The following is a 119,320-nucleotide window of genomic DNA, read 5'->3' as shown; positions in this document are numbered from 1 at the left end:
ATTGTCTTGCTATTGCTGAAAATCCTAGAGAAATGCTTCGTCAGTTTAAGAAAAAGACTCGTAAGCGACTTCGTTCTTTGGCAATGTCTACTCCATGCCCCACTTATCAAGAATTCTTTGAGATTTTACTTCATGTTGAGGATTTCAAAAATGGCCCCGATGACAATGATGATGGAGACAAAAATAGTAACACTCAAAAGAATAACAAAAAGGGGCAGTCATCGTTTGGTTCCCAAAAGATTCAATATTTCAAGAAAAGCGGTAACAGTTCCGGATCATCTAGTGAAGGTTCAAATTCCAATACTCCTCGAAGGGGCGGCAAATTCACTGGCAATTCACGTTTTCAAAATCAAAGAAACTCCAACAATTCTGGTGATCAATTCTATCATAAGTGCAATAATCGTCACTACAGTGATTGTAAGAGGTGAAATAAAGGATGTCACACATGTGGCCAGGAGGGGCACCTATCTAATCAATGTCCTCAGAATAAAAAAATCAGCTTCCTACACTACCAACTGATGTCCCTCCACAATAGAAATTACTTATGGTACCTAGTGCCTAATAGCAAACAAGTTATGGTGGTGCTTTCCATTACTAGGGCAACATATCCCAGTATCCGGGAGGAGCATACCAGTACTCACTTGACGTTCCATATTACCAGGGCGGCTATCAACAGTACCAGGGAGGTTATACACCGTATCAGGGTGGCGAAGCATAATGTTATACTGGAGGACACTATTAAAATCTTGATGTAGCTTCTAGCAGTGGCGGCTCGGGCAGGCAGACAACCAAAATAACCAGGGTCGAGGTAATCAAGGACGTGGCAATTAGAATTAGGCAAACAGAGGTCGTAGAGGCAGACAACAAGTGCAAGGTTGCGTCAACAACATCACCATACAAGATGCTCAGAGTAATCCCAACTTAATCATAGGTATGTTGAATGTTCTAGGCCACTTTGTTAGAATTTTAATTGACTCGGGTGCTACTCACTCGATTATTTCTCAATGTTCTAATCCAATAAATTTTTCATTATAGCCATTTCATCTCATTACATTGTAATATAATGAGGGACTTTAAATCTAGGATTTATATGCCACATATATAGATACACACAATATGGGATTATAAATCTCATATATGTCAAACAATTAATCTCACATATATTAATATTAATATAATGAGGTGTACAAGGTCAAGGGACTTTGATAAAAAATAAATAAATAAATATCATTAAGGTTTTGGTTAATGAATTTTAGTGACTAGGGACCGAATGCAAAATTTGCCTTTCATAAATAAAAAGCAAATTTTACTCCAATAAGAGGCCTTTAAGGATAGAGCTAGAGAATTCCTTTTTGTCCAACCCCTATCTAAATTTTTTCAAACCCATCAAAAAATTCATTTAGAAACTTTTACAAAGATACAAATCTGAGAGTATGGCCCAAAAGATTTGTTATAACTGCGGGTGAGTATGGATTCTTGGTTGTCCTAGAAGATTCTTATAGAGGAGAAACAGATCAAAAGAAGCAATAGAGGATTGTGTGATTAGCAAAGAATAAATTCCCAGTTTCTTCAACTTGAGTTGCATAGTTAACTTGTTGCACTGCCTTGTTAAGATTGCAGTCTTTGGCAATGTGTCCAAATGTACTGCGCTTATGGGATTTTGGCTTCCCCTTGTTCCAACATTCACCAATGTAGTTTACCACATATCTTGCAAGGCTGTTAATGACATTGTTCCCTTGCCATTGCTTAATAGGAGTCGTGGTTCTATTAGGCCATTGTTTTCCCTTACTGTTGAGCCCCTTTTGAAACTTAGAACCACCAACTTGATTTGTACCTCTATTCACTTGTTTGGATGATAAATCAACACTAGCAAAAGCCTTCTCATTATTGCTTTTACTGTGCATGTTCAAACTTTGTTTATAGCCCTTTAAAATAGCTATAACATCCGGTGCATCAATGGTTTCCATTTCTTTGGTCTTTTCAATCATAGAAGCTATACTATCATTGGATTTAGGCAAGCTTTGTTGATTTTTGTATATTCCTATAATCTCGGGATTCTTAGTTTGGTATGATTTCATGTAAATTAGTTCTTTCCTTATTGATATGATTGTATCATCTTATAAATTCCTCCTTGAGACCAACTCCAATGGTTGGGCTAAAAGCCAAATTTTTTAGCCCAGAAACAGTTTTTCTGCTCCAACCGTTCTGGGCTAAAATTTTAGCCCGGAATTATTAAAGAATCAACTTAGGCTATTTTTTTTCTTAAATTAAATTAAAAAAAATAAATAAATATGTAGACTATCGTAAATTAATTTTATGAACATTTTAATCTAAAAAATATTTAAATTCTGATAAATATTGAAAAATCACTAAATTTTCCACAAAGCAAGCCTTCAACTTTCACCAATCTTTCAACCATGGGCTAACTTTCAATTCAACAACCATTCAACACCAAATTTTCTACATCAAAGTGTGGAATAATAAGTACATCAAAGTGTGGTGTGGAATAATAAGTACATCAAAGTGTGGAATAATATGTACAATAATTATTGAAGGCATCTAGATTAATAGAAACAATAATTAATAAGACATAAATTTAATAAAGTACATAAACCACATAAACTTAATACAACCGATAATTCATAAACCACATAATTAATAAACTACATAAACTTAATACAAACGACAATTAATAAACTTAATTAATAAAGCACATAATTCATACACTACATAAACTTAATAATCATATCCACCATCTTCACTTGGTGATGGACTTCTTACAGGACTTGGGATATAGGGTTCAGAGGAGTCATCATCTTGAAACATACTCCTTGAGGTAGACTTTTGCATAATTTCCTTTTGCTTAAGACATAAGAACTTCCTCCTCTCTGAAGTGTATTTGATGAGGTCCTCCATCATGAAATTAATTTCAAACCTAGCTTCCTCCATATCCGAGATTTCCTTCATTTGCAAATGCATTTGAGCCGATTCTTCTTCGCGAGCGCTATGGGTTTCGTTCAATTTTGCAATTCCGGTAGCGAAGTGTCCACTCATCGGATCTTGGGACTTACCTTTTCTCTTTGCTTCCTTTTGCTTATCTATTCCCGAGGGCCTTGCAAAAGAAGGATATGGTGTCATTTCATCGACACCTTCATCTCTGGCATTTGTCTGTGCGGCTTCACGTTGAAATAATCTTCCCCATTGTTGGTCTGCATCAGTTCCCCACCTCGGACAATCCTTGAGGACGTTCCAAGCATGTTGCAACTTAAAAACTTGATTTTTTGGTGTTACTCTTGTCTTTTAAATTTCCATTGCTTTGTCACCCTACGCAAAAAATTCATAACAATAATTAGTTGCAAAATAATATTATGTACATGACAAATAAAATATCAAGAACAAAACTCACAATTTCTATAGCACTCCTTCCACTAGCCATGCCAACCACGGCTCTCTCCAAGCTTCCCTTCCATAAAGTGCATGCTTTGTTAATAGTCTTCCATCGATCATAAACACCATTACTGTCCTGCCCACCACCATTGCAATTGTCTTGAAATTTTGCAATGATTTTATCCCACAAAACCTTCTTATTTTGATTTGTGCCAACTGCACCATCTTCGCTAACAAAAACCCATGCCAAGCATAAAGCAACATCTTCCTCACAGATCCAATTATGACCTCTAATATGCTCTCTTGCCATGTCGAACAATTTGGAAATGGAAAGAAATGGTAGAAAGATAAATTGGAAGAATTGTAGGAGAAAATTGAGTTTTGTGTGGATGTTTGAACAAATACATAGGTATTTATAGAGTTTTTGGGTGAATTTTGACTTAAATAATTTTTTTAATTATTTTAACCATTGGATTTAAATTTAGGCCGTTAGATCTTTTTTTTTTTTTACCGTTAGATTTGATTATATTCAATCTCAGTCGTTGGATTCAATGTATTTTAAAATAACATATTCTAAAAAAAATAAATTTGAATCTGGACCGTTAGATCAACCAACAGTCCTTAAACCCTAGCTATTAGATGTCAATTATAGCCGTTGGGATGATGATGATGGGCGACAACCAGCTGACTGCGGGGCCCACCCCTGTCGGGAAAGCATTGTAGGCCTAGTGTGTGGGGCGCATACGCGTATGGGCTGGCCAAGAGTGGCCCAAGTTCCAGCGAGTCCATTCGCATTGGGGGGGTGAATTTGGCCCAGCTTTGGCATTTGGCTTTTAGCCCAAAGATTTGGCTTGGGTTGGAGCAGGTTTGGGGGGGAAATAGGGGGAAATTTGGCATTTAGCCCATTGTTGGAGATGTTTTGAGAGATGAATAGAAATATAATACACAATTCCAAAAGCATTCTCTTCTTGGCACCAGTGTTAGGTCGTAAAAATAGGAAAAAACCTAGCTGTGCGCGATAGCACTGTCGCAGCTCAATCGTGTTTGGTGCACCGATCTTTGATCAGCGAGCGACTATTGTCGTTGCTAATTATTGATTAGCAAGTGACTATTGTCGTTGCTACTACTCTCTGAATTCAAAATGAACAATAAACGATGTGTGCCATTGCTGCCTATATTTCTTTGAAATCAATTTCAATCAGAAACCCATAACCTAATCATTAGTTTGTTGTTGAGTTAACTGCCAACCACCGCACTGATGCATACGCACTGACGTATACGCACCAGACTTGAACCACTGCCACCGACCCTCTGTTAACATCGTCATTGTTATCACACGACTGCCAGGAACAACCACATGCATCCTACCGACCCAGATCGTCTTTGACCCCGACACGACTGCATCCAACTACTGCAACCCAACCAACCAGACCTATTGCCTCGCATCGTTGCAGTCTGACCCGACGTTGCAATAGACCATGAACGCATCGTACCATCCAGTTTTCTGCAATCACCTGTCACCGTATCTCAACCATGGACTCTAGAATCACGCTCGCACTAGACTTGTTGCACACCACTAGAAACCAGCAAACCCCATAATCACCGTCTTCATGCATTGATCCATTCTTGTACGTGTTCTCACAAAAAAAGAAAGAAGAAAGAAAAAGGAAAAAATGTGTCACACCCCGGCCCGCGAATAATGACTATTCATAAGCTATGGTGTGAGCCATATCTTAGCTATAGAAATAAATTCTACAACCAAGATATGGTGGAAAATAAAATAAAATTATAATGATTACACCGTACAACATATAACAAATCTTACATACAAATTTATCAAATACGCAGCGGAATAAAATAGTGTACAAATTAATTCACAAAAAAAAACTACCAATTAGATGATAATTAAATTGTAACAATTCTTTCAAATGCATGAAATATATGCAAATGAGATGGATGAATGTATTTACTCTCTTCTAATCCCGCTAACACATACCTAATGCACCCAAGCATGCACGTTCCACCCATGCTTATACCACTTGGCTCCGAGTACGTTAGAATATGAGTTAACTCCCGTTCATCACTTAAACCCAATTTTTGTAATTAAACTCTCAGTTTCCACTTTATTAAACAGGAACATGCCCCAATGCCCAATTGTATATTCAAGCCCTTCCCCCGACGCCTGACATATACAAGATTTCATCATTCAATTTGTATACTCAAGCCCTGCACCCTATGCCTGACATATACAAGGTTCATTATTTTATATTCAAGGCAAACTTCAGCTATTGAATATCCTCACAACTCAAACACTTTACAAGACTCAACACAACTTTTTTTCTTGCTTTGCAATGCATATGTATATATCATGTTCACATAGATATCAATACTCACTTTTTTTTTTTAACAAGCCTGTAAGCTTCAACCTAAATCAAATTGATTAGTAACAAGAGTAATATAAGCATAATATTGACAAAATAATAATCTTTAATGCAAATGATAAGCAATATGTTACCATTTCCTCCCTCTTGTTCTCTTCACCACTTCCCTTTCCTCTTCTTTAATATATCTGAAATTCTACATATGTAGTAGGGGTCAGATTGCTGAAAAAACTTCCATGGAAGGGAGAGAAAGAAACTGGAGATGTTGGCCATGCAAAGAGGTTCACAGAGAAGGTTAGCTTAACCGAACATCAGCTGTTCAAACTGGGGTACAAGTCAGCACATAGATTGGATTGTCGTGGTCTTTGGATATGTTATAGAGGAAATGATAAGGAACAACTTTTGTGAAGGAAGTGTTTTGATCGGAGTTATGAAAAATGGGGTTTTGGTACTCATAACATAGCTGTCCAGTTTTCTACAGGATTAGAGACTGAGTTGGTATTTCAAACATATTGGACGATCGCACTGTTGGATTTTCCTGAAATTTGGATATATCATGTTACAGAGATCGACGAACAACTCTCATGAAGAAAGTACTATGATATAATCTATGGATGTTGGTTTTTTGATCTGTTAAATAGGCTGGACGAATTTCTAGTTTTTGGATATCTTTCTTTTGATAGATGAAAATGACGGTGAGTTTTGTGGAGATTTATTGGGTAAGGTCTCATGTATTTTTTCTGGGATTTGTCTCACACTTTTTGTACATCATTCTCAAGGAAAATAAATGGAGATTTTCGATAGTTTGGTGGAAGTGCTTCTCATGGGAATGATCTCCAAAATATAAATGCATAAACAACATATGATTTAAGTGGTTCGCCAAATCAACTACATTCACTGGGGTTTGCTTTCATTGTATTTCACTATATATACAAGGGACTTACAAATACAACGAAAGATGGCTTAAAGCCTCAAGAACATTTAAAAAAAAATATAAGAAGGTAATATGAAAGGGAGAATAGCTTTCTTGTTGGAGTGGTTCTTTCTTCTTTTTTCTTCTTCTTCCTCTCTTTTTTTCTCCATGTCTTCCATTTGGTGAGTGCACCTTCCTTTATAGAGATTGCATGACATCTTCCTCTCCAAAGAATCTCCACAAGTGTGCCAATAGAAAGAAAGCAAGTGTTGTGCCAATCATTAGACATAAAATGTGTTCCAATAGAAACACACCAAATGTTAACCTAACACCATGAAATGTGTTCCAATAATAAGGCAACAAATGTTGTCCTAATCCTTAGCAATGAAATGTGGTCCAATAGAAAAACAACAAATGTGAAGCTAATCAATATCATGCAAGGTGAACAAACACTCAAAAGCCACGTCCAAAGTCGAAGGGATATGAATCCCACCTCTTCAAATTTTGGAGGGATGAATCATCACCAAACATTTAACTCTTAGATTCCTAATGAATACAAACTTGCCAACTCACTCTTAAGTCGACTTCCACCTCCACATTTAGAGTGGTGAGTAATCACCAAATCATTAACTCCTAATGTTACAAACTCTCCACCTCATCTTTGAGAGAAAATAACAAAACAAAACTACTCATTTAGTCCAACCTCGAACTCTCGGCCCTTTGTAAGGAAAATCAAACCAAACTCATATAGTCACCCTTTTCCACTTCAAACTAAAAATATCTCTAATTACATATGAACATGAAATACTATTAACTAGTTTTTTTTTTTTTTTTGAAATAATTTGTAGCAAAAAAGAGTTTACATTGAAACTATTTTACATATCGAAAGTAGGTTCTTGCATAAAATAAATCTAATAAAATCATTACGTAAAAATAATTACCCACATACCCACACATATATATATATATATATAACCTTTTTTTTTTAAATACAGGGTATTACAAAATGAGAAAAGAAAAAAAAGGAAAAAAAAAAAGAAGAAAAGAAAAAGAAAAGAAAAAAAGAGAAAAAGAAAATATTTGATTTTTTATTTTTTATTTTTTTGGCCCGCGTAGGCTTACTTGTCTGGGCTTGATTTGATTACAAATTTAGGCTCCATCATTCTTTCCCGTTCCGCTTAACTCACTTAGCGCAATGACATCAGTGGCTTGTGTCCATCAAAATCAATCTAACCGAACAAGACAGGAAAGTATGACCAATTGTAAGGCTTTCCAAGTTTATACATTACAGATAAGGCATAGAACTGATTATGATGATACTGAACATATGACTTGTGATCCTAAACAGGTACAAGCCTTAAAACCGTCCAACAAAACTTTCGTGAGGGTTGCCAACAATAATGCTGCCCCCATTATTGGGGGAGGTGCTCTTCATTTTTGATACCCTTAATCTTGATACCGTACTTGTTGTTCCTTCCCTTGATTATAGTTTGTCATTTGTTACTCAAATAACTATCGCCCTACATTGTCTTGTAATTTTTTTGCCTTCTTTTTGTATTTTTAAGGACATTCAAACTTGCAAGACGATTGGTTATGGTGTTAGAAAGGGGAGGCTCTACTAGTTGGAGCTAACATCGAACAGTATCTGAATGTTTACTCAAGCATTTGTCATGGAATGATCTCAAAAGGAGAGGAAAAAAGTTTTGGAGGTTTGCTTGTGGCATCGTCGCCTTGGTGTTTGTGAACTATCTAAAAGTCATTGTACTTCGTTTTTGTCAAGTTTGAATAAAAGTCCAGTTCCATTTATGATCATTCATTCTGATGTTTTGGGATCTTGTAAAACTACTACATTTGGTGGGGCTCATTGGTTTGTTACTTTTATTGATGATTGCAACTTAGGTTTGTTTGATGAAGTCCAAAAGTGAAGTTCCTTATTTGTTTCAACGTTTCCACAAAATGGTGCAAGTACAGTATAAGTCATAAATATAGGTCCTCAAAAGTGATAATAGTAGCTAGTATGTGAACTCTGAACTTTATGCCTTCCTTGATCATCATGGTATTGTTCATCAAACCACATGTCCATTTACTTCACAATAAAATAGGGTTGTAAAACGAAATAACCATCAGCTTCTGGAGGTTGTTCATGCTATCTTGCTTAAGGAACGTCTTCCCTTATCTTATTGGAGATAAGTTCTTACCTCAATCGCGTATCTCATTAATCGTGTTCCATCTCGATCAATTGATTTTCAAACACCACTTCAAGCTCTATCCTCACATTTTGAAGCTCTTACAGTCCCTAATCTTTCACCTCATGTGTTTGGCTATGGAACATTCATTCATCTCCATAAACAATAAAGAAATAAGCTTGAACTTTGGGCCACATAGTGTTTGTAGGATATGCCTTAAATAAAAAAGGATATCAATGTTATCACCATCCGTCGAAAAGTTGTTTGTCACTATAGATGTTGCATTTCATGAGACTGATATGTACTTTGCCAATCCCGGGTTTTCACTTTAGGGGGGAGAATTAGACAGAAGTTCAAACTCTTGATTATACTATTTTGGATATAGATATTGTGAATGATTTAGATTTAACTGGTGATGTCTTAGAAACCAATGGTGATCATTCACAAGAAAATATTGTTGTGAATGACTTGGAATTAAGTGGTAATACCTTGGAGACAAGTGGTGATCTTTCACATGAAAACAATGTTGAAAACCTTAAAAGGGATGAGCCGATGCAAGAAACCTCACTGCCATCCTCATCGCCAGACAACTCAGTGCCACCAGCCATCTCACAGTCAGTCTCACCACCCTTGAGCCCCATACCTATAAGCAATCATCTTCGATCCCAGATGCACCACCTCCACATCGTTTCCCTGACTATGTCAACCAAGGTATTCCTAAAATTATTTACGAAACTAATCACAGACTTGCATAGATGAATGCATAGTAACTAGAAGATCACAGACTTGCCAGCTAGATGTAAATAAGTTTATACTATGAAGTACAAAGCTGATGAGACGGTGGATCGCTTTAAGGAAAGATTGGTGGCGAAATGGTACACTAAAAAAAATATGGAATCGACTATACATATACATTTGCCCCTATGGCCAAGATCAACACAGTTCGTGTTTTATAAAGGTATGTCCCTTACAACCGTTCAACGTGAAGAATGTCTTCTTGCATGGAGATTTGACAAAAGAGATTTATATGGATCTTCCATCAGGATGTAACGCTCCAGATAAGTACAAAAGAAAGGTGTGCAAGTTGAAGAAATCTTTGTATGGTTTGAAGCAGTCCCCTCGAGCATAGTTTGAAAGATTCACAAAGTCTTTGAGAACCTTTGGCTACAGACAAAGTAACTCGGATCATACTTTGTTTCTGAAAAACGAAATGGAAGCTAACTACACTCATTGTGTATGTAGATGACATGGTGGTAACAAGGAATGATTTGGAAGAGCGTGCGACCTTGCGAAGATACCTGTTTATAGAATTTAAGATGAATGACCTTGGATCCCTAAAATATTTTCTAGGAATTGAGGTATCGAGAAGCAGTTCTGGAATTTTCTTGTATTAAAGGAAGTACATATTATTGATTTACTGCATGAAACTGGCACGTCAGCTTGTCAGCCAGTAGCTACACCATTGGAGGAAGGGTTGAAGCTTAGTGTTGATCCTAATCTAGTACTAGTTGATGAAGAGAGATACCAAAGGTTAATAGGTCATTTAATGTACTTAGCACACACAAGACCAGACCTTGCTTATGCCTTGAGTGTTGTAAGTCAATACATGCACGACCTTGGAAAACAACATATGAATACAGTAATGAGGATTTTGCGATATCTGAAGGGAAGTCCGGGCAAAGGAATTTTGTTTAAAAGGAATAACCATTTTAGAATTGAAAGTTATACTGATGTAGGTTCGGTGGATGATAGGCACTTAACATCAGGTTACTTGACATTTGTTGGAGGTAACTTGGTTACTTAGAGAAGTAAGCAACAGAATGTGGTTGCCCATTGTTGTGCAGAAGCTGAATACAAAGGTATGACCTTGTGGATTTGTGATATTTTGTGGCTTAAACTTTTGTCAAGCGATTAGGTATAAAGCATGATCATCCCATGCAACTATTTTGTGATAATAAAGCTGCTAATGACATTGCACATAATTCGGTACAACATGATAGGATAAAATATGTTAGACTTGATCGATTCTTCATTTAAGAAAAATTAGAAGGGAAAATAAATGAAGTACCAACATAAGAACGGAAGATCAGTTAGCAGATATCCTTAAAAAGGCTATTTCAAGTCATAAGTTTTCAAGTTTTTTGCACGAGTTGGGCATGTGCGACATATATGCACTAACTTGAGAGTGTTAATTTTTTTATATTCCTATAATCTCAAGATTCTTAGTTAAGGATGATTTCATGTAAATTAGTTCTTTCCTTACTGATATGATTGTATCATCTTATATTTTTATTTGTTGAAGAACAATTTTTGCTCAATTCGTTGATTACTAATTCCTTGCCATTAGTTTTCATCTGATTAATGAGATCAAACACTTTAACCAAATAAACAGAAAGAGAATCATCATCACTCATTCGTGGATATTCAAATTCATGCCAGAATCATCATCACTCATTCGTGGATATTCAAATTCATGCTTGAGTCCTTGAAGCTTGACTAACTTCACTTTTTATCACCATTGAACTCTTGCTTGAGGATGTCCCAAGCAGCCTTAGCAGTTTCTTTATTGGCATCCGAAGAAAATTTTGATCGGATACAGCACCGTGGATGATTCCAAGTGCTCAAGCATCTTTGACTATGTTCTCTCTCAATAGCTTCTTTTCATCAGCGGAGAGGTCTTCATCTTTCTTTTCTGGCGATGTAAACCCATTCTTAACCAAGTCCTAGAGCTCATGAGATCGGAAGATGGTTTTCATTTTGATTTGTTAGAAATCGAAGTTATCCCTATTGAATATTGATGCCTCCAGTTCAATCCCTCTAGATACAGCCATGTTAGACTCAAATCACTAGCTCAAGATTTTTGTTCTTGAACCAACGTCCAGATTTCAAATCAAAACAGGCTCTGAGGCCATCTTAAAATTCAAACTCTGATTACCATAAATGTAATTCAAAATGTAAGCTATAATTCTCGTATGATGTGAAAAATAAAGAAGAAAGAATGGATACACAGAGGGTTTGTCGCAGAGAGAATATAACTTTTGCAGCTAGGATTCTCATTCATCACACTGAACATATAAGCTCAACATCAGTACAAAAAGAACCGTTGGAGGGGAGAGAGAGAACTAACAAACTCAATCAACCTCAGCCTTCCATTGTATCTAGCCTATGAGCTAATGGCAAGTGTACCATTACATAGCTTACGAGTTAATAAAAGAACTCTCCGATAACATAATTACATGTGTAAAATCTGAATGCGGGATTGATATTCTCAACACTAACTTCTCCTAGTCCAAGCCAACTTCTTTGTATATGGTGACATGGTGATCGGGATTGCTATTTTGCATAAGGTAGCTAATGCGTTTATAACCAGCAGATTCTTTAAAAGTTGGGCTGCAATTGCCCTTGGCTCCAATACTACTAGTGATATAGTGCCTGTATCAGAATTTGATGCTCTAGCATCACTTTTTCTACCACTGGATTTCCTCAACTCATTGGACAAACCTTCCATGCAAGTTGTCCAAGAAAGCTATGTGACTCAGAAAACGTTTGTGTTAAATTAATGCTCCAAAGATTGTTGCTCTCAAGACCAAAACTGCAAGTTCCACCGTGCCAAATCCTACCCGCATCGAAGTTGTGTCCGTTCTCATTTAGAAATCCGCGATGGAAGCATCAAGATCAAACTTGAGTTTTGTAAGGCCATCCATCTGGTGTCAAATTGTGAACATAAGGAATATATATATTGGTTCAGCCTTCGATAGAAGATGTATTGGGAAATGTTGTTGGTTATTTTGTAGTAAAGACAGAAGAAGTGATGAAGATCACGATGATATTCAAAACTTGGTTGCTAAGTAGAGGAAAGGCTTTGAGGAATTTAAGGTGCGTTATGCTAATGGAATAAGGGGAATGATGTATTTCAATTCTCTATGGAATTTGTTAAGTGCATCCAAAATGAGGATATGGATAGTTATTGTAACTCAAGTTGGTGCAGGTTTCCTATCCACTCAGCCAAGTTTGGAGGGGAAGACCATCCTGGATGGACATCCCTAGTAACCGAGAAATGAAAAACACGATGACGTTGGTGGATGTAAGTGATTGCATCACCATAGAATTGCGCGCGACTTTGAAAGAACAGAATATGGCCTCTTTCGAAACCAACCAGGAATTGCTTGCATATGCTTCTTGGAATACGAGTATCATCCTGTAACAATTAATACCAAGCAGAAGTTGTGTACGTACATTCCTCGACTATGAACATGCGTACAACTAAATGACGGACAGTCATAATAAGGTTTACAAGTTCACCAATTCAAACCAGGTAACGAGCCAATGAATCTCATTTTCTTTGGCACTGTAACCCTCTATTGTGTTATTCAATAAAAACTGATGTTTTTCAATTATATATCTGAAATATGTTTCACCTATGTATATCTCAATATTTATATCTCTTTCTTCTTCCTTTTTCAAATGAGGTTTCTCTAGCAATTGTACACTTATTATTCTCTGATAACGTTTTTAAAACTTGTTAAACAGTACAATTCGAGTAACACATTTTCCCTTTCTAGAAACCCAGATCCAGAGCCTCATCTCCAGCTTCAACTTTTAGCCACCGCCCCTTACGCTTGCTCGGGGTAGGCAACAACCTGCTACTTCCTCCTCTTTCCAGTCTTCTTCTTCCCTCATTTACCGTTTTCTTCTTTTTCCTCCCCTCTCATTTCCTCTGCATCCATATCTTCCTCTCCTCTTTCCAGTCTCATTCTTTTGTTTTATTCATGATTCTCCCCGAGTTTATCTCAGTTCTTCCTGAGTCAAGTCTCAACTATCCCTTGAGCTTGTCTTAAGTTTGGGCTCCATGCCCCTTATCCAGCGTCTTTTGCCCACTTTTACTGCTTTCTGTCTTTTAATTTTCCGTCTTCTCTCCTCCTTAGTTGTGATACTCCATCCCACCGTATACTCAGATAGGCGGGCTCCGATCAAGAATTGGATACCAAATCTACTACCCTCCTTCACTTTCCTTTTCCCAACCGGCATGCCTATGCCGAATCCCCATCGAGGCCAAGTATTGGGTATTTTACATACCTTCTTAGCCTCACTCTCTACCCGTATGATACTTTGTTTGTATATATTTGCAGGGGTTCATGAAGGGGACTTGGATCTGGTGTCTACTTTCTCGGTTCGGAGTTTGGCTTCCTCCGAAGATGTGACACCGGCGGCAATCTAGTTTATGCAGGTTGAGGTAAGGGTTCTTTTGTTTTTGCAACCTTTGGGCCTATGTTTGTGATGGCCTCCCATTGTATCTTAGGTTACTGCTCTCATTTTACTTGGGCCATTAGTTACATAAGGAAAGAAAGTAAAAAATTGTAAAGTAAAACATTATTGTTTCCTAGTTACGGAAGGGTAAAAGTGTCCCAGAAGCCAATTAGGCTTCGTACGAACTCTTGGCTAAAATCCAATCCACAACAGGAGACTTTTTTCTTCCTCCATCTATGCTTAAAAAGGGTAATGTTATGAAAGTCAATTACTTGGCCAGCAAGGAAAAATTTCCTGATTTAAAACATATTTCTTGAAAATCTGTATAAATACTGATAAAAGGGTATTACAAACACATCATCGACCGAAAAAAAACCATAAGTTATCTCTCTCTCAACAATGGAAGCAGCTCCTCCATGCCCAGAAGAGGAAGCTTCAACAGAGTTGACTTTCTAGACGATAAACAAGAAGAGAAAACCAGAGGCAGAGTGCCCTAATCCGAAACGCGAGAAACTAGCCTTGGATGATCATAACACCAACAAGAAGGGTGATCTAAGAAAAAAAAAACTGCAATGTTTTCCCGCCTGAGCCCGCGTGACGCTTGGGAAACCAAGAAAACCCTCCAAGCCAGTGATCTCGGAAACTTGCTGATCTTGGAAACAAATTTTGTCAAGAACCTCATTTTTTCTTGCTTGGGCGACAAGACTGCCCAAAGGGTCAAGACCAAAGCGGGTGCACAAGTCGTACGGTTCATGGCTGCAACACGTTTTCCAAGCATCGAATGGAATCGCCGGCCAAGAGTTACGTTTTCGATGAAGATTGGAACCAAGAGTTTGTGAAGAGGAGGGAATTGAAAGAAGGTGATGAAATTAGACTTGGTTTGTACACACCTACACCCAGTGGCAAAGCTACATAGGGGGGAGGGGGGGCCGTCGCCCTTCCGCTCGCCGGAAAACAAGCCCAGGAACGTCCTTTTGTTTCGCCCAGAAACTGGAAAGTACGGTGGTTTCTGACCTTTGTTGCTGTGCAGCACCCCCTGCGCGCAGCAGGGTTTGATTCATAAAAGAAAAAATATTTATTTAAGCAAAGCGACACCGTTTTACTGCTTTATTAAAACAAAAAGGACACCCAACCCAACCTGTTTTACTGCAGCAGGGTTTGGTTTCTGGCCTTTGCTGCTGTGCAGCGTTCCCATTAGCCATTACCCCATTTTCCATCAGAGCCCCAATTCCCAGCAATCACCAAAAGCCACGGTAGTAGTCTGAACACCCAACCCAACCCGTTCCGTCGGCCCTTCCATTCCAACCGCCATGCCAACTTCCATTTCAGTCGTCATCCAGCCGCCACGCCATCCTTCCCAATTTTAGGTAAATTTTTTATTTTTCAAATCCTAATTAACTATTTAATTCGATTTTTTGTTTAATTAGTATTGAATCATAGGGTAATAAATTAATATGGTTATTGATTATTGATTGATTAATTGAATTATTGAATAAGTTATATTATTATTCATATTGATTAGTCGAATTGAGTTTTTATTTATTAAATATTTGTAGTGATTATTGGTATTGATTAATTGAATTGTTGGTTTGATTAGTTGTTAGTCATATTAGTATGGTCTGAGAGTCAAAGAGTTTTTTTTCCACCATCCTGTTACGTGATAAAACGATACTACAAGAAAAAACAATGCTAAATCCTTGCATGCTTTTGTTTGTTTTAATAAGTTATGGAAGACATGACTATATAAAAGGATTTGAATGTGCCATTTTTTTGAACTTGGACATTTGAAGTTCGCCCCTCCCCTGACATATTCTGACTTCGCCACTTCCCACACCTTCCAAATTCATGTTTACTTTCTCTGTACTTAAAGGGGCATGTCTGGTTCATGATCAAGAATAATTTTACCTTGCAACTAATTTCGGAATTAACTAGTTGTAACTAGTTAGTTAATTTCCCTTCTCCATTCGTCGTGACGTCGAGTTTATATAGCGACAGTGCTGTAATCAATTAGGTTAAATAGTTCCAAGTAATGAAATTATGTTGAAATAGTATTTGTTGTTTAGATTTGGCAGATCTGTACGTATTCAAGTACTCTATATTCCTCCTGTAGCTCTACGCCTATTGTGATGTTTTAATCTTCCAAGTCTGCTTCGATTTCCTTTCTTTGTCCTTTTGATTTTATTTTATGATATAACGATATGCTTTGGTTGAAGTGAGCACTTCACTATATATAGTACTAGTGGTCCTGTGGTCCATAGAATTATTTAAACACTGTTAACTTTGTTTTATATTAATAACCTTTGTCAAACTCTTTTGTGAATACCCTTTTTTGCTACTTCATGACTTTGTAAAAACTTTCTAGAGAGCACAATCGAGGAGCTTCTGTCTAAACCATCGCGTTAATATGTCATACCAGATCAATTTTAAGCACATAATAAATTAAAATTTCCAAGAATATTTTGCCTCTTAAATGTAAATGACACTTTTTTTTTTTTTTTGGACAAACAAAGTATAATTCATTAAAGAGAAAGCTAATACAAAGTAAGGACAACTCCAAAAAAGAGTCCAGAAAAGCCAAGCAAAAGCCCAACACCATAAACGAAAATTACAATGAGAAGGGCCCAAAGTGAGCAACCCATAGCAACAACCAAATCGAAAACCATAGACAGCCACCTCCACCAACACAGCCGCATCGCTACCGCAGATCCATCACCACCACCCGGAAAAAGGGCCAAAGAACCAAAAGGATGAACGGAAAATGGGGGTAGGCAAGTTACCCACATTGGAAGCGCTCCCATAATCCTACCAAATAATGCAAAAAGCACTTTAAATTTTGCGAAGCAGCAAGGGTAGATGGTAAGAGATTCACGGTGAGAAGCGATGATTGGAGAGGAACAAGGCAAAGAAAATAGATTTGAGATAAACTCAAGGAATACTGAGACCAAGCTTAAAGCAACCTGAGACACAAAATGCTCAGACAGAAAGCAAACGAAAGCTAAAAGCATAAATAGATAAACTAAATCTCCAACCTTGGTGGCTTGGAAAGGGAAAAACTGTGGTGGAGCTGGAGGAGAAAGAGGAGATGGGGAAATCGGGAGGATAGACAACGAAAGAAGGGGAGAAAAAAAGGAAACAAGGGTGGAGAAAAAGGAAGAGGAAGAAGGGCGAAAAAACAGGAAGAGATAGACGAAAGGGATGAAAATATAGGGTGGACGAACGAGGAAGATAGAGGAGGACGAGGAAGGGAGGGCTAGGCTGCCACCGACCTCAAGCCTGAGCAAAGTGGCCGATGGCAAAGGAGGTTTCAGAGGTTAGGCGCTTTACCTTGGGGGAAGGAGATGGCACAGAGTCATAGGTGAAAAGCTTCTGCAAACCCCACTACTTTGAAGTCCTAAAGGGGTGTTTGTTTGACCGGATTAGGAGGGATTGGACTAGACTAGACTAATTGCTAGTGTAGTTTCATGTTTGGTTTGCACAAGGATTAGGTTTAATGGGATTAGATGGGACTCGCTGGGATTAAAGACTTCATTAGGAGTTCTTGTCCAAGAACCCCAATTTCGGCGGGACTTGTAAGACCACCTGCAAGAGAAAACCTTGCTCTTCCTGCGAGAGAGAGTCGTCGCCATCACTCCCTGCATTCCCTACTCCCTCCTTGCCCTACTTCCTCATCCTCATCTCTACGTCCTGCTTGCCCTCATCAGCATCCTGGTCACCCTCCACCTAAATCGCCCCTCCTCTTCCCTCGTTCGATCCCCATCGAAGTAACCCTCTCTCTTTAAGTCTCTCACTCTCTTTGGTTCTTTTGAAATTTTTCCATCTGTTTTTTTATTTGTTATTTATTTATGGAATCTAGGTTTATTGAAGGGTGTTGAATTTCAGAATTTAAGTTGAGTTTTTGCAGGTTGTATAATGTGATTTAGTTAAGGTTTATGTGTTAGAGTTTGTCAATCTGTTAAATTTTATGGACTGATTGGATTCTACCCGTTGCGTTGACTATTTGATGGGTTACAAGTAGATTGTTATGTGTGTGTGTGTGTAGTGTGCAATGTGCAATGTGCTCCAGGGCTCCAGGGACAATGACATGGAGAAAGAGTCCCTGCTTGTAATTTCCGAAAAAGAAGAAAGAGTCCCTGTTTGGACCCAATTTGAGTTGTTTGTGCTAATTTGGTGTCGGATTTGTGAATTGCATGTTGAAAATTTTATTATCCTACTTTTTAGTCCGACACTGCACCAAACGCATCACTAAGTTAATCCAACTTAATCTAGTCTAAGCCAATCCAGCTTAATCCCTGCAGCTAGTCCAGTCCGAGACAGTCTGGTGCAACAAACGCACCCTAAATGTAAATGATACATAAAAGGTTAGAATATATCACAATTTGGTCACGGGTGACATTACACCACGATTCGGTCACGGGTGGCATTAAAATCACGATTCGTGTACGGTACATATACTTGGTGGATTAAACCACACTCATCTAATTAATGACACATTTAATAATGCAAGGGTAATATACAAACTGAGCTTCATTTCTCTTATTTCTTATTAAATATGACATGTAGATACATAGACCAAAAGTCCACTACAAACATACATAATTATGTTTCAAGTCTCCCACCAATCAATGTCTTGCTTACCGTAATAATATAGAATCACTCAAAATATAAGGTCCATAATAAACTCCATAATTTCTCCATTTTTTTTCTCATATATATATATATATATATATATATATATATATATATATATTACTAATATTATAAGATATAGAGAACTGTTATTGACATTCTAAAAATTTCATTTGGCACTCCTCACAAGTGTATTTTTCTTTCTAAATACAGAAAGTTTGGAGTGCAAAATGAGAATTTTAGGAGTGTTAATTCTAAGATATAATATTAGAACTATAAGAGCCATATGTGACATTGACCTTAATTAAGTACTGCTCACCATATTCACATGCCAGCCCTCTCAAACCACAATATCGACATCTTCTTTTCCGCATTGGCCACCCTTGCCTATATTTGCCAAAATAGGCGTCAAATCTCTAGGGTGCACGTTAACCCTGAGGCCATACTTCATGAACAATGTCAATGACATCTTCTGCTCAACCCGGTGGCCTGGCACCACCGCGAGCCTGTGCCTCAGCAGCACCGCCGCCGCGATTGACTTCATTTGCAAGTAAGCTAAATCCTTGCCTAAGCAAATTCTGGGACCGGCATTGAAAGATACAAATTTGTAAGAATCTTGTGCCTCCATTTTTTTGCCATCAGAAGACAACCACCTCTCCGGCTTAAACTCTAGGCAATCTTCACCCCAAATGAACTTCATGCGACTGATTGCGTAGATTGAATATGTGATTGAAGATCCGGCCGGTACAAAAGTCCCGCTCGGCAAAATGTCGTCGTTGATTGTCTGCTTGGAGTCTTGTGGAACGGAAGGGTAAAGCCTTAGGGTCTCGGACAATGCGGCCTTAAGGTATGTCAGTCGATCAACTTCTTCAAAGAACAAGGGCTCTTTCACCCACTTGGAAGTATCACTGCCACGTGTCTCCATCAGAACGGTGCAAATTTCAGAAAGGATTTTCTCCTCAACTTGTGGGTTTTGAATCACCAACCAAAAGAACCAACTCAGCGCGACCGATGACGTGTCACGTCCAGCTAGGATGAAGTTGAGCGCCACCTGTTGGAGGAATTTGTCGGAGTAGGAATTTTTCTTCATGAACCGAGACAACAAGTCATCATGTGGGGTCCCATTGCAAAGACCTTGTTGCTGGCTTTCCAACTCGAGCTTACGCGCGTTGATGATGGCGGATAGGTATTTATCGATGCGATGGAGGCTATGGTTCAAGCTGACTTCCATTCCGAGCCCAAGCCACTTTTTGAACTTCCAAATGATTTCCGGCAAGATAAAGCGTTGCAACGTGGCTTCCGTGGCTCCGTCGAAAGCATTTGCGAATTCATTTTCGGGAAGGCCCGGAGCTAGCGTCTGTGGGTCTTTCCCGAAGGCCAACCCGCATATGTTATCGAAAGTGAGCCGGAGCAAGAGATCTTGAAGATCTACAGGCTTAGCTTCGTTCTGAGCCGTCTCAAGAACCGGGCAAAACCTAAGTTCGATGGCTCGGCTCACCCAACGGGCCATGGCTTGGCGGAGCGTTCGGGTGGTGAATTCCAGTGCCGCCGTCTTGCGCTGGAACAGCCACGTGTCACCATCACTGTTGAAGATCCCATCACCAAGCAGATCATGGAACACAGCTTGCCAGGTAGGACCCTTGGGGTAATTATCAAACCGAAGCTTCAGAATGTGCTCCAAGTTCTTGGGGTCGCATGTGACAGTCACAAGCCCTTGCTTGCGTGCCAGGAAGGGAATGGCACAGGTGCACGTCTGGTACGTGCCACCGCACGCGCGGAGATTATCGGCGATCCAGTCGTGCATCCGGTTCATGTTCTGGATGAGACCCGGGAGGCTGCCGACTACCGGCCAGACACGTGGACCGTACATTGACCGTGAGATCATCTTGAACCAAAATAAATACGCCGCTATGGCTGATAAGATCATTAAAGCCATTGATGCCTCCATCTAATAACTGATTAGCAAGCCCCCGCTTGAAAATATTTAAACCACTTCACTTCCCAGTAATACGAAAGTTAACCCCTGACCCAAGTAATTAAACTGATCCAAGAAAAAATGGACGGACAAGCAAGAACATGAAAAATTAAGTAACAAAATGAAAAACCCGAATCGAAACTGAAAGACGAAAGAAATCCCAGATAAATTGTGAAGAAAAATGAATATCTGGCAGGCTAGGGTTTGGAATGTGAGATCTGGATTAGGGTTCTGCGACAATGTGCATGATGAAGGAGAACAAGAAGAAGAAGAAGAAGATGGAGAGTGAGGCAATGAATGAAAGGAAAGGAAAAGAAAAAATGTCACTTATAACACTACAGAGGAGGGGAGAAGAGGGGCCGGGAAATAATTAGGAAGGCTGAAAAAGCGGTTCGTTTCTGTTTTTCTTTCTTTTCAGTCCATTAATTTCCTTTCACTTTCTCTCAATTTCTGTCTAATCATTCATATACATATGTATACATACATACACACATACACACATACACACACACATATACAAGAGAAATTATCTAGAAACTGTCAAAATTTATAATTAATACTAGCGGAGATAGTTGGCCACCCTTCCTATGTAAAACTTTTATAAATTAATTATAAGCGTGTATGGATATAATATCCCATATATTTCAATAGTAATGGAGATGAACAAAACCCTATATTATCACCTTTCTGTCAATCTCTCTGTCTAGAAACGATGGAGCTTTAGAGGAAAATCCCATGAATTTCTCACCTAACTTGGAGGAAAGTGCACCTTCATCTTAAATTTTCGCATTCAATGAAGCAGTGTGGGAGTTATTGAGATTAGTTGAGCAAGCCGTATACATGTCTACTATTGTGTGCATTTGTATGCATGGGAGACATGGAATGGTGAATGAATAACGACTCTATGTACTTATGTAGCTTCCATATATATAGCTTATCCCTGATGAAATTTACGTGGTTTTGGGTCGAGATTTCGTAAGAAACACTCTTAGGCATTTGAGTTACAAGAATCTTATCGATCTAGAAAATTACAGTTACTAAAGTGTACTAGATTCACAGTTTAGTAATTATAATGAGAAATAAATAAGTAGAGAATTTAGAGTTACAAGAGTATGTTTATAAAAGTATAAAACTACATAGTTTTTCAATATAAATACAATATTATCATGGAAAATAAATGAGCAAAATTCAGGATACAATAAGCCCTCGAGTTTAGCTCATATCTGAAAATGGGTTAGGCTTAGGCATACAAATGATTTGATTCCTTCCATTGTAATTTAAAAGAATTCGGGTACAATACTGATGTTATCGTCGAGTATGAAAACTTTCATTTGTTGCCATTTCTTTTTCTTTATTTATTGCGACAACAATATTTGAGTAGAGTGGAAATTTCAGTTGTCACTTAGTCAATCATATATTGTCAGCAAACTCATTACATATGAACATAACTTCTACCAGAAATGAAAGCGAGTACCAAGCTGTGATACTCTGACAATTTGATTTTATGCAATTATAAATTTAGAGCAGATTGTTGACATGGGAGTGCTTGTTTGGTTGGGTCAGCTAACCACCAACATTTATTTTGAGCATACCAGCTTATACGGCGTTGCTTTTATCTCGAGGACAGTCGTTGCAATCCGTCCATAACGTTTGGCAAGAAAAGTCGTCCAATATATATTTTGTTGTTCACTTTCGGAGTAATACTGTACCTCTCAGTGGCTCTTTCCTCATGTTATGGGTCGTATTATAAGACCCGAATATTTTAGAAAGTTTAATGTAATATCAATGAGGTTTTAGTGACCTAACTAGAAACAACATTGAATATAATGACAGGAATAGTTCATGAAAGTATAACTCGAGTTGTATTTCCGATATGACGGGTTTGAGGAAGAAGAAACAAGAAGAACTTGAGGGCTTTGGAGAAAAATATGTGAGAAAAGGGAGAGTAAATATGTAATTTTATACCTGTGGGACCTTTGCACGACGAAGACTTCGTCACACAAAGCTCGTGGTAATTACTTGGCCTTAAATGGCTCACCTACCATTACACAGCACCTTGGGCGATGAACACTTCATCGCTCAAAGTTTTCACGGAAAAATGGTCGTTGCGCAAGATGTAGGCGCCAAATCTCCCTCTATCTGCGTTTTTTTTCAACCTTTGTGCGACAAACATATGGTGTCGTCCAACAAATGGTTTTTTATACTAGTGATCCCTAAACCCATATTTGAAGGTTCTTGTCTTTCAATTATATAACTTTGTTCAATTTTCTACAAAATTTATTAAATATAACCAGATTTTCATTTTTGCCCTTAAACTCAAATGACAGATGCTCTTGTCAGATTTTATCTTGTGTTGCTCTGTTGGTCATTTTTACTAACTTTGTTTATTTTTCTTAAATTATGAAATATAGTGCAGCACAAAATAGAATTAGACAATAACAATTATTAGACATGGCATTCATGTCGTGTTTCCCTTGTTCGTGTCATTTTCGTAACACATCCGATATCTTAACAGATCGTGTCGTGTAACATCTATTAAGGTAAACGGGGTAATATAACCCGACTCGAAATCGACCCATTAATATTATCAAGTAATATGAACCACCCGTTACTCGTTAAAAAAAATATTTTAAATCAATAAATAATGAAAATGAAAAATATAATTTGACCCAAAAAAAATAGAAAACATAATACCAAATTAGTATATGCATATTGACACACCCCGAGCTAAGGAGGGCATGCTGGTCGTCACGTGAGAGTGACGTAACCATGTGCACAGTACGGAAGCTAAGAAGATAAATAGAATTACGAATAAATAAAAACCGAATCACTAGCAATACGCTAAAAGAATTCCATACTTCTTACCATACACTACTCAACGAAAGCCAAAAACCCTTTACCTCTAGGATGTTTTCGTAAAATCACGCTTTTAAAATTTGTAAAATCATAAAAGTTTGGGATGGGCTGTGACATATATCACATTGTCACATAAATATTACTTCAAAACATATAAAAAAAAAACATTTCTCTTTCAAGTATTACATACCCCAAAATAAGAGCTTAGTAAAAAAAACATTAGTACATTACTACAAAATACCAAATGTTCAAGGATATACAAAATGAAGGGAGTTGCGTTTCAAGGTTGAGAATACAATCACAAACGTTTATATATGCTTTCACACGGTGATGTACCTATCCTAAACCTTAGAGGATACAATCACGAGAGTTTGCCTATTTTTTAACATTTTTTACACTTATAAATAAATTATTAATTTTTTAATATGTTTGGTATTTTTAAATTACTTGATATTTTTTTATACTAAAAATAAATAAATAAATAAAACTTGAATTAAGAATACCTAATACATATTTCATATTTCATATAATACATACACGCACACTATGGCTATTGTATTTTATAGTAAGTTTATTTTATTAGTTTAAAAAAGGGTAAATTACACTTTCATACCTCAGATTTAGGATCTATTTTAATTCCTTACAACATCTTTAAAACATTTCACTTTCATAGCTTAAGTACTATTTTATTTCAAAATAATATATCCGTTACATTTTTCATTCATTGATCCATTAAATGCTGACGTGACTGCCAAATATGTGACACGTGGCAAAAATTTTCTTTTTTTTTAAAAACCTTAATCTTCTAAATAATAATAAAATAAAATAAAAAAGTTAGAAAATCTACTGGTACGCCTCCCTCCCTCTTCAATTCCAATTCAATCTCTCTCTCTCTCTCTCTCTCTCTCTCTCTCTCTCTCTCTCTCTCTCTCTAAAAGCACCATGATTTTGATTTGATCGGCGTGATTGAATTTGAGGAGTTTTACTTTTTGATGCTTCAAAAGTTGAAATTTTTGGGCGTAAGCCGGATCCCCCTAAACCATCCCCCGCCCGCCAGCCCACACCTCTTCCTAGCCTGTACACAATCCCCAGATCAAACAAAAAGGAAGGGAAAGAAAGAAAATTTAACGCATGGGTCTAATCCATTTTTTGGGTCAGCTAACCACCAACATTTATTTTGAGCATACCAGCTTATACGGCGTTGCTTTTATCTCGAGGACCGTCGTTGCAATCAGTCCATAACGTTTGGCAAGAAAAGTCGTCCAATATATATTTTGTTGTTCACTTTCGGAGTAATACTGTACCTCTCAGTGGCTCTTTCCTCATGTTATGGGTCGTATTATAAGACCCGAATATTTTAGAAAGTTTAATGTAATATCAATGAGGTTTTAGTGACCTAACTAGAAACAACATTGAATATAATGACAGGAATAGTTCATGAAAGTATAACTCGAGTTGTATCTCCGATATGAGGGGTTTGAGGAAGAAGAAAACAAGAAGAACTTGAGGGCTTTGGAGAAAAATATGTGAGAAAAGGGAGAGTAAATATGTAATTTTATACCTGTGGGACCTTTGCACGACGAAGACTTCGTCGCACAAAGCTCATGGTAATTACTTCTTTGTCGCGCAAAGCTTGTGGTAATTACTTGGCCTTAAATGGCTCACCTACCATTTCACAGCACCTTGGGCGATGAACACTTCATCGCACAAAGTTTTCGCGGAAAAATGGTCGTTGTGCAAGATGTTGGCACCAAATCTCCCTCTATCTGCGTTTTTTTTCAACCTTTGCGTGACAAATATATGGTGTCGTCCAGCAAATGGTTTTTTATACTAGTGATCCCTAAACCCATATTTGAAGGTTCTTGTCTTTCAATTATATAACTTCGTTCAATTTTCTACAAAATTTATTAAATATAACCAAATTTTCATTTTTGCCCTTAAACTCAAATGACAAATGCTCTTGTCAGATTTTATCTTGTGTTGTTCTGTTGGTCATTTTTACTAACTTCGTTTATTTTTCTTAAATTATGAAATATAGTGCAGCACAAAATAGAATTAGACAACAACAATTATTAGACATGGCATTAGTGTCGTGTTTCCCTTGTTCGTGTCATTTTCGTAACACATCCGATATCTTAACAGATCGTGTCGTGTAACATCTATTAAGGTAAACGGGGTAATATAACCCGACTCGAAATCGACCCATTAATATTATCAAGTAATATGAACCACCCGTTACTCATTAAAAAAAATATTTTAAATCAATAAATAATGAAAATGAAAAATATAATTTGACCCAAAAAAAATAGAAAACATAATACCAAATTAGTATATGCATATTGACACACCCCGAGCTAAGGAGGGCATGCTGGTCGTCACGTGAGAGTGACGTAACCATATGCACAGTACGGAAGCTAAGAAGATAAATAGAATTACGAATAAATAAAAACCGAATCACTAGCAATACACTAAAAGAATTTCATACTTCTTACTATACACTGATCAACGAAAGCCAAAAACCCTTTACCTCTAGGATGTTTTCGTAAAATCACACTTTTAAAATTTGTAAAATCATAAAAGTTTGGGACAGGCTGTGACATATATCACATTGTCACATAAATATTACTTCAAAACATATAAAAAAAAACATTTCTCTTTCAAGTATTACATACCCCAAAATAAGAGCTTAGTAAAAAAACATTAGTACATTACTACAAAATACCAAATGTTCAAGGATATACAAAATGAAGGGAGTTGCGTTTCAAGGTTGAGAATACAATCACAAACGTTTATATATGCTTTCACACGGTGATGTAACTATCCTAAACCTTAGAGGATACAATCACGAAAGTTTGCCTATTTTGTAACATTTTTCACACTTATAAATAAATTATTAATTTTTTAATATGTTTGGTATTTTAAAATTACTTAATATTTTTTTATACTAAAAATAAATAAATAAATAAATAAAACTTGAATTAAGAATACCTAATACATATTTCATATTTCATATAATACATATACACACACTATGGCTATTGTATTTTATAGTAAGTTTATTTTATTAGTTTAAAAAATGGTAAATTACACTTTCATACCTCAGATTTAGGATCTATTTTAATTCCTTACAACATCTTTAAAACATTTCACTTTCATAGCTTAAGTACTATTTTATTTCAAAATAATACATCCGTTACATCTTTCATTCATTGATCTATTAAATGCTGACGTGACTGACAAAGTGTGCCACGTGCCAAATTTTTTTTTTTTTTTTTTAAACCTTAATCTTCTAAATAATAATAAAATAAAATAAAAAAGTTAGAAAATCTACTGGTACGCCTTCCTCCCTCTTCAATTCCAATTCAATCTCTCTCTCTCTCTCTCTCTCTCTAAAAGCACCATGATTTTGATTTGATCGGCATGATTGAATTCGAGGAGTTTTACTTTTTGATGCTTCAAAAGTTGAAATTTTTGGGCGTAAGCCGGATCCCCCTAAACCATCCCCCGCCCGCTAGCCCACACCTCTTCCTAGCCTATACACAATCCCCAGATCAAACAAAAAGGAAGGGAAAGAAAGAAAATTTAACGCGTGGGTCTAATCCATTTTTTTGCAACATCAAATGGGTGCAGACTGCAGAGAGAGAAGAGAAAGAGAACGAACCGACCGACCACGTAGATGGAGGCGAAGGTGGCGAACATGGAGACCAAGAGCGTCGGGATCTGAGACCGGAAAACGATGCCGGAGAGACGAGCACTGGATCCCCTGCTCTGCATCTTCTCTCCCATTGTTGGTTCTAAAATCCCAACCAATCCGTTTCGTAATCCGATAGAATCATGGCGTGTATGGATTGTGGGGGGTTTGGGGAAGACGGAAGGGGGAAGAATTGGGTGGGTTGCAAGGAAGGGATGGGTTTTTTTTGTTTTTTTTCCTCATCCTCTTCTTCAGGTTGGGTGGGTTGGGGTTGCGGGTTCAGCCTCTATTTATTTTTTTATTTTTTTTATTTATTTTTTTTTAAGAAGATTCAGGTATCTTTTTTAAAACAAAAAAAAAATTTGATGTGTGACACACATTTGGCAACCACGTAAGTACTTAACGTATCAATGGATAAAAATATAATAGAGGTATTATTTTGAAATAAAATAGTACTTAAGATATGAAAGGGAAATGTTTTAAAAATGTTGTAAGGAATTGAAATAGACCACAAATCTGAGGTATAAAAGGAATTGAAATAGACCCTAAACCTGAGGTATGAAAGTGTAATTTACCCTTTAAAAAATTAAAATTATCAAAATAAAATTTTTCTTAACATATTGAAACGGGTTACCCATGTATCACCCACGTGTAAACCTATTAAGGACTCGTTATTAACGGGTTTTTATAGTATGACCCGATAACAACTTGATTAGTTATCATATCAACTCGAAACCTGTTGTTTCATGTTATTTACGTGTTGTGTAAGGGGTCATATAAGAAATTGCCAAAGTCTAACAATTATTATGAGTTTAGGGGTCAAAAGGAAAACTAAGCTTTACACTAACTAAGATCTTTACTTACTCTTTAGGATGACTCAAACAAGAATATAGGCTAAACAAAGGAAGCTTATATAAACAAGTAATCTTTATAGATATCTCAACCAAGTATGAGTAATACAAAGGATATGTACACATATTTATAGGCCTGGGAAGAACTCTCTGGAATCTTTCTTAGAACTATTAGGAAACAAGAGACATCTTCCTCTTTTGATCTTCCTAACATTATCCATAAAAATATAATGGGTCTTGTACTTAGCCACATGCAATATTCAATGTCTAGTAGCTAGTTGTGGAGCCAATGTCATCTAGCCATTATCGACATGGATGGGACAGGACTTGGACGCTATTTGTCAATAAACTCGTTTCATGTAAGTTACTCTCTTAAAACAGAGAGTTTGTAAACTCCAATAATAGAGCTTTCTCTCCATGTTCAAGACTAGAATACTTTGAATTCGAAAGTGTTACTCATCTCAAATTACTGACTAAGATATCGTTTCTATGAGTTCGAAAATGCTGTTATTTTGTATTATCTCAATTGACCACCAAGTGTCTCACCTTCCTCATAGCGGGAGATATACAGAATGAGAGCAAGGCAATCAGCATTCTTTTTCTTTGTCTTGTGAAAAAAATAACGAGAAAGAATTTGAATAGCTCAAATAAATAACCAAAAAATATATATCATTGGGAGTCAAAGTCATAATCAGGGATGGAACCAGAAATTTGCCTTCGGGGTATATTTTGAACAAACAAAATAAAACAATATAGACTCTCAATATATTGGCATGTGTGGGTTGTAGTTTGTAGTTGCTGAGTACCTCATCATGTTCGAGTTGATAAAAACCTAGTTTGCAGATGAGCAAATTGAGCAAATTGTTAACCAAGTGAAGTAACCATCGTTACTGCTACATCAAAAGAGAATGCAGAACCGCATAATAATGATGGTGAAAGTCCGTTTCAGCAGAGCCGGAATATTAAATTTCACCGAATCAGGTGGGCAAAGAGCAGGAAGAAGACCACAATTTAAGTTATGCATACAAGAAACAAGGTGTTTGCTCCCTAAATTCACCATGGGCCTCGCGGGCATGCCAGAAATTTACTCAAACATGAAATTGGTGGGTGCAGACGCGCCACTACTAGATGCCACTAGTAGACGAGATTTGAATGATTGAGGTTGCGCCTGAATTCGACTTCCAACCAAGAGATTGTGCCATTAAGTGGGAGTGGCTCAAATCAAGGTTCTTTATTTGCCTTAAAGATAAGGACTTTTCTTATATGAAGAGATGGAACAATATGTAAATGGCAAGGTTGCTGGAAGTGCAACTGATAGAGGAAAGTAAATGATTGGTATTGTGGATTGCTTGTAATTTAAATGACTGAAAATGAGTTGTACATGAACTACAAAGGAAATCGATACTACTAGTGAGTAGCAGAGCTAATAAACAAGGAAAGTAATGGATGCTTGGCTAAAGCTAAATGTCTACAAGGAAGCTAACGAGTTGATTTGAGTAGAGTTGATTGATTGGTTATTTGAGTGTCCATAATCCTTCTGCCTCTGCTCCTTTATATAGAGATTTGAAAAAGCCTCATTGCTGACAACACCAATCCAACCCGAATGCATTTCATTTGCTAGCTTGCATGTGGAATAATATCTAAAAAGGGCAACTTGTATTTCCACATGTTTCTAGCACATGTCTCCACCACTTGCAATAAACTAATAATTAAAAGAAGCAAGCTGGCTTCTTTCACATGTCTTCTGCAGGAATGTCTATGTGCTTTCCAATCCACTTGAAAGCATGCAATTGTTTTGTTTAAACAAAACTCTTGGCAAACCTCCACCACCCAAACGAAAGGGAAAAGCAATATTATAATGTTTAAACTATCCCACTCGAAGCCAAATATCTCTCCAAGTTCAATGTTTTGCCCCCATCATCCTCCAAATGCCATATTTGCCATATTTAGCCTGAATGACACATTTTAGGTGTAGACAGAAGCCCCCCAAGTTTTATAAATTTGAGCAAAGTTTGCGAAACTTACAACTCTCACAAGCTCTTCCAGAAGATTGAGTATGAAGAACACATGGAAAAAGCCTCGCCACCAAGCCATATTTTCTTTTGTAGCAATTGGGAATAATGCTTGGTTTGGAAAGCCATTGAGAAACTTGTATGAACTTGTAGCATCAAAAAGTCATCATTCCTTTGCATGGCCTTCCACGTACTGATCAGAAAGGGCAACTTTGTTTGCTATGATTTTCCAACGGCCTTGGTGGCTCCAATGCTGTTAGGAATGATGTTGAAGGAAGAGGCACGTCTACCTCTTCAGCCCTTCTGTCGTTGATAAACTTGGCAAGGAAAGCAAGGCAATTGGTAGTGCAACTAGCATTAGAAAGAATGTTGTTGCCTGGCTTGTATTCCTTCTCGTTGATACCAAAAAAACATAGGAGTATCCTTGTCCGTTTCAAAGATAATAAACTGGAAAAGTGCCCCAAGTCGGGGTAAATTGGAAAACACAGAAAAAGAGGGAGAAGAGAGAAACTTGGGCAACTATTCTTTTTATTCTTCTTTTTCTTTTTGCCTCTTTTTATATAATATAATACAATATAAAGCTCAATCAGGCCAAGTGCTCAGATTATCTTTTTATTTCTTTTCATATAATATCATGCAATATAAGCATATATATATATATATATATATATATATATATATATATATATATATGTAGCCCCTTCGGCCAAAGTGAAAGACAAGATAGGGAGAAATAGAAAGGAAGAAAAAGAAAGAAAAAGAAAAGGAAAGAGGGAGAGACCCTCTTTCGGGCAAAAGGGACGGGAAAGATAAAGAAAAGGAAAAGATGGAGAGAGAGAAAGAAATAATAAAAAAAACAAGAAAAGAAAGAGAGAGACACCCTTCCGGGCAAAAAAGGGACAAAAGAGAGAAATAATAGAAAAAGAAAATAAAGCAGAACCTCTCTTAAAATATCAGCCGATGCAATGGCAAGGATTATTTACTTTTATAATCTCTCTATTATTTGATGTTCTTTTATTTAAACGATTATAGTTAAATCAGATCAATATTTTATATTAATTTTTTAATAAAAACAATAAAATAAAAAATAATATGTGAGAGAAAAGAATAAAAAAAAAATAGAAATAGAAAGATAGAGAATCCCCTTCCGTGGCAGGGTACATAAGTTCAAAGAGATCAAACTTCTGCGGTGTCAGTTTGTTCAGAATCCTCAGAGTCTTCCACACGCGGTCCTTATCAGATAGAGTACCCCTTCCAGCTGACCATGGTACCTCAGCTTTGATTAAAGTAGAAGCGGGCCCTCCCCCTTAGTGTTGTCCTCGCAAATTAAGCCTGATTTGCATCTTGCTGTCTGCAATCAAACCGATTATTGATAGGAGCATATTTAGGCGACTTAGTTGGCTTGTTCTTGTGCATTTACGTTGTTATTTCTTAGTTCTTTAAGTCTTTTAAGCCATTTTCGTATGTTTTCAGGTTCTAAGGGCTAAAGGAGCAAAGAAGTGCATTTTGGAGTCTTTTGGACGAAATTGAAGACCAAGTGAGCCTAGAATCGAAGGAAGAAGGAGGAATCAAGAATTGGAAACCAGTTTCCATTATTGGGAGTTTCCATTTGTGAAGGTGTCCATTTTTGAAGTTTCCAAATAATGTTGGTTGCCTAAATCACATGTTCTAGAAGCCCTAGACATGTCCTAAATTGTGCCGCACCTTACCTTCATTTTCTCTCCCAAAATCTGCAAGATTATGTCACAATCCCTTTCTTAAAAGTCTTAGCCGCACATATACATTCCCTTTCACTCAAAATCTGCAAGTTTAATTGCACTTTCCCTTTCTTTTCCTCCCTTTGCCGCAAGACTTAGCCCTTTTCCTTAAATTCCTGATTCCAATTACCTATTCTAAAGGGATTTAACTTAATTCCTGATTCTTAGAATGGATTTGGGGAATTAAACACTCACTTATTTCCTATGCAAGCCTTGCCGTGCACCATGTCAAACCTTCCCTTTAGCATCATCCCTTGCCGTGCAAGGGAACCTTGTTTCCTTTAGTTTTAGGACATTTAAACCTTTCCTATATCACAGCCGCACCTCCCTTGACCTTTCCTCTTCCTTGCCGTGCAAGGGAGATGGTTCTTTCCTATTTCATTGCATTAAAACACATTCCTTTTGTGTTTTATGCCATTGCCGCAACTTTTAGGTAGTTTCCTTTAAATTTCTGATTTGATTTCCTATTTCAAAAAGCTTTTGACTTAAATTCTGATTACCTAAATAACCTAGGGTTTTAATTCCTGAAATCCTATAATAAAACCTCCTTGTTGCAGCCACAAAGTGATTCATTCATTCATCATTCACGCCAGAAAATCATCCCATCCCTCTACACACATCCATACTTCACTATTCTCCATATTTTCTGCCCAAAACCAACCCTTGCCGTCCCCTACATCCATCCCAAACCTAAATCCATCATTCTACATCATCCATAACCCCCAAAACTCACAATAACCCCTTGTGCCGCAGCAATTAGGAGAGGAATGAGGCCTTGAACGTTTCATGCTTGCAAATTGGGGCGTTCTTAGGTGTACTTCGTTCTTGTTTTCAATGTTTACTTTGTTATTACTTTCTGAGTTTGCTGTAATCATGAGTGGCTAAACCCCTAATTAGTTAGGGGAAAGTTTGAAGCCATGAACATGTTTGAGATATGAATTGATTTCTTCCAATTGTGATTTGTTAAGTTGTGATTGCAATTCAATTATCTGTTTTATTCAAAACTTGTTCTTGTATGTTGATTAAGGATGCATACTTAGTTTTCATGCATGAACTCGATGCTAGTTTATGAATGAGTTTCACCTAATCGTCACAAGTTTATAAACATGAGTAGTGAAGGTTGCTAGTCACAACCGCGTTAATTGAATTCTTGGCAAGAGTATCATGCATTCATAGTTACAATTGCCTCGTCAACACTTATGATTTTCATAGAGCATAATGATCTCTCACTGTATCTCTTCTATGCATTCATGTTGAGGACCGTTGGAGAATAATTTGAATTGTTGCATGCATCATCCAATTCAATGACATAAGGAAATCTGAGGGTTAATTAGTGCATCACGGTTAACTTGGGGTGTTGAGCATCATAGTTAATGAAAAGCAATTGGAAAATCGATTCATAAACAAACGTGTCATGTGTGGAGAATGGACCTCTAACTAATCCATCCATCATCTTGTTTCCAAAATTTCGTTTTACAATCTGCCTAGTTTTATAACTTGTTTTGTTATTTCAATTTTCGTCAAATCAAAACCCCCCTTTACTTTCTTGCTCTATAGTGTTTAGAATCTGTTTAGTTTTTGTTTTAAAGTGTTTTGAATCAACCTATAATCTTAAATTCGTCCAAAATTGTGTTTAGAGTCAGAAACTGCCTAGTTAGTGTTTTTAGGCAGTTTTGAGTCTTTTGAACTTGTTTCGAGTCCTTTGAGTCTTTGTGAACGTTTTTAACTTTGTTTTTATGTTTTTGAGTCAGTTTAGAGGTTTTAGCAAGCCCTCCTAATCCCCGGTCCAGAACGATCCCTACTTGCATCCTTACTACAATTTGACAACAAGAGGGTTAATTTGTGTGCTTAACTATTTTCGCATCAATTATCCCACGACCGTTCTTCTTTAAGAGCAACTCCACCCCTAAAGACTTTGCGCCAGCACCCAACCCATTTATCCACTTCAGGGAACAGTAATATACCCTAATGAACAGTAATAGGCCAAAGCATCTCCACCTCAAAAAAAATGTGCTGGCACCCAGTCCATTTAAACTATTAAATAAATTTTTTATAAAATAATAAATAAATAAAATAGTTTTAATTTCGGATAGGATTTTTAACCAATCTCGTCACGCCACGTGTCATTATCCGAACGTACTATTTTGTGAATAGATTTCCGCTAAGATTTTCAACCAATCCCGACAACCCACGTGTCACTTCCTGTTTACAATAATTTAGGCAAGATTTCGATAAGATTTTTAACCAATCTTGTCACGCCACGTGTCATTATCTGAACGTACTATTTTGTAGATAGATTTTTGATAAGATTTTCAACCAATCCCGACACGCCACGTGTCACTTCCTGTTTACAATAATTTAGCCAAGATTTCGATAAGATTTTCAACCAATCACGTAGTGCCACGTGGCATTGTCCAGAACCTCATCTTTTTTTTTTTTTGTCCATATAAACCCTACATCCCTACATCCATCCTCACACTAAACTCAATCTTTTTTTTTTAGCTCAGAATTCTTCTTTATCGTTTTCAAATCTTGAGTTCTTACAATATCTTCTTCAAGGAGAGCGTATAAACAGTTGCAAGAGCAGCAGAAAAGGTTGTTGGCACAACAGGAAGAATTGGTCAATCTTGACCAAGGTGGAGGTGGAGATGAGGCCTTTGCAATGGAGGAGGATGAGGATGAGGATGATCACCATAGAAGGCGGAGGGCCTCACATTCCCGCCGTATCATGGAAGCTATGGGTCAGATAGCCAAACCCAGACGTGCGGCAAACATCGATAGAAGAAGGGAAAGACGAGGTAAAGATCTCTTGGAAGATTATTTTATTCCCAACAGTGTTTTCCCTTATCATGTTTTTAGACGTCGTTTTAGAATGCAACGAAGTTTGTTCGATAAAATCATGAGTGATGTTTGCAACCATGATCCATATTTTGTGCAAAAGATGATGTTTTTCATGTTTTAGGTCTTCTTCCTGAGCAAAAAATTACGGCTGCCTTGCGAATGCTTGCATATGGAGCATCTGCAGATCAAGTGGATGAGATTGCAAGGATGGGAAAAATAACAGTTCTGGAGTCCCTAATGCGGTTTTGCTCTGCAATTGAAGCCCTCTACACCAATGAGTACCTTCGGCAACCCACGCCAAGGGACATGCGAAGGCTTCTGAGGAAGGGTGAGATGCAAGGCTTCCCTGGCATGATTGGAAGCATCGACTGCATGCACTGGACATGGAAAAACTGTCCAAGTGCGTGGCAAGGAGCTTATGGCGACAGAAAATGAGCCAAAAGCATCATTTTGGAAGCGGTGGCTTCTTTTGATACATGGATTTGGCATGCTTTTTTTGGTGTTCCAGGAGCTCAGAATGACCTAAATGTCCTTGCCCAATCTCCAGTGTTTAACGAACTGCTACAAGGAAATGGACCGAGATGCACATATTGGGTTAATGGTAATAAATACGAGGGACCATACTACCTTGCAGATGGTATTTACCCAAGGTGGTCAATATTTGTCAAAACAGTGCCACATCCGCAGAGTGAAAAAGAGAAACACTTCGCAAAGTGTCAAGAAGGGTGTAGGAAGGATGTCGAGCGTTGTTTTGGTATCCTGCAAGCTCATTGGGCCATTGTCAGGGCTGCAGCTAGAATGTTTGATGTCGAGGCTCTTCGATCCATCATGATGACGTGTATTATTCTCCACAATATGATTGTTGAAGACGAGTATGATTATGATGCCGTCGATGAATACGAGCCGGATCCGATGAACAACTCAATAACACAAATCTACTATGCTCATGACCAGACCGAAGATCCCGTGCAACACGAGCCGTTGGAACGGGATAGACGTTACAATGAATTAATCGTTCAGCGGTACACTTCATTGCAAGAGCCATACTGGCACATAACCCGCCAGAATGACTTGATTGACCATCAGTGGGGATTGCACGAAGGCAAAGATAATTAAAATAAGGCTTGTGGTTGAAGAATAAAGTGTACTGTTTTTTAAGTAATCTTATTTAGTGTGTTTTTTTTTTTTAAGTTTAAATGGTGAGGTTATGTAATTTTATTTGGTATTTTTTTTTTAAACGTTTATTTGGTGAGTTTATGTAATCTTATTCAAATATTTAAATAAAGTACAAAAATTACATAAGAAATTAAATAAAGTTCTAAAAATAAATAAGAAATTACATAAGAAATTAAATAAAGTTCTAAAAATAAATAAGAAATTAAATAAAGTTCTAAAAATAAATAAGAAATTACATAAGAAATTAAATAAAGTTCTAAAAATAAATAAGAAATTACATAAGAAATTAAATAAAGTTCTAAAAATGTTAAGAAATTACATAACAAATTAAATAAAGTAGTACGAATAAATGCGAAATTATACAAAGTCTGTGGAGTTAGGATATGTGGTGCTAGGATCTTGGTTGCTAGGATTTTTGTAGCTGGAACCCCCTTGACTTGTTTCGGCATCTCTTGCACGCCTCATTCGCATGACATCTCTTTTTTCTAATGTCCAAAAATATTTTGAATTCGGAGACAGTCATACTAGAGACTTGTTCATAGTGTCACGATCTGTTTGAGCCATCCTTTCTTCTCTAAGCATCTCATTCTCTCGATGAAGTGCTTCTCTAATCATCTCATTCTCTCAATTAACTATTTCTCTTTGTCTCTCAGTCGCCGCATCATGAGCCTCAGTAGCTGCTATTATTGCTGCCATAGCAGTAGCTTTTTCCTCATCTCTAGCCTTTTCCCATGCCATGTTCAGTTCATCTTGACGAGCAAGTTCCTCCATATATTTAGTGTAGTCATTTTTGGAAGAACTACCTTTTTTCTTTGATGCCTTTTTACCTTGAGGCCTGAGGGACTGACGAGTCGGTTGGGTCTCTAGCACTTCTTCAGGCGTCCCTTCCGTGTCTTCAAATGTGTTGGCTTCTTGTTCGGCTGTGTCTGCTTCTGGCGAACTGTGTAGATCCATACCGTGCATGACAACTTCTGGACCGGTTGCCACAATTTTGTATCTAGGGCAATCTTTGACAATTTGCCAACATTCCCATTTGTTGAATGATTTGTTACGGTTCTTTGCATTGTAGAATGCTTGTGCTTGTAGTGTCTATAAAAATGTGGGATAAGATAGTATTAAAAAATACGGGTGTAACACAAATAAATAAATTAAAATATTAATGGGCGTGGAATGCATATTACATAGAAATTACATAAGAAATTAAATAAATTAAAATATTGATGTGGGTGGAATGCATATAAATAAATAAAAATATTGTTACCTCATCCGCTAAACTTGTCCCACTACGCAGATTACCAGAAGCATGAGAGATCGCGTTTTTCCAACAAGTAAAGGATGTGTTGAGTTTTTTCCAACGACCTTGAAGACCTTGACTAGATCTGGCATCTTTTCCATGTACATCGCAAAACGATTTCGTAATTTTACTCTACATTTCTCGCTTATCCATCTCATTACCCGTAATCGAGTCATGAGTAGTGCGAACCCAACATTCACACAACGTAACATCTTCAATGAGCTTCCACGAAGCCCTTTTTTTCTCTCAAAGTGTACAAAATATTCAAATGTAGAAAGTGTAGAAAATATTGAAATGTGGTGTAAGGTGAAAGATGAGGGTTAGGTATTTATAGGAAAAAAAAATTAATTTTTTACAATTTTTCTGTATTTTTTTTTTTAAATTTCACAATTTTTAATAAATTTTAATGTTGTAATTAATCTGGACCGTTGGATTTGAAAAATAATCAAATCCAACAGCCAATCAGCTGCCATGCGGCCAACGGTCAAAATTCTGACCGTTGGGCCTTTTTTTTTTTTAATTTTATTTTTGGTGAAAAAAACGTGGACCGTTGATCTATGATCGGACGGTCCATTTTAAAAATCAAATTTAAATTTTTTTTACCGTTGGAAATCCAAAGACTCTGAGGAGGGCCACGTAGCCCTCAGCTGTTTGAAGCCAAGTTGGGCTGAGACGCAGGGCCCGCCGCCTGCAACGCTGTCTCCTACTCGCGCCCAGTAGCGAGTGTTGTGCACACGCCAGCGTTTTGGACCGGCTTCTGGGTCTGTCCGAAATGGGCTAGCCTGCTGCCTGACATGGGCTGGGTGCCAGGCTGTTTCACGGGCTGGAGCTTTTGGACAAGGTGCCGGGCTGTTAATTGGACAGGGTGCTGGGCAAAAAACCCTCCGGTGGATCTGCTCTAAAGGCAGGAACTGGTGCAGAAATGTCATGCCAATCTGGGATGCGGGCTCCGAATAATCGATTTTGGGCTGGAGATGGAGTTGGAGATTAAGACCTCAGTTCTGGCCTTCACCACTGAAAATTCAGCTTCAATTTCTTCCTTTTACTTTTAGAATTTCATCAGGGCCCATTACGTTTCACCATGTTGACGCAAACATAATTTACATTATCATAACTAGTATCACATCCCATCACCAAGCCAAGTTACGCCGCATCAGTCCGTATCACACGTAAGAGAGCGAGGCAGGCTGGCAATTCGGTCACTTTAATTTCAGATAGGGGAACTACTGAAGCTTCAAAATGCAGATTTCTGCTTCTTTGTTCCTGCAATGGCCATAAAAGTACAAGCAACAACAGCGAAGAAGACTAAGAGAGATCATGACAAGAATTTGAAAAGACATGACAGCATATAATTGCTTCTGCAATAACTAATTTCTTTTTACGTCACCTAAACAAGATGCACAATATCATTAGTGTTTATCATGTGAAACAGCTACATCACACAGAACAAGGCCATTCTCTACTTAAAATTATATGAATTTTAACCATATTTGATTTGGGAAATCTTAAAACCAAATATTACAGACAAGGAACCATCTCACATGCTAAGCAAAAAAGAATCAGATAATATCACAACCTCCAGGCTCCAGACACAAAAAATATATAGAAAAATATAGAGAGAAACGGAAACTTGTCAACGAAGGTTCAGTGCAAAGAAAATATGAAAGGGGGTAAACATCAATGATATAACTAGAACTCATTAAATTCCTCCAATAAATCATTTATATTCAATTGGCAAACTTGTAAAAGTATCACACAAAAGAATGATATACTTCACAAGCTACAAGATCATTTACAAACAAATTAAGCTAGGAAATAATGTTACAACAAAATGTGACTGATTCTGGATGATATCATCACTATCTACCAATTCCCAACCAATTCTATTGGATCAAAAACCTCGAGCTGAATTCTGCCAGACCTCAACAGTTTGCTGATCCTTCCTGGTCATGAACATCTTGTTCCCTCCGAAAGCCATGTTTGTTATCCTGGAACCGCCCATATCCTTCATTCTCCCCATTAAATTCTTCCTAAAGAGCCTTTCCACCTCCGTCCCGTTTTTACCGCTCTTCTGAGAGCCCACCACAACCTCTGACCATAGATCTACATTTCCTCCCTTGCTACAGAAGACTTGGCTTCCATGACTTTCAATCTTGCACCCGGAACCTTCCTTCTTCCCATTTACTACTTTCTTCGTTTCACCAAGAGAAACCCATGGATTCTCCGAACCCATGTTTCTCAAATCCGCAAAGAACATCCCGCCTGTATTCACACCAATCTTGAATATTGATGACAAGTTATCTGAAACCGTGACATCGGAAAAGCAATCAACTTTCTCTTGTATCTCCCAAACTACATTGCCAGACCTTGTATCCCAAAATCTAATGTTGCCCAAAACTCCTGAAGGTCCACTGTGAGACCCAGACGCCATCAACAGACCATAACCCGAAACCCATTTCAGTTTCGTGGCCGGTATTGCTGAGTTAATCTCGGCACCATAAATTTCGTAATGACCAATCTCATTAACAGGGCTCAAGCTATTCAAATCATATATCATAATCGAATTCGAGTTCCTCCGAACTGATTCGAAACTAGCAAAGAGAAACTCAGGCGATGATCCAATTGCTTGTACTGTTGACCCGGACCGAGTCACATTCTCCCAATTCAGAGTATCCTTCACAAACCCATTTTCAAGGTCAAGAATTTGGAGCCCCGAGAAGTCCGTGGCTCCCACCGCGGCCGTCCTCGGCGATATCGCCAGCATCGAATCGACGGCGGTGAATTGGGTCAAAATCGTTGACTTTTTCTTCAGCGACCAATCAAAAGACGTGATTTTGCTGCCGTGAGCAACATGGACCGAACCAAACGGCGTCGTGGCAATCGACGACGGCGAGTCTCGGCCGTTCAAGGGCAAAATCAAAGACTTTTCGAGGTTAAAAGCATCGAAATGCGATGGGTTCGACAGCGAATTTATCAGAAACGTTTCGATGCCATAAAATTGGGATTCGAAAATTAGGTCCTGGATGTCAAGGGATTTTGCCTTTGAGGGCAAATTACCTGTTCGGAGAAGCGAGAGGAGGATCGAGAAGAGCTCTGGGTCTCGATCAATGAAAGGCGGAGCGAGTTGAGCTGAGGCCAACTCGGAAATCCGGGAGAAGAGCGAGTCCGGCCCGGCAAGGTTCAGGGTTTGCTTGGTGGTCTGGAAGAGCTGGCCGCCAACGTCTATGGTGGCGATGTTGGACTCGGACTTGGTATGCTTAAACCCGTTTCTGGGAAGCCCCGAATTAGCGGCAGGCGGCATGAACTTGAGCATGTTTTGTTCCCGAATTGCCCCGAAGAACCTAGTTTCTTAACGACCCAGAAGCGAAAATTGGCAGAGGAATAAGGGGTAGGATCAGAAATGTGGAAAAGAGCGGCGGCGGTTGTCGCTTTGGAGGAGGTGGAGTTTGGTGGTGGAGAAATTGTGGGCGTTTGGTCTTTAAGGGGCTGAGCTTCTTTTTCTTTTGACTTCTAGAAGGTATGACCTCAGGCGTGTTTTGTGTTTTGCGGTCAACCAAAGGTGGCGATAAATTTAAAAAATAAAAAATAAAAATTCTAAAAGCATTTTTTATTAGCACCCCCAGCATGTTGAATACATCATTCATTAAAATCTCGGATATTAAAAAGTCAGGAAGGCAGTTTGGTGTCTCGAAACTTCACAAAAAATAATTAGACTATAAAGCCCCTCAAACAAAAAAATTCACAACTAGCTGAAAATAATAGAAACAAAATAACAGGGGTATTTTTGTCAAAAACAAAAAAGAAAAATATGTTAAACAAAAAGAGAATTAAAAATTAGAAAAAAGAAAAAGAAAAGAGAAGATAAACGTGGGGAACCGTTTCGTGGAAGGGGAGATAAACGCGAACGTGCAGTGGTGTTCAGGAGGAAAAGAAATGCCCTAATCGTGCAAAAAGAAGCAGTTTGCGGGATGAGAGATATATAGAAGGAAGGACACAAAAGTGTTGGATAATTCCATGCAGAGGAATTTCCTCCTGCAAAACTGTAAGGTTCGTTGCCTTAGAAACTCGACAAGAGTAGAGGAATTTCCAACACAAGAAGGAAGGGAGCGGTTGGGTTTTTCGCATGTTTTGCTTCTCCCAACTAGAGCAATTCACTTTTGATATTAGTGGCTGCTTTCAATCACCACACTATTTTCATTGTTTCTAGCACATAGTTATGTTTTTTTATCTTGCAAATTTATGAACTAGGATTGGGTATCTCTCTGGTGATTGTGTTGGTGAAGCCATATAATTGTTTTGGGAGTTTATATATCGACTGATTCTTATCGCAGGTAACTTTCAATCTCGGATTCTCCATTTCCTTTGCATTCCTTCTCCATCCAGTGTTTGTCTACTATTCACCAAATTCATTTTCATTTCTGTTTTCGATTATTTAGTTTTCAGTGAAAACTTGGTGCTTCTCCGGAGGAAGAACAACCAACATACCAAAATCGGGAGAAGAATTGAGCGACCAAATCAGTGACAAAAGTTCGAAATTCTTCCTCAACATCGACTGATTCTTTCGCCATCCAACTTTTGTCTACCATTCATCAAATTCATTTTTCCTTCTCATGTTTCTCTCTGCTTTCGTTTCATTCTATGAGCAAGATTGTTGCTTCGGGCCAAAAAGAATCTTAAAGTTGGATTTTTTATTTTGTTTTTTTCTTGCGTGATTTGATTATAGCAAGATAAAAAGGCCTTTCTCACGCGCATCAGCGCGTGCAGAAAGGCTAGTTTAATATTAAATGACTTGCATACCTAATATGTAATGATAATTTCGACCTTACAAGGTTTTAAAAATAAAAATCCAAATTACTTTTCATATGTATATCCCAAGTTTATTTATCTCTTCAACTCTCAAAACCACTTTCATCCTCCGTTGTAGAGTTAATGAAACTACAAACACATTAATTGAAAAAAATTATTCTTGACGAATGAAACGTGAAATCAACATTTTGAAAACTTTACATGAGGTAAGGCTTCGTATTTTCATTGTTTTTATGATTTCAACTATATCGAGCTATGTTATGAATGATATCCATTAAAAAAAAAATATGATTGATGAAGAGAATCACACACATAATAAACCTTAGCCACATTAGATCACAAAGATCCCTTGATTTTAAAAGCAGCGTAACAACCTAATCTCTTCCTCTAATTCAATGATTCAATTACTAAATCCATTCCCATGATTTGATCAAAGGAAAAGAAGAGGAATCATCATCATCAACCCTAATATTTATTTAATCCCCAGTGCCACTACTCCTACTCTATATAAAGCTCTACACTTATGTAGCTGCCATATTTTTTTTAGATTTTTATCCTCCTCATCTTCCTCATCCATTGTTGTGAAAATCATCTTATTTATCTACTGGTACGAAATACCCACAGCCTTCCACCTCTTTCCATGGAAGGGATAGAGAAACATGAAGGGATAACACACATGCAAATAATCAAACAATTGTTGGCACCACTCCAATAGAAAAATTAAAAAAAAATCGAAATCACACCAGCTTCAACTTTTACACCGAAGGTATTTTTGGATGGCCTTATGTATTTGCATTTAAGATTTGAAGAGTGTAGGGTGTATATAGAAAATATAAAGTATACGGTGAGAGTGTGGGGTGTGAGAGTATTATAGAAAAGTAAATGAGATGTATTAAAATAGGTTTTAATTAAAAAAGCAAATGTGGGGTATGTGGAGTGTATTCAACTATATATGGGGTTTCAATATAATAAGCCTATCCTAAATCCAATTTTTTATTTTTTTTTACTTCTTATTTTCTAATTTTTAATAAAAAAAAATATACCTCATTTGTACTATTTTTTAAAATTGGTGTGACTTACACGTGTGCTAGATCTATTTTTATTAAAAAAATTGTACAAATATAATATTAAAAAGAATAATTAGTGTAGCATTACTTACTTCTCACGATATTTGTGTCATTTTAAAGAAATGTTCTGATGAGAGCAGAGCATCGAAAATTTAAAGTGTCCATTGAAAATGGAATCTTTCTCTCGGCCGTTGAGGACAATAAGGCGGGGTTTCATGCAAGTTGCACGGTCGAGGAGAGAATCTTTGCGGCCCGCTTCCTTTTTTGGGTAAATTGGTAATTTAAACTTGCTAGTTTTGTAACAAAGGAAAATGAGTGTTGAAGCCGTCCAACTTGGACCATGTAGTAATTCTAATATGTAACTTGTTTTGGTTGAAAGTTTGGAATATTATTATAATAATAAATTAATAATATAACCTGTATTTCATTAATATATATATATACACACACACACACACAAACACGGTGTAATGAGCTAGATTCTCGTTTAGAGTAATGGATTTTTGGGATTTTGTATGAGGTGTAAAGTACTAGCTTTGCTCTGGAAAGGGGAAAAGGCATACTCTTCTCTCTAACTTGGTTTCTAGAATTTAGGATATGCGATAGTTTTTTAAAAGGAAATTTTAACAAAAAACTTTTGATATTATTTATTTTAACAAAAATTTGTATTTTTACACTAAAAAATCAATCATAGTACTATTCACTTTACCTTTTATTATGTCATTATTTTTAAAACTCAAAGTTTTCAAGTCATTTTCATTAGTTTTCCTCTTTTAAAATTCTTAGAATTTCGGATATATTCAATTAGGATTTCAAAAAAGTTTATAACATTCTAGGTGTATTCAATTAGGAATTTATTTTAAAGAATTTTAAAAAGTTGAGGAATTTGTCACTCAATATCACGGTCTGATAGTATTCCTCTTCGCTTAGAAGTGAGAGGTCTTAGGTTCGAACCTCATGGATGGCGAATCCGATACCGAATTAGGCTGCCCATTGTGTGGCTTAGCCAAACTCCCCCTCACCCTAGTGTAAAAATACCGATGTACTCGGAAAAAAAAATTGAGGAATTTGAGAGACTTAGAGAGATTTTGTAATGCAATTTAAACATTCACAAATTCCACCTTTCTCGCTAAGATTTTGAGGAAATTGAATTAAAAAAGTCATGGAATCTCTACAAATCAATTAATTCTCCTTAAAACTCCATGAATTTATAAATCCATTAAAATCTCTCAAAATCTCAATTGAATACACCATCTAAAACTTTTCAATCTTTTGATGTGATTCCAGATTAGTTTCAACTTTTTTAAATATTCCGAAAGAGTAACCAATGTGTATAAAATATCACTTTCGTTACGTCTCAAGTTAAAAAAAAAAAAAAAAAAAAAAAAAAAACCGTTAGATGTCTACGTAACATTTATGGTCATTTTTTTTTTTAATGAAACGTGGACAAGTCTCATAATTTTCAAACCAACGTGGATTCCCACTCATTAAATAGGTCCCGATGGAGGCCAAACATGAAAATACTTCTTCGAAATCCTAACCTCTTTTTCGTCTAAACTGCACTTAGGTTTACAAACTTAAGAAAACAACAATTATGGTGACATGGCTCGGAGATTTGCACTTGGATATCGATGGATTTCTATCGATAGTTCCCTTAAATACTAGAGTGCTCCCAAATCTTATATGATTTGAGATCACACAAATTCATGATTGTCATGATAAGAACTGATTAATAAAAAAATCCTAATTAAATAAACAAAAATGAGAAAAAATGGTGAAAATTTTAGCACAAGAAAACGTGTCACACACCGATCTCGACATATGTCTAGGATTGACGCACAACACTCGATTGTAGGGGTGCGAGGAAATACAAACAAGAAATAATGAACTGAAATTCACAATAAAATAAGTTGGTGAATTCTGTCACAAATAATTAAAACAGATGTACAATAGAAGCAACTAACCCATAAAAGAAAGTCCAAAAATATAACATAAGGAAAATATAGGGGTGACCAAATTACTCCAATCTTTGTACTCTGAACTCTAAACTACTTCCCCAAAAGCTCCTCGTATCTACTACCTTTCACCTGCACAATCGCCTCCTACACTGAGCAGATGATGCATCAGGCAAAGCAACAACTGAGATAAGCTGTGAAGCTCGTGTGAGTGAAAATAATCTGGCATATGTGATAATTATAAAACAAGTCCATCGACCACAGTTTATAAACAACGTTCATCAAATCATATTTTATAAAAGCTTTGCAAAATCGTCGAAGGTGAAGAAGTTGTACGACAATAATGACTTGAAATACACAATCTTGGATGTAATCAACATACGGACAAATGGAAAAATACATGGTTTATAAACACACTGAAAATCCCGAATGAGTCACCCAGGCATCCTTTGGCCTTTCTAAATCAACTACAAAGGTTATCAAATCAACATAGTTTGGTTGAAGCCTACAGCCTCTATGATTCTAAAATCGAGACTAAATCCAAGGAATCAACGAATCAAAGGAACCGAATAAGCAACGGAACCAAATAGGAGAAGGATTTCGGACTACTCAACAAAGTTTCGGAACGCTCAACAGAACCAAACAGAATACAATTTTGGACCACTCAATGGAATCCAGACAGAGCAGGGAACTAGACCACTCAACAAAAGCGAGTAGAATTCAAGGAACGTAGTTTACAATGGCTCAACAAAGTGGGACATGACACAAATTCAAAGCAACAACTCCCTATAACCATGGGTTAACGATTCCCTACTAACCCTCACGTTTCTTAAACATTTCAAATATGTATATCAAATCACGTTTTATAAAATAGATCGATGTTTCATAAACATTTCAAATATACATTTTAAATCACGTTGCATAAATAGATCAATGGCATAATTTAAAAAACAACAATTTAGTAGAAACACATTTATAAATCCATGCCGTATCCACCAAGGATACTAACAGAGGAATTTTTAGGGTAATAATAGATACCACATATTTTAAAGTCACTCACCTAGAATCTGTCCTAATGCACCCTCGAACAATGATCAAGGCACACACGTACAAAATCGTCGCATAGAACAAAAAATCAAGTCGTGTCTCAGAATGTTAGCGATAAAACATATAACTTTACATTGTGCACATCCTCTAGGACATCCTACATGGATTTGGCACACGTTGACCAAAATCATAACTTGACGTTGTACACGTCCTCTAGGACATTCTAGATGGATTCGATTTACGTTGACCAAAAGTCAACAATCGGTTAACCACCAACGGTAGGGTCGAGAACCCTATGTAACTCTACGGAAGATTTGCACATTGAATTTCCTATCCATAACTTCCTAAGGGTCTCCTTGTGCTTCTAGAACAATATACTAAAATTTCATGTCGATTCGACAGTCAGATTTCCGTGAATCGCAAATTTAAGTGGCGGTCAACTACGAAACTAGGTTAAAACGGTTGAATTTCGCTAAATGGATGCCAAAAATAGATTCAGGGCACTGAAAATAGCTAAGAAAGACATTTTGGGTTTTTGGCCATGCACCACCACGTGCTCCCATGCCCGAGCTAAGATCAAATGGAAAACTTTATCAAAACTAACAGAATATTCAAGGTATATACCTGACAGCGTTAGGGAATATTCCAAGGTTAACGAAATCTTTCATGTCTTCTTACTCTCTTCTCTGGTCGTCAACACTGTCGCTATTTGCTATCCGCCGTGGTGAATGTCGTCGAATTCCGCAAAAAAAATGGCAAAAAATGTAGATAATTTTCAAAGCCCTATAAGCTCTTCATTTCTCCACCAAATTGGACAATCTTTATGTCAACATGAAGCTAGAGATGAGTAGAATAAGATTATACCTGTTTGAAGACTAAGAAATTGTCGGAAAAAAGCTTGAAATTGATTGGAAAAGTACGGCTCAAACCAAAGTTCTTACAACCTGTCTGTGAACTGATTTTCAGGAAACAAATGATGGTTTCACGTTTCTAGGGTCCAGAAGAGTAATTTGATGGTGGTTTGGGTGATTAATTCAACAAGTCTAGAGGTGGTGGTGGATGTGGCTCACAGTGAGGGAAGAAACGGGAAGAGAGAGTTTGAGAAGTGATAGAAACTACGAAAGAAAAAGAAAATAGAAGAAAGATCCGGAAAAATGCATTTTTGATTTGGAAACCCTGTGACTACTCAACATAAACTTCTTCTTCTAGCACTTCATTGAGAAATGCTGTTTTGACATTCAATTGGAACAGTTTCCAATGTTTTTGAGCTGCCAAGGCTATTATAGTTCTAATAGTGTCCAACCTAGGCATTGGGGCAAAGGTTTCACTGAAATCAACTCCAGGTTGTTATGAGTACCCTTTGGCAATAAGTCTTGCCTTGTTCTTTTGCACTGACCCATCCAAGTTAAATTTTGTCTTGTACACCCATTTAACACCAAAAACAGGCTTGTCCCTTGGTTTATTGACCAATTCCCAAGTTGAATTCTTCTCTATAGTTGAGATTTCATCCTCCATTGATTTCTTCCATTTTACATCATATTTGGTTTCTTCAATGTCTTCTGTTTCTACAACACAGTAGGAGCTAAACTTGGGGTTGAATCGTGTAAACATGTGGGTAGTTTGAGGTGTTGACATCTGATAAGATTAAGGAGATTGAACAAGTGATTGAATCGTAGCACTCATCCAGTGTTTTAAAAGACGCACCTCAGGGCGTGCCTAGGCGGCCTTGGAGGCAGGGCTTCGGCAATTTCGCCTCTGTTTTTTTGGATTGGGAGGAAACTCGCCTAGGCTTCGTCGGGGTGTGCCTAGGCACCTAAGGCGTTGACTGGGTGTTCCATGATCCAAAATCTTGCTTGAAATTTGAAATTTTCTGGAAAACTCTGCTCTGTAACTTTGTTGTAGTGGCATCTTCACGAAGAAGCCAACCGCGCAAGGAAGCAAAAAGGTTTATATATATATAAAGCCTTGGCCTAAAATGATGTCGTTTTGGCCAAGTCTAACTTTTTATTATTTTTTTTTATAATAACTACAGTCCTTCTTCTCTACCAATTCTCTACTATTTTCACCACCCAATATCTCATTTTCTCTATATATTTCACCAACCAATACCCGATTCTCTTTGCTATATTTCACCCCATCCTCAATTCCACAATTCCCCCAATTCCTCAAACCCTATATTCTCAATCCCAATCATATATTTCAAGTTTTTTAGTATTCTAATCTCAATATATAATTATATATACAATATATATTAAATTATTTAGGCCCGTGAGGCTTCGCCTCATGCCTCACTCCTCACGCTTAGGTGAGGCTATCCATGGAATGCCTCGCCTACGCCTCCTCCTTTTAATACATTGCGCTCATCTCAGGTTCCACTGAGTGTCAGGCTGTACATTGTCGGAAGAATCATCAACCAAGGGTACAGACATTTGCACTTCAGTGTTGTTCTCCCATATCCATTTTGCCTTTTTACCAAGGGTACAATCTGTATCCCTTCTCACAACCTCCACACCCAACAAACACACATTTTTTGCTAGTTATGTGGGCATAGCACACAGAACTAAATACATTCAAGTGTTTCACAAAAGGCTTTCTCCCACTCAAATCTTCAAGGGGTGTCAACTTGTCCGCTGCCTTGGACATCAATTCAGCAGGTAAACAGCTGTGTTAACAGCTTCTCTCAAAAGTGATATGGCATTTCTTTCTCATGCAACATTGATCTTGCCATTTCACTATGGTCCTATTTTTCTCTCAATCACTCCATTCTGTTGAGGGCTATAAGCTATTGTCAATTGCCTGTCTAGGCCTCCATCATCACATAACCTATCAAATTCCAGTGAAGTGTATTTGCCACCTCTATCACTTCTTAGTTTTTTTTTTTATATCAAAACCACTTTCTTGAACACATCAGACTTGTGTCTCAGCAAGTAAGCCCATCACATTCTGCTCCTGTCATCAATGAAGGTCAAAAAATACCTATTCCCTCCAAGTGTTGAAGTCCTTAATAGACCACACACATCACTGTGAATCAATTCCAGTCAGTTGCTCTTAAGTGTTTAAGAAATAAAGGGAAGCTCATGTTCTCCTTCATCAGTACCCTAGTCACCAAGTTCCCTTCTACCTCTAAGGAGGAGGTAGCAAAACGACTCTACCTCTTATAGAGTGTAAGGAGGAGTCAGCAAAACAGCTCTACCTCTTCTAGAGTGTTGATGTTTCTACCTCTAAGTCGATCATCAAAATTAGGCCGGAATGCCAAGACAACAGATGGGTGGATTTTTGGTGCAGTTACAAGTATGCAGACTTGTCTTCAACTCATGGTGAAATATTAGGACAGAACAGTGTATGTCGTTTCAGATTTGGTTGCGTTGTGATCGAAGGAATGAAACGCTGGATCAGTTTTCGCGTGACAAGAAGATAGGAAACTGCAAACAAGAACACAAGACGATAGAAAAGTAAGCTAATAACTTATGCAGTTTTTTGTGGTTTGAAGAAGTAATCCTTGTAGTATCTTGTTCTTGATGCCGGTCCTGTAATCGTAGTAATCCTTTTCGTATTCAGCTGGTATTTGCATTTGATTAGTTTCATCATTTCAGGCTTTGGAATTAATGAGTGTAATTAGAATATATCTACACATAAGACGGAAGAGAAGACTCAATCGCTTGTGCGTTTGCACCGCAGTGTCGAAAGCTCTTAAGACCAATGCATAACAGAACATTCTTAGAGAAGGTCAGTAATTCGCGAAACCTGCAAATGAAGTAAAACCCTAACACGAGCATGAAACATAGCTGCCACTAAATTCCGCTTAAATTAATTCCAAAAGAATGTACAGCAAGTGTCACCAAGGATTAGGGGTGCAAGTTGGAACGATGTTTCCAATTCCGCCAGTAAAATTTATAAATCTTAACTCAGAAATCCTGAATCCCAATGTTTTCCGACAAAATTGAAACGAAATTTGAAATGCATTTTGCGAAGTACTCCGAACTTATTGCGGTACAAGAACTAAATATTTTGAATTTTAACAACCAATTACTCAAACTTACATACTTTGTAATCAATTTTTCCATCTTATTGTTAGTTTTGGATACATTTTGATCATTGTTTGTATTTATTGAAAAGGATAAACATGCCAGTATACCACAAAATTAATTGAATTTTGTACATAAGCAATATTAAGAAATAACAATAAATTACATGTACAAAAAGTTAGAAAAAAAAAAAAATATATATATATATATATATATGAATTTTCAAATTATGTTTCCAAATTTCAGAAATTTCTCTGATTCTGAAATTTCTGAATATATTGAAAATTTTGAATTTAAAAAATGATGTTCTGATCCGATTTTAAAATTTTAAAACGGAAATTGAAAACGTTGTTTCTAATTGGATCCTTCGGAAAAACACCCCTATCAGAGATTTATCTCCATGTTAGTATCTCACTCACCATCAGCAACAGTGAACTGACGATGAAAAGCGTCACATTCGTAAGAAATGTCACAAGGCAAATGATGTCACAAGGCAAATGAGTCAAAGATAAAGGCAACAACTTTAATCAATTAGCATTCTACCATCATTTATTTAATAACATCATCCTTATCTGCTTCTATTGTAATTTATAATACATAAAACACATTTAACATATCCGAAAACTGACACTAATCTGTGGTTTTATAGTATCCATACCTGTCTTTCGAGCTCGAATTCCAGGTCACCATGTACAAAAAAACAGCCTTAGACCTGGCTCAGTCATCATCTAGTAGATTTCCCAATCTATAACCCAAAATTTCTCAGTAATTTGCGGCCATTGTGGCACTGTATATGTGTTGACCGGTTTCAATAACCAAAGGCCTGTCGTACCTCTGATGCTCCACGGATAGGGAGGCAACGAGCGAGATGCATACTAGTTAGCTAACACCCGGCTGCACCATAGGGAAGAAAGACCAATTCTTTGGTGTCCCGTTTTCCTTCGGACTAACTTTCTCATTTGCCCACCAGTCGGAGCCAATAGTATTCGAGTTACCTGAATCTCCTCCATCAGCATTGTCAAAATTGAATTCCTTACTAGAACCAAGCGTGATGGATCGGTGCTTCTGGTGCAGCTGTGCATCCTCCTCGTCAGCCACAGCTTTCTCTGGTGCATCACTGAGTGTCTCACAGGCAGGACACTCGGCACTGCTCACTGCTTTGGAAGGATCCTCTTCGCTCTGGCCCTTTTCTGTTTCTTGTATAGAAGTTGATGCAGCTTCCGCTAATGCCACCGTCTTTTTTTCTACACTTCTTACAATTGCTTCAGAACTTAACTCAAAGGAAACTCTATGGTTGATCACAATTCCATTATTTCTACCTCTAGTGTTGGATCGTGGATTTAATACAACCTCAGGGGTTTGAGGCTTTTGAAGGAAACCATCAGAAACTGTTGACCTTCCACCATCAGGGGTCACAGAACCAGAAGCTAGTCTTGAACCCCAATCACGGGTGGAAAGAATGTCAAGGTTCAAGAGCTTAGGAGGATCAACTGTTCGGAATTCCAGGAAGTGAGGACCACCAACAGCAAAGTCGCGGTCGGGAAAAGGAGACGAAGTACCAGAACCTGAGATTCCTGAGCTTGGCGATATAAGCTGACCAACCGGGCTTCCAGGGTAAAGTTGGTAAGACGGAAACTCGTAGTGAGATAATGGGAATCTCTGACCAACTTCACCATTCCGGAAGTGGGGATCGAGAAGCTGAGCAAATGGAACCTCGGGCGAGGAAGGGGTAGTCAAATGAACAGACTCAGGAGGAGGAGTAAAGGGAGCAGTTGATGGTTCGGTAGTGAGGGTTGAGAAAACAGGCGGTGAGACCAACTGGGTGTCATGAGCATAAGGACCGATAGCAAAAATTGAGGCAGGCCCAGGGGAGTACATGCTTGCTGAAAGAGAGAAAAAACCAGTAGCTGGTGATTGTGTGACCGAAGGTGGTTCTGATTGAAGAAACGATGCAGGAGAGGATGGAGGTGCAACAAAGGGAAATACAATTGAAGGTGCCTGGATTGAACTTTCCGCTCTTGAAGCATCACCTCCAGGGTCCGTCGGTTCTGGAGCAATATGCCCAATGCTCTTTCTGTGTCTTTGAAATCCAAAACACCAATATGTGCTCAAGAAACTACCCCACCTTCTCTTCTGCATTAAACCAAAAATCACGATTAAAACAGACCTCTAATACAATAAAAACAGCAGTAGTTATCTTTCCACATTGTGGATAGTTAACAATTTGAGTCTATTACATCATATCAGTTCCAGATGCCAAATCCAAACGGATGTTACGTTTTAGTTTAACCCCTGGTACACTGCTTTTATTAACAAGAGAAGATGCACATCTGTTTCGCCTTTAACTCGTTTATTCATCATTCATTCTCTCTCTCTCTTTCTCTCTCTCTTTCCGTATACTTCTTGTATAAATTGCAATAACCTTTTCCCCCCTCGCCTTAAGTCAATGTTGAATCGCTTCCGCTGCCGAAGCTCGATACTAATCAATTAAAGCTGAGACTCCTAATGTTAACCAAAAAGGCGGAACCGTTTATATCGATCCTGCCTCCTTTACAATGACAAATTATAATTCACAAGGAATCTTTTTTCTTCTTTTCTTGTTTGTTTCTTTGTTTGTTTCTTCATTTGGCCGAAAGCGAGACCAAACCAAAATCATTCCAATAGAAAATTTCTTATCATTTTTAAAATCTAGTAACCAAAGCTCCATGCTTTTGCAAAAAGCAGGTCAACTCCTAAGAAACTCTTGTGGAAATTTCCACTTCCAAAAGCACTTTCCAGACCAGAAATTTCCAAAAAGGCAGCTCAATGAATTTAAGAAAATACGCAATTCATACAAACCAAATCAAATCTACAAAACCAACAAGAACAAAGATTAACATAACACAATTGGATCTTAAAAATCTCTCACAAAAACATGGGATTAAGATAATAATATAAATTTTACCAGGACCAAAGATTAACACTTCAAGAATCCTCCAAACAAGGTCAAATCAACATATTCAGAATCAACAGCAACAAAAGATATAACATTTTGTGACAAATTTACCTGAACGGTGGCGTGAGGCGCACGGTTCTCCGCGGCTGCGATCGCGGAAGCAGCTGCGTTTATAGTCTCAAAAGCGGTGTTACCAGTTCTCGAGTCTCCATTAATACCACTCATCTCCGCTTCTCTATTTCACCGGAAATCGCCGTTTTTCATCGTACTTTCGACTCCGGCCGAGAAAATAGTCGGATTTTCTCGAGAAAATCGAACAAGCCAAACAACCCAGAACAGGAACCGGAAAGATCAAACGAAAATTTGGAGACTTGGGTTTTGAAGATTGAATCGGGAAATGGAAAAAACGAATGAAAAATCCAACTTTTGAGTCCCCGAGATTTGAGTTGATTTGATTTTTCTCTATACTGTGTTTGCGCGTGTGTTATGTAGAAATGAAAAAAATGATATTTAGTGATAATATTTAGGCATTTGTTTATATTTTTTTTCAATTTAATATTTTTAGGTGACAACTTTTAAGGTCAAACACGGCAATGACTTTGTTTTGTGTCGTGATTTTTTAACACCTCTCAACTTTAGATTAGTGTTTATAAATTTGATTATATTATGATTGGGAATCCTCAAGTTTACTTAAATACCCTTGTTTCTATCTTAGGTAATAATTAGACACAAGTATAACTTGTAGTCACCAAGGGAGGAGCCATGAGGGGATCATAATGGTCCCGAGTCTACTTGATATTTTTTTTCACCCACAAAAATTTAAAGTTATCTCTTTGATTTTCAAAAACCTTTTAGGGTATTTGGACCCCAATTAAAATCTTTTCCTTATTTCATTTACCAGGTTCGATTTGAGATTGGTAGCTCTTATGTTATCAACCGAATCACTGTAAGTTTTGAGTGACTCAAGTGATCGAGAGAGTTGATTTTATTTTTATTTTTGCTTTAGTTTTATTCTATTTCTTGAAATCTTTAAATACATAACTTTTGCTTTTTCTTTTTCCTGTTTCCTCATTCCTTCATTCTTTTGCTTGAAAGGGACTTTTATTTTCAATCTTAGTCATGGTACTAGGCAAGGGATTTGAGTTGAGGAAGAGAATAACAAAAACGACATCATACCAAAACCAAATGATGAGGATCAGTAGCTTAGGACAAACATATCAAATTAGAAGAGTGTTTTATGGTAATTCTGACTTGTCCATTAGTAATCACTTATAATATTTATTTATACAGCATTATTGAGTGAGTATTTGAGCATAATTATATAATTAGTTAGTTAGTCATAATTAGATATCCAACAAACGGAATTAACCCGAATGCATAAGAGGAAGAAAGTTATCATTTCTCACAAAACTGGTACTATTTCATAGTAAACGGTGGGGTAAGAGGGCAGTTTTGTCAAATGCTGTACTGCAAGGATAATTAGTGATAGCGTTAGTTGGAGATTAATTAACATTTGTTATTTTTAATTTATTATAATTTAAAAAGGGACAAAAAGGTTGGCGGGGCATTTGTCAAACAAGTATGCACGTGTGGGCAGCCAGCTATTGATGGCTTTCGTGCGCAATCGCAACACCAACCAGCCCCCCACTGGCCTCTGCCTAATCACATGTGGGGCCCTCAAATTCCGCCCCCCTTCTACCCGCCACTTTAAACTAACTTGCACGGTTGGTGCATCTCTCACTTATCCCTCCCCATCCTTTTCTCTTTTTCTTTTTGAAATGCTGGACTTTTTTTTTTCTCTTTTTTTCCCCACATCTCCACTCGTTTGCCATTTAGTAGTACGGTTTAGTGGTATTCCTCTGTAGTTGTAAGTAAAAGGTCTTAAATTCAATTTATCTCCCACTCTGGACTTCCAATCGGGCTACGAGCATGAGTAGGTAGGCGGCTAGGGGGTTTGGGGACAAGAAAAGGATGGTCAACCAGGCCGAAAGAAGCCTTGTTCGGTCTTTTGTTGACAGAACCGTCTCTGAGATTTTAGAGGCTCTATACGAAATTTATAAAAGGACCCTTCCTTAAAATAGTTTTAAAAAATGTAGGACAAGGTATTGATACTAGAAAATAATCACTTAAATCAAAATAAAGTTTAGCACTCACTAATTGCAAGTTTAAAAATGTCATTAATAATAAATAAAAAGAGCTACAAATATAATGTTGACTAAATAATCAAAAGCAGTTCAATCTTAAACAACCAAACAAGAAAAAAAAAACTTAAAATTTCTAACTTCAAAGTTTCACTTGAATATATAACATTATTATATAATAAAATTGAAAAAAGAATACCATTTTTAAGGTGTTAGAAAGGAAAAAATACGCTTATAAGGAGTGCACAATGAAATTTAAAGTGTTAACAAAAACATTTTTTAAATATAAAACGTTATTACATAACAAAAGCAATTTTTAAATAGAGAACATTATTACATATAAATATTAGATTAGATGACAAAAATTTTGGGGGCCCCTTCAAATTCAGGGCCATGTGCAACTGCACCTTTTGCTCCCCCTCAGCGCCCCCTCTGTTTGTTTAAGTGGTGACTCACCTGCAAGTAAATAAGCAACATGTTCCGTTCCATATGGCCAGCTGCTTTCTTTATCTAAGCTTGCCTTGAGGCTTTACTTGCTTCTGAAGTAACCCCGCTACTTGATCTATTAAAGGCACATGTAACAGATGATAGCCTCAAAGTGGAATCCATGAAGCTTGAGCCTACGCCCCCTTATCTGTGAAACCTGTCTGGCTTGAAGGTTTAGCCTATTCGTACAATCTCAACAACTCCCTTGGCTTACTTATTCCTTCCTCTCGCCAAGGGCGAATTTGAACCACATTATTGCTAGCCCATTGTGAGGCTAAGCCTACCTCTTCCCTTAGTGTACATAATATCGTTTGTTTTGAAAATAAAAATAAATAAAAAATAAAAAATAAAGGAACCAATTGATAGCTTCATCACAGTAGTTCATTTTTTTGGAAACCAAAAAAACTTACAGAGGCATTTCAGTCTCCCCTGCCCACCATTATGTGATTCACCAGTGCCAAGAATCTAACCAGGACGTCCCGTATAAAATATGGTCTGGAATTCGTCCCCAACCACTAAGGGAGCTCTTTCTGTCACTTCATGTTTTTAACATAATATTTTATAATGTTAGCACGAAAATTGACGTTAAACTGTGAGGGACAAAGAGTTTATGGAGAGTCTCTCCTTACATGTCTCTTCTTTTTTCACTTAAAAAAAACAAAAAATACTTACATCTTACTTAGGACTACGGTTTAACAATATTTTTCTTTACTTGTAAGTGAAAGGTCTTATGTTTAAATCTCGAGAATGACAAGTTCGCAACTAATTTATCCATACCCCTTAGTATAAATATAGGAGTAAGATTCTCTCCCGTCCTATTCTCATCCCCTTCTCTTCCCTTCTCTCACATGTAGTTTTTTGTCCTATTGTTTTTATAAAAAAGAGAAAAACAAATGTAAGATGTTGATGTGGCTTAATCATAACCATTCAAGTGAGAGGAAATGGAAGGAAAGAGAGATTAGGAGGGAAGACAATCCTCCTCGATAAATATATTGTTGTATTAAAAAGAATAATAATACTTGCCTCATTTTCAAAAGGTAGGAAAATCCTTATCTAATCAATATCATCATTTTACAGTGCAAAATCATAATTATAACCATACATTTTTCTATCATCCATTAACAATCTTCAATAAAAATAATTTCTTTTTATATAGAAATTGTTTAATTACCTATTGAATCAAATAATAGTTCATCATAAAAATATTACTTGTTATCATGACTGATAGTAAATGAATGAACTATTTTAATTATTCTTACTACCACGTTAGTAAAGAAATAAGACTTTTCACATTCCCATAATGAGTAGAAGTATTCTCCTTTTATAATATGCACTTTCTATGAATCTTTTGAGAATTTGATGCCCCAAGAGCCAAAAGCCACCTCCCCATCCCCTTTCCTCACATTGCAAGGAAAGAGATTCTCTCCAGATCTCTTCCACCAAGGCCACCGAATCAAGTGATATGGACCCTTGAAATTTGATCCAACGGCTAAAAACATGGGCCCCTTTAAAAGTTATAATAACTTTAGCCGTTGGATCAAATTTCAAGGATTCATATCACTTAATCCGGTGGCCTTTGTAGAAGAGATCCGGAGATGATCTCTTTCCGCATTGCAATAGGTTAAGGACCCTTCTCTTTTCTCTCTCTTCTCCTTTTTCTTATTACATTTTGAGTTTTGACCACTTTGCATTTTGTTTTCATACATATATAAGTGCAATCTCTCAAACTACAAGTTTGGTAAGCGTCAGTTGTTACATTTAGGGCTTTTGTTTAAAACGTTTAAGTATACAATCATGTTTGTCTGTTAACTATTTAGCTGTACATATGAATTTCTTTAGAACGAATGGACTTCCGAACTAGGTTTCCGTAATTGTAGTTTTTGTTCAACCCCCATGTGTGGTTGTGTTAAAAGCATACTCATCATCCCTACCTTAGACTTGGACACAAATCCACCTTTTTAGTACACATTGTTCACAACCACATGTTTTGGGGTAAGAAAAATAACCAAGTGTTATCTAAAAGTGAAAACATATGCTTTTGGAATATGTCATTCACTCATTAATATGTTCTATTTCTCTTTATATGAGTTAAAAAGCAAATCACCAACCTATTTCAAAGTGGAAATGCAGTTAAACATGTAAAAAAGTTTAGTCAAAAAGCTTGATTTAATGAGTTACCAAAGTTTGGTACAAGGGAAAAGGCTTTGGGGTTGGGATAAATCAATGACCTAACTAAAAATTGGATTTGGATTCCATCCAGATCCTCTTTGTCACATCCAATCTATTTATTGTACATCGTGCGACTAGAAATTAGTTTGAATTATTTTATTTAAAATTAAACATAAACAGTACCTAACGAAAGTTAGCTGCAGGATGTAGGATCCTTTGGAGAAAATCCTCATCCCTAAAAATTAACTTTTAAAAGTTAAAAAGGATAGAGATACTTTTGACTCTTAAGAAGAACACTAATTATGCAAATTTGATTGAGATTTCATAAATTATCGCATTTGATGAGTGAAGGATTAGGACTCCCTTTGGGGACTTTTGGTCAAAACAAAGTAGATTCCTCTTTGGAAAGTTTGGAACTCGGTTTTTCTCACATGATATCGACCTTTCTTGGACCTTTGAAAAAGAGGCAAAACCCAAATTCCACATGAAGTGCTTTGCATTTGGATGTCTTATTTAGGTCAAGTTTTTCTTTTGGGTTCTTTTTAGTCAACATCTCACGTGCTGCGGCCGTGACCATTTCAACTCTCCATTTTCAGATATTGCCAAGAAAAGAGTTTGTCGTACCCCACATTTCAAACTTACACGAAATAGGACCGCTAAAATTGCGGTATCTTAAACCAATTATAAAAAGTTACTTTTGAAAAACGCTATTATTGATCTAAGATGCCACAGTAACATGACGTCAGTCGCCAATAAAATCCTAGATGAGTTCAATTTCACCATGAGAAAATTTAAAGATATTTAAAATGCAAAGGACAGCTTTGTTATCATCATTGAATTCCTTATACTGTTAGTGAGAGACCTTTTTGCGGTCCGTTTCTAGTTCAAAGCTGATATTGACACTATAAAAGTAGTACTCCTCCCATCCTCCGTAACGAAAATAAATAAATAAATAAAGAACTCGTCAAGTGCAAGATGACGTTTTTGGAGTACTACAACAACTCATAAAAGCAACCCCAATAACCATCAACATAATTTGAACTTCACAAGGGCAACGCATAACAGTAAACAAGCAATTCTAAAATAGACTTGTCCTCCTGCATAACAAGCCAACTGATGATTATTTCTCTATATTACAAGAGTGATACAAATGCATATGCAGTTTCTCTTCCAAATTACCCAAAAACTAAGCGGCCAAACTCTTGGACGCGATCTCAAACACGTTTTCTGACAGTCCATTGGCAGACAATATCTTCTCCAGTTGTGCCTGCAAACACCATACCATGGAATCTATTACTGTGCTGGCTCCGGAATTGAAACAAATACAAACACTGCATCTAAACATCGATTTTTCTGTTCGAACTTTATAAGAACATTGTGCTTTGTAGTCCAAGAAATTAAGCAATGCCCAAAGAATGTACTGTGGGAAAAATAACAAAAATGCGAGCGATAAGAATGAAATACTTACTTTGGCAAGGTTTTGCCGGGTTTCATCATAGCGCCTCCACCTGGAGAAGGCTGACACCATGCGGGAGGCCACCTGCAATCCATGACCAAGGATGTTATTAGGGAAGAAATAACATGTAATGACAACCAAGCAATTCACAGCAAGAAAAATGTTAATCAAGAGGATTCGATCAAAAAACCTGAGGGTTTATTTGATCTAATTGCATCACAATTTCTCCCAAAAACTTGTAGCCTGACCCATCCTTTGCATGGAAATTAACAGGAGAGCCACAGAAACCTCCAATGAGTGAGTACACCTTGTTTGGATTGCGCAAGTCAAATGCAGGGTGGCTTAAGAGGTTCCGCACATTCTCAACATTGCCAGGAATGTTTGACATGGCTTGAAGTTGAAACCATTTATTCACAACCTGAGGAGAGGAATACAAAAATACGAAGAAAAAAAAAAAAAAAAACAAACAAACAAAACAAAAAAGAAGTGAAGAAGCTTTTAGTTGAATAAATGAGAGAAGAAATCATCAGAAAGGTACATACTAAACAACTGTAGGCCGGGTTAGCACTCAGCCCTTTGTTTTTCGAGGTCCAAAAGCACCAAGTTACTTAGTATGCAAAGGTGGAAAGGTGAGAAGCAAGCCGATGAAACAGAACATCTGATATATGATAAACTAATGTTCATTTAAGGAATTTCAAAAGCTGAAACTTGTAATAAGAAATTGACAAGGAGCTCGGTGAAGACAACGGAAGTCAGAGCAAAATAGATTATGAGTCACTATCATAAAGCATCCTGGGTTCAATCTTGCCTTCCAATTGACGTGGGAAATGAAAACAAAAAATTTGGTGTGTAGCTCCATTAAAGTCCTTAATAGTGCAACTTAACGACAAGGAAATGTAGGTTTAGTGAACATCATACAGGATAACATTAGTTACATGTAATGAACCTCAGAAAAACATGCAGACAGGGAAGGAAGGAAGGAGGGAGGGAGGAAGGGAGGGAGGGAGAGGAAAACACACACCAAAGAACTAATAAATATAACTCATTCTAGCAATTTAGGGACTATTAAGTTGGAAATAGAGCTTTACCAAATAGTCCTCCTTCCATTTGCTATAGAAGTCGGCCAGAATATCATCACGAGTTTTACCAGGGTTTTGTGCTAAGGCTGCCAAAGCTGCAAACTGCTCAGTCATGTTTGTGGCAGTCTTGTACTCATTTAGCACAAGCTCAGTACACTTTGAATCCTCGAGCGATGCAAGATATGCTATAGACGAAACAAAAAAATATAAGCACAATGAGTTCATGCAAGGCTAACTTCACCAATATAGAAAACATTACGTCTCAGAAGAACAAAACAGACCAAGAGCAATATTCTTAAGAGCACGCCTGGACAAATTGGGGTGGTCAAACACATACTCTTCTGAGCTCCTGTTGTTTTCAACCTGTGAAACATGTAAAGTTCAAGTCTGTTCTTGGTAGAATAGAACAAGTAAAGAAAGCACACGACGAATTTCTCAATAAAACTCTAGGTAAATCAAAATTATCATACTGTGCTCAGAAGCTCTGCTTTCAGTTCATGGGCTAGCTGCTTCCTGATAAAAGAACGAACAGCATGAACACCATCAGGATCTGCAACTTCCATCATGTCCATTATTTCTCCTTCACCGGGGAGACTTATTGCCTTTGCCACAAATTCCTAATCAACCAAAGGCACATACAGTTCACTTATGAATTAATTCTTCCCACATCAGAAAATTATTTTTGAAAAAAATAAAAGGCTTCATCATACTTTATCCAAGCTTAAGTCAGACAGTATGCTTCTGAGCCCAAGCACAAACTTCGGATTCAAAACCAAAGGTTTGTTTTGTTGGAAATCAGCAACCAAATTAAGCATCAGCTTACGTGCCAGCACTTGTCCAGCCTCCCAGCTGCAACACAAATATAAATAAGTAAATAAGCAAACTTCAAACGGGGGCTCATTTAATGAAACGAGATATTTTCTGTTTGCACAAGACAAACCGGTTGAATTTGTCGGAATCATAAGCAAGGAGTAAAAAGAGATCACTATCTGTGAGATCGGTTTCCAGACGAATAGGTGCACTATAGCCCCGGAGCAGAGATGGAATCGGTCGTTCGGATACATCAGAGAAGATGAACTCTTCTTCTTTCTGCATAGGATAGTAAAAGCAAAATTATTAATACAAGCACCTGGTGTCCATTTAAAAGACCCAGTTTTACACGCCAACACCTCTATATTTTGCCAATATACATCACTGTGTAATGTGGTAAAAAGATAACTCAAAGAAAACAAATTAGAGGCTTTGCATTTAACAAGTTTGAAAAAAGATTTCAGTTTTACATCTATTTAGTAAGTATATCTTCACAGTTCACACAAAAGTTCTGCTGGTTATAATCCAAGCTACCATGCATTCTTAATTGCATGTCAGTGACACTATTGTTTGACATATAGCCTCTAAGTTGGAGGATAGAGAAATCAAAACTGCAAATATGAGACAGAGAAGAATAGCTAAAAATGGAAAATCTGAGCCAACCTTTGTTACTCTAAGAACTGTGGTGTAGACTGGCTGACCATTGTTAGCAATAGACTGCACTATCCCATCATGATGCACAGAGGACAGAGGCACCTCCTTGCCAGTTGAGTCAAGTAAACCTACTGCCACGGGAATGAACATGGGTTCTTTAATGGGTTGCCCTGGAGTTGGTGGCACCTCTTGACTGATCATGTCCATCATCAAACAGAGCTGGTTAGTAGTGCCACCAAACAAAAAGACAGATAAAGACAAGACAAAACTACATCCTGTTGAGTCGAGTATACCTAAACTTCAAAGAAAAAGTACGGGCCTCAGCATTATAAGAGGATGCAACTTTAACAATTGGGGTCCCAGCTTGGGAGTACCTACAGTTTAGTTACACTCTAATATGTAAGAACTAAGCATGAATACCACCAGTACAAAAATTAGGAAACAAGAAGTGAGGGACAGACAAGCACCATAATAAGAAATTAGCAAAATCTGCATTATTAGCATCTCGCATGGCAGCATAAAAGTCTTCACAGGTTACAGCTTGTCCATCATGTCTCTTGAAGTAAAGATCCATGCCCTGAAATCGGGAAAACTCAGATAAGTTGACTTTGAAAAATGGTCCGCCTGAAAATATTAAGTAAACTTGTAATCATTCAAGCATTAGTTTTAGAAATAGGTTTTCAGTCTTACATTTCGGAAACCTTGACTTCCAAGTAAGGTTTTGTACATTCTGACTACTTCAGCTCCCTGATAAAGTTGGAACGTAAGATTGTGCCATTGACTTTGTAGACGCGCATATAGATAGATATATATATATATATATACATATATATATATATACATATATATATATATACACACACATATATATATCTATGTATGTGTGTATGTATGTATGTATGTATGTATATGTATGTATATGTATGTATATATGTATGTATGTATATATGTATGTATGTATGTGTGTGTGTGTATGTGTGTGTGTGTATAGAGAGAGAGAGAGAGGAGAAACCTTTTCATACACCTGTCAAAAGAAAATGGAATAACAGAGGATAATTAGATGTCTTCTCCACAAATTATAGAAAAGGAAAACGAGATAGGAAGAACAGTTGCTAATCCCTACCGTCACTGCAAGTAGATGTTGATGGCAGCCCAAAATTACAATCAGATACAATGTGATTGCACAAGACACCCAAAACATGTCAAAATTGAGAGCACAAATTCCTATGACAAACAAAAGAGGCCTTCACCCAAATTACTGAAGATAGAAAACTCGCCTGTATAGAAGTTATCCATCTGCATGAAAGAAAGAAAACATGAATATGATCTAAAGGCAATAATTAGAAATGGATTAGAAAAAGCCAACTCTGTATGAGCTACCAAATAAAAGGTGACATCTGACCTTGATGTAAGAATGTGGCCGCACGGGATGAGCCATGGGGCCAGCATCCTAAAAGACCGGAAAAAATATATCAGTACTTAAAAAGGTGGCACCGTACAACATATCATTCGAACATCAAATACAGTCATACAATGGACTCATAACTCAACTAATAAGCTCCATAAAATAGTATAAAATAAGATGAAAAGGCAAACCTGTGGAAACTGATAATTTCTAAGTTTGGAAACATCAGAAATCCGCTTTACAGGGCGACTCCCCATATCAGATGAAAATTCCTACACATAATAAATGTCATAAATGAGCAAAACTCTCCATGTCATAAGATCAAATCTACAAGTATCTCCATGGGACTATAAATGGCCTGGATAAAAAGTAATACCTGATCACGGAAAACAGTTAGACCCTCCTTCAGGCTAAGTTGAAACCAATCACGACATGTCACTCTGGATGTATATTAGCGAAACAATTAGCTCAAGATTAAACATATTCTTGCATTAAAAAGGTTGTAGACACATAAATCCTAATGCCTTGGTGTAATTACTGAACCCTCTCATGGGATAGGATGCATATAATCTTTGTCAACCAACCTGTTGCCAGTCCAGTTATGGAAATACTGCAAAAATAAAAAATAAAAATAAAAAAAATCAGCACCAATTTGCTCCTGCCACAAATCAAAATTGGCATAGGATGAAGGTTTGTGTCCCGATCTTATAGATGTGAAAAACAAACCTCATGGCCAATAACACCCAAGATGGCTGCATAGTCTGCATCGGAAGCAGTTTCTGGAGATGCCAAGACAAGTTTGGAATTGAATATCTGCAAAAATTAAAAATTAATCAACATTGTACATATATAAAGAAAATATGGAACTCTTTATCAACAAAACTAGATTATGAGAGGAATACATACATTCAAACTCTTGTTTTCCATAGCTCCCCTGGTAATCAAATAAGAACAAAAAGTATCGTTAAACTATAGAATAAATTAAGATTAGTAAAATGAAACCATCAGTCACATTCCACCAAATAAAGTTCAAATTTGGAATGTTGCATAATTATTTTTTAAACTTCTACCTAGAAAGGAAAAAAAAAAAAAATACATACATGTTAAAATCTGGAACAGCCACAATGTTGAAGAGATCCAGATCATACTCGAGACCAAAAACCTATTAGAATAGTCAAATGTTAGCACTTAGCACAGCACAACAAACTCTACAATCAATTCAATTACAGAACTTTGATATCAAAACCAATAATCTTCTTAAACGAAAAGAAACCCACATCCTCATCCCATTTCATAGCAGCCTTAAGTGAATACATGGCATGTGCTGTTTTTGCTACATCTTGAGCAGGGGTCCAAATCCTCAAAGCCACTTTTCGACCTGAACGAGTAATAAATGTGTCATCTCTGCTCTCGAGCTGTCCAGCAACCAAAGCAAACAAGTAGCAGGGTTTCTTGAAGGGATCCTCCCAAAGAGCATAATGTCTATTACCCTGAACCACAAGCACAAGATTAGAACATATAAAAGTACAGTAAATCTCCAAATATTGCTTCGTTTAGTAAGTGATGATCACCTCTAGGTCTCCCTGCTCTCTGAGATTTCCATTGGACAACAACACTGGGTATAACGATTTATCAGCTTCAATGCGGCATGTATACTTTGCCATTATATCAGGACGGTCCTGTTCCAAGTGAAATGTAATCAGTACAGCAGAAGTTGATAAAAATTATAACTGGAGGACCAGAATAAATAATCAATTAAATTTACAAAACCTGATAGAATGTAATTTTACGAAAACCCTCAGCTTCACACTGGGTGCAGAAATTCCCGGATGACTTGTAAAGTCCCTGCAGTAAAATTAATCTACGGTCAAGGCCAAAAAGAAACACATACCAGACCAAAAAAAAAGAATAATTGTAGATATGACGACATGCACCTCTAATGATGTGTTCTTCTGGGGATACATCTCTGTTAAAATTTCCAAAGTAAATGCCCCGCTAGGTAGTGATTTTAGTGTCAAATGGCGTGAATCCAAGTTGTAATCCTCCTCCTATCAAGGGAGAAAAAACAATGAGAATAAATCATAGGATTCCCAGAAAGGGGAGGAAGAACTTTTGAAAATAGAAATCAGTACATAATATATTTCTAATAGAAAAGGTATGTTCATGATATCAAGGTTCAGGTATGATGTCAACGAAAGAGGCAACTTAAACTGCTAATTTTACAAAGTACAAAAAAAAAATAAAAAATAAAAACCTTTCTATGCATTACATTAAGGAATAAGCTTGAGTCGATGCTTATGTTCTGCAGAAAGCAATCATGAAACTAACCAAAAACCAGAATGGCACAAACACAATAGAAATTACATGCCTTTAAATCCTTGCCGTTGATCCGAACTGAGAGTAATTTAAGATCTGTTCCATCCAGAACCAATGGGGAAGAAGATCCTGTCATACAAACAAAAATTTATGAATAAAAACATTACTAGGAATTCTTCCACAAAATAATATGTAGCATAATAGAAAAGACAAGCAAAGCTAGATTTAGAACACTGCGCCAGACAAATGACAATATTTTCTGACAAGCATAATCAATTCGTTAAAATAACCAGGAAGTTACCAGGATAACAAAGACAGAGATATTTTCTACCAATGAAATACTAAATGCGAAGAGTGGTCATAGGACTACCTTCAACCCGGGGGAAGACACATATTTTTGAACCAACAATTGTTTTCTCCTCACCCAGCGAAAAGTCCAAATCCACCTGAAGTAGTAGCTCCATAAGTACAGAAAAATTGAGGGTACAAAAGATCAGAAACCTAAAGAATATACAGTAATTTGATTTATTAAAGTGTAGTATACCGAGTCAAAGTAGTAGTCAGGCATTTTGTAATCCTTCAAAAATATTTCTTTTGGTGCAGCCATTTTGGATTCGTCAACTTGATCTGGCAAGCTTTCTGTGGCAACTGAACAGATTAGCCTCCTGCTCCCTTGTTTGTCCCTCTGGAATGATTCAAGATTTTCACATGATTAACAAAAGCATAAGACGAAACAACTACAAGATTGGTGTGGAGCATGAATAATTTGTTGAGTACAGAACAAGAACCGAGGACACAACTCATACAAATATGTGTGTGTGCAAAGAAATATCAGAACACACAAAACAGTTTCTGGTAAAAGCATTGCAACTCACAGGTAATGCAGTATATGGAAAGCGATAATTCCTTGAACACGTGGCCTGAAAACATCAGTTCATTACAAGAGTTTAGGTTTCAGAAACTTCTGTTCGAATTTCAAAGTTGATATAACAAAGTCGTCAACGAAACACAATACTATAAAAAAGAAAAGAACATGTATTTAAAACAATTCACCTATGAAAAAGTTGAGAAATATGCACGAACCTCCAAAGTAAGAAAGCGCTTGTATCTGGAAAGCCTTTTGGCTGAATTCCCCAACAATCTAACACAACTGGTACACTGAAGCTCAAAAGAAAGAGAAAATATTCAGCAAGTGGACGAAGTTTTAAAAACACAAACCAAATACAAAATTGTATCCACACAATTGCAACACGCTGTCGCTCCGTAATTCTTCTTTGCAAAACCATACAGCACATAGATATGACATTCTATATCCTAAAGAGAATATATAAATAGCTGGCCAGAGACGAAAAGATAGCTAAAGTGAAGAAATTTGAAGGAAAACAAAAAACAAAGAACCATAGCTATTAACCACGAAAAAGCGACACGACTTACAACCCTTTAGTAGATTCCTAGTCTAGATTTCAAATATGCTTCTGTGTTTTACTATAAAATTCGACAGACCATCTCTTACAATCACACACACCAGTAAAACTGCTTGCAAGTCACAATCTTTCAATACACACAATTACAAACAAACACACCAATCAAATATACAAACTAATCACTATCCACTAATCAAAGATATGGGTTAAGAGCAATCACAGGAGCAGATGAGATCAAACCCAAAAGACTGGTCCTCACAAAAGCAGAGCTCTTGCATGGCAGAACCAACCGAGCCATTCCAAACCCCAAACAAACCTACTTTAAGCACTAATCTCTTGAATCCCAATAAGTAATCAAAGTTTTAACGAAAACCCAGATGCCCAAAACCCCAACAAAATCCCCAAGAGGCCCTAAAACCCTAGATCAAAAATGACCCAGATGAAAAATGAACAGAGCCCATTGATACTGATACACTCCTTATAAAAGGATATATGGATAATGCAAATTATGGACACCAAAATTCAATAAAATGATAAACAAAAACCCCTAAAACAAATTAATCATGGTTTCCATTGATTCAGATAATATTGTGAAAAAAAAATAAATTGAGATTGGAATTGGATGGTTTCTTGTGCAATTACCTTGTGTGATTTGATGATCAAAATGCAAGGAAAATCCAGGGACTTTAAAACAACCTGAGATAGTGAGATGGAACCAATTTTAGGTGCCTCACTGAAGCCATTATTATATTCTAAATTACGTTTGACTTTTTATTTTATTTTTAAATTTGATGATAATCTTTTTCCTCATTTTTGATGTTCCATTGGCCGATGTTTTGGGTTGTCTGTCTGTATTTGTGGTTTTTTAATATTATCTGTTATTTCCTGGGCCTGGACAGCAAAGTTGGGCCTTAACTTGGCCCAATATGGATGGCTGAAATAATCTGAGGTTTGTTTAGGTCGTGAGATCATTGGCGGTGGGTGGTTATGTTAATTCACCGTCAAACTTATTATGTGGTTCATCTACCTTAAATATTGCAATTTAGTGATATTTTTACTTACTTATAAGTAAGACGTCTTAAATTCGAATCTTGAGAATGACGAGTCACTTCATTCAATTTAGTATAAATATATCGATGTATAAGAAAAATAAGTATGTGATTCATTCTTATTTTTGTTTAAATGTTGGTAAGCAAGGTATCATTTTACTTTTGAAGTTGGGTGTAGTAGTTTAAACTTTGGATGCAATTAGATTCTGTTTATGTCGTGGTTTGTTGAGTCGGAGTTTTTGCTTTTGGGGAAGAAGTTGGAACATTTTAACAAACGATAATATTTATACTAAGACTATCTCCAACCCTTCGAGATAAAGATTTAAGCCATAAAATTTTATGACACACCCCAATCGAGATCAGGGCATGCTGGTCGTCACGTGAAAGTGACGTAACCATGTGCGCAGTGCGGAAGCTAATAGAATAATAATAAAAATAGTACGAATAATTAAAAACCAGCTTTACACAGAGTAATAACAAACAAGTGCAAGCGTAGGTGTGAACACAAGGTTCAGAGCACGAATACCTAATGCAGTCCGGGAGAAAACGACACGACAAAAGCACACCCGAAGGTGGTCCTACACTGGTAATAATTTGTCAGATATGCCGGGGAAATCCTCAGGGAAGCCACCAAACGTGCTAGCCAACTAGAACCTGGAGGGGCGCAAAACAAAGAGTGTGAGTGGGCAAAAACAAAGCTTTTCAAAAACCATTTCATAAACAAGATTATAACCCTCGCCGTAAAACCTGTATACTTCCCAGAAAATAGAATATACATATATATAAGTCATGCTCAGAAATATGTCATGTCAAATGTCTCGAATAAATGCAAGTGCTCAGGAAAATGTCAAAATCAATGCCATGAATCTGTCAGTCGGAGTCACCTAACGTGACCTGTACGGCTGAATCTAGAGCTCAAATCTCCATCTCACTAACTATACCTGCACGCGAGTCAGAACCACCTAAAGTGGTCTGTACGACAGGACTGGGTGTAATATAAGTACGCTCAAGTGCTACGATCACGTGAAGGCTTGGCGAATAATCGCGGGTCACCTACGAGTCGGAACCACCTAAAGTGGTCTGTACGACAGGACTGTGCACCTAACTTAGATCCAAGATGAGCGTGTGGTGCGGGAGGTGAACATCACGTGAAGGACTGTGCCCAACTCTGGACGGGAGCACTAACACCGGGGGTGCAGGTTATGAGCTCTCTATGCATCTCAAATCACTACTAAATGTAAACATAAATCACAACTCACCTGGCACTTACCTGTGCATCCGCAGCACCAAACATATATAAACATATGCGACTCATAATGTGTAAATAAAAGGCAAACAATAAGCATGGCATATAAACGTATAAACGTTTCAAATCAATTTCTGGGAAAAACATAAGTATATAGGTATATACGGAAAACCAAAAGCCTACTCACTGGTATGTAAAAGGGTCGTAACCCCCTTGCCTCGAGTGACCGCGCTCGTCCTCGGGATAGGTCTCACCTATATGCGAAACAACTACAAAAACATTAATTTTAAAACACATAACCAACCTTAAGAAATAAAGTCTCATACAATGCTCAAATGGGGTGTATGCCACGTGCCGGCCAAGGCACGGCCACACACGCCGGCCACGCGCAGGCACGTGCCTGGCACACTGACGGCGTCAGTTAACGCCGTCAGGAATATTCTGTTAACTTTAACGGATTCTGTTAACGCCGTTAGGAATATTTTGTCCAAACTGACGGAATATTCCGTCGTCTTCTCCGGCGAGGCTCCGGCGCCGTCGCCGGCATCGGAAAATCGTAAAAATTTCAAACCTTTGTAACTTCTTCGTTTTTCAACCAAATTTCACAAAATTGGTACCAAAATGAAGCTTACAACGAGAGGAACAAATCATACCACTTTCAAGTGCTAAAATCCACGGAATCTTGTCGGGAAAACACCACCAACTCCGGCCAACCTCGAAACTCACGATCCCGACTTCCAAAACCTTCAAACCAACCACCCCGAGCTTCCTAAGGACCTCACCAAGCTTCCTACAAGCTTAAAATTCCCAAAAACACAAGAATTAATGTGTGCATGAACAGTGACAAAAATCAGGGTATCCCGAGTTCGACATGAAAACGAAGGTATCCTTACCTGAAATGGGTATGGATGAACTTCTACGGACCTCACGAGCAAGAATATATACTTTGTTTCCTCGATCTGTGAAGATTTGGAGGGTTTCTAGGTATGTTCATACAAATGGGATAGGAAATGGGAGAGAAAGAGCTCGGGACAGGGGGGTGCAGGGAAGGGAAAGGGTGAAGGAAGTGTGTGGGGAAATGTGTGTGGTCCACAACCAGCCCAAACCAAGCACAAAAACAACCATACAACGAAAATTCACACTAGGGGCAAAATCATCATTTCACACTTATGGTTTGAAAATTCCGGAACGGCCTATCACATTTTAAGTCATAACCCAAAAACTAATGTTCTCCTCCAATTGTTATGGTTAAAATTTTAGCCTGAGTTTATTAAATAATAATTTTAGCCTATTTTTTTTCAGTAACTTTTTTAAAAGTAAAATTTATGTAGATATTTATAATTAAAAAGCCTATTTAAATTCCGATAAGTAATTAAAAAGCCTACAAATAAATAGGTATTTATAAAGTTTTATGTGAAATTTGATTTAAATAATTTTCTTAAATTATGTAGACATTAGATTTAATTTTTGGCCGTCAAATCTTTTTTTTTACCGTTATATTGATATCATTTGATCAAAACCGTTTGTGTGACATCCCACATCACCCAGGGGTGTGATCCTTAAATGCATATTCTCATCCCTACCTATCATGAGGCCTTTTGGGAGCTCACTGGCTTCGGGTTCCGTAGGAACTTCGAAGTTAAGCGAGAGGGGGGCTAGAGCAATCCCATGATGGGTGACCCACTGGGAAGTTACTCGTGAGTTCCCAAAAACAAAACCGTGAGGGAATGGTAAGCCCAAAGCAGACAATATCGTGCTACGGTGGTGGAGCGGGCCTGGGATGTGATCCGCACCGGGCCGGGATGTGACATTTGGTATCAGAGCCTAACCCTGGTCGTGGTGTGTCGACGAGGACGTCGGGCCCCTAAGGGGGGTGGATTGTGACATCCCACATCACCTAGGGGTGTGATCCTTAAATGTATATTCCCATCTCTACCTAGCACAAGGCCTTTTGGGAGCTCACTAGCTTCGGGTTCCGTAGGAACTCCGAAGTTAAGCGAGTAGCACGCGAGAGCATTCCCAGGATGGGTGACCCATCGAGAAGTTCTCGTGTGAGTTCCCAAAAACAAAACCGTGAGGGCGTGGTCAGGGCCCAAAGCGGACAATATCGTGCTACGGTGGTGGAGCGAGCCCGGGAAGTGATTCGCCCCGGGCCGGGATGTGACAATTTGGTATCAGAGCCTAACCCTGGTCGTGGTGTGCCGATGAGGACGTCGGGCCCCTAAGGGGGTGGATTGTGACATCCCACATCACCCAAGGGTGTGATCCTTTAATGTATATTCCCATCCTTACCTAGCACGAGGCATTTTGGGAGCTCACTGGCTTCGGGTTCCGTAGGAACTTCGAAGTTAAGCGAGAGGGGGGCTAGAGCAATCCCATGATGGGTGACCCACTGGGAAGTTGCTCATGAGTTCCCAAAAACAAAACCGTGAGGGAATGGTAAGCCCAAAGCGGACAATATCGTGCTACGGTGGTGGAGCGGGCCTGGGATGTGATTCGTCCCGGGCCGGGATGTGACAGTTTGATTATAAGTTTAAAAAAAAAAAGGCTTGAAATATGACAGTTTGGTGGGTTCAAAATAATTTAAGCCAGACTTAAATCATGTGGAGAATATAATCCAAAGATATATTTTCCTCCCAAGGCTTATTTTAACCCAATGATTGGAGATGAGGTTGGGGGGGGGGGTGTGGTTTGAAGTTTATATTTTAAGCTTTATCTTATGTGTTGAAGATGGTCTAAGGGGTTGGGGTAATGGGCTAAACATCACACTAGACTAGCCATAATAATGTGGTTCAAATTCACATTTGGTAAGAATTAAACCTAAAACTTCTCACTTATAAGTGAAGATAAATACCACTAGATCGTAATACTAAATAACGGGAAAAAAGTTAGAACTTAAATCCAATTCAAATTCGAGTTAGAAGGTATAATTGCTTCATATGACGGGATGTCTACTTTAAATTTTGGGCTTTGAAAATGAGCTTATGCCCAAAGCCCAAAGATCATGGTAATTAATTCTACAATTATTCTGTTTATTTAGCGATGAGCAATTCAATGTATTGAATCTAAGATTTCATATAAGTGAACAGAAATATTACTAAATCACACTGTTAGTTTTTATAACACCTGCCATGTGGTGATATTAAGTTAATAAGGAGAAGTCTTATAGTGTAGTACTTACAGTGTCGCATGCTTTTGCTAATCCATGTGGCATTTGCAATTCAATGCTAGCCAAATCTATGCAGAAAATTATCGATGTATGTGATTCCTTATTGAAAAAATACAGAAAACACACTCCATAATACTTGTCAATATTTGCTACAATAATTTGTAGCCATCAACAAGCATTTAATCTTGTATCTCGAATATGATACATATGAGTGTAATTACTATTTGGATTTATAGTGAATTTTGATACTTTCATCATATATTAGCTTCACTCTATTCTGAATAGACTATCACATTAATAAAACAACTTGTATACAGGGCATGTTTGAAATATTTTTAAAACAAACAATAGTGTTTTCAGATCACTAAAAATGTTTATGACAATGTGCAGTATAAATAAAATTAAAAGTGCTTCTACTTCAAAAAAAATAAAAATAAAAAATAAAAAACAAAAACACTTGAAGTGCTTTTTATAAGTAAGACATGTTGTGTGCTTCTTTCAAGAAGCACTTGCATTTGTCTAAAAAAAATCAATGTACTCCAAATAAGCGTTTTTTAGTAGAAATGCTTTTTAAAAGAGTATTTTCAAACAAGTTCATGATCCGTCGTTTGTCTTCACAGGTCAAAGGAAGAATTTCACATGCTTTAAAATGTAGACCACTATTCCATACCTAGTTGGCTGCATGCTTTATAATATGCTACACTCATTGGATCCCACTTAGTCAAAAAAACTCGATGTGAATAATGTGACCCTCAAAAAACACCTAGGTGTTCCTTTTGAGGGATCCTTTTGTTCCCACTTCTTGCATAAAGCTTGAACCTATGTACAAATATATGTGTATGTGTGTGTGTGTATGTATGTATTCATAGTGAACCACCTTCCTCATAGGTGTGCTGAATTAACTAATGTTGAAAGAGATACGACCATTTCTGTTTGTAATTGCTTCAAAATTATAAAACACAACTGCATAATAATTTCAAAATAATAATAAATAAATAAAAACTTATATATTAATAGACGTTAAGGGATCGTTTGATGCCTAAGATCGGAACAAATTTGATAACTCATGAAATTCCTGGTATTTTAAAAGTATAGTTGAATGATTTTTCATTTTTTGGAGTACATCTAAAAGTTAATTACTCATTGACAAACAACTTAACATATAAAATGGAATAACATTTGGTTGCTGAAAATTCAACGCCCACCCCTTATTTTTATCTAATAAGATTTGAACACGTGTTCTATAAAACGGAGTAAAGCCATACTTCCAAGTATATGATTATATAATAAAGGTTTTGTCAATCTAGCTACCAACTATTGGAATAGTATTATATCCCTCTTTCAGAAAACTTGTAATGTGTTCACAAGCTGTCTATAAGTGTGGGCAAATGTGATTGGACTCATGGGGTACTTCAGTTGTGGATTTGTGTTCAACCCCATTTCAAAGTTTAAATTTGTAATATTATTATTATTTTTTTCTGAGGGAGAGTGATGCAATCCAAGCCATTGATTGCATAGAGAATAATGAGTTGGAACAGATCATAGCTCTCCATTCGTGTGTGGTCGTAATGGTATCACATGGAAGCATGTGCTCTCAAGAAGAGCAGCAAAAGAGTGTTTTGGACTGAAGTTGAAAGAGCCAAATCCACTGATTTTAAGTCAACTGACAAGTCTTTTAATGGGTGGTTAAACATGTTTATATTAATACATTATTAACGATTTCATGGGAAATTTGGTGTAAATTAATAGGTTTTTTTTTTCTTTTTTTTTTTAAAAAGAAGAAGATTAGTTGGTGATTTTGATATGACAGTCTACTCTTCTGGGGTCAGAAGATTCATAAATGCATTCTAGCCTACCTTTGACCATTACCGTGTAATTCACCAATGCTAGAAATCAAACTCAAAACATGCACATATTTTAGCTTGAAAATTATTACCAAAAGATTTGTAGTGTGTATTGTAAATGGAATTAAAAGACGTGAATGCTATCTATAAAAAAGAAGCACTTCAATTTTCATATGCAATTACCTCCCAACTTCAATTTTCAGGGATTGTGAGCGCAGAGTAAATGAATCAATTACCTTCAATTTTGACAAACCAAGCAAATTGATATATGTGTTTTCACTCAACACTTACTAAATCAAAGTCAATCTTAGACACCAACAAAACTTTTATTGTAACAGTTTCAAACTTTTTTCACTCCTTAAATAATAATAATTAGATACCAACAGGAATCAAGACTATAATTAATCAAAGGAAAGTAGTTCTTTGGCCTCCCCTTTCCCCCGTGACCCAAACAACAAACTCTAACTAAAACTCCTCCAAACATCGGCCTCTTTCAGATTGGGGTTGGTGATAGCCTTTTTTTCTCACTACTATTTAGTATGGTGTATGCTCACTATCATATTTATCATCGTTAGATGAATTTGAATTTTGAGATTTATGCTTATCAACTACACAAATCTCGAAATTCAAACTGATTTAACGATGATAAATAGGATGGTGATCATACACCACACTAAATGATCCCTTTACTCTTTCTCTTCACCGCCTACTCGTGCATGCCCCTTCCCCATCTATCTATCCACTATTTTGTGAGCAACCTTCCATTCTTTAATGGAGTGTCATTCCCAAATTCATTTATACACTCTACTCTCATTTTAGGATAGATTTGTGGGTTTGAGTCGGGCTTGTTGATGTGGTGGATCGAAATCCCTTTCTACCCATTTTAGTGGTTAAGCCGTCTTTCTTGCTTCATATTCGAGTCAAAGCCATCCCCCCCAAGGGGCACAGTTGCATATCTAGCTTAATTCAGTGATGGTTGCAGATCCATTGACAGATCTGTTATCGAATCGCCTTTCATGGCCAAATACTTGACGGAGACACTTTAATTGGATCATGGCTGGCGCAAATCCGGTTGCAGAGAGTCGGGGTTTGTGCACCCTGCTTTGTAGTTATGGAGATGAGTCGATGATGATTTCCTTCTCTGCTTAGTTGTATTTTGTGTTCGTGTTTGTGTATGTCTGTGCCGCCTAGCGGTTTGTGTGGCCTCGCATATTTGTCATAGCTTTGTGTGTTCCTAAGTTTTGGGTGTGCCACCACTGATCTATTGTGGCAAATCCAAACCGATGATTCTTGTGTTGCTTTGCTCATTTTGGTTGCCATATAGGGGTTAATTAAGTTCCTTGTGCATGCATTCTCTCCAGACTGAGGATTTGGTCACTAAAGAAGATGTCCTCAGTTGGCACCCTTCTTGTAATTGTATTGTAATCGTATTTTTCGTATCAACAAAAATTATCATTATCGCTTCTCCAACAGTTTAGGAAAAAAAGGCAAGTAAACGTTTTTCTTCGTATTTGATCTTCAACCGTTTGGGGAAAAAAAAACCACAGTACATTACAAATCAAACAAAAATAGCACCCTTTTTCTCTTCTCTTGAACAGAAACAATAATCAAGATTTACCATTTGAATCAAAACCCAAGATTTGGTCCATCCTTGTACTATAAAGTTGGCCATATGACATACTTATTCCAAATCAGACAATCTAGCACACACCACAAATCAAAGGAAGGACATCCTTTGGAACTATGTGCATGTGCTTGCAGTTGTGCAATTGCACCCGACATTGATAACGATAATGATATAGATCTTTATCAAATTAGCAATAAAATCAAACCGCTTTCTTTCTTTTTGGTAAAAAAAACCTAACCCTAATCTTCTTTTGTTCAAATGAAGGCTCATATGCATATATTGCTACATTTACTGGTTGTAAAAATATAAATTTGCCCAAGCTATTAGGGTTAGCCCAGTATTGAGGGCTTGAGCCTAATTTTATAGACAGGTAGTTAATTACTGTTACTCTGGTTAAGTAGACTGACCGGTTGAATTAGATTAGAGTTTCGTGATTCAAACTCTCTAACAGAAAGTAAGATAAATTTTTTCCCTATTTAGCTATTGGTATCGGTATTTTGAACAAAAATTCGAAATAACCACTCATATATATCAAACATAAGTTTTTCCTCTTCTCTTTTTGGACAAACATTAACTCTCTATCCCAACGTCATTTCTCTTACACTTTTCTTTTTCCTCTTCTTCTTGAATTTCCTTAGTTTTGATTGCATATATGTAGGTCTTAAAATTAGTTATAGAGTTGGCTTGGATTCACAAATAATCATAAATCAGGCTAAACAAGTGGCATTTTTAAGGCTCACAATGTGCTAGTAATAATGTGATTCAAATTTGCCTTTGATGAGAATCGAACCTAAGACCTCTCACTTACAAGTGAATAGAAATATCACTAGACCGTAACAGGTGACCTTTCATTATTTCAAAATATAATCGGGAATTGTTATTAGCATTCCAAAATTCTCATTTAGCATTCCAAAATTCTCATTTAGCACTCCAAACTTTGTATATTTAGAAAGAAAAATACACTTGTGAAAAGTGCCAAATGAGATTTTTGGAGTGCCAATAATAGTTATCATATCATCCATATTAAATTCTTTTAAGTGACTCTAAAGTACATTATTTCAAAATATCATCCACATCGAAAGTATTGCTTTACTTATTACATTTTATTTCTTTTAGAATCATATAGTATTGTTCTACATTTTCTTATTATTTTCTTTTTCCACACATCACTTTTTGGTTATGATAAATCTTCTTGATACATTCAATTACTTCATCATAACAACTATTGTATAATTAGTTTGAGTTAATTATGTTTTTATGAGCTTACTATTTGGTCAGTTGACTGGATTTACAATAGTGAAAAAATTATACGTACTTAACAGAACAAGTGTTAACAACCTAATTTATAAAAGCCTCATTCGAGTTTGATCAACGCTAAAAAAATTAGGGTTTAGGTTGTAAAATTAAGAGAGAGTGTCTCTTAACCCATGAATTTCACAACTAAAATATCTTCGAATCAAATCAACTTCAGCCAAATGTCCAAGACTCGTAGTGCCATCTGAAACCTTAAACATAAAAACATATAAACAGTATTTTAATCTTGTTGCAAAAGCATGTAAATAGCCTAAAATTAGCTTGTTCTTGTTCAAATGACCTGATTTTATAATAGTGGCAAGATCAAAACTAACGGAACAAGTTAATTGTTAACGAACAAATATAACCAAATCTTACCCACTTTCACACTAATTAAAGCTTTTTCAATTTGGTGTGCAAAATACTGAGATTTTAAACTGTAAACTAAAACCTTTATAGTATCTCAGAAACTCACCGAGTGTAATTTTACAACTAAAATATCTTTGAATTAAATTGACTTGAGTCAAGCATCCAAACACTAGATCCCATATCAAAACCTTAAAAAAAAAAAAAAAAAATCCTATACAATTTTAAGCATCTAAATAGAGAAATTTATACAAAGGTTGTCTAAAAATAAAAAAACCTTTTAAAACAAAAAGCTACAAATGTGAATCCGAAACCCCAAAACAGAGTGGATTTCTCTGATAAAATTTTCACAGCAAGAAAACGGGGGAACATGGAGCCCACCAGGCATATCTCGTCAGATCTCTTCTTCTGGGCCCCATATATTTTCCTCACTCCAACGGTGTTCCATTCCCTTCTGACCACTTCCTCAGTACCTCAGACACCCAGTGACTTTTAGAGAGAGAGAGAGAGAGAGAGAGAGAGAGAGAGAGAGATAAAGTTTAGTTAGGCATTGAAAGGAGCGAGTCGAACAGTTGCAGAGTCAGAAGAAAGAAAGAAAGGCTCTCAGATTTTTCAATTTTTTTTTAAATCTTCGAAGAGGTAAAACCAAACCCAATACTCAGCTTTCATTTTTCTTATGAAAATTTTTCACTTTGTTCTTAACTTCAATTTTTTGGGATGAAAAATTGAAAAAAATGGTGTGTCCGGAAATGGTATATATCTTAAATGTCAATTATTTCAATCCCACGGTCACAGTGATTGCATTTGTCAAAACTTTCTCTTCCGAGTGAAAAGTCTTGACCTATGGCCTAAAGATACTTTCCCTTTCCCTGTTTTGGCCTTTTGGGCAATTATATGTTTCCATGTTTCAGTCTTCCTTTCTCTCTCTACACCTCTGCTTCCTCTCTCTACACCACTGGTTTAAACTTCATTGTGTATATTTTTCAGAGATTTGGGTTGCTCAAATTTGGACTTTTTTGGGGTCCTCATTCATTTCAGCCAACTGGGTTCTTCGATTTGAGGACAAAAGATGGATTCTTTGCCTCCTTGTTCTAGATTTGAGTCATGGTAAGTGTTCGTATCTGAATTTTTAAGTTTTATCATTTTCTACTGATTTCTGTGTTATTATTTTTTGCATTTAAGTGTTGCATTGGATCTGTATTGCTTCAAAATGTCATCTTCTTTCAGTGTTGTTAAAATTTCGTTTCTTCGATTTCAGTAAGTGGGTTTGTTTCAAATTTCAAATGGGTTATTTGGAAGCATAAATTTAAAATTTGTCCAAGTTTTTGGCTGCCATTATTTTTCTTGTGCGCCTATATATTTTTGGAATCCATTGAAGCTGTATATCCTCTACTGTATCGCTTGAATGTGTTTCTTGTGTTTTTCTCTCTTGGTTCCGAACACGAACAACGTTGTTTTGCTGTGTTAAGGCATATATACTGCTATCCTAGTCCTTTCCCTAGTTGTTTGAAGAGTGAACTTTTGTAGTTCCATTTGTCTGTTGCTGTCGAATATCGGAATACGTATACTGTTCTTACAGTGTTCTAGAATGCTTTTCTTAGTTTCTCGATTGCTAAACCCGATTAATTTGGAAAGATGGATTTGGAATTCTACAACTGATTGAAGATGTGCCTTCCATTTCAGAGTGGTGTTTTACATCTTATGCGACTGCGCTGAATGTGAGTCATTGGGAAAGTGGGAAAGTTTGTAGATATGGATATGGGAGATGATAGCTCCAGGTTCTGTTCCTTACCGGCTACCACTTCGAGGAATATGTCAACCTCATCTTCGGCATTCTTTTCAGCAGATCAGTCGCCTTTCTTTTCCCCAAGATCGCCATCTTGTCAACTATCCGAATCAACGAGGTCCGATGCTCCATGTGATAGCATGGTTTTAAGTACAGATCCCCTTAGTTCCAGCTCTGGAATTCCAGACCTTGAATCTCTAGCAAACATCAGATATAAATTGGCAAACTTATCACCGGCCCCAGCTGCGTCAGTTTCAGGCGATTTTGAGAAGTTTGATCGTGTTTCTTCCTCAACAGCCATTTCTAACAGTATTCTATCTAGTCAGAGCCATGCCCGGGCATATGATTATTCTGGGCAAAAAGAGAGGCAGAGAAAGCATGGGAGAAACTATGGAGCCTCATATACAACAGGTCCAGCTTCAATGACATCTAATAGACTGAGGAGCTGTGATATTTTCATAGGTTTGCATGGCCGTAAATCTTCTTTGCTGAGGTTTGCTAATTGGCTCCGAGTTGAGTTGGAAGTTCAGGGGATGAGTTGCTTTGTATCTGATAGAGCTCGATGTAGGAACTCCCGCAAACATGGAATTGTTGAGAGGGCCATGGATGTTTCTTCTTTTGGGATTGTCATCTTAACAAGGAAGTCATTCCGAAATCCATACACCATCGAGGAACTGCGATTTTTCGCTAGCAAGAAGAACTTGGTCCCAATATTCTTTGATTTGAGTCCAGGTGATTGCCTTGTCAGGGATATCGTTGAGAAGAGAGGAGAGCTGTGGGAAAAACATGGGGGAGAATTATGGATTTTGTATGGAGGGCTTGAGAAGGAGTGGAAAGAAGCTCTTCATAGCCTCTCTCGGGTGGATGAGTGGAAATTGGAGGCTCAGGATGGTAACTGGAGAGATTGTATATTAAGGGCTGTCACATTATTAGCAATTAGATTAGGGAGGAGAAGTGTTGTAGATCGGTTAAACAAGTGGAGAGAGGTGGTGGATAAAGAGGAGTTCCCTTTCCCTCGAAATGAGAACTTCGTTGGCAGGAAAAAGGAACTGTCTGAGCTGGAATTCATACTTTTTGGCGATGTCAGTGGAGATGCAGAAAGAGATTATTTTGAGCTTAAGGCTAGGCCTAGACGAAAGAACTTGACAATTGGGTGGGGTAGGAGCAGTTCATTTGATGAAAGGCGAAGGGAACGAAAACTGGAGAGTGGAAGCAGAAAGGGAAAAGAACCAGTTGTGTGGAAGGAATCAGAGAAAGAGATTGAGTTGCAAAGCACAGAAAATCCTCAAAGACAATCAAAGCCAAAAAGTGGTGTAAGATATTCAAGGAGGAAAAGATCAATGAAGGTTGTGTATGGAAAGGGGATTGCTTGTGTGTCTGGGGACTCGGGAATTGGCAAGACGGAACTTCTTCTTGAATTTGCTTACAGACATCACCAGAGGTACAAGATGGTTTTATGGATAGGAGGGGAGAGTAGGTATATTAGGCAAAACTATTTGAATCTCTGGTCGTTTCTAGAAGTTGATGTAGGGGTTGAAAATTGCTTTGACAAAAACAGAATCAAAAGCTTTGAAGAACAGGAAGATGCAGCCATAGCTAGAGTACGCAGAGAACTCATGAGAAACATGCCATTTTTGGTAGTGATTGATAACTTAGAAAGTGAAAAGGATTGGTGGGACCATAAACTTGTAATGGATCTTCTTCCCCGTTTTGGCGGTGATACACACATAATAATATCCACATGCCTTCCTTCTTTGATGAATTTGGAGCCTTTGAAACTCTCATTCTTATCCGGGGCTGAGGCAATGTCGCTTATGCGGGGTAGTGTAAAAGAATACACAGAAAATGAAGAATTGGATGCTTTACGCGCTATTGAGGAGAAAGTGGGACGCTCAACCTTGGGACTTTCTATTGTAGGTGCAATATTGTCCGAGCTGCCCATACTTCCAAGTAAGCTGTTGGAGACAACTAGTAGAATGCCCTTAAAAGAATTTTCATGGAGTTGCAGGGAGACTAATTTGTTGAGGCGGCATACTTTCCTTCTGCAACTCTTCGAGGTGTGTTTCTCAATTTTTGATCATGCAGATGGACCAAGGAGCTTGGCAACGAGAATGGTCCAGGCAAGTACTTGGTTTGCACCGGCCTCAATTCCAGTTTCTTTGTTGGCCCAAGCTGCTCACAAAATACCAGAAAAGCATCAAGGGACGTGGTTATGGAGAAAGCTGATGAATTCTCTAACTTGTGGCTTTACTTCATCATACACCAAAAAATCAGAAGCAGAAGCGACTTCCCTGTTGTTAAGGTTTAACATTGCTAGAAGCAGCACCAAGCAAGACCATATTCATTTCCATGAACTCATCAAGCTTTATGCTCGCATGAGAGTAGTGACCGGAGTTGCACAAGCGATGGTTCAAGCTGTCATCACTCGTGGATCGATATCTCAACACTCGGAACATATCTGGGCAGCCTGTTTCTTGATATTTGGATTCGGGCATGACCCTGCAGTCGTTGAACTTAAGGTGTCAGACCTGCTGTACCTTGTCAAGGAAGTGGTGTTGCCTCATGCAATCCGGACCTTCATAACATTCTCTCGTTGCAATGCTGCCCTAGAACTCCTCCGCCTATGCACCAACGCCCTGGAAGCAGCAGACCAAGCGTTCGTAACCCCAGTCGAGAAGTGGCTCGATAAATCTCTTTGTTGGAGGCCGATCCAGACTAATGCTCAGCTGAATCCTTACCTTTGGCAGCAGCTCGCGCTATCAAGAGCCACAGTGCTAGAAACTAGGGCAAAGCTGATGCTAAGAGGGGGACAATTCGACATAGCAGATGATCTAATTAGGAAGGCGCTTTTTATCAGAACTTCAATTTGTGGCGAAGATCACCAAGACACCGTAGCTGCTCGTGAAACTCTTGGCAAAATCACCAGGCTTCTTGCAAATGTTCGTATTCATACTTCACCATAGATCTCATAGTTTTTGGAAGCAGATTTTATTGTAGCATTTATACAGAGTCTGAAATAAAACAGTTGTATACCCCATTCCCATAGAATTTCCATACCAATTTTTAGTCTGAAAGAGATTCCATATTGTAAGTAAAACTGTAACGCGCCTTCGGAGTTTTTGACGGATTGTTGGATGATGGCTTGCTGGAAACAGTCATCTCCATTCGTTTATGGTGTTGCTATACGGAATTTGTGAGCAACTCCAGTTAGGTAAGGCAGTGTTCTCGTTCCTTTGCACTGAGTTCGACGCTCCACTAATTAGAGTAATTTAGAAGAGACAGGTTTTAGATTATGGAAGGATGCAACATTGTTGTATATGATCATACTTGTCTTTCGTTGGTCTTATGATGAAGATCGTTTACATTTACGTTCGAAGTTTCGTACACCTGGTTTGTTACTGAGGTGATTCTGAAAAAAATTGGTATAAAAAAAAGCTGGGAGCTATTTTTGTGTTTGGTAAATATTCAGCTTCAGCTTTTTTTCACAGTTTTGGGTGAAAAAAAGCCAAAAACAAGAAGCTGCAAAATCCAACTTTAAAAAATCGGTTTTTTTTTCACATTTGTTTTACATAAAAGTTTACTAAACACTATAATACTGTTTTTTTTTTCAAAAGCACTTTTACAAAAAAGTTTACCAAACACTCTGCTGCTTTATTTCACAGCCGTTTATTCTCGCAGCACAGCAAAATCAGTTTTTTTTCAAAGCACAATAATACCAAAACAGCCCGTAATCGAATCTCTCTCCCATGTGTGGCTTGTATCTAACTTGCAACTTTTTTTTCCGCTTTAAGTTTCCGACTTTAACAAAATAATGAATTTTATTTCCGCTCTAAAAACAGTTATGAAAAATTGGACAAGAGTTTAGTTCATATATTTGTCGGTGAACAATTAGTTTATTTTTTGTCGAAACACAAATAAATGGTCTGACAATATGTAAGAAACGAACAATTTTTGTCAAAGGCTGAGACGAGTAATGCGTAGTTGTCAGCAATCCATCAGTCCATCACATCCATCTTCTCTGTTGGAGTGTATGATTGACTGATACAAGTGGGACGCGGTTCGAAAGTGTACTTTTTACTTAAATGTTTTGACGTGACACCTTCTGCACTTTCATCCAAAACATTATATTATAATCTGGATAATTTAAAGAGAAAATAAGAATGGCAATAACAATGTTTTTGATAAGGTTAATATCAGTTTAGTATCTTTAATTTTCGTGGTTTTCAACATTTAGTATATGAAATTTTTTCGTTTCAGAATCATAGCTAAAGTATTAATTTTAGGATAGTCTCATACATCCGTTAGTCCGGCAGTTAAGTCTTCTGTTAACTGGTGATATGGTGCCCACGTGGATACTGACTAGGCGCCACGTGTCAATAAGGCTCTCATGTGGATATTAAAAAGTTATAAATTAAACATTAAAAAATTTAAAAATTACAAAAGAAAAAGTTTGTCTTCATGCTCAACAGAACTCGCCCGATCCCCAGCACCCACCCAAGTCGTCGCCGTCGCCGCCGCCGCCCCATCCCTGGTCGACCCGCCCCACCTCCTCCAGGTGTGCACCATTCTCTACCAGAAACAGAACTCGCCCGAGTCACGTCTCCACTCAAACCTCCACTCCTCCGCCTACCAACTCACCCACGAGTTCTTCCTTCAGGTCTGCAACTCCTTCCCCCTTTCATGGCGGCCCGTCTACCTCTTCTTCTGATACACTCAGTCCCACCATCCCGATTTCACCCACACCGCCGTCTCCTAGCAATATATATTTATGGGTAATCAAAACCTAATAACTTCACAAACCAAGTTTGGAATAAAAAAAATTTCTAAGGAAAAGAAATTAAAAATGGAAAACTTTGAATATTATTAAAAAAAAAACCCAACAATTTTGTTCAAGAAAAATAGAAAGATAGGAAAAAATCTTTACCTTCCAGAACATTGAAGTGTGTTTTGGATCAGATGAGAGAATCAAGTTGTTAAATCCATATTTCTAAGCAGATATGTGTGAATTTTGTAAGTTATTTACAAGTTGAGGTCGGTGTTGTTTCTTATTGTTGGCGAAGTGAAATTTGTAAAGGGAGGAGTCGCAGAAGGTGGGATAGAGATGAAGGACAGGGACCCGGGTTCTTTGTGGAGGGAGGTGCTGTTGGTGGAGCCGTTGCTAATCTTGGTCTTCTTGGATTCGGGTTTGTTGGGGAGTTTGGGTGTGGTGTGTGGGTGAAAATGGCGGTTTGGGGAGTTTGGGAGTGGGTTGTCGGGAGGAGAAGTGGGTGTGGAATATAGTTGGCTAGAGAAGATAGCGGCGACAAGGTGGGTACTTCGGAGAAGATGGAGGTGGGTGGGACGCGGAGGAGAGAAAGAGGGAGATCGAACTCTTCCTCTTGGAGGAAGACGATTGGGCCTAGATTTTTAAAATTTTAATTTTTTTTTAAAATATCCACGTGGCCATATTGACAAGTGACTTCATGTCATTGTCCATGTAGGTGCCACGTCACTAGTTAACGGTTGATTTAACATCAGTCCTAACAGATATATGAAATTGTTCCAAAATTATGACTTCATGTACCATAATTATAACTTCATGTACCACTCTGGGATGAAAAAAACTTGATGTATTAAACCCTATTTAATGAAAATAAAATAAAATTTTAAATTAAAAATAAAGAAGGAAAGTGATGAAAAAGTGCCCTCACGCAGGATCGAACTACGGACCTTCAGTTTACAAGACTGACGCTCTACCACTGAGCTATAAGGGCTAATTGGTGATGTAAAGGTCATTTTTTATATTTAAATGTTAAATTTGAGCTAATGTATTGTTGAGTTTTTCTCTTCAACCTCCCCCTTATGTTGAGTTTTTTAATTGATAGACTTTCACATATTCATAAAATTCTAGACTTTTAATGATATATGTTTGTGGAAAAGAAATGAGTTAAATAATAGACTTTTGCACAATTCTAGAGAGTTCAATGCTATCATGTGGATTGTCATAAACTTTTTAATTACCAATTTATTATTAAGTATTATTTTTTAATTTGCATTATTGAAATTGTGAATTGGTGATCATGACCATGGCAAAGTGGTCTTATGAGGTGGTGGTGGCAACGATGGTGGTGATTGTGGTGACGGGGTGATGCTCGGGTGGTAGAGGAGTAGGGATGGGGGAAATGGTGATGGTGGTGGTTGAGGTGGCGGTCATGGTGATGATGTTTTAGTTGGGGGTCATAGTAGGGGTGTCAATGATGCTCATGGAAATGATTATGGTGGAAGTGGTGGCTGTGGGGGTGGAGGAGATGGTCATATGGTAAGGTGGTGGTGGAAGTCATGATAATGATAATCATTGCATTATGGTAGGTGGTGGAGTATATCAACACAGAATTGGAAAAAAATGAATCCAGAAAAATCCCAAGGGAAAAGTTGGATTTGCTATGACACAAAAAAACTTACTATAAAAACACTCAAAGTCCATCAAAATCCATTGCTTTTTAAAATCCTTTAAAGCAAGTGAATTTTGAAAACACCTGAATTTTTGTAGACTAATAAAAAGTCATAAATAAATACCACAAGATTTCTATAGACTTTTTAGAAGTCATAAAAGTCTTTGTTCAATACATGGTGACTTTTGTGGACTCCTTAAAAGTCTATGTTGAATACACTTGGATTTGAAAGTCAAGCAAAATCCGTCAAACTCTATATACAATACACCCTTTTAGTCTCGATTAGAGGAGTTCACTCAGTCTACTTTTATTTCATGGAAATTAAAATGGAATTAACTTGGCTCCTCAATAGATGAGAAGGAGTTCCTCATCACAATACTTTGTGACCGAGTCAATGTTTATGATCGGAATTATTCATATTATAAATTACTCTATAAAAATCATCTCTGCAACAAATAAATAAAATATGAGATTATTTATTCATCTTGTATAAAAACAAATGGTCGGATTTGGCAGACACATTGAACCGTCTATTTGCTATAGCTAATTTAACTTAACGACCTTTATTTTCAATTGATTTTTTCACATATGATCTTTACAAAGTAATTTATAATATGAACAATTTCAATCATAAGCACAATATTTTGTAAATCGACCACAAAGTGTTTTGAAGAGGAACTCCTCAACCTTAAAGGAGCCAAGCATTCCTCAACCTAAGTTTCTAATGCATCGTTCGAATCTATGTTCACAGTTCACCGTTCGCATCCAACCAACTCTTCATCTAGTGATATTTTTCTTCCGAATATTGGATGAGCTCCAAGTTCAAATACTCACCCGATTGATCTAGCGGTACTTTCTTTCTATTATTGGTGTTTATGCAGAGAATTCAAGCATAAGAGACCAGAACGTACTGGTCGCATATGCATAATGATGCACATGGAGTAGAATATAAGCTCTTCCACTCCCAACACTAAATGAATATCCAAAACAATAAATCATAGTCGATTAATTTACACAACCTCCACGAACAGCAATGAAACAAGGGCAGGGTTTTTTTCCACGAGCCCCTAGTTTTTTTGGGTTTAATTTCCATTTAAGCAGAACATGATGATGTACAACAGATGATAAATTTGGCCAGCGTTATATACCTATGGATCGGCTTGGCCTGCGACTGCATCATCCCCGGAGTCATACTCATCTTCGCTCAGCTCCTCATCACTTGATTGCTCCTCTGGGGCACCCCCTACGTCTTCCGCCTTTGCAAATTTCTCACAATACTCTGTAAATTTCAAAGAATAATCAGCAAAACATCCACAAACAATGATCCTAAACAGAATGATGCGGTGAAATAGGGTCAGGCCATTGGTCCAGTTTATGTAGAGATGTTGAAAGCAGTGATACTATGAATTATATTTGGTTCTGCGAGCTCATCACCCTCTGAACCGACAGAATTGAATTACAATTTTCCCAAAATCTTTCCAATGCATTTTCCTATTAGGCGTAGTTATGGATTGTACCCTTAATCCTTTGGGGAAAGTCCTCTAATCCATTTAACTGTAACTATAGAATGGACAGTAATGTCTGATTTCCAAAGTAGAAAATATATGTGAGGCATAGAAGTTTCAAAAGCCTACACTTAATATAGCTAAACTTTACTAGTTGCACATGACTTAATATTCAAAGGAATTGAAAGCTTCGGACAAAGTACTAGCGGTGTCATTTGACATCTGGAGTTGTTAAAAAGCTAGATTAAAAGGCCACCCACCCCCCAAGTCTTGAACTACACATTGATTTGGAACTCAAGTAGACCTTGAAGCCTCAAATCTTTTCCACCTAATTCGACAACCGAGAGTTAAATTTCATAACACTTTAAACCAATTTAAATGTTCAACTAAACCAACAACAAAAACTATATATTTAAACATCACAGGTTGAGGACCTTCGAACACTTTCTCAAATACTGTCGGGTTAAGATTTCAAAATTCTATGGCTCCTACAGCAAAGGCAGTATATGTGAACAAGGAAAAGAAGAAACTAAAAGGAAGTTCAAGTATGTCGGGAAACACATATAAGAGACAACCAATATATACTCAATTTACAAAAGCTGCATTACTACCTTTTACTCTTTGATCATAAGCAGTGCGATCGCGCATCATCAAAGCAGCAGCCTCTCCATTCAATGGATCCGATGGGTTGGGATATAAAAGAAGTTGAGGCAGAAACACTTCAAATACATTAACCAGGTCTGAACATAGTTAAGAAAGAAAAGAGGTAAATCCTCGTCTCATCAAGGTAGCAAAACTAGTTATAAAAGTATAACTACATGGTACAAATAAAAGTAAAATGTCTTGGTCTCCAGATAAACCGTATCAATTTTACAGGTACAAGAAAACATGTATAGGCCTACCAAACATGGGGCTCCAAGTTTGGTTGATAACATCTAAACAAACTGATCCTGACCTGGAACTCAAAAAAGCACCATTAGCCAGAGTTAAGTACAAGCTTTGCACTATGTTCAAGTTTTACAAACAATTCCATAATTTATTAGAAGGTAAAATACAACTAAAACAAAGCTAAAGTACTGAATTTTCAGCATCTTTCCACTCACATTTCATCAACATTTGGGTGGTAAATTTTGTTGACAAAGCCGATAGATGGAGATTTGTAAGGATAAGCATCCGGTAACTCCACCCTTATCCTCCAGACACCTTCTTGATACGGACCTGCCACATTCCGTTCAACAAAAAAAAAAAAAAAATCCCACTTCATTCAATATCCATATTACCCTAAAGAAAAAGTACCTATAAACTTCCTCCTGTTGAAGAAAAACACTAAACAAAAACTTGCAGCCCCACTTATGCACAAGCAGTAAATCGAAATCTATGTCGAAATTCTGAAATCACACCCTAATCTAAATTGATACAATTTTAAAATCACTTTAATCCATGGCCAAATCAGTAAATTCGGATAACTTTAAGTAAGTTCCCACTACTATAATAATTCAGAGAGAACATAAAAAAAAGAAGAAAAACAGATAAATCCAAAAACCCAAAACAACTTGCACATGATCAACACAAAAGAACACATCTTTGCATAAAATGGATAAAACCCACCAAAAATAGCTGAAATTTAAATAAGAACACACAAAGATTAAAAAAAATGAAAAAAAAAAACCATGTTATGGGTTCGAATGATTTACTCTCTTTGGGGCCTTTGAAATCCACATAAAACTCTTGCATGCCGTCATTGATCATCTCCACCTTGTAATCACTCATCATCCTGGTTCATACCAACCAAAACAAAATAGAACAAACGAGAAATTAAATAATCATAATTAGAAAAAAAATAAAAAAGTAACAATATTTATACAAATAAGAGAAATTATACAGTTTCATCAAATCCATCTCACGGCGTTTGCTTGGGGAAGACATTTTTTGTGGTTCGGTCGGGTTTTTTGGGGTGAGAGAGAGAGAGAGAGAGAGAGGCTGAGAGAGATTTTGAGAGCTTTCTGCAACAAAAATAATAAATTGAGACAAAAATTGAGAGAGATACGGCTGAAATATATATACGTGTTCAGAAAAGTCGGCTACTTTGCAATGATGGTCCAGTAAATTTCTTGAGTTACCGCTAGATTTCCAAAGGCCCACGGTAGGTTCCAGAACTAAAGTAAAAAAGAAAAGGAAAAGAAAAGAGGACAGAGAGAGTAATTACATGAGTATAGGGTAAATTCCTCTTTTGACAAAGTGGTCAAATAGTAAGTACAATTTCTCTTTTCTTTTTGCTTATATAGTAATTTCAAGATTCATTGCATTTTTCTTAGATTTTTGTTTCCTTTTAATTTTTGGAGTTGTGCTAGGGATAACTGGCCCGCGAATATAGGTAATTTGTGGACGGTTTTTCTGTCACTCATGTGCGTGTCACCGTTTATTAATAGTATGCGTTTAACTTTGTTAATTCATTCATTTGTTTTAACTGAGTGCGTATCACCTATAATGCTATGAGATTTTCTATTCTATTACAATAACAAAGCGAATTTCAATAATTTCAATAATTACTATAAACTTGCAGATGCAAAATTTAATAGGGGTTTGTTGTTTTTGAATTCATTGGAGACGTGGAGTGTTGACAACTTTAGTTCTTTTCAAAAATAATTTATGCTATAATTTCGAATTTTTCAAGGTTTGCTTGTGGAACTGATTTTCAATTAATCTCAATGTAAACTACCTCAAAAACTTTTTTTGAGAAAAAAATTGTCAAGGACCATTTAAATTGTTAGAGATGGGCGCAAACACCACAAAAATTAAAATCTTGCTATTTCGCCGTTTATATTACTACATTTCTTGTTATACATCACATCACTTATTGCCTCACTTTAAATCTAGGCCGTTGAGGTAAAAGGTTGAAATTTTTTTAGGCGTGCACGTGTACAAGATGGTAGTGGTACTCATCCAAGTTTAGGCTTTAAATCTTGATGCATAAAAATTTAACTAGACAAATAACCATTATCTAGTCTATACCAGATTACATGCATAAGGTGGGAGTGGCATATAATCCAAGCCACCCATTTGGGTGCACAGTAGTAGATACCCAACTTGTGACAACCCGTTCCTAGTTCTACGATTTTATAAATTTTAAATGAATGAATTTACGAAAATTCTCTAGAGGCAAGGACTTTGACTTCCGTTGACCATCAATTAGAGAGACGTATGACTTATTCTTTTAGCATATCCTTGTAGTACGCGTTGGCACGAATGCATAGGCGAAAACCGTTTGCGAGTCCGGATTATATCGGTATAGTTATAGACATTTGAAATTGGTTATTTAAAGTTTAGTTATAAATTAATTCAAACTCCCACCATGTGGGAGTGGTAACCAATCAATTTTAAGAGAAAAAGAAAGGGAAAAAAAGAAGGGAGAAGGAGGGGCTGCCTGATGGCAGCAAAAGAGAGGGGAGGAAGAGAGCACATGAGGGACCGGGAGAGAGGATGGCCCAGTGAGGGAAGAGAGAAAGGAGGAAAAAGGAGGGAGGAGAAGAAGAGGGGAACCAAATCTGTTCCCCTTGACCCGCGAAACCCACAGACCCGACCCCGTATTCCGGCGATTTCCGTCACCTTTCTACCATTTTTCCGACAATTTGGACCGATTTACTACTCCCAGTCATCATCTAGCCTTCCCCTCTTCCATATCCACCTAAAATTTGTAGGAATTTGGGTGTAAATTCATCAAAGGGCCGACGGCAGGGCTAAAGGATTCGTGGTGGCCATTCCTTAAATTCTGAAACAAAACCCTTAAATTACCACCACCAAAATACTCATCTTAAGCTTAGGAACAAAGCCCAAACAAGTTTAGGGGTTTTGGAGTTGCTACATAGCCGAATTGAGGACATCCAAATTATAGGGTTCGGCGGGTTAGTGTTAAATTGGGGTTTTTCCCGGCCAAATTGGCCTTGGTAGTAGGTGACATTGGTTCGTGATGTCTTGATATGCGTACTAGGGAGTCGTAGCGCGGACCTCAGGTGAGTGAATCCTTTCATTTCTATCGTATATATACATATGATTGATAATTCCACAAACGTGTTTAAGTTGATTTATGCATGTTACCTACAAATAATTGATGTAAACTACGATTGGCTTGATCCCTGCTTAGGGTACGTAGGCAATCTAACGAGACGTTAGATGTAACCATACAATAAATGAGATTAAATAATCAAGACAAAAGCCTTGTTTGGGAATTGAGCAATGTGAAGGAAGTTGGTGAAAATGTGAAATTTAACCTTATGATTTTGGTGGTTAAATGTTGGCCATAAATCAATGTGTGAGGAATTGAGAGATTGAAGTAAAGAATGGTAAATAATGATGGTTAATTAAACTAATATTTAGTTGGACTTGTTCTCTATAATTATTCCCGACATAAATAGTTCGAGAGTGGGTTGTTACAGATTATGCATATTTCGCCATGTTATATATATATATATATATGTATGTATATATGTATATACTGGTAAATGTTATGACATGGTTGAGTATTAGATTGCATCATGACATATCCATATGTATACTACCTGTAAGGAATTACTGTGAATGCTTTGAAGTGCAAAGAGGAACACAGGACGCATAGGTAAGTTCAGGTAAGTTTATGGTGTTACTTGAAATGATCGAGTTATGGCATGACTATATTTATACTTTAGGCAACTCCGACCTTGTCGTACAGGTTGCAATAATAGGCAACTCCAACACTATCGTACAGGTTGCCCATGAGTCGTACATGTTATAATAGATGCAGTTAGAGCTTATAAACCTGCACCCTGGTGTTAGTGGTATCTGTGCTCCTGGTAGCTGAACAAAACAATGAGCTCCTAATGAAAAATCATCAGTCCCGACCTACTAGATTTGCACCATTCCCATAAGTGAATGTTGTTTCCTTCGAGTGAACGCCACATCTTTTAGTGGCAATAATCATAAACGAGGACGTGGCCACAAGCGAGGTCAATGGAACGAGAAAGGCAAAAATCATGGTGTTCAGTTTCACAACCAGGTTCCAAAACATAATTCAGGCCCAAGCTTCAAAAATGTAAATCGCCACAAAGGCAAAGCTCATATGAACAATGCTCCTAGAAACTCTGAAGGAGCCTACCATATGTGTGATGGCAATGGGCACTGGGCGCGTACCTATCGTACCTCAAAACATCTGGTGGATCTATATCAAGCCATATAGCCTCCCTTAATGAGAAGGGTGTCGAGACCAATTTCCTCAACCAGGCTAGACCAATGGATATACCTGATTCAGTGTGCGACTTATTAGGACAATTGAACACAACCTACCTAGATGTCTCGGACTTCATTGTGGAAAGAGGGAATAAAGTGTATCGGTCCAATTAATTGGGGGGTTTTGATACAGATGCCTAGGTTTTAAAATTTTGAGATTAAACATTTATGCCTTTTAGAGTTTTGATTAAACATTTTCCTACAATTTAGGTGCCATTATATTTAATATACCTTTTGGTATGTTTGTTTTCTTTTTTGTATGCATTTGGTACATTTATATTTATTTAAAAAAAAAAATATTTGGTACATATATTTCCTATTGATCAAACAATATATTTCTCCTTAGTACATATTGGTACGTTATTTTATATATCTTCTTGGTATGTATTTGGTACGTTCATATTTCTTTTTTGTATGTATTTGGTACATTTATATATTATTTTGGTACGTTTATATTTATTTAAAAATATATATTTGGTAAGTTACTTTATATATCTTCTTGGTACGTATTTGGTACGTTTAAATATATTATATGAACGTACCAGCCTCAAGCCTCTGAAAATAGAGAATACGTCTAATTATCTCACATGATATCAATATAAAATAGTGAAAACAACCACTAATTGAAATGGATAAGTCCATTCAAAATTTAAAAATGAAGATCACATAATTCTAACGTGGGAGAAGAAACCATATAGCTCAAACGTGGGAGAAGAAATTGGCTTCCTAAAAAAAAGGCCACATACAAAAATATATCAACCTTAAAGGATAATAATTAACATTTTAAATTAAAAAAAAAAACACAATAATTACATGTAATCTAAATAAATATAAAAATGCTGACATGGTTATTATTTAGGCGTCCTAATCAAATTTCAAAATAGAACCAATGTTTAATCTAAAGAGTATTAGAAAAGTGAAGGGGATTCTAATTTCCCCTTAAATCATTTATGTTTGATGTATTCTAAACTTGTAGTTTAAAACTCGCACTTCAATTAAGTTGTTTTTGACCGTGATTCCCTTTACTCAGAAAGCATAGATAAAAACTGTGGTTACTCTCAAAACAAGAGAAATGGCGGAGATATTTGTCTTGCAGAAAGCATAACCATGCATATAATACTTCGAGATCGAAAGTATTTCTCGAGCTTGATGCTTACAAAAGTAAGGGTAACAACAATGTCAAGTCAATCAGATGTAAGTGAAGGCTCGGGAAAAGCCCATATCATGTTACCAAATGGAACAATATTGTCCATACAACATGCGTTGTACGCTACTCGATCTACTCGAAATTTGTTGAGTTTTAAAGATATGCGTTTAAATGGATGCCACATCGAAACGAAAAGTGCAAAAAATGTGGAGTATCTATGCATTACCTCCAATGATACCCAGAAGTGTATATTGGAGAAGTTGGGTGGTTTGTCGAGTGGATTGTATTATACATACATAAAGACAATTGAATCACATACTGTCATGAACCAGAAGTTCATTGATTCAAAAGTTTATATGTTTTGGCATGACCGTCTGAGTCATCCAGGATTCACCATGATGCGTATGATCATTACCAACTCTAATGGACATCCATTATTGAGCAGACACATTGCTATCTCAAATGAGAACCCTTACAAGGCTTATTCTCATGGGAAGTTGGTAATTAGACCATCACAACTAAAGGTTGATGCTGAATCCCCATCATTTTTTTCAAAGAATTCATGGGGATATTTATGGGCCTAATCAACCATCTTGTGGACCATTTCGATATTTTATGGTTTTGGTTGATGCATCTACCCAATGGTCACATGTTTGTCTCTTGTCTAATCGAAATGTACATTTTGCGAGACTTCTCGCTCAGATAATTAAGTTGTAAGCACAGTTCCCAGATTATCCCATTAAGTCAATCCGACTTGATAACACTGGTGAATTTACGTCTCAAACATTTGATGATTACTGCATGACATTAGGCATTGATGTTGAACACCCTATTCCTCATGTCCATACTCAAAATGGTCTAGCAGAAGCATTTATTAAGTGGCTTCAATTAATAGTTCGCACTCTGCTCATGAAAACAAAATTGCCAGTTTCTGCATAGGAACATGCCATCTTACATGCTGCAGCATTGGTTCGATTAAGACCTATAGCTAACCACCAATACTCTTCAGTACAACTTGTGTTTGGGCATCAACCAAACATTTCACATTTACGAGTTTTTGATTGTGTTGTTTATGTGCATATTGCACCGCCGCAACACACTAAAATGGGACCTCATCGCAGGCTGGGAATTTATGTAGGTTTTGATTCACCATCTATCATTAGATATTTGGAACTCTTGACAAATGATATGTTTACAACTCGTTTTGCTGATTGTCACTTTGATGAGACAGTCTTCCTGTCATTAGGGGGAGAAAATACCGTTCCAGAAGAATGGAAAGAGCTGGCATGGGTTGTACCTACCTTGTCTCATTTTGATTCACGAATCACTCAATGTGAAAATGATCATTTATTTTCAAAGTATTGCTAATCAAATACCAAATGCATTTAATGATGCTATGAAAGTGACAAAATCACATATACCAGCTACAAATGTACCTGCAAGAATTGATGTCCCTGTTGGACAAAATAAAGTGACGGCAAATTATTCATCTGGTGCACGTCTAAAGCGTGGTAGACCCTCAAGTTCAAAAGATTCATCCTTTCGAAAGAGAAAGACAAGGGCATAGCTGAATCCAAATGAAATCATTCAGGAAAAGATAATGAATGACAAATCCACAACTCATGATTCTGTACTTTCAGAAAAAGAAAATGTCCTTGATAAGACATATGTCCCTGAAGAGACAAAGGTACATGAAAGCAAAGAAATCTCCATAAATTATGCATGTACTAATGAATCGTGGGATCATAATGAAATAATCATCGACGATATGTTCGCATTCGCAGTAGCCACTGAAATCATATTAAGTGATGATATTGAGCCCCGCTCTATTGATGAATGCAAACAGAGACAAGATTAACCTATTGAGCCCCGCTCTATTGATGAATGCAAATAGAGACAAGATTAACCTAAGTGGAAAGATGCAATCCAAGCAGAATTAAATTCCTTAGAAAGGCGAAGTGTTTTTGGACCAGTAGTCCAAACTCTTCCTGATGTAAATCTCGTGGGTTACAAATGGGTATTCACAAGAAAGCACAATGAGAAAAACAAGATTGCAAGATATAAAGCACGACTCATTGCACAAGGCTTTTCGCAAAGACCTGGAATTTATTATGAGGAGACATACTCTCCTGTAATGGACACAATTATGTTCTGTTACTTAATAAGTTTAATGGTTTCAGAAAAACTTGACATGCAACTTATGGATGTCATCACTGCGTATCTATATGGAGAATTAGATACTGAGGTATACATGAAGGTCCCATAAAGACTTAAGTTTCCTGAAACAACTAGCAAACCACGAGGTATGCTCTCAATCAAATTAAGGCGATTATTGTATAGGCTGAAACAATCTGGACAAATGTAGTATAATCGTCTCAGTGAGTATTTGATCAAAGAAGGGAATACTAACAATGTCATTTGCCCTTGTGTGTTCATTAAGAAATCCAATTCTGGATTTGTTATAGTGGCAATATATGTTGATGATATGAACCTAGTTGGAACCCCTGACGAGCTCAATAAAATTGTTGAATACTTGGAAAGCGAATTTGAAATGAAAGACCTTGGGAAAACAAAATATTGTCTTGGCCTGTAAATCGAGCATTGTGCTAGTGGAATTTTGGTCCATCAATCAGCTTACATTGAAAAACTCCTGAAGCGATTTGGCATGGACAAGGCTTATCCACTCAGTACGCCAATGGTCGTTCATTCTTTAGACATTAAGAAAGATCCATTCTGTCAAAAAGAAGATGATGAAATGGTCTTTGGTCTAGAAGTACCATATATGAGTGCAATAGGTGTTTTATTATATTTAGCACGATGTACTATACCAGATATAGCTTTTTCAGTTAACTTGTTAGCAAGGTATAGCTTTGCTCCAACAATTCATCATTGGAAAGAAGTCAAAGATGTTTTGCGATACCTTCGTGGGACAACAAACATGAGTCTCTTCTACTTAAAAAAATCCACAAATGACCAAATTCTTGTTGGATATATAGATGCTGGTTTTCTCTCTGATCCATATAAAGCCTACTCATAAACTGGATATGTGTTCAATAATGGAGATACAACAATCTCATGGTGCTCAACAAAGCAGACACTAGTTGCTACATCTTCAAATCACTTAGAAATACTTGCTTTACATGAACCAAGTCGTGAATGTTCTTGGTTAAGATCACTGATTCATCATATCTTGAATTCATGTGGTCTAACTTCAAAAATAGACACTCCAACTGTCATCCATGAAGATAATGCAGCATGTGTTGCCCAAATGAAGGAAGGATTCATCAAGAGCTATAAGACTAAACACATATCTCCAAAGTTTTTCATTGCACATGAACTTCAGAAGGCTAAAGTTATTGAAGTCAGACAAAACTGTTCCAATGAAATCTAGCAAACCTGTTCACCAGATATCTATCAAAGTGCACGTTCGTCTTGTGCAGAGTATTGGATTACGTCGACTTACCAATCAGCTAAATTTGAAGAATGCGGAATCAGGGAGAGATACATATCAGGGGGAGCATCCATGATAAATGCATGTTGTACTCTTTTTCCTTCGATTAGGATTTTTACCACTGGGTTTTTCCTATCAAGGTTTTAATGAGGCAATATAAACATACATAACACTATATCAAGGTAAAGTTGTATTCTTTTTCCTTTGCTATGGTTTTTTCCCACTAGGTTTTTCCGAGCAAGGTTTTAATGAGGCAACTAATGTTGATATGTGGGCATCCAAGGGGGAGTGTTGTAGAATTAGTGGATGAATGCCCACTCAAATGAATAAAGACTTGGGAATAATATTTGATACTTTCAAAAGTGTCATCATTGTATTTGGATGATTGTTATTACGGGAGCTACTCTATAAATAAAACACTCTGTGTGCTATCAAAACACATTGCGAAAGAAAGAATCAAAGAAATAATATCAGTATCCATCCCTCTCTTTATCTGCTATCCTTTTGTGTTATAGCTACTAAAGTTATAGTGTAATATTTTGCACCCACTTCGCTCCTGTCCCTAGCAAATGTTATTTCTCTAACTTTTGCCTATTTATAACAGTATTATATATATATTTATTTTTTTTATAAAATCATACATCTTTTAGTTTGCATAAAACTCTTAAATTCTATTCACTAATAGTTAAAACAATAGGTCTTTTTTTTTTTCTCTTTACCCAACGACACTCATCCTAAAACTAAATTTAACTCTTATATTTTGTAAACAAGTCAATAACTCTTAAAATTAAAATCTAAAGTCTACTTTAGTTTTATCCAAAAATATTCTTTTACATTGCCAACCAAAAGAATAATAAACTCAACCAAAAGAATAATAAACTTTGAGCTTTTCCTCCTTCCCTTGTTGAATTTCATATGTTTTATCCTCCAAATTTCCAACCCAAAACAATATTAAGGTTTGTAAATCTCTCTGTTCTCTTTAACTTTTTACTAATAATATAGTCTAAAAACATGATCTCCCTAGCATTTTTCATTGACTTGATATTGGAAGGTTAATTTATTTTAATCCTCTTTAATTTTGATTAACAACTCTCTATATTGACTTGATATTGGAAGGTTAATTTTAACATGAAAAAAAGCATTTAGCGCCTAAAAGAAATTAATTAGCTCATAACTCCAAGCATGTATTATACACTCTGGTAAACATTATCTTTTTTTTTTTTAACATTTAAGTGAGGTCCATCCTCACATAAAATACTGGCTTCGCCACTAACTAGAGTTAACCTGTTGGAGATGGGAGCATGGCAAATCAAAATACAAACCAAACCCATAAAAATAACAGGGTAATGCTAGAAAGATTAAAGTTGTAGACAAAATTTTAGAAACTAAAAGATATAAAAGTTGATGATTGGTTTATTACGTAAGTGTTGATAAACGTGCTCATTTATATAGGTGATACATCATTTAGACCATCTCCAAAGATGACGCCAAATTATAAGAGTCAAATTACAATTGATGGTTGATGTGGCAATCTGAAGTCTTATTTCAAATTTTATACTTCTCCAACTGAACTATCAAATGTTATTTTATTATTTAAATAGAACTTTAAATGGTTGTAATTATAAAAAAAAATGTTGAAACAAAATTTTTATTGGTTGAGATGTTAGTGGAATAAGGGATCTACCATTAAAATTAATTAAAAATAATTTTGACATTGATGTCAAATTTAACTTCAAATCCCAAAACCTTCAAATTCACTCACAAATAGCATTTTGGTTGGAGAGACATTTGATGTCAAATATGCACAATGACATTCCACCTAAGATTTTAACATATTTTTTGGAAATACTCTTAGTTTACAAATTTTATCTCCAATTTAGTTTCTCTCACACTACCCAAAATAATATTAAAAATAATGATTATTATAATAATAATTGAATGAAAATATATTTAACATGCTTGATTTCATTGATTATTTTACTTTTTTAGTGATGCTATTTATAGTGTTCTTCACTAATCACCTCAAACCACCAGTCCTAGTGCTAATCTTCACTATTCACTAATCTAGCAGGTGGAGTTTGCTGGGTTACGTCCACCAGTGGGCCTTAACTCAAATCGAGAAATTTGGAAAAATAATCAAAATTTAGGCTCTATATAAAATTATAGTGACGTTTTTAAGTTTATGATAATTATAATTAAAAGTTGATATGAAAGTACTGATATATCCTTAAAATGAATTTTCCTATAACAACCAAGAAACAAAATCCTACAAAAACACTCAAAACGTTGTTAGTTTTCATTCTTAGGATTGAAAATACGTGTAAGAACGCAAAATCCAACTGTCCATATATGTGTATTTTAGATTCCTAGAGTTTCTCAGCAACCAAACAGAGTATAACAAGGACCCAAAAGTCATATTAGTTGATATCTCTTCTCTCAATTTTTGTTACGTGGATTTTTTTATCTAATAGTTTTCCTGCTTTTACTTGTTTGTTCACATATAAGTCCCATGCACTGCGTCGAGGGATGATAAGCCTTTCTCAAGCTTCTGCAAATGCAGCAATTCTACTTTTCTGATGCAAATGAGAAGCGCAAAAAAAACAAAGGCACACATGCATAAAGATATGTATGCAATAGAGAGAGAGCTAGAGTTACAAAGACAGTGGTGAGCTAGGCGCTAGCTTCGGTGGAGATGACGGTGGCTGCGGAGTTGATAGTGTCAACGCTGCTATCCATGATTGCTTGTGTGATCCCATAAAGCTCGTTGCTTTGCTTTTGGAGCTAAATTCCTCTTCTTTTTTTTTTTCTCAAACAAACAACTGTGGCGAAGATTGACTAAATGGGTTTCGAATACCCTGCTATGTGACCGGAGAACGACAGTTTTCTGGCTAGATTCGACTGACATGGCAAATTCGATCTGAATGAACATTTCTCGAACCTGAATTTTAAAAATTTTCGTTTTGGTTTTATGGGAAAACTCATTTTAAGGGTATGTTACTAGTTTCATGTAAAATTTCGGTTTTAATTATCATTAACTTAAAACGGTGGCTATAATTCAATATAGGGTTCAAAATTTGGTTAATTTTGCAAACGTCCCACTCAAACCACGCAAGGTGCTAACCTATATTTACTTGAAACACGAAAAGCACCCAGTGAAATGCTTTTAGGTTAGAATAATGAAGTTGTTATTGGAGCTTCAAAGTAGTCATTTTGCACTTGTTATTAACACTGTTCTAAAAATCTCTGCCTAGCACCAGCGCTAGGCGGCTGGCCACCGCTCCGATTAATGCCTAGGCATTTGAAAATTAAGAAAGGACGCCTAAACCTGATGAGGCACCCACGTAGACACCCGCCTAGCCCATCCAGACCCGCCTAGGCACTCGCTTAGGTTGCGACTCACTTAAACAGAAAATAGATAACTTTCATTTTGTAATTTATTTTTTTTCAATAAATTATAACCAACTTGCAGAATAGTTAAAATGCACACACATTATATGTTTGTTCCCCATGTTTTCATTATGTTCCAATACTTCATAATATATATATATATATATATATATATATATATATATATATATATATATCATTCTATTTTGTGATTTATGATGAAAAAATATATATTTTAAGTATAAACAAACACTTATTTATACGAAATATAATAGATTTACTTAAATCCGTCTAGTCCACTTAGGAGCCCTCATAGACCCCACCTAGCCGCCTAAGCACTAGACCCCAACCCGCCGTCCGAGTAACGCCTATCGTCTTTTAGAATCTTCGTTCTTAATCAAGAAAAATAAGGGTACGAGTGCAAATTGACTAGTTGAAAGAACTAAGCAACAATTCCCTGGAAGTACCCAAAAAAAAAAATCACAGAAACAATCAGTTGGAGGTGAATGCGTTTGCGAGTGTTTAGCATGGCACAAAAAATCGCAGTAGTGCTTTTTATCAGAAGCAGCCTGGGGAAGTACCTAGCAAATGTATAAGCATCAATGTTGTCTTAAGTTCAAATATCGCAAAAAAAAAAAATAGAAAACTTCAGCTAAGCACCTCTGTATGCTTAAATATTAACGGAGTCAGTATGCCTTTTATAAAGGGAGAAGCCATGGTGACCGAAAAAGAGCAACTTATATGTATATATGTATAGTATTAATAAAAGACAGAACGTTGAACATGTATAACACGAATCTACATGCCGATCAACTCAATCAAAACCTATCACCAACTCGTCGTTATATACATAAATAATCTGAAAAACCAATATGAACCTTCCATCACCTTCCATCTTCCATTACACTAAACGACTCCACCACCAGCAAACGGACCAGTAATTTGATGCCATTTATATGACAAGGGAGAGAACAAAAATCAGCAGCACACATATGGCCAGGCTCACCACAAGAAAACAAGGACGAAACTATACTCTGAAAAAACAGAGAACAATGCGTTCACCTTTCTTGTTTGGAAACTAACCTGCCATTGTGGACAACGACTCTGACTACTATCCCCGTCTTCAGTAACTATTTTAACCCAAGTCATTCATTCTATCATTCATAATACTTTGCTCTAAGATCTAAGATGTATGCACTACAAATAAAAAATCGAGTTCAATACTAATTTCATGCCAGTGTCAACTCTAACCCCTCTTCCTTTTCATTATCATTGAGTTGAAAGGAATCAAATGCACGAGGGCACTGCATTTGAACGAGCATAGCTCCACAAACAAAACCAAAAACCAACCATATCTGTGACTGGCACCTAACCGTGAGCACAGAATAGGAGGAAATAAAAACCTTCGTGCATTTGTAACCTCGGCATCTCAAACCATACTTCAAAATGGAGAGAACTGGACTTCAATTGCTGGATGATACTAGATTGGAGGCTCAAATATCATTTCCTGCATCATAAGTGAAGAAGAGGCCTCTCAGTATTGTGGGTGACAATGGATATCTCTTCTCTTAAATCGCAACATAAGGAAAATATTAAACAAGGCAAACCTGATCACACACAGGACATGTGTCACTTCGTTCCATCCATTCAAGAATGCAAGCAAGGTGAAAATGATGATCGCATTTTGTGGTAATTTTTGGATTTTGTGGATCATACTCTGCAGAGAAGAAGGGAAATGATCTAGTAACTGAATGTGTCACATATTTAGAGGCAAGCGGAAAAACAAAGAGTGCAGTTTGAATGGACAACTTCAAGCAACAATGTCGTTGATCATAAGAAATTAAATGAAGGAACTTCCTCTTTAAAAGAAAGTTAAGGGTTTAATTATACAATTCTAGAATGGTTGAACCAAGGACTTTACCTTCCAAACAGGTGGGACAAAGATCCTCTTCCTCCATTGTTAAAGTAATAGATTCCACTGATTTCGCAAGTTCAACTTCTGACTTCTTCAACGGATCAAGTTCTGAATCAGTTTGGGCTTTGCAGTCCGCACCCTTCAGGTCTTCACACTTGGGTGAAACTTCTCGGGTATTTCCACCAACTGCTTCTTGAACAGAATCAGAATTTGTTGCTGTCTGCAATGCTGATTCACTCTTGCTGCCACAAATCTCTTGCACCGATGGTGGAGTATGAGGATCCTCTATAGCCACATCATATGGAATAGGGGCAGGAGGAGGTCTATAAGTGTCAGGTATTGATGTATCCAAATTTGTATCAACTAGGAGTCCAGTAGAGACTGCAGAGGCACCTCCTTGGCGAGACGATAAAGGAACATGCTCATCCGATGTCCTTGGAAACTGCATTGTAATTCAAATTCACAAAAATATGAATAACAAGAAACAAGATAAATCACAAAATCAACTTCACTGCCAACACACTGATTTAAAAGACTGAATTCATTAATCAAGTCAATTATCAAAGGCCAAATCCACTTAAAACATTCACAAGAAACAAATAACCCCACAAAATGTTTTTAACAAAAGAGACGCAACTCAACACTAAGAAATAGAAAAATAAAAAACAGTATTTAGAATTTAGAGCGAGTGAGGGAAAGCATTCTACTTACGTAATAGTATGTTGGTGCAGCATTTAGCTCCGTTCCTTTGGAAGAACAGCAGCAGCAGCCTCCCATTGTCTTCTTTTACTTATTATCTCTGCTGTGGAGAACTCGAGGCACTTGGTGCCACATATCCCTTAAACATAAAAAACGAAAAGGACGTTTGTTAGACGACTGCAATAAGATGAACAATTTGCCCAAAATAAACAAAAAACCTACAATTGATGATTTCAAACCCCATGACCAATAACTACGATTCAAGTCTTGACACCCGCGGATTAAACCAACTGTTCAAACACAATAGACCCTAAACACGTTCCTAGTGATATTAGTACAAAACCCCCACCATGGTAATTACTGCAAAACCCAACAAACCCATCATATTAGCAGCAAAACCCAATTCATGGAGCTTAAAAAATAATTAAAAATTAGTGAAAATCCAAACTTCTCCACAACCAACACCCAATTCTATACACTTCGAGCAATTATCACGAGTAAAACAGCATCAAATTATCATGGAAGCAACTAAAGCAATCAAATTATACACAGACAACAAACAGCATCAAATTATTAGAGAAGCCATAAACTAAAAGCCTCAGCAGTCAATACCAATACACTTTTAAAAAGGAAAAAAATACATGATCAGCCGAAAAATCTCAAAACCAATGAATTAAAAGCAGAAACAAAAAATCGAACAGGATTTTACAGAAAAACTCTTGAAAAATCGATAAAAAAAAACAAAGAGGAAGAAGAAGTAAAAAATATCAATCCGAATTTAGCAAGGGTTTTAGAATTTTGAGTACCTTTTTGTGGATTGAAGACGCTTCGATCGGAATCGAAATTGCAATTGGGGATTTTAGAGGAAGGGAGGGAGTGAGTGGAGAGAGAGAGAGAGAGAGAGAGGGTGGACTTGTTGGAGAGCGTTTTGGAGGGGAGAGAGAGAGAGAGAGAGAAAGTGGCTTTTCTTTTCAGGGGGAATAAAACAAAAATACTAAATTAATTAATTATGCTGAAAATTATGAAATATAATAAATAAATACATTTTGTTGCAATTTTGGTATGGGTTTGTTGATTGTTGTTATACCAATATTCACAGGTGGCAGTGGCATATGGGAAAACCAGTTTTTGGGCTTTTTTGTTCAAAGCCCACTAGTAGGTTATAAATTTGGATCCTTTTTAGTTAATTTTGAGCCTAAATCCCTTACCATTTCAAATCCAATTCGGTCTCTTTTGTAACTCGACTCAAGATCTAACCTCGTGATCTTTTTCTCGATACAACGCTATTGAGCAGTGGGGAGTTTGGTTAAGTCACATTGCATCATTAATAATCAAACTCACCATGTAAAAGCCGAACACAAGACTAAAAATATTACTAAAACGATACGGCAAAGATTCCTACGTGAGTCACTAGCACGTGTATACTCATACGTATGCTTTTTTGAAATACATGATCAATGCTTCACCTAAAACCATAATTATCTATACAATTTAGGTTTGATTAGTCCTACTTCCACCAATGCTTTTCCGTAGTTCAAAACTGTAAACAAGAAATAAAGGCACTACATCTCAGCAATCTACTCCCTCTGGTGATGCAAAACCGCTCTCTCACTCTCTCTCTTCTCACATAAGACCATGTCTTATCACGTGACGAGAGAGAGAGCTGGGGATAGCAGCCAGAATGGATAAGTTATTCGCCCTCGGCATTCTGCACATTAGATTTTGTACGAAACCATATGCTTCTAAAACCAAGCACATCATATGATACTCAAATGGCAGATATAATGATGAGATTAATACCTAATACTGATATAGAACAACTTAGGTATGAGCCCTGTATTACAAAGTTAGGATTCAAGGGATCGATGTCACCGTACTAAATCTGATTAAATCTGACCTAACGGTTAGGTTAGTAGATACATATGTATATTATTATACAACCATATTTCCTTTTTTTGACATTCACATTTCTCATTCTGCTTGTTTCCACTTCCGACACCCGGCAGCATCGACAAATTCAGTGACCACCGATACCTCATCCAATGGCATCTGCAACCAAGAACAATAAATAAGACGCAGAGGATTCTATTTGTGCATTCAAAGCATATATGTAATTTTCTGTGTGCAGAAACATGAGAGAGAGAGAGAGACCTGCTGCGATGTAAAATGTCGTTGTGCAGCATTGATCAATTGTTCCCTTGTTGGATTAGAATTGCCGCTTAACTACAATTTCAAATTGCAAGAGCAGGATTTAGTCGAATGATTTCACAACCAGGCAGAACAAACAAACGAAGAGCAGGAATCAGCGATACCCACAAGATTGAAGTGTCTGCAATACCTCCTCAATGAGCTTGTTCCTAGTTTTCCCAAGTTTACTCTCTGATCATCCACACAGAAGATTAGGCAACACAATAATGGGTGTACATAGAAATCGGAAATTCATACCGCATTAAGTGTAGAAGGATAACTATATATCAGAGCATGACCATTTAACTTAGCCGGAAAATGTGTCATCTACTAGAACCATTGGAGTGACCGATGCAAGCATATTGAAGCAAAGTGTTTGTTATTACTTGAGTAGGAAATCATAAGCAAAAGCGTTCTATCCAAAGGCGTTAAAGCAGTACACTCCCAATTCATAATTTTTTATTCCTAACAAAATTTACAGCATTGTTTTTAAATAAGTGAAAACATATTGAGGAGACTCATTTAGTAGACAGGATAAATTTTCAATGACAAACATGAACACCCAGATCTCACTTTCCAAGTTACTTACCGATTGGGGTGCTTGGATGTATTGAACTTCTCTATAACTTCCGCGATTTACTGACTTCGTTGCTGAGGGTGGAACATATGGCCTTGAAAATCGAACTCTTGGTTTACTATGCTTATGGAACTCAAAGCATCTAGCTGCCAAAAGAAATACAATGATGAAAATTAGATAGAAGCTCCAAACAAATGCCAAACAAAAATATCGTAAAAAGAGCAACCCAATACACAAGGATCCCATCATCAAGATCTGAAAAGGGACAGATGTAAAGTCGTATCCCTCATCCCCTAGAGGCTGTTTTCCCATTTTGAGTCCACAACCTCCAGGTTGCAATGTAAAAACCTTAGAAATGACTAAATTGACGCTTCATCAGGTATGGTTTATGCAACTTACAGAAATCATTCTCCTTATCACCATGGTCAGAGCTGCCGCTAGAGTAATCAAGATCGCTATCTTCCTCATTCCCTTTAGGATGTTCCAGCACACTCAACGCATTCCTTTGCAGCTTAACTTCAACTCCATTTTTCAGAACCTTGCATCGCCAAAAATTAACGGTTTAAAAAATAAATCCCCACAATGCAGAACAGGATACTGAAGTGAAGTTATAAGATAAATCATCCACAAGTAGTAATAACAATGAAAATCCATACTTGAGACTCAAGAATTGAAAGAATTAGTATAATAACAAGCCCTAGATGGCAATGATAAGAAGGATTACATAAATAAACTTAATTCAAAAAGCTTAGGTTATGATCTAAACAAAATCGCAACCGATAAACTGAACCCAGAACAGAATTTCTGATACAAAATATCCAAAATTACATTTGACATGATTGCTTATATGATGCAAGAAGATAAAAAAAAGAATGAGAGAAAAATCCAGACTCCCGCCAATGACAATGCACTCGGAAAAGAAGTACAAATTCCAGTTGTCCCCTCCAAGAAACTTAAAACCCTATGATATTCATAAAATTGGTAGGAAAACGAGTGAGGATAGGGTGCTTATTGGGCCTCAATAAAAACCTTGCCGGGGATTTCAATCCAGACGAAGGGAAAAAGAGTGTCCTGCACATACAACTAAGGAACTATCCTCACAAGATACAATGAAAACCCTTATATTTGTTTGAAATGCAAAACCCCCAATTGTTCTCACAGCAGGAAACAACGAAGCACATGAAATGATATGCCTCGCTGTCAACTAATGCCTAATTTTGTGGGTCATCACATAATTTTAGAAAGATATTCCCTTTCCAACGAATACAACATAAACACAATTTTTTTTAATACAAGCGATGTTGGGGAGAGGTAATGAAACTCGGAACCTTGCTCTTAACGAACCGAGCTACAAGTTAGTTTCACAAACACAACTTTTATAGAATAGAGGAAAATGACTAAACGCCCAGCTTTTCCTTTCCCAACAAAAACAACCAAAATTATCAACAAATCCACTTGGGAGCAAAATTTGGCAAAACAGTTAAAAAATAAAAGCAATTATGGTAAACAAGTCCACAAAAACCAAATTAAGAAATAATTAAATGAAAACAAAATAATTTAGAAAAAGTGAAAAAGGAAGAATACCAGCCAGTGCCAACCCCCAAGCCCAACAGCTTTCTTGACCACGCCTTGAAGACCCACCAAAACAGACTTTGTTCTGTTGTTTCCAGTGACAATAACCTTGGTGTGCCTGGGAAGAACTGAAAGTTCCTCATCTCCGCTTTCGTCCCGAAAAGGCGATAGCATCCGAGAACCACAGAGCTCTGGCTCCAGCATTCTTCCCAGTTTTGATCACAAACTAGAGCTTCTACTAAACCCAATCAAACAACCAAAACCAAACCGCTTCACAGTCCAATACCCAACTTCTGAATTCAACAATTTGAGATACAAAAACCCATTTTTTAGATCCTAAAGGCCTTTTCCTCAAATGGGTTTTGCTTACATTACTACTAAAATTTCCCAGACAGATTCATGAACCAAATTAGCCAAGAAAATCCAACCTCCAATTCTGATCCCTGTGGCAGAAAGACAAATGAAGGCCTTATGTTATAAATAAACCCAGAGACATGCAGTGATTGGAATTAATTCTAGAGGGAGGGAGGGAGGGAGAGAGAGAGAGGCACCTTTCTTCTTTATGAATGTGTGTAATTCTTGAGCTCTGACACGAAATCTTGAGGGAATTCTTCAATGCAAAACAGACAGAATTTCAATCACTGCTTCACGGGCAACGATTGATCACATTAAATGAAGCACTATTTGCTTCAGATCAAAGATTTATGCTTTTCATCAAGCTTCACTCTGCATGCAAAACCTGAATCAATATATACACACACTAATATATATACACACATATATTGGATTAGTTTTCTCACACTTTCTGCATTGAATAAAATTTTGGAGCGGATTTTTATTTACGAAAATTCATCAGAAACAGCTGAATTTTTTTCTGAAAGATAATAATGATAAGAAAAATCTATTTACTTCTATGGTGAAAATACGTCAGCACTCAACCAAGGCAAATCCCAAAACATTTGTTTGGCAGCTGCGAAAGTGTCAGAAATAAAAAGTTTTAAATTTTTTTTGGCCTATTTAAAAGCTGAATAAAAATTTTATTTAAACAACCCCCGCTTAACTGAGCTAATCAGACAAAGGGTACAGAAAACCATCATGATTAAATAAAGCACACAAGAAAAACAGGCACAAAATTTTTGATTTGACTGTTTGTGCCCCCACTTTCTGGAACTTTTTCATTGTTTTTTCAAAAATAAGCTCAACCATGCATCAAAATTTGTTAACAACAATGGATTATTACAACTTAATGACAATACAACCAGTGAAAATTACAAAAAACAATCAAATAATTAATCCCAATAAACCCCAAAAGAATAAAATAATACTAACAGTGAGGGAGCTGCTAAAATAGCAACTTTTGGAGCTAAATTCAGCAAAGATATGAGCTTGAACCAGTAAAAAATTGCAAATGGCTGAGACACGAAATGTGTCGAAAACCCAACTGGAAACAATAAAAAAAAGCACAGAAAAAAGAGCATTACCTGTTTGGTTGTCGAGAAAATAACAGGAAGCTCTGAGAAAAACCCAGATGACAAAAAGGTACCCAAGACAGGATTTTGAATAATATGGAGTGATCCTGAAGATTGTGGAGAAATGGATGATTTGAAGATTGTGAAAATGCAGAGGCGTTTTCTGAGAGTGAGTGAAAAGGATTGGAATTTGCTGATGGAGAGAGAAAGTAGAGAAAGGGGGGGGAGGAAGGAGCACACTAAATGCTTACCAACTGTCAATGGAACGACCTGCCATTTGCCGTACCGCCATGCCTTTGTAACCGGTGGAACCGGGTATAGCCGGTTGAAATTATAGGCTCCGGCTCGGCTAGGTTTTGTGAGCCGGATGGTTTTGTCGTGTAGTGGGAGATTTGAGGACTACAGCGTGGCCCAAACATCGTGTCGGTTGGCAAAAAGTGAAAGGTTCTGAAAAAATTAGAAAAAAACTGAAACTGAAGTCTGAACTGAAATAATTCGGTTTCCTTTTATAAATTGAAAAAATCGAACCAAATATTAATTTCGGTTTGGTTTTCAATTTTGACTACAACCGAATCGAATCCACTCACAAATATTAAGGAAAATTAATAAAAAAGAGCTTGAAAATTTTAAATTTTAACAATAAGGATAAAATAAGGGGCAAAATAAATAGTATCGGAATTGACTTTTTAATATAAAAATATGATTTTTCGTTACAGTAAACAGTATTGAGAACTTTTCGTTAAAGTTCCTTAAATATTATAAGATCCTTGTAAATTTCAGGAAATTGGAAGTGAGAGATTCAACCCAAAAAATTGTTACTCTCTTTTTTAACTCCAAAGAAATAGAAATTTATGTTGGTCAAAAGTAAAAGGCTGTGAAATTCTACCCAGGGGGTTTCTATTTATTCAACAGTTGTCGTCTATGAAATTTAAATTAAAGCTCGGAATGTAGCCGAGGGTGGCAGTGTGAGCAGCTGAGAGAAGCCAACCTACTAAGCCCACAAACTAGGAAAGCCCCGAAAAAAATTTACCTTATATATTAATACTACATAAATATGCAGAAAACAACCTATGTATCAAAAACTAATAGCATGTTTTTTGGTAACATGTAGCTCCTCGTGTTTTATAAAAGGGTTTGTCCCCCAATCTTCAGGTCTTAAATTCAACAAACTAATTTTTCTTCTTGAAAAATTGAATGAAATGATCAATCTACAAATCTCAATTGCTAAAATGATTGATTTTGTGTTAATGTTTATTCGATCTGTAGTCAATGTTTGAATTGTATTAGTTCAACTAGGGTTGCGAAAATGTGACGACCCGTCCCAAGTTATTACATATATTTTCTCCCTTAGTGTGTAAAGTGACGATATTACCCTCGTTGGCTAAGTGACGTGGATGTGTATATGCAGTTTTAAATTATTATTTCCGCTGTCATTATTAAATTGTACTTGACATCGCGAGCGCGTCGACGCCAATTAGGGCCGAATCAGATTCGTAACGAAAAAGTTACGATTAATTGAATACGTAAACGGGTAAATCACGAACCAATTATATTAGCTCCTATTACCTTTAAACCAATCAAATTTTGGGCTTTTATCTTTCTTTGGGCTAATTGGAACTCTATCTCTCTCTCACAGCAGCCCAATCAAAAAATATTATTTTCTAACACAGACACATACACGTACACTATCTTTCTCCTTCTCGACTCTTCTCCTTTCTTCTTCCTTCTGCATCCGAGACACCCCACACGCACAAACCACACCAAAACAACACGAATTGAACCTACGAAGACTACCATCACACTCCTCACAAACTTATGAACCTAGCCCTACCCTTAGGTTTCAGTTTTGGTGAATTTTGACCATCGACTCACGAGCTCCGACGCGATCCCGGAGTGGTTTCGAGGTTTTAAGGCTTGGAAAGGTATCCATGCAACTTCCCTAACACTTTGGAGTAGTTTTGGTGTGAAGCGGACGTCAGTATAGGCAAGTTTGGAAAGTTGCAGAATTGACTGGATTTTCCAAGGTATTTTCCGACCGCTTTTTGTAGGATTTTGAACTCCTAATGGGTACGAAAGTGTTTTACTCTTCAAGACCTTCAAATCCATATAAATTTCATGGATTTTGGTTAAGAAATGAAGTAGATATTAAGCTTTGAAATTTTTCCAGAAACCAGCAAACCAGACTACGGCTAGCGGCGATGGATGCCAGAGACCGGCGTGATCCACTAGAGAAGAAGAAGAATATTTTGTCAAAGTTGATGAAATATTCTAACAGTGTCAAGTAACACCATTAAAATTAATGGAATATTCCTAACGCCGTTAGAGTTTCCGTCCCATGTGCTAGGCACGTGCTTGCGCATGGCCGGCATGTGAAGGTGCGTCCAACATCCAAAATTTTTATAAAAATATAGGGGTGTTCGTGTTGTCGAGTAGATCACGTTGGTATATTCAAATACCTCATTTGAGCAACGTATGAGGAATTAATCCTAGGCTTTGTTTATGTGCTAATTAATTAACGTAAAAATCGTTGTATAGCATATAGGTGAGACATACCCCAAGGACGAGCGTGGACAAGCAAAGTTAGGCCCCTGCTACTTATCAATGAGTGGGCATTAATATATATATATATATATATATATATATTTATATATATTTATATACAGTTTTCAGAAACATTTTTATATGGAACTATGCTTTGCTTACCATGTCGTAAATAAGTTACATTTTAAATATTGCATTGTTACACTTGTGAATTGTATTATGTGATGCTGCAGAGACTCAGGTAAGCTTTAGGTGAGTACTATGTGATTGAATGGGTTGTATTGCATTGGTATGCACACATTTATTTAGAGCTTATCATGGCTACACCCCGATATTAGTGCTCCCGCCCGGGGTTAGGGCCAACCTTCATATAATTGTTCACCTCCCGCACCACACGCTCACCTTGGATACAAGTCTGGTGCCAGCCTGTCGTACAGACCACAATAGGTGGTTTTGACTTGTAGGTGATCCGCGAATTATCTCACAGCCTTCACGTGATCGTAACACTTGAGCGTACATATTTATACCCAGCCTGTCGTACAGGTCACACTAGGTGACTCCGACTCGTGTGCTAGCCTAGATTGATGAGTTATAGGTCCAGTCGTACAGGTCACGTTAGGTGACTCCGACTGGCATACTATTTTATATTGGTTTCACACCTGGCTTACATTTATTATTGCTGAGATATCATGACATGGCGTACTTCAGTTTTCACTGCTCTTGTGCATTGGTTTTCATACCTACGTAGTAGTATTTTCTGAAAATTATACGGGTTTTACGGTGAGGGGTTATTATGTTCATAAAGATAAATACATTTTCAAACGCTTTGTTTTTGCCCACTCACCCTTCTGTTTTGCGTCCCTCCAGGTTCTAGGTAGTTGTTCATCCTTGGTGGCTCACGAAGACTACACGGCAGTTCTGACGTTCTACTAAATAAAAGTAGGGATCTTCTCCCTGTTTGTATAATTAGTACTTGGTTAGTTCAATTGCACTTTCGTTTTACCTATGCTCTGATATGCATGTATTTTATACTTGATCACTTTCATACTCTTACATATTATCTCTAGTTAAATATGTTTTGTTTTGTTTTTTTTATTTATTCGCATTTTCTTATTATTATCACTTTTGTTGCGCACTTGACTACGTCACCCTCACGTGACGGCCAACATGTCTCAACTCCGGTCAAGGTGTGTCAGAAAATTACTGAAATTCCCAAACCAAAAAAACCCAAACCCAAACCAATTAAAATCGAAACTGAATTATCCGAAAGTCAAAATACTAAAATCGAATAAATATTCGGTATGGTAATCGATCTCCATATCCCTTTTTTCAGTAAAAATTGAATTGAATTGACTAGAGATTTAATATAATTGTATATATAGTTGAATTAATATTAGCCATTGGTTGAATCTCAACTGTTCGTTTAAACTCAACCTTCTCCCTCTCTCACAGCTTTTTACTCAAATTCACACACACACGCACACACACACCCTTCTCGCTGTCTTCCTCAATCCTTCTTGATCCTTTTCGGTATCACCACTCACCACCACACTCCTTCGGCTTGCATAAACTCTCTCTTCCTCTTGACCAACCACCACCCATTCCTCTATCAAGTAGTCGTTGATCTCATCTCTCTCTTCATCTGCCTACCAGCTAGACGAGAAACCCTTTCGTTTCAGTCGTTGACGTAGAGCTCCGTCAATTCTCAACCAAATCTCTCAATTCGATCATTAAATGTCCGTCTGTCTCTCCCCTTTATCTCCCTCTTTTAGAATTAAGGTTTTAAATTTTCGAACTGGGGGATGAATTTCACAATTGGAGGATGATTTTTTAGTTGGGCCTATTTTTTTTTTTTTTTAAATGGAATTTTGGTTTCCTAAACCCGAAAAAAGAAATCCAAAAATTTGGGGATTACCAATTTTCGGTTCTTGATATTTTTTTTTCTTCTTATTCTGATGTTTTCAGTTTAGTTTTCGGTAACCATTTTTCGGGTTAGTTACCAAACCAAAACCAGATCTAAGTTTTTTTGTTTAGAAGGGAGAAATTAAATTAAAAGGCAAAGCCTCTAGGGCATCCATTACAAACAAATATAAAAGAAGATGCACTCAGAAACTGCATTAATCCAAACATGATCATAAGAGAAGGATCAAACAACCGAAAGTGACAAGAGTATCAGCAATAAAATTAGCTTCATGGAACACATAGGCAAAGTGGATGTCTTCAAACCAGCACTTGAGAGAAGTAATGTCTATAAAAAGGATTTTAAGCTTCCAAGACAACGTACATTTTGAAAGCACAACATCGATGATTAATTTAGAATCTCCTTCCACTAGAACTTTTGAAAATCCAGCTCTCCTAGCATGCACCAGACCCATCCGAAGGGCCATATCCTCAGCCGTCATCACATTCGCATGGCCAAGAGAAGCAGCAGTAGCAAGAGTGAGACCATTGGAGTCTCTTAAGCAATCTTAGCAACTTGGTATGGGTGGGGATTGGTGTTTCTGTTTTTGGAAATCAAGTTATTTTTAAAAGCCTAAACTTGCCAACAAGTGAGGAAGGTTTTACAAAAATATTGCTTAGAAATATTAGGGGGAAGGTTCCAACTAGAAGGATTTAACATCCAATCAAGCAAAGGTTGATAAGGAGGAGGCAAAATATGAAGATTAGAAAACCTCCAAGCATCTAGGGCAAAAACACATCTTACGAAAACCAGCCCTGAGTTCAACCATTCAAATCGATAAACTCATTTCATGGTATTTTTTATAAACGGTAAGGTAATCAACACTAAATTCTTTTAAATTATGAAAAAGAAAATTCAAACACGAACGTCGTGTATGAATAGTCTTAACCAATGAAACATATGTTTTCAAAAAAGAAAATTGTAAATGTTTATGATGTATTTAACCAGGGTGCCATTTGTTCGACAACCAAAATTGAAAATTGGACAGTTGCTATTCACTCTCCTCCATTCCCCAAGTTCTATCATACAAGCTCTCATTGTCATTCTGGGCAATTTAGTCTTTTTAATGTATAACCTGGGCTCCACCTCTGAGATTGGAATAGGGGGGGTAAGCCATTTAGCCATTGGTCAGTAGCTAGTAGGCAAGTCGAAGCGGAGGACATGAAAAGTGACCAGTCACTAAACAGAGGGAGGGAAATAACATACACGTGTCAGGAACACAACTGTCGGACCTTATCCTAGCAAGTGTACACTTGAGACCACAGTATAAAAAATTGGAAAGAATTATCTCCCCTTCTATTTCTCTCCCTTCTCTCCTATCCTCTCACACTTTTCATTTTTGTCATTCTCTTTACAAAAAAATTAATATAAAATATTAACGTGGCTTATTCATAACGTTCAAATAGAAAGGAAAGGAAGATGAGGGACAAAAAAGAGAATCCAAATCTTTGTCTAGGTATTAGGCGGTTGACCACAATCGCAACTAATTATTAGGCACTTAAAAAATAAAAAATAACACGTCACCCCGACTATACACTCACTTGGACCACTTAGGTCGCGATTTTCACATAAACAGAAAAATAAATAACTTTTATTTTGCATTTTCTTCATTAAATTGTAAGAGATTTGCTGAATCTTGAATGAACACTCATTATATATTTATTCTCCATATTTGTAATATAATCTAGTACTTTATAATTTATATGTTATTCTATTTTGTAATTTATTTATCTTAATAAAATTATATATTTTAAAGTAAGTAAATATTTATTTATATGTTACATAACAAATTTAAGTAAAATTACCCGATAAAAAAAATAGTCTATGGAAGCCCAAACGCTAAGCTACTGCCTACTACTCAACTAGCCTTTTAGAAGCTTGTTATTAATAGTAAGCAAGCAAAACATCCACTCACCATTTGTTTTATTAGAAGAAAAAAAAAAGGAAAAAGAAATAGAATAAATTTGAAATTGGATTACAAGTCCGCCCTTTCCTTGTAACAAGTGCAGCTGGCGCGCACCCTTCTCTCCTCCCGCTTTCTTATTTTTAGGGAATTCAAAGCGTGGGTCCCCCTTTCCCTCTCTATCTTTGTCGGAAAATGATCCTTACCAGATCATTTTATTGGAGATTATGGAGATCCGTGCCATGATCGTTCATCGTTCATTGTACATCTTACAAATCATTTCAAAAATTAAAATTTAAAATTAAATATAAATAGTACCTAACGAAAACTGACCGTGTACGATGAACGGTTACTATCAATGGATCTCCAGAAAAAGGATCCAGCGAATATAAGATAATTTTTTCTTAAAGTAACTTTATAAAAATGATCATTTCAAAATTTAAAATTTAAAATTAAATACAAATTTAAGATAATTTTTTGGTTAAAGTACAAAAAAACTACATCAACTATTGATGTGACGACATTTTCATACATCATCTTTTAAAATTGACAATGTTATACCTCTTATTTATAATTTGTGTCAATGTTATACCTTCCGTTAGCTTGACCGTTTATTTCTCAGTTAAATGTTGACGTGGCTTGATCCGAGACTTATTTTCTATTAAAAAATTATTAAAAACTAAAAAAAAATCATTTAATAATTTTTAAATATTAAAATAATAAAGAAAAGTAAAAAAATAAAAAACCCTCACGTCCCCTTTCCCCACCCCCCCCCCCCCTTTTCTCTTTTCTCCCCCATCTTCGTCTTCTTCCCCTTCTAGCGCCCTTCCTGCAATCCAGAAAAAAGAAGAAGAAGAAGAAGGAAAAAAAAACCAATTTATCACCCCCCCTTGCAATTTTCTCTGACCCCCCCCCCCCCCTTTTCCTTTCTTCCCCCCTCCCGTCTTCCCTAAACACGCACCCATTACCTGCAACCCAAAAAAAAAAAACCCAGATCCCGTTGAGGTGGAATCGTGAAACCTTCGTGATGGGGTGGGAGTGGTGGATTTGGGGTTGGCAGGGGGTTGGGTTTTTTTTGGGGGGGGGGGGGGGTGGGGGGGAACTGGGTTTGGTTTTTTTTTTTTTTTCCCTTCTTCCTGTTCTTCTTCTTTCTGGGTTGCTTTTTTTTTTTTTTTTTTTTTTTTTTGTATCTTCAACAAAAAATAAAAAATTTGAAAACCCAACTCCCCCCCCCCCAACCCGAAGAAGAAGATGGGGGAGAAGAGAGAGAGGGTGGAAGGGACGAAGTGAGGTGTTTTTTTTTTTTTTTTTTTTTAACTTTTGTTTTAATATTAAAAAAATATTAAATAATTTTTTTTTAGTTTTTAATAATTTTTTAATAGATAGTGGGCCTCGAATCAAGCCACGTCAGCATTTAACTGAGAAATAAACGGCCAAACTAACGGAAGATATAACATTGACACAAATTCTACATATGATGTATGACATTGTCAATTTTAAAAGATGAGGTATGAAAGTGTCATGATACCAATAGTTGAGGTAGTTTTTTTGTACTTTACCCTAATTTTTTCTTAAAGTAACTTTAAAAAAAAAAATGTAGACTATTCAATTTAATTTTATGAATATTTTAACCTAAAAATATTCAGATTCCGACAAATATTGAAAAATCACAAAAACGATATCATGAAAATCGTGGAACACTATAAAAGAATATGAAACACATAAAATATATATTTTTTAATTAGTCTAGCCATTGGATTTAAATTTGAACCGTTAGATCTTTTTTTAAATCATTGGATTTGATCGTATGAAATCTTAGCCGTTGGATTCAATGAATTTATAAATATAAAACTAAAAAAAATACATATATATGGTGGGCCGACCCCACTACCCAGGGAGAATCATAGGCTAAATTTGTCACAGAAATGAGTTTTGAGTTAAAACTCATATTTGCCCCAAGGGTTGGAGCAAGATAGGGTAAGTTTAGAATATAAAATTTGAGTTTTACTCCAAGAGTTGGAGTAGGTCTTAAGGGTTGTTATTTGATGCAGCTCTTCTCATGCTAAACCTCCTATTCGTGGACTTTTACATATCGATTGACGAATTATAAACCTACTCCAACTTACTCCAACCATTAGACCAAATATAAATTTTAACCCAAAATTCAATTTTGACGCAAATTTAGGCTAGAATTCCCTCTTAATTGGTGGTATGGCCTACCATATATGTGTACTTTTTTTTTTAGTTTTATATTTTGAAATTCATTAAATCCAACGATAACAAAAAGATCTAACGGTCCCAATTTAAATCTAATGGCTAAAATAGTTTAAAACAAATATTTTCATGTATTTCATATTCTTTCATAGTGTTCCCCGAGTTTCATGGTGGTGATTTAGTGATTTTTCAATATTTATCGGAATCTAAATATTTTTAGGTTAAAATATTCATAAAATTAAATTAGGATAGTCTACATAAACTTCTTCTTAAAAAAAAATTACTTTAAGAAAAAAAAAATCCTAAATTCATTGTTTAGTAATTTCGGGTTTAAAATTTAACTCAAAAATATTAGAGCAGAAAAACTATTAATGGGTTAAAGTCTAAATTTTTTTAGTTAAAACTTTGAGTTTTAACAATAAAGATAAAATAAAGAGTAAAGTGAATAGTACCAGAATTGACTTTTTAGTGTAAAATGTGGTTTTTCATTAAACTGAACAGTACCGCGAACTTTTCGTTAAAACTCAATTTTTTTTATTTGGTGACAATTTATTTGATTAACTAGCACTATATGGAATTTTCAAATTATGAAAAGTTGAGTGGGGCCACCTATCCCCAGTAGCCACTGGCTGCTTCCGTCCATACACGTGAGTTAGTTATACCGCATGCTTGATATTGCAATTCAAAATGTACCAACAAAAATGAACTGTTAGACAATTTGGTAAACAAAATATTGAAATACCAATAGGGAAGGGGAATTGGTTAGCAATTTACTGGTCTTGTATTACAAGGAATGAGAACCAAGATTTTAGCACAACTTATGTAAAAAAACACTACATACACTTGCAAGCTTAGGGAAAGTTATCAACAAACAACAAATTTGACATCCGAAATCTTTACGTTAAACGTTGCCATAACAACTAGCTTCGAGATCGTTTGCGGGCATGGACACGATCATGTCCTGCATCTGTATAAACCATGCTTCAAAGGGAGTAGGTACTGTAGAATTGTGATAAACATTACAGGATGAATTGGGTAAGTCTAGCATTACTCTTTTAAAATCTCAGCTGCATTTTCGCAGCTTAAAAGCTAAGGACTGGTTTGGTATTACTATGCTTTGAAAAAAAACTGATTCTGCTGTGCTGTGAGAATAAGGTCATTTTTGTTGCTTCATGTTTTCAGCTTTTTTTTACTCAAAACTATGAAAATAATCTGTTTTAAGTGTTTACCAAACATCTTTTTGAGTTCAGTTTTTTTTATACCCACTTTTATAAAAGCACCTCAGTACCAAACCCAAATTAGAATGGAGGTAGAAGAGACGAGACGGCAAAGGCTACCATAGATGGAGGTAGAAAAGTGTGAGTTAGGATCAGAGATGATTGTTGGATTGAGTTTCTAGGTTGACACTTTTTTAATTAATTATTAAATTAATAAACCTATTTCTAATTTATTTTCAATTTAATTAGACTAATGAGACCCATTTATGTGTCGCATGATCACATAACAAATTTTTTTACAAAACTGTGATGCAAGGATGACATTGATTTGCGACAGCTAGAACTACATTGATCAACAGATTCACGGCACCTGCAGCAAGATAAACCAGAGTTTTCTTCAACTCAACTCAACAAAGCTTGAACCCGGTATCTAAGTTTGAATAAAACAGAATCCATAAAACCAAAACAGTTTTGCAAATAGGGAATTCGAGATCTCCAGTATACCTAGAACGACTTCTCCTAGTCCTCGACAATGATC

The 119,320-nt window shown here is 36.9% G+C and overlaps 7 protein-coding genes, 1 long non-coding RNA gene, 1 other non-coding gene and 3 pseudogenes across 15 annotated transcripts; 2 read left to right on the top strand and 10 right to left on the bottom strand.

Moving 5' to 3' along the window:
- The first annotated feature begins 12,151 nt into the window (after nucleotides 1-12,151).
- LOC148696278 (BAHD acyltransferase At5g47980-like) lies at nucleotides 12,152-13,071 on the top strand (annotated as a pseudogene).
- A 5,554-nt stretch (nucleotides 13,072-18,625) lies between these two features.
- Nucleotides 18,626-21,356, bottom strand: LOC137711008 (cytochrome P450 86A22 pseudogene; annotated as a pseudogene). The gene has a single exon (XR_015963597.1). The product of XR_015963597.1 is annotated as a cytochrome P450 86A22 pseudogene (transcript).
- A 7,409-nt stretch (nucleotides 21,357-28,765) lies between these two features.
- Nucleotides 28,766-30,760, bottom strand: LOC148696277 (uncharacterized). Its single transcript, XR_015963596.1, has 2 exons — nucleotides 30,139-30,760; nucleotides 28,766-30,064 (listed from the first exon to the last, which is right to left on the bottom strand). It is a non-coding gene; the product is annotated as an uncharacterized LOC148696277 (long non-coding RNA).
- Nucleotides 30,761-36,448: 5,688 nt separating this feature from the next.
- On the bottom strand, nucleotides 36,449-37,323 carry LOC148696276 (uncharacterized). The gene is made up of 2 exons (XM_088695155.1): nucleotides 37,161-37,323; nucleotides 36,449-36,988 (listed from the first exon to the last, which is right to left on the bottom strand). Exon 2 carries the CDS (start codon nucleotides 36,860-36,862, stop codon nucleotides 36,524-36,526), a length of 339 nt encoding a protein of 112 aa, XP_088551281.1. The 5' UTR covers nucleotides 36,863-36,988; nucleotides 37,161-37,323; the 3' UTR covers nucleotides 36,449-36,523.
- A 1,574-nt stretch (nucleotides 37,324-38,897) lies between these two features.
- Nucleotides 38,898-40,755, bottom strand: LOC137711480 (BTB/POZ domain-containing protein At5g41330 pseudogene; annotated as a pseudogene). Its single transcript, XR_015963595.1, has one exon. The product of XR_015963595.1 is annotated as a BTB/POZ domain-containing protein At5g41330 pseudogene (transcript).
- A 9,840-nt stretch (nucleotides 40,756-50,595) lies between these two features.
- On the bottom strand, nucleotides 50,596-53,615 carry LOC137710614 (uncharacterized). Its single transcript, XM_068449683.2, has 2 exons — nucleotides 53,140-53,615; nucleotides 50,596-52,226 (listed from the first exon to the last, which is right to left on the bottom strand). The coding sequence occupies exons 1-2, from the start codon at nucleotides 53,251-53,253 to the stop codon at nucleotides 50,973-50,975; spliced, it is 1,368 nt and encodes a 455-aa protein (XP_068305784.2). The 5' UTR covers nucleotides 53,254-53,615; the 3' UTR covers nucleotides 50,596-50,972.
- A 5,214-nt stretch (nucleotides 53,616-58,829) lies between these two features.
- LOC137710299 (puromycin-sensitive aminopeptidase) lies at nucleotides 58,830-67,622 on the bottom strand. Of its 2 annotated transcripts, XM_068449231.2 has the most exons (32): nucleotides 67,189-67,622; nucleotides 66,628-66,702; nucleotides 66,420-66,464; nucleotides 66,089-66,229; nucleotides 65,915-65,990; nucleotides 65,597-65,673; nucleotides 65,163-65,276; nucleotides 64,999-65,073; nucleotides 64,800-64,907; nucleotides 64,506-64,718; nucleotides 64,329-64,390; nucleotides 64,135-64,162; nucleotides 63,955-64,041; nucleotides 63,813-63,838; nucleotides 63,605-63,668; nucleotides 63,420-63,500; nucleotides 63,226-63,273; nucleotides 63,101-63,119; nucleotides 62,947-62,951; nucleotides 62,836-62,847; nucleotides 62,514-62,570; nucleotides 62,291-62,400; nucleotides 62,117-62,197; nucleotides 61,833-62,016; nucleotides 61,300-61,448; nucleotides 61,070-61,208; nucleotides 60,830-60,976; nucleotides 60,641-60,722; nucleotides 60,369-60,544; nucleotides 59,471-59,698; nucleotides 59,293-59,364; nucleotides 58,830-59,091 (listed from the first exon to the last, which is right to left on the bottom strand). In XM_068449231.2, exons 1-32 carry the CDS (start codon nucleotides 67,264-67,266, stop codon nucleotides 59,011-59,013), a joined length of 2,940 nt encoding a protein of 979 aa, XP_068305332.2. In that variant the 5' UTR covers nucleotides 67,267-67,622; the 3' UTR covers nucleotides 58,830-59,010. The 2 variants fall into 2 exon arrangements, with proteins under 2 accessions (XP_068305332.2, XP_088551878.1); XM_088695752.1 differs by lacking the exons at nucleotides 62,836-62,847; nucleotides 62,947-62,951; nucleotides 63,101-63,119 and having other exon boundaries at nucleotides 62,514-62,608; nucleotides 63,228-63,273.
- A 10,400-nt stretch (nucleotides 67,623-78,022) lies between these two features.
- Nucleotides 78,023-82,719, top strand: LOC137711237 (uncharacterized). Of its 2 annotated transcripts, XM_068450465.2 has the most exons (3): nucleotides 78,023-78,201; nucleotides 78,550-78,669; nucleotides 79,246-82,719. In XM_068450465.2, the coding sequence occupies exon 3, from the start codon at nucleotides 79,315-79,317 to the stop codon at nucleotides 82,309-82,311; it is 2,997 nt and encodes a 998-aa protein (XP_068306566.2). In that variant the 5' UTR covers nucleotides 78,023-78,201; nucleotides 78,550-78,669; nucleotides 79,246-79,314; the 3' UTR covers nucleotides 82,312-82,719. The 2 variants fall into 2 exon arrangements, with proteins under 2 accessions (XP_068306566.2, XP_068306565.2); XM_068450464.2 differs by lacking the exon at nucleotides 78,023-78,201 and having other exon boundaries at nucleotides 78,447-78,669.
- A 2,310-nt stretch (nucleotides 82,720-85,029) lies between these two features.
- Nucleotides 85,030-85,101, bottom strand: TRNAT-UGU (transfer RNA threonine (anticodon UGU)). Its single transcript has one exon. It is a non-coding gene; the product is annotated as a tRNA-Thr (tRNA).
- A 1,657-nt stretch (nucleotides 85,102-86,758) lies between these two features.
- LOC137710917 (ubiquitin-conjugating enzyme E2-23 kDa) lies at nucleotides 86,759-89,323 on the bottom strand. Its single transcript, XM_068450077.2, has 6 exons — nucleotides 89,167-89,323; nucleotides 88,979-89,058; nucleotides 88,388-88,502; nucleotides 88,187-88,239; nucleotides 87,896-88,024; nucleotides 86,759-87,058 (listed from the first exon to the last, which is right to left on the bottom strand). The coding sequence occupies exons 1-6, from the start codon at nucleotides 89,208-89,210 to the stop codon at nucleotides 86,928-86,930; spliced, it is 552 nt and encodes a 183-aa protein (XP_068306178.2). The 5' UTR covers nucleotides 89,211-89,323; the 3' UTR covers nucleotides 86,759-86,927.
- An 11,924-nt stretch (nucleotides 89,324-101,247) lies between these two features.
- LOC137710871 (putative E3 ubiquitin-protein ligase RHB1A) lies at nucleotides 101,248-104,225 on the bottom strand. Its single transcript, XM_068450024.2, has 5 exons — nucleotides 103,949-104,225; nucleotides 103,155-103,281; nucleotides 102,450-102,885; nucleotides 102,136-102,245; nucleotides 101,248-102,035 (listed from the first exon to the last, which is right to left on the bottom strand). The coding sequence occupies exons 2-5, from the start codon at nucleotides 103,218-103,220 to the stop codon at nucleotides 102,009-102,011; spliced, it is 639 nt and encodes a 212-aa protein (XP_068306125.1). The 5' UTR covers nucleotides 103,221-103,281; nucleotides 103,949-104,225; the 3' UTR covers nucleotides 101,248-102,008.
- Nucleotides 104,226-104,930: 705 nt separating this feature from the next.
- On the bottom strand, nucleotides 104,931-109,214 carry LOC137710933 (uncharacterized). Of its 3 annotated transcripts, none has more exons than XR_015963593.1 (8): nucleotides 108,960-109,122; nucleotides 108,030-108,204; nucleotides 107,491-107,921; nucleotides 106,306-106,444; nucleotides 105,919-106,052; nucleotides 105,455-105,521; nucleotides 105,294-105,365; nucleotides 104,931-105,191 (listed from the first exon to the last, which is right to left on the bottom strand). XR_015963593.1 is itself a non-coding variant. In XM_068450100.2 (8 exons), the coding sequence occupies exons 3-8, from the start codon at nucleotides 107,680-107,682 to the stop codon at nucleotides 105,114-105,116; spliced, it is 678 nt and encodes a 225-aa protein (XP_068306201.2). In that variant the 5' UTR covers nucleotides 107,683-107,921; nucleotides 108,030-108,217; nucleotides 108,960-109,214; the 3' UTR covers nucleotides 104,931-105,113. The 3 variants fall into 3 exon arrangements, 2 of the variants coding, with proteins under 2 accessions (XP_068306201.2, XP_068306200.2); XM_068450100.2 differs by having other exon boundaries at nucleotides 105,459-105,521; nucleotides 108,030-108,217; nucleotides 108,960-109,214; XM_068450099.2 differs by having other exon boundaries at nucleotides 105,459-105,521; nucleotides 108,960-109,214.
- Nucleotides 109,215-119,320: the final 10,106 nt, after the last annotated feature.

Source organism: Pyrus communis, chromosome 6, assembly GCF_041283825.1.
Source record: "Pyrus communis isolate YQ-2024b chromosome 6, ASM4128382v1, whole genome shotgun sequence".
NCBI lineage: Eukaryota > Viridiplantae > Streptophyta > Magnoliopsida > Rosales > Rosaceae > Pyrus > Pyrus communis.
The sequence above is the reverse complement of the archived record's forward strand: the minus strand, read 5'-3'. Positions and strand labels throughout refer to the sequence as shown.

Coding starts and splice junctions, on each gene's coding strand:
- LOC148696276 (XM_088695155.1), bottom strand. CDS start 36,862: ATGCACGGTATGGATCTACACAGTTCGCCAGAAGCAGACACAGCCGAA.
- LOC137710614 (XM_068449683.2), bottom strand. CDS start 53,253: ATGAGTGGTATTAATGGAGACTCGAGAACTGGTAACACCGCTTTTGAG. Junction 52,227..53,139: donor CGCCTCACGCCACCGTTCAG/GTAAATTTGTCA, acceptor GGTTTAATGCAG/AAGAGAAGGTGGGGTAGTTT.
- LOC137710299 (XM_068449231.2), bottom strand. CDS start 67,266: ATGGCTCGGTTGGTTCTGCCATGCAAGAGCTCTGCTTTTGTGAGGACC. Junction 65,074..65,162: donor AGAAGAACACATCATTAGAG/GTGCATGTCGTC, acceptor ATTTTACTGCAG/GGACTTTACAAGTCATCCGG. Junction 63,501..63,604: donor TAACTGTTTTCCGTGATCAG/GTATTACTTTTT, acceptor TATTATGTGTAG/GAATTTTCATCTGATATGGG.
- LOC137711237 (XM_068450465.2), top strand. CDS start 79,315: ATGGATATGGGAGATGATAGCTCCAGGTTCTGTTCCTTACCGGCTACC.
- LOC137710917 (XM_068450077.2), bottom strand. CDS start 89,210: ATGTCTTCCCCAAGCAAACGCCGTGAGATGGATTTGATGAAACT. Junction 89,059..89,166: donor GAGATGGATTTGATGAAACT/GTATAATTTCTC, acceptor GGTATGAACCAG/GATGATGAGTGATTACAAGG. Junction 88,503..88,978: donor TTTCAAAGGCCCCAAAGAGA/GTAAATCATTCG, acceptor GGAATGTGGCAG/GTCCGTATCAAGAAGGTGTC.
- LOC137710871 (XM_068450024.2), bottom strand. CDS start 103,220: ATGGGAGGCTGCTGCTGCTGTTCTTCCAAAGGAACGGAGCTAAATGCT. Junction 102,886..103,154: donor CTGCACCAACATACTATTAC/GTAAGTAGAATG, acceptor ATTACAATGCAG/TTTCCAAGGACATCGGATGA. Junction 102,036..102,135: donor CATGTCCTGTGTGTGATCAG/GTTTGCCTTGTT, acceptor CTTATGATGCAG/GAAATGATATTTGAGCCTCC.
- LOC137710933 (XM_068450100.2), bottom strand. CDS start 107,682: ATGCTGGAGCCAGAGCTCTGTGGTTCTCGGATGCTATCGCCTTTTCGG. Junction 106,445..107,490: donor TTGGGGGTTGGCACTGGCTG/GTATTCTTCCTT, acceptor TGGCGATGCAAG/GTTCTGAAAAATGGAGTTGA. Junction 106,053..106,305: donor TGATAAGGAGAATGATTTCT/GTAAGTTGCATA, acceptor TTCTTTTGGCAG/CTAGATGCTTTGAGTTCCAT.